This window comes from Mytilus galloprovincialis, chromosome 5, assembly GCF_965363235.1.
Source record: "Mytilus galloprovincialis chromosome 5, xbMytGall1.hap1.1, whole genome shotgun sequence".
NCBI classification, from domain to species: Eukaryota; Metazoa; Mollusca; class Bivalvia; order Mytilida; family Mytilidae; genus Mytilus; species Mytilus galloprovincialis.
In genome coordinates, this window is record NC_134842.1 from 30,931,812 (window position 1) to 31,040,741 (window position 108,930).

Genomic DNA, 108,930 nt, shown 5'->3' on the forward strand with positions numbered 1-108,930 from the left:
AGAAGACATCTAGTTCTTCAATTAATAGGGTAATGTTAAAAAAAATATTTGTCATTTAAATAAAACAGGACAAAAGCAACACAAGTGCTACATTCTACAGACTTAATATAAAAATATGTGGTATGATTAGTTATAATCAGATGATAAGTAGGGGTTGAAATTTGGACTTCTTTTACTTTAAGGGTCCCCAAACTTTAGAGTAAGAGTTCATTCATGGTTTTGGTTAGGTTAGGGGATGTTTTAGGTTAGGGTTAGGTTTTAGTGTTAGGTTTTGGTATGGGTTAGGGTAAGGTTTGGTGTTCAGGGTAGTTTAGTATAGCTCTATGTGGGTTGGGACCCCTAAAGAAAAAGAATGCCCGAAATTTGCGCTGGTCTGATGGTGTAAGTCCAGAAGAATTTGCATCAGACCAGTAGATTTTGTCAGCAGGTGGTCCGGTGGACCAGTACAAAATTGTTGATAAAAATCACTGACTGCAATCACAATGGAAAGAATTGTATAAGATGTGAAAAATTTGCAGTGACAGGACTAGATAAGAAATGTTTTTGTAACGGGATCTTCGTATTTTAAGTTTAATTCTTTTCTTGCTCATGAACAATCAGAACAGCAAAAAAATCCACGGAAATAAAGAAGAGGAATGCACCAGAGGAATTAAAGGCAGGGAAAATCATTCAGACTTTAAATCAAAACATTTTCAAAAGGTTGGTGAACATATTAAGAAATGTACATGCTATTGCTAAGTATAGACGCCTGTTCACAGATTTTCTTTGGATGTGTGAACTTGATGATATGAAAGGTGTAAATATTGGACCGGCATACGTTAATGACAAGCAAGTTATAACTTTTGTTAATTTCATTGCAAAAGTGGAATGTCAAAAGTTTTAAATTAGTCCTAAATTAATATTTTGTTGGTTTCCCCAATCCCAACCCTGCCAAGCAAGGTGTGGGTAGCTATATAGGTAGGTAGGGAAATAATTTTATTTTTTCAAAAGCGTAAATAATATCGTACGATGCAGCAAGCCTGAATATGAGAAATGAATAAAATAATTTTCTACTTAGTTTTGACAATAATTTTTTATGAGTAGCACTGTTTTTGCAGGGGCAGTTGGGATTGAGGAAACAAACAATATTTATTGTAGGCCTTATATAAATGAAAGTAATTTTATAAACAATAAGTCTATTTTAGTGAGGTGAGTGTTAAGAGCCAATGCGTTTTTCCTACATGTTGGTATCTTCAACATTTTTTCAAGTGGCAAAACTCTGTCACAACAAGGTTAAGGTATTAACAAATGTTACTAGAATAGTTTTTTAAGATCCTACAAAGATCATCTCCTGTTGATTGGGTGGCATAAGTTCTACATAGTTACAATTGAAATCACTTTTGGCAAATCATAAGTTCATCTTCTCTTTTTCTAGGCATGCCTATCCAAAACTTTATAAAACTGTTTTAATGGGTTCCTCCTTTTTGTCTTATATTTTTACTGATTTGAACTTATTCTTGGTCCTTTATGTTTTGAGTTTGTAAGGGATCAAAAACCATTGCACTGAAACCAGATTTTGAGAAAGTTGGGGCACCAGGACAAGACAATGTTAGAATTTGGATTTGTAAATATATTATTAAACATTTATGTAGCTACAGGATGTGTCAAAAGGAGCATATAAAGATTGCAATGGTTTTTAATTACCTAAAACCTAATTGTTTGCCATGAACATCGTAATAGATTAATACATAAACGAGGTTGCACTCTCTGAAATGTCTCGCCTGTCAAACTCCTGGTTGATTTATGTCGAATATGAAGGGTTTACAACAAGTATCAAATACAGTTAACATTATCTATGACCAATGTTATTGAGAACAAGGTCAGGTGAACGATGTCCTACAAACATGTGCACATATCATACAATCATTTCATTTTCTAAATGTAGTGGTCCTGTAGCTTATAATACTGGAGTAACAGCTCAAACCCAAAATACTTGACTTGACATTGACCAATGAACCGTGTAAATGAGGTCAAGGTCAAGTGAACCCTATCAGACAGACCTACACTCATTAAAATCATGTCATTCACGGTCACCAAATACAATTCATCAGTTACTCAAAATTTGATAAACTGACAAAACCATGAGAAGACAGCATTAACCAATGAACCATATATGTAACAAATGAAGTCAAGATCATATTCCTTCTATACCAGTCGGACAAGAACACTTTTTAATCATTCCATACATCAAATATATCTGCCATATTGATTAGAGTTTTTGATATAAAATTAAGACAAAGGCACAAAAATTCAACCTTGTTGAATCAGACATGAGAATAAGGTCAAGGTCAGATAAAACATGCCAGCCGGACATGTACACCTTACAATCATTCAAACACCACATATAGTGACCCTATTGGTTTTTCTAAGATATAAAACAAACCATAAACTAAACAATGTCCAATAAACCACGACAATAAGATAAATTGTCAGATGAAACCTGTCAGTCGGACATTTAAACTTTACAGTTCTTCCATACACCAAATATAGTTCTATTTCTTATAGTACATGAGATACTTGACCACGAAAACATAACTTTGATCACTGATCCATGAAATGATGTTGACAGGCATGTAGACTTTGCAAATAACCCATATATACCAATTGTTTTTCCATTCGTTTGACGTTTTTAGCTTTTAATTTTCAATTTGTTTAAGGGCTTTTGGTTTTTAATTTTCCTTGAGTTCGGTAGTTTTATTATTCTACTTTCTACCAGATAAAGTTATCCTATTACTCATAAAAAGAGGTTTTCATATGACAAAAAAAAACTGTTAATTTTTTAAGCAGTAAACCATGAAAACGATGTCAAGGACAATAGACATATGACAGACAGACATGTCATTACATAAAAGGTAAATCAGTATACAAGGTATGAAATTCCGGGTCTTCCACCGTTCGGAATATTAAGCTTTGCACAAAAGCATGCCCTATATTACACAAATTGTTGATGCCGCCGCAAGATTGTAGATATGTCTTGCATTCTGCGACGACTCGATCTTTCGGTGACATTTTGATTGTTTTATATAGATAAAACGGAAATTCATTTAACAGCAACTTATCAATTTTCAAAAAATCTTGTACAAATATGTGAGATGACATTTTTACTAAAATCATAGATAAATAACATGTCTCTGTAGTTATAAACCTGATCTTAATTTTAAATGTAGTTTGCGTAAAAACCAATGCTACATGATGGAAGTCAAAAGGTCAAATAGGATGGCTAATTTTGAACTTCTGTTCTCAACTCGTCGTATGGCAATGTTTATAGGAACAAACGATGACCGGCGGCAGACTTGCATTAAATACTTCATGCTCAAACTTTCATCAGTCACTCCACGAAATATAGTCACCATATTAATTTTGCAATGTTACTTCCACTGAAGAGATTTCCATATGTGTCAATTTTAAAGTTTTTTTTCCTAACTGTGTATTGCTACCTAAGCAACATGACGGGTGTCACATGTGAAGCAGGATCTGCATACCCTTCCGGAGCACCTGAGATCACCCCCGTTTTTGCTGGGCTTCGTGTTGCTTAGTCTATGAAAGTTAATTATCAAAGGTACCAGGATTATAATTAAGTACGCAAGACGCGTTTCGTCTACATAAGACTCATTAGTGACGCTCATATCAAAATATTTATAAAGCTTAAAAAGTACAAAGTTGAAGAGCATTGAGTATCCAAAATTTCAAAAAGTCAGTTGTGCCAAATACGGCTAAGGTAATCTATGCCTGGGATAAGTACATCCTTAGTTTTTCGAAAAATTCAAAGTTATGTAAACAGGAAATTTATAACAATGACCACATTATTGATATTCATGTCAACACCGAAGCGTTGACTACTGGGCTGGTGATACCCTCGGAGACGATTTTACGGACCGTCAATTCGTCCCCGAGGGTATCTTTCGCCCCTCTTTTACCTTAGCTCCATTTGGCAAAACCTTTCGAGGATTTTTCAATCTAATTAAGATTAAATCCTTGAATTGCTCTTGTTCTGATATGTCACGCATCAGGGACAAGAGCAATTCAAGGATTTAATCTTAATTAGATAGGGGATTTTTGGGACGTCCGTATTGTTGGCTTACTTCGTATTTCATTTGGCTTAAAACCTATGATTAGAGCGATACTGATGAGTCTTTTATAGACGGAACCAGAGGTGGATTTAGGCCCCCCCCCCTTTTTGGGAAAAAATTTGGTTGCTTATATAGGGAATCAATGAAGCGTGACTGGATCAGGCCCCCTCTTAGGTCAGTCAGTGGGTCCCCACTTATGAAATTTTCTGGATCCGCCACTGGGAACTCCCGTCTGATGTTCATTATCATTTTTTAGTAAGCCTGATATCATCAATGTTTTTCCCAATTTGTAATAAACCATTTACTTAGTTTTGTCTACTATTTGAAACCCGTTATAAATACAGAAATATGGGCGCAAAAGTTCAGAGTGTTTTGCTCTTCAAATATATATATATAGTCCGGCGTTTGCATTTGCGCCGATTTTTTCTTTCATTTGCGCTGATTTTTTTATTTTTTTTTCAATTGCGCTGATGCATACTTAAACCCCTTTCTTTTTATGCAAAATCCTCAGAATTCGGTATTTTCTTAAAATAAATTCAGCATTTCATTGAAATATAGCCGCTTTGACAAAACTGCATTCTCGAAGAGATTATTTCCCTGAATTGTACGATTGTAGATAGCCTGGACCGTATTAAACTGCATGAGTTGCCTTGAAATGACACGAGAATATTGCCGATCAATATTAATTTAAAGACACATGTTGTATGACAACTGACTTATGATCTGATTAATCAGATTGACTAAAATTTGCCGACCAGCTTGAACCGGAATTGCTTAGCAGACAATGATCTGACTAACACATTTATTTAAAATACTTCTTCTCCGCAATGTTTTCCATCTGCTCAGTGATTTTTCGAGTTAATGCGTTAATTTTGACCTACAAAACGCCGGCTGCATATTTTCAGAGGGTCTCTCACGAAATAGACATTCTAGCTGACAACCTAGTTAACGCAACCTCCTCCCTTAGTCAATCGCTGCGTCGTATTTGTTCATAAAAATTTAAGAAACTGTGAACAGCAAGAAGCGAAAAAAAATCAGTATTATATCATCGATATGTAAGAAAATGTTGTGTCTAGTTGCTTTTTATGATCTTTCAATAAATTACTTTGTTTTGAAAAAAGATTTTTTGACATAAATGACTAAATTTGTACATTTTTTGCATTCATATTGAAGTCAAGGTCACAAATTGACAATCGTAAAATTATTAATATATCGTACTACGTCCGTGTGCAAACGGTGAGTAAATGAATTAATCATGAATGGGCTTGTTCCCGCGCATGGATACAACCGTTAGTAAGGAACTACTTTCATTGGCGGCATCGGCCATTTTAGAACAGTTTACGATAGTAATTTACAATCTTTCTGAATCTTTGCTAAATTGTGGTCATCGAAATGGCTGATAGAGAGGATTTAGTTTACATGGCCAAGTTGGCTGAACAGGCCGAGAGATATGATGGTATTTATTCGTTTACGATACATGTCAACGATTCAATCAAAATATGTCGGCTATCTTGCATTACTTCCTCTCGCATAATTTAAGACGAGGAAGCAGTTAAAACTTCTATTGTGTGCCTCTTATTTACCTTTATGTCTGATTTTCTGATTGCATGTCATGTTTAATACTTTACTGGTAAATGTTTTAAACTGTTTTTGTCCGTAGAGGATAATATTTGCAGTTGTGTCCATGGATATTGACATGACACTGACGGTCGCCATTTTGGGTGATTCTAGTTGTTTCTAAATGCAGATTTTGAATATTAAATGCCAGTAAACTGTTCTAAATAAATGTAAAATATGCACAACGTCCATGTATCGTTAGGTTTCTTGAAGTTGAATCTACAATTATATATTGTTTTGCAATGGTGTACATTTGAAAACCATTTGAAATGTATTACACATTTGAACAGTTATTCTTTAAACTCCCAGACATATAGGAATTTAATGTTAAATGGTCTACCCTTCTGACTGCTCATAATTCAACGAGTTTTCCTTACATGTGTATGATATGATAATGTTCAATCCACCTGCAGACGAGTTATAACTTTTGATTGTAATAATATAGGAAATAAAACTTGAAGGAGTGGCCTTGGTAGAAACCTAATTGCAAATTTTTACTATCCCAAAAATCTGATTTACTATTTCAATGGTGTGATGTTCTATAAATAATGCATCCATAGACATACAGCCAGTCCTGAAATATGTCCTGTCAAAAATCTTCCATTGTATATAGTCCAATGAAACGTCTGATTACCCTTTATTGAGTTTGTCACCATCTTTTCTAATGAACATTGATGAAACAACTATTTGGTAAAAATCTAAGGCCCAAAAGAAGTTCACTCGATGATTGTTCAACCAAAAACTGGTCTTGGATACCATTTTTGTTCGCTGTAATACAAGTGTTGCTTCCACCCCATATGTAGTGCAGAGTTGTCCAGAAGTTGTTAGGATCTTATTGGTAATATTGGCCAGCTAACTTTAAAATGCCAACTTGAGTAAGTGAGCTTATCTTTTGGTTGATAAAATCAAACCATAAACTCTAAAGGAAAGATTTATGGCGCTGACAGTTTAACCTTTAAAAAATGCTCATAAAAATCAATGCAAGCAGTCAAAATATAAATCATGATCAACTGACTATTATTGCGGTATGTAACGGGAACCAAACCTATTTTTTATTTTGTAAGCTCTAAAAGTCTTTACTATGCACTTTTGTATTCCAATGAACATAAAAGACCCCTTTCATAATTAATTCTAGGAAGTTTATAGAGCTTAAGCTGTTGCTTTATTACAAAATAAAAAGATTTCTTGTATCCCTACATACCCCAACATAGTCTTCACACATGGCCACAGACTCTGCATCAAGGCTTGTTAAATCATCTCTACAGACCATAAGTGTAACAGTAAATTTGGTCCGGTAGTAAAATTTGTCCTCCAGACTTTTTTTATTAGTTAAGTCCATGTCCATGATTTTACTAGTAATATAAGTCCTATGACAAATGTTCCTAGGAAAATAAGTCCATAGCTAGTAAATTATGTCTGGCACTTGTTTTCCTAGGAAAAATTGTCCCAAGACTTGTTTTTCTTATAGTTTTATTAAATCATAAAATATATTTAAAATAGATGAAAAAAATGTTCGATAAGATTGGAAAATTTCCTTATTTTTTTCCAATTAAAATGAAGGACATTTCCTTTATAACCTAATTAAATCATGAATATTGAGTTCCCATTGCTTATAACATTTTCCTTTTATAATAAAAGACGGACATTTTTACCTAGGCATACTAATGACATAGACATGATTTCCTTGGAAAATTAGTCGGGGGACATGAATTTTATCAAAAATATAACTATGCAATTCTTAAACATTACTAAAACATAACATTTGAATTTCCATGGTTTAAATGTAATTGAATTTATTATATGATTTTAAAGGACATGATTACCTAGGAAAATTAGTCCGGGGACATATATTACTAACATCGGACTAAATATACTAGTAAATTCTGTAACCATGGACTTTTTATACTAGTAATGTTTGTCCGCCCAGACATATTTTACCAAGACAAATTTATCACTTACATATACATCTTAAATAAAATTATATGAAAAAGCGAGACCTAGCAATCCAACATTCCGTCACCAACAGTGTCCACAAATATTCACTCTGTTGTTATTTAAATAACTTTCTAAAACTATCCTGGATTTGTACTAAACTTAAACAGAAGCAAGTATATGATCATAAGATAGTATTCAGCAGTAAATTTTGTAAAAAATAAAATTCCATTCTGTATTTTACTTATAAATGGACTTAGTTTTTCTGCCAGGAAACAAGACGTTCACTCTGAGGTTAAAGTTTTTATAATTTTATTTACTTTCTTATATTATCTTGGATTTTTACCAAACTTGGACAAAAGCTTGTATATATGATTAAAAGCTAGTATCTAGAAGGAAATTTTGTACCTGTTTATCTGTATTTTACTTACAAATGGACTTATTTTTTCTTCCAGTTTAATAACATGACATACATACAAATGTAGTCTGCAGTAAAAAATGCAAAACATTTTTTAGATTCATAACTATGCTGGATTTTTCGAACTTAGACAGAAGCTTCTTAATCAAAAGATAGTATCGAGAGGAAAATTTTTATTGATTTTTTTCCTCATTTTTGTTCAGTCCGCTTTTAACCCTTTCAACGCTATACACGGCATATGCCGCGATGACATACGCTGTCCGCCACTGCTATTCGCGGCATATGCCGCGATGACAACGGATTTTTCATAAGGACTCTAAAACCATTCGGTTTTCATTCGGATCCTCTCTAATTTTTCCTTGTATGAATCGAGGATATGCAAGGTCTCATTTGCGCTTGAAATCCCGGGAATTTTTATTGTAAAATCATGCAGTAGAAGGAAAATTGAAGGAAAATAAAAACAAATATTTTGACAAATGCAAATGGCGGAAATCGGAAACGAAGCTGTAAATATGGAAATATTTCAGCATTTCTATGGCGAAACTGATGACAAGGATTAGTTAAAAGGTTTCATGTTATCTCAATGTGTTTATTACATTCAATTCGTGTGGGAAATATGATTTGATCGATCATTACGAGACGTAGAAAAGGGGGGAAAACGGAGGTTGACTGAAATTTTTGAAGACGGAGCCACTGATTTGTGCCATGATTACATAATACGTTGTGTATGGTGCAATACGCTACGGAATCGAGCAATTGGTGTCTTCTTTATTATATGGCAGATAAAAAAACAAAATAGATGAAGACAAAAAGTAGTTTTTATTCAAAATTCAACACAAATGTAACAAATTACACCTTTTACCTGTTAATTACCTGAAAATGCAGGTAACCTAATAAAATTTTACTGAAATAACTGCCTAACATTACAGTTCATACTCTCCTGAGCATTTTTCATGCAATAACTTTTTCTGTATCTCTTATAACAAAAAAGATACAGCAGTCTGAAAAGGAATATACTGTTCTAATGAATGAACACAAAAAAAATGCAGCAGCAGCAGCCATTTTTCTATTTTTTTGTGTAGCGTTGAAAGGGTTAAAGCAAAAGTAGGCAAGACACTGGGTTCGGAACCCTTACAAAGTTTTATGTCTGTCATAGGTCTTTGTTGGTCTAAGTCTTATGTTTTATGTCCCTGCTGTAGCAGAGGGGGCATCAAGTTAAACTGCTTGTAGGTCCTGAAACTGGTTTCTGTTCTTAAACTTTAGTTTGCCTCAGCCAAATGCAATGAAACTTATACACAAGGCTTTTAACCAAACAAACAAACAAATATTTTATTTGCCAATCACGGCGCCCAGAATGAGCAGAATAATTATAATATAATTTTCAAACATAATGTAGAGTAAATTCAAAATAGGTTAAACAAAGTACATAATATGATTGATTTTGATTTGGTTGATTGATATAATATTAAAGAAAATGAAGTAGGCAATTTGTAAATAATAAACATATATAATACAATATGACCAATAGTCTGTTATTCTGGTCCCTTTATTGGACAGCACACCTCGTAGTAAATACTAATAATTTATCAAATGTAAAAGAAATAACTTATGTAAATGCATATTTGATCATACATAATTTTATATAGAGAAATCTAATTTAATATTGTATTTCTGTTTATATTTAAAACCTCTAATAACTGACAAATTACTATAAACATGATCAGGTTTGAATCAATGCTTCCATTTAGCTGTCAGAACTAGCATACTATATTTATTAAGCTGGCCTCGCTTAAGTTATTTTCTTAGTTGTAGAATCGCCATATATATATTAAGCATTGAAACAATTTTTTTTACAGAAATGGTTGAATGTATGAAGAAGGTTGCACAAATGAATGTCGATTTATCTGTAGAAGAAAGGAACCTCTTATCTGTAGCATTTAAAAATGTAATTGGAGCAAGAAGGGCATCATGGCGGATAATGAGTAGTTTAGAACAAAAGGAAGAATCGAAAGGGGAAAGTGAAAAGAAAGAACAAATGAAAGAATATAGAACTAAGGTACAATAATGATAAATAAGTCAAACTTTGTAGCTTAAATATGTTGAGTCCATGAAGTTAACACTTGGTATCCAGTTCAGATTCTACAGGTCTAATTTGTTGGTACACAATGTATTAGAATTACAAGTTGTACAGTTTATTCATACAGCAAAAAACAGAAGTGCAGAATATTTGAAACTATCTTGAGAAAAAAAAACATGATCATCAGAAATAAGTATGGTTTTATTACGAATTGTGACAATGTACAAATTTAGCCTCCAGCTAAACAATATGGTTCAGTTTTGTTTTGTTGTACTCCCACATTCTTTTATAACATAGGTCATGACAGTGTGCAAAGGAAGTCGACAAAAGTTTTCTGAAAATTGAAACCCCTATGTTATTAAATCAGATCTTTTACTTTGTCCCTTATGTAGCACTGTTGTATTAAATAACTTTAGATCATCACTCTCAAACACTGGTCAGTCCAAAATTGAGTTGGTAGATATCTAGCCAATCTATAGGCTATATTTTACAAGTCTATGACACAGTTGTTCAGATTCAGGGCAGTCTAAATGCAAATCAAATTTAAAGTTAAATTTTGAATCAAATTTTACAATCCATGATTTTTTAAACTTTCTGTTTTCCAAATACATCAGTAAGGATTCATTTGCTAGTTTTACGTAGTGTAAGTTAGGACTGGATTTAAAAAAAAAAAATTGCACATTAAATGACTTTCATTCCTGGTTAACTTTAACGTTTTATTTCTTTTATAGATTGAAGAGGAGCTTAAAGGCATTTGCAACAGTGTTTTAGATATATTAGATAAAAATCTGATCCCACAAGCAACAAATGGTGAATCAAAAGTATTTTATTATAAAATGTGAGTGTATGATAAAGTACTAAAGTAGTGGATTAAGAATTTTCTGCATATTTATCATTTGGATTATATTTTGTTATGGTAGACTGAAGTGACAGATTGCATTATGAAATAAACTGAATGTTTATACATAGTCTTCCATGATATAGATTAGATAGATATATCTAGGAATCTTATAGTACAGTGCAAGTTGATTTATTGTTGGTTTTCAATTTAAAAAAATGTCTTTCATAATTACTGAAAGTGAATTAATGTAAAACAAATTTATTTAGTTCTAAAAGACATTTTCATTTATAATTGATATTCAAATGTAAACCATGCATCATTAATTTAGTATTTGCAAGAACTCTTCTACTGACAAAAAGTTTTCTTTTTCTTTTCCGTATGATTGATGTACATGTATGGGAAGGGAAATTGTGAGTTTCGTTCATTCAGGTTTCAAATGTGTGTTTTCAGACCGAATCAGTTTAGAAATTAAATGATCTTAGCAATTTCAATCATAATCATCATCTTTTAAAACGACCTGTGATTCCCTTCCAAAACAGACCTTCATTCATGATCCAGTCATAAATTTTTAGTTCATTACTACAGTCTGCACCAAAAACTTTTTCAGCTACTAGTCCGAAGACCAATATCCTGACATTTTTCTTGTTGGTCCAAACAAATTTTTGCAAAAACTTACTAGTCGAATGAAATTTTACTAGTCTGGGGCATCAGACTAGTGGCTAACCGTGCAGACTGCTGATTACCCAATATTTTCAACCATGATTGGGGATTTCTTTTTGATAGATATGTATATCTGATTATTCACTGATTATTAATGACTTAATTATGGATTAAAGTATCAAAAAACAAACATTTGAAAGGAAAATTGAAATGGATAACAGCATTCATTATTATCATACATTGTAGTTTAAAATTCCTATTCGTTGTCTATGGATTTTTATTGAAATGTAGATGGTTGACAACTTTGAGTGGGTGGGTTAGGCTACATACCACTTAGTTCAGCTTGAATTTTTATTATTTTCATAACACCTTGTGTATTCTACATAAATCAAAATACATGTACACTTGTATTGTACTGTTCAAGACGGCCTATAATTTTTCAGGAAAGGAGATTACCATAGATACTTGGCTGAATTTGCTACAGGAAATGATAGAAAGGAAGCTGCAGAAAACAGTTTAGTCGCCTATAAAGCTGCTAGTGATACAGCTCATACAGATCTAGCACCTACTCATCCTATACGTCTAGGTTTAGCACTGAACTTTTCTGTCTTCTATTATGAGATCCTAAACTCGCCAGACAGAGCTTGTAGGTTAGCAAAAGCAGCATTTGATGAAGCTATATCAGAATTGGATGCTTTAAGTGAAGAGAGCTATAAAGATTCAACGTTAATAATGCAGTTGCTAAGAGATAATTTAACACTTTGGACATCAGATATGCAAGGTGAAGGTAAGCATTCAACAAAGGCATAACACAGTAGTATTTATATCTTTATTGAACAAGAGACTTGTCCAATTATTTATTGGGAAAGACGTCTAGGGTAAAACAATGTCAATGACACATTGAAAAAGACTCCTGTATATTATAAAAATGTCAAATAATTTTGATATTCTTATAATTAGTTGGGCTAGACAAAGAATTATATATGGGTGGTCTGACCAGAAACCCTTCCAGACAAACTGCTTTTTTCACCAGCTTCAATTGCACTCGAGTTGATAGCAGACTTATAATTATCAAAGTCATGAATATAGTATGGCTAAATGGATTGATTTGAAATCTCACTGTCTACAGTTCACAATGAAAACAAGTACATATTTTTAAACCAGTTTTCACTTGTCAGACGAGGAATGTGATTATTGATTTGTTGAAGTATTTAAGTGACGCCAGCTGTTTCCTTGCAATAATTTGATAAGAACTTTTTAACCAATGCTTTTCAAATTTTAATATGGTGTTACTGATGACAAAATGGAGGTAAAAGATTTTAACTGGATATTGACAATTTTCTTTTTTTTTGTCAGAACACTTGTTCTAAAGCCTTGACAAGTTTTATTCTGTTTCTCAAAAAAATCTGATCAAATGAAGGTGTTCATAAAGAACTATCTCTAGAAGTAGAACTTGACGACCTCCTCTTCAAAACAAGTCAAACATATTCTCAATAGACAAGAATAAAAAATTTAAGCAGTCCAATGAAATCTCATTTTCAACATAAACAAGCAGACCTACTCTAAGCTTTATGAAATACTCCCTTTATGCTGAGGTGGTGTCAAGCCAAAGCCAACACCAATCATTGAAAATCATTTTTTGCAACTTAGCAGTCTTCATGCTAAGCCACAGGCCTAGCAGCCCAGGCTTGTAAAATTGCTCTTGGGCCTGTAAAAATTGGCTCTGCAGGCTAACAAAATCTAACAAAAAAAATCCAAAAATTGAGATCAGGGCCTGCAAATTTTTAAGTTCATCATAAAGACTGACTTTAATAGTCTATTGATGTGTAAACATTGAATGGGAAACTTGTTTTAACAGTCCAATCACATTCATGTACACTGTATTTGTAAATTTGCAAATCATGGAAGAACTTTTACAATTTCTTTTTGCAGATACAGAACAGAAACAGGAACAAGTACAAGACCTAGAAGGAGAGGATGCATCATAAGGAATGTAGTGACCTAGTTAACGATGAATTATTCAAATTTTTATTAAATTGACACATTAGTGTGATTGAAGACATCATCTGTATGGAAATGAGGAAAAGGTCACCTGCTTACGTCACATGGAATAGTTTAAAAAAGACCATATTCCTACAGGTTGTAACTGTGACGTACCCTGTATTGCCCCCCATTTGTAATCTTTCTTTGTATTGTTCAGAAATCTCATTAGTATGTGAAGCATGGAATATTTGTCAGCTATAGATTTTTTTCAGTGCACATGACTCAATGTACTTTTCCGTTGTTGTCGATTTAGCACCTTGAAAGTAGCTATCATTTATTTTATTTTATAATTTTCATATTCCCTGTGTCTATTTGAAGTGCTCTATCTTAGTTGCATAGTATTCCATGCTTCTTTCTGGTCTTTTTTGTTTTTTTTATCAAATACCTTTCGTTAACAGTAGTAGGTTACTTTCATTGCTTTTGTAATTGTGCTTTGGAAAGATGTATACTAGTAAGAGGACCAAATACTTTAATCTGTGACGTTTTTGATACTATTGTGACACGTAACGTAGATTTGAAAAAGCAGGTGTGTATTTGAACTTTTTTTTGTGGGGATATCTGTGACATTATTATTGCGATATTGTCAAAATGCATGATATATATGTGTCCATTTATTTATTATCAGAATTCAGACAGTTGTAACCAGGTAAATTGATGTTTAAATTCTCTATTCTGCTAAATTTTATGTGTTTAACAAATATCGATACCCCAAATCTATACCTCCATATTGAAATTGAATATTATAGTGCTTATGAGAAGGAAAGCAGTTAAATTTGAAATCTGGATGTATTTCGATTGGAATTAGGCCAGTACACCTAGAAAATATCAAGTCATCTTTATCATGTTTTTTGACAAAATCCTTGCGCATTTCGATCGATCGATATTCCTTCTTGTTGAGGGTTGAGATATCTCTTTACCTGGATTAAAATTGTAATATCTATTGTTCATATATAGTGTAGACAATTTGATGGAGTTTATTATATTTATATGTACTTTTTAATTAAGTGTGAAAAGGAAACAGTATTGGATGTTTACTTAAAACAGCAGCACACAATGTTGTACCTCGTTCTTCTCCGTAACAGCAGTACAGTGACAGTTTTGAAACATTGCCAGAAAATTGGCTTTTGGAAGAAAAAAGGTGTTTGAATAATAATTGACATGTAGACCTTTATAAATGGAACGTTAAAAAAAACTTTATTCTTCAAATGTTACCATGACAATCTGGAAATTCACTCTTGTGGTAGAAACTATTTGAAACAAAAATCTGAACTAATTAAAACCTAACTGTAGTTATGAGTGATTTGTTAAATGATCTGATATAATAAGAGAAGATAATTTTTGTGATTATTTTTTATATTGTTTGTTTAGTCTGGCTGTCTGGTGTTGTGATCAAATCTCACAATCTTCTCTCTCTCACCATTATTGATAGTTTCAAAGCATAGATTATTCTAGATAATACATTTATATATGATAAATTTGTAAAATGTCATGCTTTTAACAGTAAAACATGCTGATCATTACTGTGTCATGTCTATCTGCTTCATTCTGGAAAATAAAGATAATTAGAATATGGGGTAGAAACTGAAGAACTGGCAGCTAGGTATTACTAAAGAGCAATAGCTCTCAGATTCACTTGTTGGTATTGGTACATTATCAATTCGGGGAGAAAAATTTGTCACTTTAGAGTTAATTTCAAATATTTATGCAAATGTATAGTAATAAGATGTGATATGAGTGCCAATGAGACAACTCTCCGTATTAATCACAATTTGTAAAAGTAAAACATTATTGGTCATAGTACGGTCTTCAACATAGGGCCCTGGCTCACACCAAACAGCAAACTATAAGGTCTCCTAAAAACTAGTTTTAAACCATTCAAATCCAATAACCAATTCTAATCTATACAAAATGTATATAATAAGTGAAACACTTTTGAACCATATCAACAAAAGACAACTACTGAACATCAGGTTAGGACAGGTGCAAACAAATGCAGTGGAGTTGAATGTTTTAATAGGTACCAACCTCCTTACCTTAAAAATAGTGGAACATCACAACATAGAAAGAGACATGATCATTTACATTGTTTTTAACGAAGAGTAAAAAGATGACAATACATATGTATTTGTAAATGATTCTAAAACACATTCAAAATCACAACAAAAACGGAAAAGTTGTTTTAGGAAACGGTAAAAGCATGCATATGACAAACAAATACAATACTAGTAAGAGGGTATGGAAATTCCAAAACTTGTGTAATCATCTTTAAGTCAATATATTGCTAATGATATACAAGAAACATACAAAATTATGAAAACTTCTATTGACTAACAGACCATTAAAAAAGAGGTCAAGGTGGGATGAGACCAAATATAGATTACCTTTTGCTTAAAGAATAAAGTATAAGAAAAGGGAACCAATATATAAAAACTAAATATTGAGAACTGAAATTTAGGTCAAGGTAAAAAAAAAATAAAACCTGCCTGACTGATATTTGCATCATAAAATGTTTTCCATACCCCAGATATAATGTCATCCAATTTCAGAAAAACTGATCTAAACACTAAGAATTTAACTTTTACCACGTGCACTAAAACCAGGAAAATGAGGTCATGGTCAATGACTGCCAATTAAACATGTACCTACAATCATTTCATAACCAAATGGAGACCTGTTACTTAATGTATCTGTAATGTAAATTGGATCACAAAAACCTTCTCGTTCATTGCTCCATGAGATGAGGTCAAGGTAAAGTAAACAACTATTGACAGGCAAGAGGACCTTGCAAGGTAAGCACATACGAAATATATCTCCTGCTGAAAAATATTACACGAAGTATGAAGCTGCCAGGTCGTCATCCTGCTATAATAATTTGCATTTTGTGTCATATTGAAGCTGCCACTGCTAGAAAACTTTCCCCAAGTCTTGCTTTCTGCAACAGAAGTCATAGGCTTGGAAGATTTTACTCGTTTACACATGTTTTTTCTCGTCTTAAAAATAAATTGAAATACAAAAAGGTATATTGTTAAAATTCTAAACAGCACTAAGAACTGCAGGTTATGATGATAATCAATCCTTGCTACAGTTTTCATATGAGCAAGTTAAATAAGTTCAGTCGGATTAAGCCTGCCAGAATTACATTCTTTGCACTAATTAGAGACTAGTTGTCCTATTGCTAACCGTATCTGAACACAAAAGTGCACAAATCAAAATCTTGCATGCTTAATTCATATGACCATTAGATTAGTATGAAAGTCTACTACAACAAGTAACATTAACAATAATCCATTAAAATGAGCTCTAAAGTCTAATAACCCTGCCAAACAGATATATACACTACCAAACAGATATATACACCTTTTAACAATCATACCAAATACCAAATGTAGTAAGCCTACTACTTATTGTATATATGAGAAACGGTGATGTTGGCCCTGTGTAACATGTCTGTTTGTTCATTATTTTGTACATAAATTAGGCCGCTAGTTTTCTTGTTTGAATTGTTTTACAAATGTGTCATTTCTGTGATGTTTGTAGCTGGCTATGCTGTAATGGCTTTGCTCATTCGCTTTACAGTGAACTATAGATTTTAATCTCTGGTTCGTGTGGTATCTGTGGAGAGATGTCTTGATGGCAATCATACCATATCTTTTTACAATTGATCACACTTAGGATGTTCTTATCCCAGGCATAGATTACCTTCGCCGTATTTGGCAGAACTTTTTTGAATTTTGGATCCTCAATGCTCTTCAACTTTGTAATAGTTTGGCTTTATAAATATTTTGATATGAGCGTCACTGATGAGTCTTATGTAGACGAAACGTGCGTCTGGCGTACTAAATTATAATCCTGGTACCTTTGATAACAATTTACTATAACAAAGTTTTACAAGACCTTGACCACCTATGAGGGTCTATCTCGGCCAGTAATTAAACAGATTAATGAACCATTAAAACTAGTTCAAGGACAGACAAACATATATACCTTACAATCATTCCATACACCAAATACAGTTGGATCTATAGCTTTATAAAAGTATCTGATATGCCAACGACAAAAAAGTCGTAACCATGATCACTTATCAATGAAACATTCTCAAGGTCAGGGGAACCCTTTTTGAAAATCATGTCGACCTGGCTAAGTTCCAATATATCTGGTTAATGACAAAAAATAACTCTTCCATAGACTTATACTATCAAAATAAATAAAATGTTAAAGAATTCTGAATGGTGGAAGGCATCATTTAATGTATTTTCCATCCAATGTTGCATAAAATGGAATAACATATAGAACAAGATATGCAACTAAAATTCAATTTTTATTGACAAGTTTTAGTCTCTTTCAATATCTTCCACTTGACAATCTGTTCTTGTTAAATGTCCATGAACACATGTATGCAATACTGAGAAAATGATGATTTTTTTTTGTAAAAATTTGTGCAGCATTTACATTGAAGTTGAGTTTTTCTCAAGCGTTACAATCAATTTTTCATTTCAATTCTGAAGATTCCAACTGTTCCATTATACTTGATTTCTTCATCTTCTTTCTTGGGACATCTGCAAAATATTAATAAATACATACAATTTGTTAGATTTCATTTTTATTAACACAAATATATAACTGCATATTTATATAACACCAAATTTTTTGAAGAACTGTCAACAAAAAATTATACAAAAGTGGTTCAGGTCATCATGACAACAAGAATATTAATTTATTCTATTGGCATTAATTCAGTATTTTATTATTCATGGTTTCTAATCATGGTTTAATGCATTTTTAAAGGTTTAGGCATTTACAATTTAATTAATTGAAAATAATGTCTAAACAAGAATGTGTCCGAAGTACTCGCTATCATTTTCGTTTTTAAATGGACTGTGAAAATGAGATAAAATCTCTACTTTGGCATTTAAATTAAAAAGATCATACCATAGGGAACATGTTTACTAAGTTTCAAGATGATTTGCCTTCAACTTCATTTAACTACCTCGACCAAAAAATTAACCTGAAGTGGGACAGATGAATTGACGGACAGACCAGAAAACATAATGCCCATAAATGGGGCATAAAAATTAGTGTTAGAAATTCCAAAGATTCAAAAAACAATTTGCTGTGGCGAAACATATTTTGTACCATTCATTTTTGAAAAAATTGGATGATCTGCATAATCTAATCAGTTAAACAAACATCAACTCTCCAGTATCAAACGTCTCATGCACATTTCAGAACAATCACTCGGAATAGAAGAATCAATGCCAAATATAAAATCATCATTGTATCTTTTCAAATATTACATAAATACTCTATTAACTTTATTATTGATGTGTACCTGCAGAAATAACATGATGCTGGAAAATACGTTTTAAAATAAACCAATTCATCCAAAATGTATGCATTGTTTCAAAGTAATTTGAACTAATCATTTTCATACTGATCATGTTTCCTTTATTTTTATAATCTCAAAAGGACCCTTTCGTGATACTAGTACTCAAATTATTGATTAATTGATGGGTTTTATTTCATGACAGTCATTTTGTATTGATGAAAGAAGCTGGAGAGTCTGGAGAGAACATCTGATTTCTGTAGGACAAACCTTCTGAAGCTTCTTAGCTGTATCAAAATTTAATACAATACATAATAATTGAATATTTATAAAGTTTATTTTTTATCTCTTATCGCCAAAACTAGGCTAAAGTCTTATCATGACTTTTTAAAGTGCACTAATTCAATATAATTCAGCACTAGCAGATATTATAATGAGGGCAAGTTAATATACAATATTAGGTCAATGTCAGAAAAATATCAATTATGAGGCAGCGAAACTGGGGAAGAGCAAGATTCTACCGAACCCTTCTTCGATTTTGCGCCGAGTACAAAAAAGTTTATATTTGTCTGACATTGACCTTATATTGTTTTTAAACTGCTGCTTAAACAAATAAATTGATAGCTTTTATATATTGAAACACAAATTTCAAACTTATTTTCATCTCTTTATTAACCCCTGACTGTGGAAAAAGTGTTCCATGATGAAATTGACATTGCACAAATTATTTCTTCGATTTTGCGCCGAGTACAAAAAAGTTTATATTTGTCTGACATTGACCTTATATTGTTTTTAAACTGCTGCTTAAACAAATAAATTGATAGCTTTTATATATTGAAACACAAATTTCAAACTTATTTTCATCTCTTTATTAACCCCTGACTGTGGAAAAAGTGTTCCATGATGAAATTGACATTGCACAAATTATTTCTTCGGTTTTGCGCCGAGTACAAAAAAGTTTATATTTGTCTGACATTGACCTTATATTGTTTTTAAACTGCTGCTTAAACAAATAAATTGATAGCTTTTATATATTGAAACACAAATTTCAAACTTATTTTCATCTCTTTATTAACCCCTGACTGTGGAAAAAGTGTTCCATGATGAAATTGACATTGCACAAATTATTTCTTCGATTTTGCGCCGAGTACAAAAAAGTTTATATTTGTCTGACATTGACCTTATATTGTTTTTAAACTGCTGCTTAAACAAATAAATTGATAGCTTTTATATATTGAAACACAAATTTCAAACTTATTTTCATCTCTTTATTAACCCCTGACTGAGGAAAAAGTGTTCCATGATGAAATTGACATTGCACAAATTAAAGCTGTGTTACTATATTTAGGAAATAAACTCAACTAGTTGTAGTATAAACCTATATATAAATATGAAAAGCACAGGAAAAGATCATGAAGGGTTGTTCTAGAAAATACTATATCTCACCCACAGAAGTAAAAATAAATTAGAACAACACTCCCTTTGCATTTTGGTATTTCAAATACAACCACTCACAGAAAAAAAATGCCTTCCCTGAGGAGGGGGGACATCCAATTTTCATCTACAGACTACAGTCCTTCATATTTCAAGAACTTTCCCAACATACCTTCATGGAAATGTTCTGCTGTCTTTTTACGTAATTCATCCAAATCTTCAGCACTCTCTGCCCATTCTAGAACTAAACGTCTTCCATACAAATGAGTACTATGACACAGTGCTGCAAATGCTCTCTGTAAAATTAAACATAAGTTCTAATCATTTTAAAGTAAAAAACATTATTTTTTAGACCTTTGATTAAGTGGTGCAGACATATGTTTAATTTTTGCAACATCAGACCAAAATAAAAGCCAAATTGTTTTCTAGGAACGAAATGAACAATAGTTCTATTCATTTTGCTAGAGCATTTGTACACTCCACTCCAAGGAGAGTTGCATATTGGTTTACTTTTCTGTTCATAATAGATTTCTGTCACAGCTTTTTGATATGTGGTATTAAACTTCATCTGGTTTATATACATATGCAAGCATGTGACACATTTTCAGTATGCTTGATATTTTACTTCCAATTTGTTGAAAACTTGTTCCTCTAAAAAGTTCATAGAGTCAATAACTTTGAAGGACAATAGCTAACAAACAATACATCTATTGAATAGAAAGGATAGGATATGGAATATACATCCATCACACAAAATCATTAAGCACAAAACACAATAAGTAGAGGAATAGAACTTTTATTGCTGTTCATCATTTCAATAGTCCCAGTGAGGCCTTCAACACAGAACAAAAAAAGTCTAACCTCACTGCAAGTTTAAAACGGCCCATAGCACAGGTTTGGGCAGAATTCCTTGAAAATTAATTTTTATCTTTTCCAAACAAATGATAACTCTAATTCCTTTATTGCAAACCCTTGTTTTAACCAACATTGGGGTAAATCTGAGGTAAACTGATATCAATAATTATATTTCCAGACTGATAATATTACACTAAACTGATCATTCCAAAGAAGATGAACATTGAATTCAGGAGCATGATAATGTATGACTTGTTAGTTGCAGTTTATCCAATAAGCTTTATGTTTATTGCTGGTACAGTTTAATCTTATGTTGTTCTGTTGAACCAATGTCCTAGGTTTAGGGAAGGGTAAGGCCCCATCTTACATAATTGACTCTTCAACTTTTATATGCATCTGTCCCAAATCAGGAGCCTGTAATTTAGCGGTTGTTGTTTTTTGCTCTTAATCTTAATTGCTCCTTATTAATTGTTTTGTACACCTTTCAAGCCAATAGATATCTAACTTCAATTATTATACATTTGTCAAATTGGGACCTTTTATAGCTTGATATGGGGCCTAGGTTTTGCTCATTTTCAAGGCTGTACAGTAACTTATGGTTCCTTTACTACTATAACTCTCAGTGGCGGATCCAGAACTTTTCCTAAGGGGGGCCTGCTGACTGACCTAAGGGGGGACCCGCTCCAGTCATGTTTCAATGATTCCCTATATAATCCGCCAAATTTTTCCCATGAAAGGGGGGGGGGGGGCCTGGGTGGATCCGCCTATGACACTTGGCTCTCTGGAGGATGTTGTCTAATTAACAGTCATACAATATCTTATTTTCATACGTGACTTTGGAAAATTCTTACCTTAGCATCCTGTCTTGTTAGAAAATCTACAAAGCCAAATCCTCTATGTGATCCTGTACCACTAAGTTTCTTGGGTAATCTGACAGACTTCAATTCCCCAAACACTCTATAAGTAGTAGCAGAGATATATTACAATATGATAACAAAACATGCAATTTCAACCTACACACATTTATAATAGTTGGTCTTTTAAGACATACATGTAAAAGCTTGAGGTATAGGGGGAGGGTTGAGATTTCATAAATATGTTTAACCCCGCCACATTTTTGCACCTGTCCCAAGTCATGAGCCTCTAGCCTTTGTTAGTCTTGTATTATTTTTAATTTTAGTTTCTTGTGTATAATTTGGAGTTTAGTATGGCGTTCATCATCACCGAACTAGTATATATTTGTTAAGGGGCCAGCTGAAGGTCGCCTCCGGGTGCGTGAATTTCTCGCTACATTGAAGACTTGTTGGTGACCTTCTGCTGTTGTCTTTTCTATGGTCGGGTTGTTGTCTCTTTGACACATTCCCCATTTCCATTTTCAATTTTATATTTAATTTAAATGAATGGGAAAATGACAAGATACATTTCTGGCTTATATATAATTAGGAGATGTGCTATAATTGCCAATGAGATAACTATTAATTTATAATTTACTTGTAATCTGTCAGTGTTTTCAGCTTGTAATAAAAAATGCATGTCTGTTTTAGACAGCAAGGTTATAAAATTGCAGTTGTATTGATAACCAAAGCATTCCTAGACTGCTTTATGTGTTCTGTTGTCTGTTTTACCAGAGTTAACTATGAACTGCTGAATTTTATAACCAGTTTCATGTTATAAAGTATGTACTTGTTGGTGCATAGTACTTTAAGCTATGTTATACTTATAAAATTCTGCACTTACTTAAAAAGCTCATATATTTCTCTCCGTGTAGCTTCAAAGGGTACATTCCTTACTAAAATCTTTGAAGTTTTGATTTCTTTCTTTGACTGTTTCTTTTTCTTGTCTACACCTGGCTGACTACAAACATGAAAATATGCATATAATAAATAAGTCTTGTGTTTGCAATAAAAACAAGAACGTGTATCAGTACACAGATCATGATCATTTTATAAGTTCAGTGGACCAGATAATTGGGGTAAAATTCTAAATTGGCATTAAAATTCAAAAGATCGTATCATAGGGAACATGTGCACTTATTTTCAAGTTGATTGGACTTAAACCTCATCAAAAACTACTTTGAAAGACAGATGAAAGAATAAATGGACACACAGACAAAAAAACATAATGCCCCACAACTATGGTAAATGGGACATAAAACATAGAATATAGTTTCAAATTTGCATATGCACATGACTGACCCTGTTCAAGTGAAATTTATTTGAATATGGTGTTTTGAAAAAGAAAAGATGTATTCATTTTACTGACACAAAATGCCTACATTTACATGACTGATAGAAGTAAGGTCGTTAATCCCTTATAATATTTATATAGATTCTACCACTGCATCGAGTGTTATACAATATTTATCCACTCGAGACAGTTAAATTTTCAAATTTAAAACGCGAGGCTTGGCCGAGCGTTTTAAATATTTAAAATTTAACTGTCGAGAGTGGATAAATATCGTATTACACGAGATTTGGTGGTGGAATCTGTTTCTCTAATGATTTCCTAACATTATGCAGGCAAACTTATTCCTTTCTTTTCGAATAATCTGCAAAAAGATGTGTTCTTTCTATGTGACGTAATCAGACATGGTCGCCTTTTTACATGCCGTCACAATAGGAAATTCAGAGGAAAGCAAAAAAATTCGACGTCATAATAGGATTTTAACCAATGAAGTACTGAGATCAAACAAACCACACATTGAATAAATTTTTTATATACAATGGGTGCAGAAAGGGATAAATTGACGACGAATTAGAAAAAAGTATATTACATGGTAGCTTTGTTTGATATTTTCAGTTCTAGCTGATGACCATCCAAGTCAGTATGTTGTAAGATTTTCATGGCCTTTTCAGCACTCTGTTTCTTCATATACTCCACAAAACCATATCCCATAGACAAAAATTTACCTGAAAATAATAAAACAAATCATTTAGGACAGTAGATGAGAAAAGTAACAAGAATCCCTTTCTAGTAAAAAAATTGGCAAAATGATACGATTCCAATACCATTATAGCAAATACTTTTTTCTCTTTAAGTTTTACAAAAGTTGTATTCATAATGTGAATTAGATATAAATCAATGCCACAGCAGCTTGATGACACAAAATAACTTAAAACATCTAAAGTTTAACATAGGGTCAATATAGCTTTTATCAAAATTTCACACTCGTGAAAAAAATGAAAATCTACAAGTATCCCTTTTTTCTTTTTTTAATTCCTAAAAATAAGTTATTATAAAAAAAAACGCATCAACTTATTTTATTTTACTCACCATATAATGTATGTACACGAACTATAATTCTAGAAATCGAGCAAAAATCATATACAATTTTATGAAATTCAATTTCAAAACGGAAATGGCTTTAATGTCAAGAACATTTAGGAAAAATTTATGAATCATAAATTCAAGTGCCTATCTACCAGAAGTACTTTAAATAGTCTAACTTATAATGAAACAAAGCCAATCAATGATTAAAATTAAATTTGCACACACAATCTTTTTTTAATGCTTTCTTGCTGCTCTCACACAGCTAACAAGCATAAATAATATAATTGTGTAGAGATTTAATTTTTACCTGGATTTTTCATATCTTTCTTTTTAGCAATGTAAGCTGCCTTTATTTTGCCACATTTCTCAAATTTCTGAAAGATAAAAATTAACCGTAATATGACCATAACATATGTAAATTGATTTGTATGATGCATGAAACATAAACATGATAAAATAAGATAGTCCTTAGAGGTTTTCAAATTTTACATGAAATAAATTCATGTCAATTTTGCCATCTAACAACAAATGGGATATTAGTTTCCGGTTTCTTATGCTGTCATGTCCTGATATATCATTTGGGTACTTTTGCTAAAAGCAAGACAAAATATTTTTTAATTTAATATATTTTTTAGTAGAGCAAAGTAATTTTAAAGATTTATAAGTTGTATCAAGCATAAGGTTCTACATAATTAACTTCCTGATAGATGTATAAATAAACTGACCTGTGTAAAATCCTCATCTGATGTATCAAAGTTTACGTTCTTCACAAATAATGTACTTCCTGGTTCTGCTGATTCCTCCTCATCTTCTTCATCCTCTGACTTCTACAATAAAAGTTTTAAAGTTTAGAAAAATTTGTCAATAGTTACATTGGAAGAAATTCAAAATATAAGATGTATCACTTACTGCCAAATGTTTCCCTCAGTTCTCTTAGTTTTATTTATCATTCCTCAAAGTTGTTAAAAACATCAGATAAATGTCAAAAATACAATGCAACAATATGGATGTTTTCCAATTGAGATGACTGGAAACAAACATTTTCTTAAATGCATTAATCCTATGAAATAAAAGAAGATTTTTAAATGGTATCTGATGGAAAACAATGCCATTACTATTAGTAAGGTTGAAATTTGAGATTCTTTTACACAAAAAATCTTCTAAGTTATACTGAAATGGTCATGACATGGACTTTTTCTTGTACGATTTTTTTGGTGAAATTGATCACAGAACTTTATCCCATTCTGTCACTATGTTGACAGATAGCTGTGCATTGACAATTTTGTCTTACTGACCTGAGAGGTATCTTCCTCCTTTTTGTCAGCTGGTTTGTCTTCCTTTCCTTGGTTAAGTGGTTTTAATGCCTCAGTTGGAGCCCATTCTAAATACAATGGAACATGCTGAAACTGGAGATAAAAATAATCATCACCATTAGAATTCAAATACTGTAAGTATAGAAATTATTGTTAAACATATTATTTTTCAAAAAGATCCTGTTGAAATTTTTTGGCAAAAATAAAAACAACACAAAAATTTGCGAATTACTTTATCCAATTTAACTTAAACTTAAACTCAGCTACTGTCTGTCCAATGGATCTTATTTAGTGAACACTTTATATAATGTTCTGGATTGTGTCAGATTTTGGAACAAATACATGTAGTTTCTGTGCTAACAAAATGAAATACAAAATAATTTGTAGCAATCCATTTGAAATTAATCAATTGATTTTTTTCACCCTGAGTATACCTACTTTTGTGTATGCTAGTTTTTTATATGCCAATTTAGCTTCCGTTGGTTCAAGAAATTCGACTATAGCTGTAATACCAGAAGGAGGCAATATCACTCGACCCAGTGTACCATGTTTAGAAAACACATGTTGTAATTCTTCTGTCTTGGTCCCAGAAGGTAAATTCTTCACTAATATCACTGTTTTACTTCTTGGACCATCAGCCTGCAAGAAATTATAATCAATGGCTGTTTAATATCAAGTGGTAAATTACATATTCAGGACAAGAACATGATAATGTGATATGAATATAAACTTTGCTTTGTACTTGACCTACATGGAATATTTTTAGTGTGCTATTACACAAGGTAAAAGTCAATGGGAGGACAAGTTACCCTACCCAGACACATTATTCTGACTCTCAGCTGACCAGTCTTTGTTCTTACTCCAAATATTGTGTGTTCAGTGGAGAAGTAGAGAATACCATTTTTTTTTAAAAGTTTTTGGTTTGACAAGACTGTATTTATAATAATGGAAACTACAAGAAGTTTAAACAGAACCCATTCATGTATTAACCAAATTTTTGGCTAAGTCAGTTAATTCAAAATTATCCAGTGCTACTGCCAAGCAATAATTTGAATGGTACATTAATTATTGAAAACATTTGAATTTAAATTTTGCTACTTTGTAAGTCCGTTTAGATCATAAAACTCTACTTGTATTTTGGTCTTGTATAGTCTTAGCTTACATTTGATTAGGTTAAAGCATTCCTGATAAAAGTAAATCAAAATAATCTCTTTGGACACATGAAAGCAATAAAGTGTCCTTTTAACCCATTTATTTACATGTTACTATAACTAGATATTATATATTTACCTGACTAAAACTATCTAACACAACACCATTATCTATTAAGAAATCTCTTGTTTCTGACACAATCTGTGTTTCTCCGAGAGCCATCCGTACACCTAAACTACCAGATATCTCCTGTAAATAAATTGTATTTTCATGATATTTGGTACTTTAATACTGTGGATTCATTATTATTTGTTGGATACCAATTTTTTGTGGATTTCGTGGGTACCGGGAAACCATGAATTTAAATATTCAACGAATTGCAAATTTTCTAAAGGAATATATGCATACTTTGTCAAAACCACGAAATTAAATATCCATGAATATGCAAGTTTTCCTCAAACCACAAAAATTGGTACCCACGAAAATAAATGAATCCACAGTATTAAGCATACAAATATAAATGAATATTTTAAAAGATGTGTGCTCACTAGTTTTATCTAAGGTCAATTCCATTTTCAATTTGAATCTGACAGTTTGTTCAATAATGTTTTAATGTTCACTTGTACAAATGTATGTTAACATTTAAAAATCCAATTTGTAAATTTAAAATTAATGGAATTCAGTTTTAAATTACACTTATTTTACAACAAGTTTCTAATTTTAGACCTCCTTGATCTGTTTTGTTGCGACAACATTTTCTACAATACCATGTGTGATTTCAAATAATGTCTTTAAAAGTCATTGGAATATGTTAAAAACAAATATCTAAGACAACAATAATTTTTGTGTTGGTGCATGTTAAAAATTCATGTTATAATAGAAATTACTTACTGCATCAAGAATTTGACTCTTTTCTGTTCCATATTTTTGTGCCATTACATTAGCCACAGCATTAGCACCCATAAATAATGTATTCCAGTTATGAGAGCTGGTAATATAAATTTAAAGCTACAATTATTACATTCGTTTTGGTCTTGTTAATCTGTTTATACATTCAAAATATTCTATAAATTTTGCAATGATAAAGTTTGTTAAGTTTTATATGAAGTCAATTTAAACAGCTTATCTATAATTTAGAAAGGATCAATAAAGGCAGAATATTCACTTCGTATGTATGTCTAATAATTTCTTTATAAATGATGAGCTCTGAAGAAAAATTTTGGCAAATTATTTATCAATCCATCATTAGAGAGGATGCCTCAAATGTTATTGATCCATTGCAATATGTTTGCTAAAATTTATTTTTCTAATGTAATATGTTAATACCGGGTACTTATTTCTCCTTTAAAAAGAGTAGCTTCAAGGTTTAACTTTTCACTTTTTACATGCCAAATTATTTTATACTCTGTCATTAATCATGAACCCTTATGTCTGTCATAAACGCTATTAGCTTTAACCAAGCAGAAAGTTAACTTTTTCACATTTCTCATTTTTTCATCCCCTTTCTAAGCTTACTATACATTATTGTTTTTTTTTCTCATTATTGACGGCCTTAATCTCTTCATTTTTTCAAATTCATTATATTTATTATGTTATGGTTGTACCTACCTGCCAGCCATGGCTTTCTGTTTTGCCTGTTTTTGTGTTTTAAAAGATGAACCTTCTGAAATAATATTTAATAACAATTTTTCATACATTTATTTTAAATAGCTAATCAAATTGATCTAGTTGGTGGCAAAATGCTACAGTGAAAAACTGTATGGATCAAATTAAGCTATGATTTGATTTTCTGCACAACCTTAACATTACTATCATTAATTGCATATTTATTTATTCAATACAGAGCAGTGTGCAAGTCTTCTGTGTTCAATATATAAAGTGGTATTTTTTTTTAAATTTTGGACACTCTGTCTGAGTCTGTCTACAATCTCAGGGCTTTCCAAAGAAACCGGTAGACGGCGGATTTCCGCCGTTTACGGTGGCTTCAAGTGCAGGCTACTTCACTGACAAAAATATAAATTCAAAAAGAAAAAAATATCTTTTTCAAATGTTTACAGGCAACCGAGAGACATATTGTCGCAAAGTCGCGGTCACGATAAACAAAAATGAAAAGTCAGTGTTTACCTGGGGCTAAATATAGTTCACATGAATTCAGGTCACTGATTGGTTGTCTATTTGAAGTCAGAATGCATCGTTTCTTTTCAAAGATAACAAGAGAGACGTTCCAGTGGTCATTGAACATCAACAATAGAGATGTTCCGATGGTCATTAACTCGTTGATTTTGGCTTTTAGAACGTGAAGACAATCAGATAGGTTGACAGTATAGCAGATCATGTTGTTCAGAATCTAGAAACAGTATCTTTTGAAGTTCATTTTTCAAAGCCTACGGGGTGTTCAGAGAATCAATGTAAAAAACGAAAGTAGAATATTGTAGACTCGACCACAAATAAATAACATTTCCAAATGATTTATGTATCCGACTTATTGAGCAGTTTACAAAAAAAGAGAAAATCAGAGGATATATAAATTTTCTGTCAATGCTTGAGAAATAATTGTATGATTTAAATACACATAACAGTCTTTGGAGAAAAAAGGGGGGGTCATTTGTTTACAAATGCACGTAGTTATGCAAAATAAATCGATCAAGATTTCTAACAAATCGGATTATTAAATAAATAAAACTCCTTTAAAGACAAATCCCTCTATTGTTTATGCGCATATACAAGCGCAACAGTACTATGCCGTCAGCTGTTTATGACGTCGCGGTTTCCGCGAACTGGAAACGTTTATTAGAGTTATTCCTCTTTGAGCCGATGGAGAGATTGACAATCGTTTTGATAGGTTAATTTTCCGAGAAAAAAATTAAAATTGTTTTATATAATAAACATGTTCCAGAATTGGATAAAATATGAGAATGAAAAGAGAAACTATACAGCAATCTAACAACAACAAATACACAAAAATGACTGCAAAGAAACGATACAAAATCTGGATACTCGACAGAAAGATGAGCCAATCAAATTATAATATAATACTTTTTTCCTTAATTTTCTATATGTATAGACTTTCGTAGGTTCTTAATTATATCGATATTTTACAAATCATTAAGAAAGTACGAAAATCATCAATCATTCTGGACATGTCCTCAAAAATCAATGTATCTTTAGCAATAGGTACATAACGTGCCTATATATGGATATGGCAAATTGCACTGACGTATTTTGGAATATAATACTTAGATTTCTGATAAACACCAACAAAACACTAACCTAACGACGTATACATGTAAAACAAAGTACATCTACAGAAGTTAACATAAAAGCTTCTAACATTCTAGGTTTTTTATATGACCATTCCGAGTTTGTTCCGCTTTACCAAATTTGATATTTATGTGCAAGGTGTGCAATTTTTGTATGAAAAAACATAATCGTGTCTGTGTTAAAAAGTTGTCGGAATGAAGAATTACAGAGGAATGCATATGGAAAAAAATCAATTAAAAGAAGATTTGAGAAAAGAGGTCGGACTAGGTTTTATCCATACTCACGGTATGACATCTGTATGAGTATACTTAGACTGAGTTTCTAGCAACATTACGGAATACTTTGACATTCATTGATGCCTAAGGATGAATGATCAAAACCGATATGATGTTAATTAGACCCCGTTAACACTTGCACGGAATTGAAATAAAATCTATTTCTGAAGAGCATCTCTCGTTTTCGATCTTTTAAGAACTTGTGCGTTTACATTTAGTATACATTGCATATCTAATATAATCGGTCTAACCATTTCGATAACAAAAAATCGTAGAAAATTGAATAAGAAAATATTTGGTTCATGAGATAATTATATGCTTACTTTATTAAGGTGTTGAGAACCTTAAGTGACCCCATAGTTTAAGTGTCTTTAAAAAGTACATAGTGAGCAGTGGTCGTTACATACAAACGTTCACCTATATTGTCCCAGTCAATGGATGAATTTAATGTGTCAATCAATGACCACAGCCACACTGTTTTGAAATCTACATAAAACACTTGGAATTTTATATCGATTGATTGATTGAAAAGTCGATCGCGATGTATATAAAACGTTTTCACTTGAAGAAAAATAGGTCTTTTAAAACTACATCTGGAGATGGAATGTTTACGTCCGATTGAAGATCAATCTTTCTCATTTTTGCAATACTAAAGATCGGCGATCTCAGAAATGATCGATCTTTATTGTTAGTGGAGACGGAGTCTTATATTTCTAATGATTTTAAGTAATTATCATCAAAATAAAAAGGAACAACATTTTTAAACGAAATTGAAATTCATGATATATACCTGAAGCTAAATTCTGTCTTGTCTTTCAGATATACTTTGATTGAACAATGATATTATATAAAAATGTCTTCACTATTTTAAAAAGAATTTCTGTTAAACACATAAGCACTATGAATAACCTGAAATGAAATGTTCATAGAAGCATTCGTGTGTACATTTGTACAACGCATTGTTTTCCAACCACCGCATTTATATTACGTGTCTGTGATTATATACTGACTTAAAACTAAGTACTATCATGTGTAGATTAATGTGAATTTATCGTAGTTTAAAACAAACAAACAACAAATCAGCAAATAACGAGAACTGGGTTGTCCCTAATTTATAAGAATATAGCCTAAACCGGCCGAACGTCTTTCGACGTTGTTTTTAGAATTGGCGCAATATGTTCCCGCCAATTCAAATTGTTACCACCTTTTTACAAATATCTCTTTTTCCATTACGGTGACCCCATCTTTTTATTTCCTTATTTTGTTTAGATATAAACAACGCATATTCTATTGAAGACTCATGGAGAAATTATTGGTCAATTTTTTTTAAACTTAATTTTTTTATAGGTATTTCACAATAAAAAAAGGCGGGAAAACTATTATAGCAACTTATCATTATTATTTTCCACTCAGAAAATGGTGATATTATTAAAATAGTTTGTATTAACAACTAGGTTAACAAAACAGACAAGTTTTTATTGGATACGGACTTTAAAAAAAATATTACACTGCTATTGAGTAGAAGTCCCAATTTCCAAATTCCGTGAAAAAGATGGCGTTTTAAATCGAAAACGAGGTCGGTGACCCCATTTTTTTATTTGCTTATTTTAAAGCTTTTACCTAGCCTAAAGTAAAAATAAAATATAAAGAAAATATTATTGGTAGATCTGAATAGAAGGATTTGTCTTTAAATGAAAATGAATTTTAAGCATAAGGTAAAGAAAATCAAAGCCTTAAAGGCTGTAAAAGCAATTGCTGCCATGTTAATGGTTGGGGACTTTTATTTTTCATCCACATATATACAAGAATTAAACCTGACATGAGTGTTGTCTAGTTAAAAGTAAGAAGGTTTTCACTTTATATAAATAAAAGACTTTAGCAGAAAGTCATTTTTAATATGTTTTATATTTCACAAGGAGACAACACGTTTACCAGGCTAAAGTTGGGGTCAAATATACATGTGCTGAAACATATAACTCAAAAAGAAATCATCATGGATTATCCCCTGGTAGTGTTTGTAACTTCCTTGGCAATAATTTCCTTTATTGATTTAATTTTAACAATTTTCATTATTAATTTATATTTAACCATTAACACAAATGCAGACACAAATGTTAAAAAACGCCTTATACGGGAAAGAAATAAAATATCTTACAAGACATAAACATGTAAAGAATAAATGTATATTTCAGCTTAATAAAAATATTTTCATAATGTTACTTTGTCATCATTTTTAAAACTAAGTTCCAAACATTATTGCTCAGTAAATTGAGTCAGTTGATATGTGTCCTTCTGATGCGGTACGAGCACAGGCACTTGTTTCTATCCATAGGAAGGTCGATTATCCATATAAATAGTTTTATATGGATAGTCGACCTTCCTATGGATAGAAACAAGTGCATGTGGGTACGAGATAACTACAATTCTCATGCAATCCGAAAAGGGGGGTCATCACAGACAAACATGACATTAAATCGTTATCACTGAACTAGTATATATATTGTATAGGGGCCAGCTGAAGGACGCCTCCGGGTGCGGGAATTTTTCGCTGCATTGAAGACCTGTTGGTGACCTTAATTCTGCTGTTGTGTGTTTTTCTATGGTCGGGTTGTTGTCTCTTTGACAAATTCCCCATTTCCATTCTCAATTTTATTATACGAACAAGAACAAACAGCTCTACGTTGCTTTGATATTTATCAATTTTCAGGAAACATTGCGAAAAATGATCTTCAATATTTCGAAAACATGTGAAATAAAATTGCTAACACGGTGGACCGTCGAGTGTCAACAAACGTAGTAGACTTGTTCACTGAAAAGACGAGGATAATGGTTTCATCTGACATTTGTTATGCAAACCCAGTTTTGATCATGATATTTAAAAAGACGTACTTTTTTTTCAATCTATGTATTAATAAACTAGAAAATTCCAAATTGTAAATATCTCTTCATCTGGACCGACTTGGCATCTACTACGTTTGGACGGGTCCATTTCATTAGTAAGGTGATCGATAAATATTACGGAGTTTTGACAGAAAAGGAAAACGGACTTATTGTTATGTGTTTAATTTTCAACAAGGGTTTCGTTCCGCTAAATTATTTGCGCAAATAAAGTTTGTCTATTTTTAGATTACAGGTAATAATTTGACACTACGCATTAACCTGTGTAGTGATTTTGATTTTACGATAAATGTATGAATGAACGATAATTTTTTGAATGAACAAGAGCACCTGACCTCTTAAAGAAACACAAATTAAACATAAAAAACCGTATTTATTAGGAGATAATTCAGTTAAATTTTCAAAACTAAATCAACAACTGAAATGAATCCATATTTTGTTGAAACATCGTACGAACGGCGGAAAACGGAATCGCATTTATAAAAATGTACTTTTTTTCACTCGGACTTCTATGTTATTTGATAGTCAAACGGTTGACCCTTTAAATACAAAAATACATCTACAAGAACATATTCTGAAACTTCTTAAATCCACTAACTTTTTTTAAAGTTTCAAGCTATGTATTGCATTAGAAAACATACATAGGTGTTAAAGAATGACTGACCAGGAGCCTGTTTAACAAAATACTATGGCTTGATCTGGGCGGAGTCTCTGATCTGGGTCACAAAGATGGCCATACGCGACGGCATAAAAGCAATTGCTTTAATAAAAAACAAACCATTACATAAATAAAAAAAATGAAATTTCTTTTGAGATTTTTTCTTCTTCTTTAATTTCATACATAAAATATGGTCATTTGAAAGATGAAATTAGGTGCCAGGAGATTGCGAGAATGCAGGATTTTGCTCTATTTATGCCAGAGCTTCTGGGGACTTTGAGCGGCCCCCCCTGACCCCCTGCCGTAAAGCACCAAGCTTACAGCTTGGTAGGCGTCCGGCTTCGCCGAACGCATCTTACAGCCAACTATAATTGTAATTTAGCCTACTACTTCAATTTCAAGGAAAAGCCCTGCAATCTACAACTTCTTCACTTTGAACAATTCTTAATGTCAAATTTTTTGTTTGTATTCTAAAAAAGCTCTGTTCATATGGAATTAACTGCTGAAATGGTTCAGCCATTTAAATTAATGGTAATTTTTCTACTCAAATGTAATGTTAATATATATATTGAAGGGGACTTTTAAATGACTTTTATTCACTCAGATAATTTCATAGCTAAGAATAAAACCAAGGACTACAAAAATGTTTTCAACACCTGAATAAACAGCTGCGCCATGAGCGCATGATACGCCCGACGTCTTGTGTGGAAGTTTTATGCAATAATCATAAATAGTTTCTGAGAAAGTTTTAAGCAATAACCATATATTGTTTTTGAGACACGGCTGGACCCTGTTTTTTTTTTACAAAAAACTAAATATCACTAAAATAAAATTTTGAATCAAAACCAAAAAGTATACAGATCTTTAGATTAATATAACAAAGAAGTGTGTAAAGTTTTAAGCAATAATCATAAATTGTTTTTGAGATACGGCACAACATGTAAAAAAACCCTCCCCCTTTTTTACAAAATACTCAATAACTCAAAAATGAAATTTTGAATCATCACCAAAAAGTATACAGATCTTCAGATTAATATAATAAAGACATGTGTAAAGTTTTAAGCAATAATCATAAATCGTTTTTGAGATATGGTGCGACATGTAAAAAAAACCTCCCCCTTTTTTACAAAATACTCAATAACTCAAAAATGAAATTTTGAATCATCACCAAAAAGTATACAGATATTAAGACTAATATAACTAAGAAGTGTTTAAAGTTTTAACTCATAATCAAGAATCGTTTTTGAGATACGGTGCGACATGTGAAAAAAACACACCCCTGTTTTAGTTACAAAGTGCCGTAACTCAAAAAGTTTTAATCTTATTTTCACCAAAAAGTATACAGATCATTTGACCATCATAAGAAACAACTATGTTAAGTTTCATGAAATTTGGATAAGTCGTTCTCAACTTACGGTGCGACATGTTTACGCCGGACAGACAGACGGACGGACACCGGACATTTGTATACCATAATACGTCCCGTCAAAATTTTGACGGGCGTATAAAAACACTTTAAAAACAAACCAATATTTGAAGTGCATCATTGTAATTTTTTTGTTTAAAAATGACTGATGTGACTTTAGTAGTGTCCGTCAGCCAACAACACTACACAGCTTGTGTTGCCTTGTTTAACATGTTTGTATAATATTAAGTATGTTTGTGTTATAAAAGCTTAATACAAACCTGATGCAACAGTGTCTTCATCTTCCTTCGACTTGGATGGTAAAATGTGTAACATCCTCCCCTATAAAAGACATGTAAGAATGATTTATACCGAAATAATTTAATTTTGGATGTAACACGTCTTCTGATTGGCTGACGTTATTTTGTTATGAGCCCATAGACATAATTTAGTCATGTGACCGTGACGTCATCAACGTTTTTTCATGGTTTTCTACGGTTTAAAATGGAATTTAGAATTAAATTATAAGAAATGACTGTAATATTTTTTCTGTCTATTCGAAATAACATAAAAAATGTGGTGCACTGTTAAATAACCCGCTACACGCGTTATTCAGTGTACACCAAATTTTTTATGTTATTTCTTCATAGACAGAAAAAATATTACAGTCATTCCTTAATTGATGATTAAAATGCTTAACTTTTTTGTTATATCTTTGTGGATTTTTTTTGGTTACTATATCTGGTAAAAAACAACTCACTTCAATATCTTTCCAAAGAAAGAAAAATTAAATCAAGCCAAATGTCAACTAAATTGTTGCAGTCAAATAAATATCATTAAATTTCCATTGTTTAGATTGTTTCTAACCTATCACAATGTTTCGGTGTACGCTTTTGAAAAAATAACTTGAATTCCATTATATTGTGAAACGAGGAATTACTATTCCATGTGACTTAAGAATACCATTTACTCTGCCATTATAAAAAAATCTTCATAGATGAAAATTTCAAAATTTCCAGACCTGCCCCCAGAGTTTGAGATAAAATTAGACTTACCATAAAACTAGTTCCATCAAGGAATGTAAAAGCTCTAACAGCATGTTCAGGCATCATATAGGTTATAAAGGCAAAACCTTTCAGTTTCTTTGTTAAAGTATCTATTGGTAAGTGTGTCTCTGTCAAAGGACCTATCAAGATAAAATATTCATAACTATAAATAGAGGAAAATTTAAAGAATGATTTTAATGCTTATACATTCTATGTTCATTAACATGCCCAAAATTGAATTTTGAATGATGCTATAAAATTCATCTGAAATGTATCACTATAAATGGAAATACGATTTCATATAAAGAAAAATCTTTTAAAATTTTTTTGTTTTGACAATTAATGTACCGGTATTTAACCGCTATAAGATTTTGTTCCAACTAAGCTAAGATGTTTAGGTACGAAATTCTTCAACTCGTACTTAAAAATCTTGAACCTTAAGAATTGTTTTGAAGTCAAATATCTTACCAAACTTTGAAAATAATGCTTCTATGTCTTCATCCTTACATATGTATGGTAGGTTTCTGACAAACAATCTGCCAGTCTGAAAAAGAGAAAATATATATACCTTTTATAACAAGAGTTTCCAATATTTGATCAGACATTTGCAAATAAAAACTTAACCTATGATTGCGGATTTCACCTTCTAAATTCATTTCTTAAATCCTAAATTTTACACTTATGGTAGGATTTGTTATGTTTTAAATATGTACTTATTTACAGTGTTCTTTTTTTTCCAGACCCTATTTGGTGGTATTGCATGTTACAAAAAAGTCTATCTCATTTTTTTATCCAAAGAACAAGCTCAAGCTGAGGTTAGGGGCTATTTTAAACTTGCAGTTAGGTGAGTTTTTTTCTCTTTGTTGAAGCCTCACTGAGACTTTGAGATGAAAAACAGCAATAAAAGGGCTGTTCCTTTGTTTTTTGTGTGTTGTTTCCTGTTCATGTACTGATTTTGTGTCATAGATATCCCATATCCTTTGTTTTTTCTAGGTTATTATGATGATGCTTCCGAATCTCTAAATCAGTATTTAACAAGAATGTGTCTAAAGTACACAGATGCCCCACTCGCACTATCATTTTCCATGTTCAATGGACCGTGAAAATGGGTAAAAAATATAATTAGGCATTAAAATTAGAAAGATCATATCATAGGGAACATTTGTACTAAGTTTCAAGTTGATTGGACTTCAACTTCATCAAAAACTACCTTGACCAACAACTTTAATCTGAAACTCGCACTTTCATTTTCTATGTTCAGTGGACCATGAAATAGGGGTCAAAAGTTTAATTTGTCTTTAAAATTAGAAAGATCATATCATAAGGAACATATGTACTAAGATTCAAGTTGATTGGACTTCAGCTTCATCAAAAACTACCTTGACCAAAAACTTTAACCTGAAGCGGGACAGACAGATGAACGGGCAGACGGACGGATGAACGGACAGACCAGAAAACATAATGCCCCTCTACTATTGTAGGTGGGGCATAAAAAGTGTATTTACATGTTAAGAGGGTCAATTAATAGCTAGTTAACACCCATGATCTATAAATATGTCACTAAGTTGTAAAGAAAGCTACTGTAAAGAATGACTTACATCAGCAATGGCTGCTTCAGATTCTGCTGTTTCTTGTCTCTATAATGATTATAAACTATAACATTAGTAATGCATATAATAGCATATTTTTAAACTAATTTGAGGTCGTGAAGTAGCAGATAATAGGCACTGAAATATAATTAAACAATAATTCATTAATTCTTGCTCAGAAAGCAATGCAAAATTTTCCATGTCAGTATTCTTGAAAATTTAGGAAATTTTCATGAACCACTTTTTAATGTATGAAGAGTAAAAAAATATATCACTGTGTTGAAGACCCATTGGTGTGGCCTTTGACTGTTTTCTGCTCTATGGTCGGGTTGTTGTCTCTTTAACCCATTCCTAATTTCCATTCCCAATTTTATCATATTTCTTCATTTTTACCGATATACATTTCAACTGTATTAGTATTGATAGAAATGGACTAGTGAAAAAATTAATATTTAGTTTTGCTCACCTGTTTCTCCAGATCTACAGCAGGAATGTGAACGTCTGCCATATCTTCGACTGTATCTTCTTTCATCTTTTTGAGAAGTATCCTCTTACCACCTTGAATATAGTTAGTATTCTGTTAATGGTACTGTCATCTCATAATTTAATGCAGATAATTTATTGAGGTTAAAAAATTGTCAGAAAATATCTGAAGTGATTTAGCCTGTTTTCGTAGAATAATTCAAGTAAAAAAAAAGGGTTTAATTTACCCATTCCTCCATTATGACCCCTTTTAACGCCACCCCCTTAACTCCATAACAACGACTTTTGACGCCTGTGTAGTGACTCAGTTGAAACGTCTTGACTATGAAAAAACTTTATCAGACTTAAAAAAAATTGTATCTAATATAAAAAAGATATTCATGAGAATATCTGACTGGAATTTCATTGATGACATATTCCTTTTTTGCAATGCATTAATACTTTAAACCTGATGATTATTTTTTTATTGAAAAATTCTATTCCAATCAAGTATGTAAAAAAAAAAAATCTATGGAGGAAAGGGTTAACTAAAAAGAAGGGAATTATTCATTATTTATAATAAAATAAAGGGCTGCGCTTTAGCGCATGATACGCCCGTTGCTCTTTTAACTTGTCTTTTATGCTTTAAATGAATTTATATGATCAACTAGAAATATATATACAAATCAAAAGGATGTTACATTAATATATTCACCAAAGTTTCATAAAATCCCCCTTTTTTAAGTATAAAAATTCATTACTTAAGAAAACGTAAAATCTAAAATTTATAAAAATGGAAAGGGAGCTTATGTCAATAGATATAAACAATTTATCAAAGTTGCATAAAATTTTGTGATAGTGTTAGTTATTGTCCCAAAATTGGAAAATCCCACCTTTTTTAAGCATAAAAATTCATAACACGGAAATGTAAAATCTGAAATTTATAAAAATTGAAAGGGAGCTTACATCAATAGATATAAACAATTCACCAAAGTTTCATGGACATTGGTGAAAGCCTTTTTGAGTTATTGTCCGAAGTGTTGAAAATCCCCCTTTTTTTTATGAATAAAGCCCCATAAATCCATAACTTAAAATCTGAAATTTATAGAAATTGAAAGGGAGCTTACATCAATAGATATAAACAATTCACCAAAGTTTCATGGACATTGGTGAAAGCATTTTTGAGTTATTGTCCGAAGTGTTGAAAATCCCCCTTTTTTTATGAATAAAGCCCCATATATCCAAAACTTAAAATCTGAAATTTATAAAAATTGAAAGGGAGCTTACATCAATAGATATAAACAATTCACCAAAGTTTCATGGACATTTGTGAAAGCCTTTTTGAGTTATTGTCCGAAGTGTTGAAAATCCCCCCTTTTTTATGAATAAAGCCCCATAAATTCAAAACTTAAAATCTGAAATTAAAAAAAAAACGAAAGGGAGCTTACGTCAATAGATATAAACAATTCACTTAAGTTTCATGGAAATTGGTGAAAGTGTTTTTGAGTTATTGTCCGAAGTGTGGATGACAGACGGACGGACGGACGGACAGACGGACGGACAGACAACGGTATACCATAATACGTCCCGTCTAAAAGACGACGGGCGTATAAAAAACCACAAGCCACATTCAAATGCATAAATTTATGATCCAAAACAGACGAACCTAATCACTGTAAATTCATTGCTGATCTATAATATTCTCAGTGGTTTAAACATCTTGCCTGACTAAGAACCCTTTTAAATTAAATTGTTTAATGAGGGTGGTAAAGGGTTATTTTCATGCAACATGTTTTGCCATTTTTATTTCATGTGCAGCCGTGAAAAAGGTTTGTTATTTTGTGAAATCGGTAAAAAGATCAACGTGCAAGACATTTTTAATTGTTAGTTCATCGTGAAATGGCATTTTTATTTCGCATTCTTCCGTGCAGATACCCCCCTTTACGCCCCTCTTTAATAGCTGATCATACCACTGGCTGGATCTATATCTATTCAAAAGTCTGTTTCAATGGTATTGAAAGAAATGTTGTAACTTGTTCACTATTCTACAGCTAGATAATCATACATACAGACTCTTCATCAATTGATAATTCTAAATTACTCAATATTGAAATGCATTCAAATGTGTGGCTAAAATACTGGAACATTTCTACCATACTGTATATAAGAATATACTGTAAAAATATTTCAAGGATTTGAAATGAGAGATGATTGGTCCAGCTAATTCTAAGTTTACTGCTTCTGTTAGTCATAATTACCTATAAACAATTTATTTTTTCTCATGGCCTCATCCCATTCCTTTTCTGTACTGAAGTCAATAAAAGCTACACCTACAAAGTAAAAAGCAACAACCAATGAAAATCAGTCTAAAAAGGTAACAGAAATCATTCCTTTAAAATGTTATGCATGTCTGAGTAAAATACTGCTGTAAACATCCAAATTTAATAACTTTTATTTCTAGAATTACACTAAGCATACTGGTTCTGTAAAAAAAAATCAACATATAAATGCTTGTGCAACAGATTTTTTTAATTTTTTTTATCACAGAAAAAAACACAGGCTTCAAATGTTAAGAATATCAACAATCACAAATCTAATACCACAAAGTCTTAGGAAACTCCTTTCTTTCAGTTGATGATAATATTATAGTGATAACATTGCAGTAATAAAACTTCTATTTCAACAAAAAAGAAAGATTATCATTAGAACTTTGATCATTTAAATCAGTAGGTTTTCACAGTTTTTACCTAATGGTTTCTTCTTTGCATTCTTAGGTATTCTTACACCAATTGGTTCAAGTGGCTGGAAAAACTCTCTAATCATTGTCTGAAGAAAACAAAATGATAATAATACTGGTCATCTCATGCTTAACATGCAAATAACAAGTTAATAATTGCTATTGAATGGATTAAATATTCAAACAAGAATGTGTCCCAAGTACACGGATGCCCCATCAGCACCATCATTTTCTATGTTCAATGGACCATGAAAATGGGGGAAAATCTCTAATTTGGCATTAAAATTAGAAAGATTATATCATAGGGAACATGTTAACTAAGTTTCAAGTTGATTGGACTTCAACTTCATCAAAAACTACCTTGACCAAAAACTTTAATCTGAAGTGGGACGAACGGATGGACAGACGCACAGACCAGAAAACATAATGCCCATAAATGGGGCATAATAAATGTAGCATAAAAACTTACTTTGGTAAGTTTCATTTATTATTAACAATTTGAGGGGATTTTATGGTTTCAAGCTAAGGGAGATAACTTCAACGCTAATAAAATGTTCCTCTGAGCACAGCTTGATATGACCGCAGAGGTTGAACCCCTGAACAGTTGTGGCAAAGGAGTAAGTTCGGTAAGGGCCATATTTGGCCCCAATTATAAAGTTCATAGTTACAAGCCAAAAAATGTTTGAAGTTGCCTTAAATACATGTGAGAAAGTTAAACAGAACTGTTTTTGTCAAAGTTTTGTCAAAGTTTAAGTCTAAGACGTTGAATTTTACATCCCAAAAAGGTCAAGAGGATTTTGGTGAAATTTGACAAAATGAGCGGGATTTCAGCCAAATTAAGGACCAGGAAACATAGAGCGCAGGCGTCGACAAACTTAATGTTCAAATAAGACATATGAAATGTCTTTACAAACACTATTTTAAAAGAACTTTGTTGTCGACGTATGCGCTCTATGTTTCCTGTCCAATAATCTATTGAAATTTATCCATTTTCATTGATTTTTTCATGAAAATCAATATGAGTGCAACTTGTGACGTCATAATGTAACGTAGAAACGTAAAGTTTTCAACAAAATGGCTTATTTCCTATCAAGTCACTGTATTAGCTTCAATTTATTGTGATATTGGTCAATAAATCCGAATTTGAAATTTACACTAAAAAAGGGGGCCATTTTAGGACCTTACTGAACATACTCCTTTGGACACAATATTCAAGCTTGATTCTGTCTGAATTTGGATTGTGATCAAATTTTTAAATAGTTTAGGTTTCTGACACAAAATAAATGTCAAGATCTTACAAATCTATTGCACAATACTGTGTAATTAAAGATTCTTCTGGAAAATTAAAAAAATTTGAAATTTGAAAAATTTTGAACAAAACATTTGAACCCCTTAAAAAAATTGGAACCCCCAAAACTTTTTGAATCCCCCCTTGGAGCAATTACCCCCACACTTAAACCCAACCTTGAAGTACAATTTCAGAGAGATCCATATTCTTAAACACAAGTTATTGTCTGGAAACTATAAAAATGCTTGTTTTTGGCCCTTTTTTGGCCCCTCATTCCAGCATGAATTGGGCAATTACCCCGAAAACTCAATCCCAGTCTTCCTTTTATGATATGGAGCCTTGTGGAACAGTGTAAGAGAGATCAATACACTTACACACTAGTTATTGTCCAGAAACTACAAAAATGCTAGTTTTTTGCCTTTTTACCTAAACTAAACAATAACGGACACCAAATGTATCTTCGGATGAGGCAGATAACGACGACAACATCATACCATTATACGTTCCCAAAGTTTTTTTTGCGGTTATATAAAAAGAAAGTTCAATGGTAATCAAGTTTTGTTTAGGATGATGTCGCAATAGTGGAATTTAATCTTTAGGACTAAAAATCTGAAAAATGAAGTATTGTATAAGATACTAACTAAATTAGGCCCAGTTTGCTGCAGTTAGTTTAATTACCATTCACATATAAGTTTGTCAAAAGTAATATCAAACTTATTAGTCTGTAGAAAAAGTCAAACTTACATTTTTGAGCTTGGTTTAAGATAGACTTATATATTGTTAAATTTTCCAGCGAAATAATTATAGAATAACTTATTGAAGAATTCAAATAGAGAAAAATAGTCAACGAGTGAACGAACAACACATAAATTCATGAATGCTCGTAGTGCATGAATTAATTATCAGTGTTGTCCAGTCACAAGTTGAAAATTTTTGATTAGTTATTTTTTTAATTATGTTTACAACGGGATTTTTAGTTGAATTAAAGTAGAAAATGAAAGGAACTATATTTTTTTCTGCTTAGATGAGACGTCATCGATATTGTCTTGGCAACGTCTATTGTTGTATGACGCCAGAGGAGTGTAATAACCAAGTTTATTTCACATGTGAAATCATCAGATTTCATTTCACTGGGAAATCAAGTAATTCTATGTAAGCAATGTAATAATTAGCCATATAACATAATCATGGAGTCAAAAACTTGACATATAAAAAACTATATAAACAACAGCACATACCTCGTCAACATATCCAGTAAAACCTCGTAACTTTATCAAATATTTCTGTTTGACTGGTTCCTTGTCATCCTACAAAAACAACATGAAGATATAAACTATTAATCATGAAAACACTGGTACCTTATCTAAACTTTCTTTTTTACTGCAAAGTTTTATTGATATTTTATCAAGAGCTATTAAAAAATTACTTTCTAAAATCAAAATTAAGATAATATACCAGAAAACTTTGTTTCAAACAACATAATTCTAAAATTAAAATTAAAATAAATTGGCTATTTGCAGTTAAATAAAGATTGACTAGATCTGTTACCACTATACAAAGATTGAAAGAGAATCAGGAATTACATGACCTTATTATGACACAAAATTGGCTACAATTCTAGCTTAATTAGATTTTACAGAAAAAAATTAGGTGGGAACGCCCCTTGTATCAATCTGCACCTGTTGTGATGTCCATAATAAGTTCTCCTCATGTCTAAAAACTTCCATACATGAATTACAGAGCAACTAAGCTGGGTATTGTAGGCACAGGCAAGCATGATAAGCATAAAAATAAGAATTAACAAGTGAAACTGCGAGCTACTGCTCACTGATGATACCCCCGCCGCAAGTGGATAATATTAATAGTGTAAAAATATGCAAGTGTTCGGTAAACAGGAAGTTGTCGAGTGATGAATCTGAAAACGCATCACACGGTATAGCTGACTTATATTAATCCTGAAACCAAATTTCAGAAATCCTTGTATTGTAGTTCCTGAGAAAAATGTGACGAAAATTTTGAACTTGGTTATCATGTGTAAAATCATACAAGTGTTCGGTAAACAGGAAGTTGTCGAGTGATGAATCTGAAAATGCATCACACGGTATAGCTGACTGATATAAATCCTGAAACCAAATTTCAGAAATCATTGTATTGTAGTTCCTGAGAAAAATGTGACGAAAATTTTCAACTTGGCTATCATGTGTAAAATCATACAAGTGTTTGGTAAACAGGAAGTTGTCGAGTGATGAATCTGAAAACGCATCACACGGTATAGCTGACTTATATAAATCCTGAAACCAAATTTCAGAAATCCTTGTATTGTAGTTCCTGAGAAAAATGTGACGAAAATTTTCAACTTGGCTATCATGTGTAAAATCATACAAGTGTTCGGTAAACAGGAAGTTGTAGAGTGATGAATCTGAAAACGCATCACACGGTATAGCTGACTTATATAAATCCTGAAACCAAATTTCAGAAATCCTTGTATTGTAGTTCCTGAGAAAAATGTGACGAAAATTTTCAACTTGGCTATCATGTGTAAAATCAGACAAGTGTTCGGTAAACAGGAAGTTGTCAAGTGATGAATCTGAAAACGCATCACACGGTATGGCTGACATATATAAATGTTGATACCAAATTACAGAAAGGGTGGATGTGTAGTTCCTGAGAAAAATGTGACGAAAGTTTCATGGGACGGACTGACTGACGGACGGACTGATGGACGGACTGACGGACTGATGGACGGACTGACGGACAGACAGAGGTAAAACAGTATACCCCCCCTTTTTTAAAGCGGGGGTATTTAAAGCGGGGGTATAAAAACGAATTGTTCAGAGAACAATTGAAGGTCTTTCCACATAACTTTTCAAAGTTATTGATAAGAAGCTAGTTCCTGTTTACTCAAAGTTAAAATTGGCATCCAACCACAAAATCTTCATACTGATGCGATAAAAAAGTGGTTTCCATATACTTTTGAGTGAAACAAGGAAGTTTATTAGCTACTTTCGGTTCAGTAAAAATCTTCATACTGATGTGATAAAAAAGTGGTTTCCATATACTTTTGAGTGAAACAAGGAAGTTTATTAGCTACTTTCGGTTCAGTAAAAATTTTCATACTGATGTGATAAAAAAGTGGTTTCCATATACTTTTGAGTGAAACAAGGAAGTTTATTAGCTACTTTCGGTTCAGTAAATGTCACTCCCGGTTTCATATGATAGCTTTTTTCACAATGATTCCAAAAATATAGTTCTACAATGTATATACTTTTGCCTGTAAACCAGGGGATAATTGGATACTTCCAGTTTATCAAAAGTCATTTCTAGTCTTTAGTGATATGTTAATGTATCTGAATTACAAAATATATGCATTCCTAGTACTTTCATGAAAAAGTGCAAAAATAGCTACTTAAAGTTTTGTCAAGGTCACTTCTGGTTGTCATTTTTCAATAATGAATAATTTTGAATAATGATAATCAGAACAAATACAATAGGTCTTTCCACAGAAAAGTGGAAAGACCTTATTATCTATAACATGAATAACTAGCATCAGTTAGATGTAAATGTACAGACTAAACTTACTTTTGCAGGTATTGCGTCCTTTTTCAGTGTGAGGAAATCATCATCATCACTTTCAGACTTGTCATCTTTATCTTCACTTTTAGATTTGTTATCTTTGTCCTCGCTCTCACTGCTATCACTTGTGTCACCTTCTTCATCTTTGTCACCTTCGTCATCACTATCACTTTCCTTGTCACTGGTGTCACTGCCACTATTGTCTTCCTTGTCACTGTCATCAGAATCACTCAATAAATCCTTGTCTGCCATTTTAGCTTTTAAGTACTGCAATAGCAATGTCATATTTTTTTATTTGTAAAGCAAAACTTTTGATATACACATCATTTTAAACACTACAAAGGTAACATGCATGAAAAACTTTTGGTAATTCTAAAAGTACTTGCCTTTTGTCTAACAAATCTAAAGAATGATTGTAAAATTGTGTAGGTCTACTAGAATATCAAAGAAGCAAGGATAATTGATGTATTGATTGTTGGTGCGTAAATCTATTTCCAACACTAGTGACTATGTTGTGATGGTCTGTTTTTATTGGTTGAGGAAGTCAGATTGCCTGAAGAGAACTTCTGCTAGAAAACTGACAATCCTAGTCAATTAAGATTGCAGATAAATGTACCTACCATGTAGGGGTTTGAACTCTAAACAACAGTCTTGACAGGTAAGTGAACTACTGAAAACACTCTGCCACTGAGGCACAAGAAAACGCAAGAAGAAGAAATGAGTTTAATAAGGCAGAATAGATAAAAGAAAAAAAAAAACGTCCCAATTTTTAACTTCTTTTTTAAAAGTATCTATTCTGATCTACCTCCACAGAAGAACATCTCTCCATAACTGAATGATTGTGTAAAATATGTTAAAACATGTTGTTGATGTGATTAAGTGTTTCTAGTTTGTTTTTTTTTTAATATACAGTTAACTCTCGTTGTCTCGAACTCGGTTGACTCGAAATTTCGGATGAGTCGAAGTTTTCACGTGGTCCCGAACTTTATTCCATACAAAAGTATGTAATTCGACTCCTGATGAGTCGAAATTGGATGAGTCGAAATTTCGGTTCAGTCGAACTAAATCTACGTTCCCAAGGTTAACAAAAGCATTCAAAATTCATTTTTTATCTCGAACTAATACACATATGTTAAAACATGACCTCCGGGATTTAAATGGATTGAAGAGTTAATCTGACAATACACGTGTAATTAAATTTCCGGTCATTGACCACTGTATTGATTTATGACATGCTATTTCCATGAGTGTTTACCTAAGATAATCTGTTATAGAATTTTGATAAATAATTAGTGATACATTGTTAATGTTCATGAAAAAGTATTTAAAATGTTTACAAAACAATTAATTTGTGATCTAATGAGCTTGGGTGTGTATAAAGTGAGGATTATGGCTTCCGTTGATGATCACCTAAAAACTACTCAAACGGCGTCTTTGATCTTGTTATATTTTTCTTTTGAAAAGAAAGAGTGAGATAAAACAAAATGAATAGAAATCAAAATTTTCTTAAATCTTTTGCATCCGAGAATAAACAATTTTGTCAGCTATAACCGACCTGAATAACGAAACTATCGATTGGAATTTACACTCTTGGAAAAGCCATAGGTTTTTTTTTTAATTGAAACAATTGAATAAGTAAAAATAATGTCATTATAATAATAAAAGACTGTGACATACAAATACATCGATCTGATACTAGAATATCGATCCCCTTGCCATATTCACCCGGATTTATTTTAGCTTTACCAAGCTAAGCAAGAGTTGCATCCCTTAGATTGTCGAACTTCCGGTGTTCGTTTGAGTCGAACTACGTGTATCTCGAAATATTTCTCTGGTCCGGCTGACTTCGACATAACGAGAGTCGACTGTACATTTATAGACCATTGGTTTTTCTGCTTGAATGGTTTTACATTAGTAATTTTTTGGGCCCTTTATAGTCTGCTGTTTGGTGTGAGCCAAGGCTCCATGTTGGAAGACCATACTTTGACATATGATGGTTTACTTTCACGAATAGTGATTTGGATGGAGTGTTGTCTTATTGGCACTCATACCACATCTTCTATATATCTATAAATTCAATAAAAGCAATTACTTGTCTGTAGGACAACATATTCAACATATTTTTCTCGCGTTATTTCACACTTACATCAAGATCAGACATTTTCTTTGGACTATCTTCCTCTGTTTTATCAACTTCCATCTCTATTGAAATAAAACAAAATACTCATCAACAACTATGTGACTGTTTACATATGATCATACAATGTTATATTTGAAATAAAATCTTGTAAATTCAGAAATTACTGAGTGTTTACATATATCATTGTGATTCTGGAACAATCGACCAAACTTTGAGAAATGTTAATGTTATTCCAGAACATGTTTCTTAAAAAATATGCAGTTAATCTTTTTCAATTATTTACTGAGACACCTCTTGTTCTGATAATGCATGTAATATTAAGCATAAACAATATTTCATTTTCAAAAGTGCACAAATGGCAAATATACAACAGAAACATAGGAGTTTGAAAACAAAATAACCCTATAAATAACCAGACATTAAAGAACCATCATGAATTAATGTAATGTATTACATTAGTGTGTGGATTAGGGGTGGAAAGAACCCTTTTTGAGGACATTTGGATTTGGCCTATATTTTGCAAGAATTTCTGATTTACATTTGATGAAAAACTCTCATTAAAGATTTTTTGGATCTAGGAAAAATTGCTTTATCTAATTTGGGAATTGCGGATTCAGCATTTTTTTCCTGAGGATTTAAGACCAAACCCCCTTCTACATGTAGATAGTTGTGTCATAACTGTTTTTATTCAATCAAAGATGATATTTACCAGTACCTTCAACACCACTGTCAGAATTCTCATCATCACTGTTGTCAGATTCTGTCTTTTTTGTTGTCATGGTAACTATCTCGTCATTGTTCCAGATTTGTTTTTTCCCACCTTTCATATGAGCATCAAGAAACTCTTCAAATTTTGGGTCATCTTTTAACTAAAAAAGAAGTATATTGTACTGAAAATTGTTTCAAAAGTAACAAGTAGACCATCATGAAAGTGACGAAAGAGCACAAAAGTAATTTTCTTACATCTTAATGTTGTACACGTATCTTAAAGAATGTAGTTGTAGAAAATGATCTCTACAAACCAATTTAACCAACACTGAAGACAAAAAATAAAATAAAACCATTATAAGGCAAATAAGAAGCTAATTAGTAACTGGGTATCAGTCGAGTGTGGGAACCAGTTCATATCATTACCTCTCCCATCATGTCCTCCAATGCCTTGTCTTTAGCTGTTTTCTTCTTTTCAGACTTGGACTGGAAATAAAAAAATAAAAAAATAACACATTAAATTTTCATATGTCTGAACTGTTACAAGATTAATAATCATGATAATCAGAAATGTTTTTTGTATTCATGACATCTTGTGTATATTTTAAAAGTAAAAATTGGTTAGACAAAGAGAAAATGTTCTTAAAAATTGCAATTTAAAGCAGAATGCATTTGTGGGTAGGTCTAGGTATAATTTTTGGTTAGCTTGCTTGTTAGCTGAACTGTGAAGTCATTATTTAGGTTAGATATACTACCCTCCTTTCGGATTAATCAAGTCCAACAGACAATTCAGATTAGATAAATAAATTAATAATCCAGTTACAAAGTTTAACAAGTAGAACACATGCTTTTATTTTGACTTACGCAATCAGCATCCCCCTTTTTAAGAAGTACAAAATAAGACGTGTAACAGTAATTATTATTTCATCGAAAATAACTCCCGAGTACTGCTGTATTGTAACGATAATATAGAATTACTTTCAAAGTTAAAAAGTAAAAACTTTTAATGTTTCCTGTAAAGAAATATTGTATCGTAATTCTGAATTCATTTCGTAGTTTACAATCAAATTGATACATCCGCGTTTCCGGTTTCTAGTCAGACTCGAAAGATGCATGTTGCATAGCATCGACTTGCTAGATAAATCATAAAGTCATTAAAAACCTTTTCATTTGACAATGTTTGAAAACGTCTGCTTAACAAATCTTTTAAACCTGTTACATAACCTGTACGAATCGTTTTGTCGTTGCTGCAAACCAGCCATACCGGTAATGGGTTCATGACTTCTGAATTTGACAGTGTCTGTGAAAAATCAGCTCCACATGATTTTTAACCCCCATAACAATTACCAAAAATAGCAAGAAAACTACATCATTGTACATGGGGACCTTCGTGATAGCTATTGGTCATTCTCGACTAAGGGAAAGGGAGGGGGCATGAGGGCTTGGCCTTTGAAGGGCTACAAACGACAATTATTGAAAAATATATATACTTCTATATAGTATTTATAATAAAAATTCAAATAAATATAATTTAAATAAGCAATGAATTAGCATGTTCACCTATCCTTATGTGGAGGGATGAAATACTTTCGATCGCACTACACTGTACGGCGTAGATACGGTTTATGATGGTGAAATTTCCTTCATCGTTCAATTTTCATCCATGGAGACCCCTGCGTACCTTGACCTATAATGGTTTACTTTTATAAAATATTACTTGGATGGAGAGTGGTCTCATTGGCACCTATACCACATCTTCCTATATCTATAAAACTGAATTTCTCCCAGCTTTTATTTGAATATCAAATATTTTCAGAATTATCTTGCCTGGGTGCAAAATGATGAGTCCCTAGACTGAACTGAAAATTTGTTGGTGAAACTCTATATGATTTGACAAAAATACTTGACCCCCTTTGTTCCCTGAAAAACAAGAGAAGAATAAAAGCACTCACAGCTTTATCAGGCTTTTCCTCTGTTTTGACAGCAGCTGTTTTGGCTTGGAAAGCTGAACTATCCTTAGAATATTGACTCCATGATCTTGGTTTATTCTGATCTCCAAAATCTTTCGCATATTCAACCTTTAAAAAAATAGAACTTCAGTAAGATTATGTTGTACATAGTAGTTTAAATATGGAAGTACATGTAAGTAACCTCTAATTCACAACATTGTGCATTCTTCCTACTTAAAATGGGGTCTATAGGTCCATTGCATTATTTAAGCTAATATTGAGAATAAAATTGAGAATTGAAATTGGGAATGTGTCAAAGAGACAACAACCCGACCATAGAACAGACAACAGCCGAAGTCCACCAATGGGTCTTCAATGCAGTGAGAAACTTCTGCACTCGGAGGAGTCCTTCAGCTGTGAAAACTAGCCGTCATGTTATAATGTAATTTAATATGTAATCTGAACTTTCAATTGGAAAAGACAGGTTAAAAATAATTAACTTTTACTGAAAAATTAAATATAGTTTTGTTAAATGTAAATCCAATACTGAAAATAGACAATAAGAGAATAGTACTGTAGATTCAGAATCTATTGTGTGCATTTAATATGTTTATTATTGCAATTTTGTCATTTTTGTCTAATTTTTGCGATATTCAGAAAAATCCTGTTTGATTAAAAAAACAGTTCAAAAATGCAAGTTTTAATTATTGTGACGATAACATTGTCGCATTTTACCCAATAATAAAAAACATTGCAATAATTTCTGAATTTATAGTATGTATTTTTCTTCATTTACTTTCCATATATACATTGATATATGTCATGCATGTTGATCTTAGATTAAACCTGAGTGACAACTTTTACTTATGTAAAATGTACACATACCTGTATTCTAGCTGTGTCAATAAATGTTTTGTTCAGAGAGTTCAAGGCATTTTTAGCTTCTTCGTCTTTACTATATCCAATAAAAGCAAATTTCCTGAAGCGACCATCTTTAGTGAACTTTAAGGTACAATCAGTTATTTCCCCTTTTGTACTAAATACAGTCCTCAATCTCTCTTCTTTTATCTAAAATTATACAATTGAATAAACATAAAAAATTCAGAAAATTCTGAATTTCACACAGGGGCTGATGGAAACCTTTATTTAGTCTGTGACTGCTACTGTCAGTCATTGAGTCATAAAGAGTAAATTTGACTGCTCTGAAATAAGTCTATTTATCAGCCATGTCAGTAAAACATGGAAAATGAAAGAAAAAAAAAATTGTCTCAAGATTCTATCTTGTATTATGAAGAAGCTTTTGAACAAAATGCAAAACTCCATATAGGATTTAGGTTTTTAAATATTTAACCAAAGAATGTTGATAAATATTGATTTCAAAAAATAAATTGTTTCTCGGGGCGCAGCTGGATACGCGGGCAGAGATCCAACTCTGAACAGTTGAGGCAAAAATGCTTGATACAGGTCTGAATTTGGATTTTAATTGAATATTTGACACATAATAGGTTTCTGACACAGAATAACTGTAGTCAAAGAACTTAGAATAGGTTATATGATTTGAATTAATATTCATTTGTTTTGCTTTAGTGCAATCCACTGTGTCTGTGCGAATTGACCCCTTCCCCCCCCCCAAAAAAAAATAATTAAAAAATATATGTAATGTATACGATTGTACAATTTTGGTTTTTGGATTACCTCCTTACACTGCCCATAAATTGTCTATTAACCAGTAAACCCCTTTTCCCCCCCAATTCCTAAACGGTTTGACCAATAACCCCCCAAAGCCCCCTTAGAAAATTTTGGAAAATTATATATAAAATCATGAAAGTACCTGAAAGTGAATATAACTTATCAACAAATGTTGTTTTTTTCTCCAGGTCAAATGAAAAATTCTTATTTTCTCCAATAAAAAATTACATTGAATAGATATTGGTATTTTGAATTCATTAGTTAAAGATTTTTATTAATATTCTAAAGTTGAGTATTTGCATCATCGCAAAACCTTTGATTACCTTCTGGGAGAAACTTATATATTTTATAGAATTCGTTTTAGATTATTATGTTGAATCCTCTGAAGACTACCATTCAGTCCAACCAAGGAAAGCCAAGCTTTCCATCCAACCTTTAGATTAGTGCATCTGCCATATGCCTTCTTAATACGGGTAACATTGAAGTCATTGAATGCTCCATTTCTACCTACTTTTGGCTTATCATGATAAAAGTTGTATTTTGTTGATTAAATTATATATTGTTTTCACTGTTTTTGGTTATCATTTACTTAGATATTTCATAGCGCTTTTACATTTGGCATCCATTGTCTCCGTTAAATCTGTTCACAAACCCAGAACAAACTGTGGTCCGCATCCCCAAATCTCCAGCAGAATTGTTCCTGCTACATCTGCATAGGTTTATTCAACTTGAAACTTTACTGGTTATTCATTTGGGCATTTTCAACTTTTAGATGTTTTACCTAGGATAGCCAACTCTCCAACTCCCTACACCAAGGAAATGTCGGAGTCACTCCGAAAAACTCCGATATTCCTCCCAAAATATTGGGAGGAATTTAGAAGTAATCTCTCCCAAAATCGCGTAAATGTTTATTGTGATAGCTGGCTCGCTCCCTACACCGAGGAATTAATTGCCCTTATCCTACTTTGATCTCTACCGGCACTCGACTGATAGGGTAATTGGATTACCTGACAGGTGGTTGTAATAAAGAATTACATTTCCGGTCTACTGTACCAGTTTAAGTGTCAAACAGGTGTATAATTTTAAATGTCTGTTAATACTAGTTAAGTTTAATTTGTGGTAATAATAAGTTAAAATATTTTCGTATTTCTTGCTTGCTAATCTAAAAATATCTTGACCTAAATGTACTTGCTTTTTAAAAAAAAAAGGTTTATAAAATATAGTGGAATATGTGAAAAACCCAATATTCTACTTCAAAGTTAAAGTCTTTATTTGAAAATTATGTGTCTAAAAGTTTTGTATATGTAAGTAAAAAGGAAAATTTATTCACCATTCGTTAGGCATAATAATGGCCCCATAATAATTATGTAAGTCTACGGCATTTTCTTTTTACGGTTAACTTATTGCTGAAATGAATAAAAGATTTAAAAGCAAAATGTTGTTAATTCTTTCAATTGCATTAAAGTTTTATAAAAAATAAAATCTGTACTTAATTTTGACCTGGATGTCTTCACCAGTAAATTAATATTTTAATTACAAAATGGACATACTTGTGTAAAAATAACCGGAAACTTCCGCTAAATTAATGAGAGCAGTTTAAAGAAAATCATAAAAATTATGTGTCTCAAAGTTTTGTATACATGTAAGCAAGAAAAAGAAAATATTGTTCACCATTCATTATGCTTAATAATTACGGCATTGTTGTTTTAAGATTTGTTGGCATTACTTTAGAATAATAATACATTTCGGTTACAACAGGAATACTTCCACAGCTGCATAAATTCGTCTTTGTATAATATTCATTTTCGCACAATGAATGTAAATTTGTGTATTTTGAACAGTGATCTTAAAAGATTTTAAAAACAATTATTTGCTGTGCGTAGACAATTCCACGATACACATCTCAGTTATCAACAGTTTGGGTTGAACTTGACTTTTGCTAAAAAAAGTTAACATGCATTTTATCCACAGCACGAATTTTTTATTAGGGCGGGAAATAATAACGTGTACCAGTAAACTCAGGTGACCTTTCTAACATCTTTTGTAAACATTAATTGGCTGACCGTCATAAACTTGTCAAAAACATGAAGACAGGTAGAATCATAGTAATTTAATGTGAAAATATTTTTTACACTTTTCAAATTAAAATGACAAAATTGATATAAAATACTTTTGTCAATTTGAAAACCGTTTCGTAAAATACGAAAATGACGAGCGCTAGCAATATCACTTCAAGTTATTTCCTTTGTTCAACAGAGTTGTCACTTTACAGTTTCTTTTCGTAATTTAAATTATTCAAGTCTGTATAAATGTACCGAGGTGGTGAAACATAATATTTTACATTGCTCAATAAATTGAGTTTATTGTTGATCCGATAAATCAACTCTGTGGTTTAGATAGGACGATCGTGTAATCTTAATCAAAGCCTTAAAGGCTGTAAAAGCAATTGCTGCCATGTTAATGTTTGGGGACTTTTATTTTTCATCCACATATATACAAGAATTAAACCTGACATGAGTGTTGTCTAGTTAAAAGTAAGAAGGTTTTAACTTTATATAAATAAAAGACTTTAGCAGAAAGTCATTTTTAATATGTTTTATATTTCACAAGGAGACAACACGTTTACCCGGCTAAAGTTGGGGTCAAATATACATGTGCTGAAACATATAACTCAAAAAGAAATCATCATGGATTATCCCCTGGTAGTGTTTGTAACTTCCTTGGCAATAATTTCCTTTATTGATTTAATTTTAACAATTTTCATTATTAATTTATATTTAACCATTAACACAAATGATTAAGTTAAAACATTTCAACTTTCCAGACGCAAATGTTAAAAAACGGGAAAGAAATAAAATATCTTACAAGACATAAACATGTAAAGAATAAATGTATATTTCAGCTTAATAAAAATATTTTCATAATGTTACTTTGTCATCATTTTTAAAACTAAGTTCCAAACATTATTGCTCAGTTGATATGTGTCCTTCTGATGCGGTACGAGCACAGGCACTTCTTTCTATCCATAGGAAGGTCGATTATCCATATAAATAGTTTTATATGGATAGTCGACCTTCCTATGGATAGAAACAAGTGCATGTGGGTACGAGATAACTACAATTCTCATGCAATCCCGAAAAGGGGGGTCATCACAGACAAACATGACATTAAATCGTTATCACTGAACTAGTAAAAATATATTGTATAGGGGCCAGCTGAAGGACGCCTCCGGGTGCGGGAATTTTTCGCTGCATTGAAGACCTGTTGGTGACCTTAATTCTGCTGTTGTATGTTTTTCTATGGTCGGGTTGTTGTATCTTTGACAAATTCCCCATTTCCTTTCTCAATTTTATTATACGAACAAGAACAAACAGCTCTACGTTGCTTTGATATTTATCAATTTTCAGGAAACATTGCGAAAAATGATCTTCAATATTTCGAAAACATGTGAAATAAAATTGCTAACAGGTGGACCGTCGAGTGTCAACAAACGTAGTAGACTTGTTCACTGAAAAGACGAGGATAATGGTTTCATCTGACATTTGTTATGCAAACCCAGTTTTGATCATGATATTTAAAAAGACGTACTTTTTTTCAATCTATGTATTAATAAAACTAGAAAATTCCAAATTGTAAATATCTCTTCATCTGGACCGACTTGGCATCTACTACGTTTGGACGGGTCCATTTCATTAGTAAGGTGATCGATAAATATTACGGAGTTTTGACAGAAAAGGAAAACGAACTTATTGTTATGTGTTTTCAACAAGGGTTTCGTTCCGCTAAATTATTTGCGCAAATAAAGTTTGTCTATTTTTAGATTACAGGTAATAATTTGACACTACGCATTAACCTGTGTATTATAGTGATTTTGATTTTACGATAAATGTATGAATGAACGATAATTTTATGAATGAACAAGAGCACCTGACCTCTTAAAGAAACACAAATTAAACATAAAAAACCGTATTTATTAGGAGATAATTCAGTTAAATTTTCAATACTAAATCAACAACTGAAATGAATCCATATTTTGTTGAAACATCGTACGAACGGCGGAAAACGGAATCGCATTTATAAAAATGTACTTTTTTTTCACTCGGACTTCTATGTTATTTGATAGTCAAACGGTTGACCCTTTAAATACAAAAATACATCTACAAGAACATATTCTGAAACTTCTTAAATCCACTAACTTTTTTTTTAAAGTTTCAAGCTATGTATTGCATTAGAAAACATACATAGGTGTTAAAGAATGACTGACCAGGAGCCTGTTTAACAAAATACTATGGCTTGATCTGGGCGGAGTCTCTGATCTGGGTCACAAAGATGGCCATACGCGACGGCATAAAAGCAATTGCTTTAAAAACTACATTTTTTTATTAGCAAGTTGATTTTTAATAAATGAACAATTAATGCACGGATATTGCTTATTGAGTAAGTCATAAAAGATTCTAATGGTGGCAAAATCGTCTTTGTTGACAGAACACAATGTAAGACCTGACTGGACTGTAATAGAAACACAAAATAACAAGTTTTTTCTTCATATTGTTTCGTTTGTACGTTTTATTTCAAAGATAATGGCATGGGACAAAAACATATTAGATAATAATTATCATATTCTAAATGATAATGTCACATCTTTATCTGTCCAAAAAAGGAAAACATTTGTTCAAATTTTAATACAATGATTTTTAAGCACACCTGTGCAATCAAGATCGATTAATGTACATAGGTAAATTATCTGGCTAATCCGATTATGTTGACAGTCAATGTTGTCACGGGTCATTAATTTTTAGTACATCCGATGGGCAATAAATCAATTAACAGACACGCAGTGTTGTGAGAGAATCTTTGGAGGAATTTTGGACTGAAATCTGCGGTACTCAGTGTGGCTCCAAAAAACACGGAAATCGAAAAAAAAAAACGATATCCAATTGATCCGTTTGAATGGTACTGTACCAGTAAACGGATGAAAACAATGTCAGCGACAAATTAATAACTTGTTCTCATAGATTCAATACAAAATAATGGTTACAGTTTCGCAAACGATTTCAGATGCTAATATGCATGATTCTTGGTGGAGACAAAAGATAAAGAATAGAGTAAAATGGCTAAATAATGCTGTTTATATGGGCATATCATTTTTGATAAAATAAGGTGTTAAAAATTAAAATAGACAGCAGAAATGATGACCCCTCCAACAATCGAGCTCCTAATGTTTCTGGGTATTGATTAATTATAAATCAGGCACCAATTGTACTTAATATGGGGACGAAGTCCCCAATTACGGTAGAAAAATCAATGAAAAAAAAAAAAAAAAAAAAATCTGGGAAAATTTCCCGAATTTTTCATTGTACTAATGAACTCAAAATCGTTAACGTTTTTTTTCAGATCTAGTTCCTGTTCCGGTTTTCCCGCATTTGCGCAGAAATCTGTCTTGTTTGCATATGACTTTGATTTTTTTTTTATATTTACCAGTCTAGTAAAACATAAGATTGGATCTCAATACAAATTCAATTTTAATAATTGTTTGATATGAAAAAAACGTTACGTTTCCTGATGAAAGCGTTTCTTTTGTTTACATCGAATATGACGTCATAACTTAAAGAACGTCACAGCTAATTCCCTAACAACAGAACCAAAATCGGGAACGTTACGTACGGTATTTCGGTTTCTTTTATCAACATGATTGAATTAAGAAAATAATACATACAGACTTCGTCCCCATTCACAGGTTATGCCTGCCTCATATTAATCAATACAACTTTAGATATGGTTAAAGATAACCATAAGGTATAAATGATAATTTAAATTTTATCCATAGTCATAGAATTTAGAAATATGTTTACTCATGAATTTTGGGCTAGCTCGTAATACGTAGTTTATCCCACTATTTTTCTTACCCCGTTAGGAAGATTTTTTACAATCAAACGAGACATTTTACTCTGTTAGGGACCTGTTCTCCCTTTTTACAATTTGTAAACACGTGAAACGTGAAAATCTACCGGAAGTGATTAAGTTATCTCCCTTACAAAGGACAAACATGAATTCGGCCTAAATCCATTCGCCCCTAAGAAGTAGGGTTTTCCGCCATACTACATTTTTATGTGACACAGGGAATTACTGTCGATCCCGTTGCGATTGGTACTCTTCTTACCTTTTATTAAAATTCATATAGAGGTATTCCGTTTATCTTACAGTCCTAATGGACTGCAAACATAAAAGTATGATCAAGTATTGTTTGAACTTTTGACATGCTGACCTGTACTACTTAAGGTGGTATGGGAGTCTAAAATAAAAATGATAGAATTTGTTCATACTTTGCCAAAACGTTGTATCTATTGATACATGTTGAAAAATATAATCAAAGCGCTGTAAGCGCTGAAGGCAGTTAACCAAAAACCAAGGCAACCGTAATTATGAAAACTGTTGCAATGTTGCCTCAACATTAAACATTCATATATAGTACATTCATGTTTATCTAATGATTTATTTATTAAGGCAAATAATTTATATGTTATCAAGGTTTCAAAAGCAATGCATATATCAATGTATATTTTTTATGGTGAGTCTGCAGTGGTACAAGTTCCCAATGATTGCAGTTGTTCTACTTGGTAGTTAACCTTGGTTTTATTTGACTGCTAGAAGATCAATTTGACTTGGTATGAACATGTAATAGTATGAATGGGCTGGTTTCCCTGGAAAGAAAACTGAGTTTGTGTTCTATAGTACAAAAGTTATGAGACACGAATCAGACAAATGTTCACTACAACAGGGATCAAAGGTGAGGTCTGAATGACTTGCCCATAGTAAATGTAAATGATTTGTTATTTTGTCCCATACATATGAATATATATAATTTAGGGGTGGGGATCTCAACGGTTTTCAAGTTCTCAAACAGGTAGGGGTAGGCAGAGGATTTAGGGGGCAGGGGGCCCGCCCCCGCCCCCTTTTTGGGAAAAAATTTGGTTGCTTATATAGGGAATCACTGAAGCGTGACTGGAGCGGGACCCTCTTAGGTCAGTCAGTGGGCCCCACTTATGAAAATTTCTGGATCCGCCACTGGGGGTGGGTGACCCTAGGGACTTCCCCTACATTTCATTTTATTTGTTATATTGTCCCATACATGAATATATATGGTTTAGGGGTGGGGATCTCATTGGTTTCCAAGTTCTCAAACAGGAGGGGTAGGGTGACCCAAGGGACTCCCCCTATATTTCATTTAATTAGTTATATTGATCCATACATGAATATATATTTTTTTGGTGTGGGGATCTCGACCGTTTCCAAGTTCTCAAACAGGAGGGTTGGGATGACCACAGGGATTTCCCTATATTTCATTTAATTTGTTATATTGTCCCATACATGAGTATATATGGTTTAGGGGTAAGGATCTTGACCATTTCCAAGTTCTCAAACAGGAGGGTGAACAGTGACCTCAGGGACTCCCCCTATCTTTCATCTGATTTGTTATATTGTCCCATACATGAATATATATGGTTTAGGGATGGGGATCTCGACCATTTTTAAATTCTAAAACAGGAGGGGTGGATGACCCCTAGTGACTCTTCCTATATTTCATTTGATTTTTCATATTGTCACAAACATGAATATATATGGTTAAGGGGTGTGGATCTCGACCGTTTCCAAGTTCTCAAACAGGAGGGGTGGGGTAACTCCAGGGACTCCCCCTATATTTCATTTTTTATTTATCATATTGTCCTATACTTGAATATATGCAGGGGCGGATTCAGAAGGGGGAGGGTTGCGGGCTTGCACCCCCCTTAAATTTGCAAAGTATGGGTTGTTCTCAGCTTAATAAAGAATATTCCGATAATTTTACCTCAATTTTTTTTTAGCCTCGCTCTGCTCGGCGAAAATTTAAGTTTGCGCCCCTCCTAACCTAAAATCCTGGATCTGTCCCTCATATGGTTTAGGGGTGGGGAGCTCGACCGTTTCCAAGTTATCAAACAGGAGGGGGTAAAGTGGCCCAAAGAATGCCACCTTTATATCATATGATTTACTTACATTAAGGTATATATAATATAGTTGCATTATTTGTGAAAATAAAGAATGAAACTTTAAGCTACTTTAATTGACCCTTCAAAATTGAGAAAAAACAAATAACCCCTCGAAATTTCAGTAATATGTTTACACTTTAAAAGCATCTCACATGCATTATCATCATTTATCATTTATAAAGAAAATTTAGACTGTGACCATGAACATGTATATTGTTAGATATACTGTTCCCAACTGTCACGTTGTATTGGATTTTTAAATTAAAATTTGTCAAAAAGTAATTTTGAGTTTCTGAATAAAATATTTTTTCTGCTTTTTCTTTCTTGTACATATATCTTTCGGTGTACAATAATAGTGTTTATATTCATTTACCATGCATAGATGTATTTTTTCACCTGCTTGGATTTATTTTGTAAATGATCGCCAAACCCGGAATTACCCTTATCCGCTTCCGGAATCGGATCCGATTTTGTAAAATTTTGTCTTCACAGCCGCCATTGTTATGTATTTACAATGTTGTTTTTGTCAATCAGATACGATTTTACTCGAATTTATACAATATTTGTCGGCGATTTTCTGTATAAAGCTAGCGGTTGAACAAAATGAACATCGCCGTCATGAATAATAATGATAAAAATAAGTTTTTAGCTCGTTTAATTGGAGACTTTGGTGAACATGGTGAAAAGGTTTGCAAAGTAATTTCTTATTTACTTTCAAATGTAAGGTGACTACGTCGGGCGTAGCTAGAAACCAACTATCCTAGTCGAAATTCCGCTTGCAAAAGTGGAAGGTCGCGGACCTCGGACCACCGCTAATTTGCACACCTGCCTCAAATTGAAAAGCTACGAAAATTTCTTTTTCTAATTTGAAATTGCCGCCAACAGCATGAACAGTTGAACTATTATATAATAGACTACTGACGTAGTTGTACTACGTATTGATGACAAACAATATTCCTACGACTTTTGTCATTTGGGAAATCTAAACTACTTGTCTTAAGAGATTTTCGGCGATTAAATATTTCATACAATTGTTCTTTGACATCTTAGCTAAAAGCACAAGTCATAATGAACTACACAAGGATTCTTAATAAGCACTACTTCCTATGTGTAACTTTAAAACTTTTGGATAAATCGACGATCATTTAAGGTTTTTCTGGTCATTTTTTTTGTAATCCAGAATAAAAAGTATTAAAAAAGTGTTCAATTAGTTATATATAACATAGTAGCAGGCTAGATAATAACAATGGCAAGTATTTCAGGATTTATTGGGTAGAACACAAATCTAGGGTGCTCGCATAATGCAGCTTAACTGCATAATAAAAATGATAGGTCACCGCGCATTTTCTCAAGCTACAGGTCGGGACAAAAAGACATATTTTGTATGGATTATACAGGAAAAAACACCATTTTGTGATTAGAAACTATACAAAATGATAGAATTGTTAAATACTTCAGAAAAAGATAGCTTTCAGACACTGCTTTGAGAATATCAAAAGAAAAGATAGGGTCACCGTACGTTTTTTCCGACTAAAATACAAAATAGGAAAATTCCATACAGAATCCTTCAGAAAATGCACTTTTTTAGAGTTACCTCCCCTTAAAATGCCAATTTAAAAAAAATTAAAAACAATCAAAAATAATTAACATTTGCAAAAATATCTATATTTAGAAGTTATATTCTTGTAAATTGGTACTTTTAAATGAAAATGTACATTAAACATCTGCATTCCTGCATCAAATTTTGCTAACTTGATGGAAAATCTGGACCTTTGATTCTCTGTTTTTTACAATCCAAGATGGAGGAAGACACCCATACCACCTTAATATTGGATGCACATTAGCCAATTGGTACATTTGGTATCTCTACTTAAGGTGGTTGGGGTCTTAATCAAAATCCATAGATTTTTTTTATAATTTGTTAAAATGAAATTTTGATCATTCTTTTTTCAAAAAATTATTTTAAAGATGCATGTGTAACCGGACTTTTTTTTCACGCTACAGGTTAATTGTGCAAAATTGTCAGATTTTGTAAAGAGTATGCATGGAAAATCCAATTTTGTGTGATCAAAAGAAAACTAAACCATTTAATTTTAAGATAACATGTGAGAAGTTAGATCTTATAACATTCTTTCAGGTATTAGAAAAAGAAAAAAAAAATGAGTCACCGAACTCAAGTTGTTTTCTTGCTACATATCAACATTATTTAAATTTTGGATGTAACGCTTCTTCTGATTGGCTTACGTTGTTATGTTTATCGTCAAGTTATCAGAATTCAAATGGGGACTAACTGTGCACCACTAATTGCAGACCTATTTCTGTATTGTTATGAGTTACAATTTATGACCAAAATCAGCAGATTAAGACCCTTCGAAGCAACATCTGATACAAAAAATTAATAATACCCCTACTATTATAATGGTATGATAATACTGAACCCCCAACGGGAGGGATAATGCTTGATATTCATACGATGAAGACACAATCTTTCAATCAGTTTAATTGAGGTCTGGAGCTGGCATGTCAGTAACTGCTAGTAGTCCTTTGTTATTTTTATATTTATCATTGTTATTTTGTTTAGTTTCTTTTGTTACCTATTCCGACATCCTACTCGGACCTCTTTTAAAATGAGTGTTACTGTGCGTATTGATGTGTGATTTTTTTTCTTCTGCATTGGCTATAGGGGAAGAGTTGAGATCTCCAAAAACATGTTTAACTTCGCCGCATTTTTGCTACTGTCCTAAGTCAGGAGCCTAGAGCTGGCCTTTGTTAGTCTTGTATTATTTTTATTTTTTATTTTTTTTAATATATATTTCGGAGTTTATTATGACGTCCATTATCGCTGACCTAGTACGTATTTTTGTTTAGGGGTCAGCTGAAGCACGACTCCGGGTGCGGGTTTTCTCACTGTATTGAAGACCCATTGGTGGCCTTCGGCGGCTTTTTATCTTTGGTCGGGTTGTTGTCTTTTTGACACATTCCCCATTTCCATTTATTTCCCCTACTATTTGAGTTATCTCTCCTTATTTTCCAAAGATAGGGGGAAAGTGAAATAAACAAAAATATTGTGTTTTGTAGAAAATACAGTCGTAAATATGATAAAACACACAATTTTCTATATTAACGCCTCTAAGTTATGTGATCGACTGGGTAGTAACTCAATAAAAAAAATCATTTTCTAATAATTACATTAGATGTTTGTTCGTTATAATACGTTGTTCTGATTGGCTACACTGCACTCTCGCGTTATTCCTTAGTCAATTTCATTACACAATAAAATTTATCATTCATGATGACACATAGAAGAAACTGCAAATACAATTATTGATTAAATGCAATATGTTATGTGACTATACTAAACTATATAAACTGTTTATGATATCTTACAAACTTTATAAGATATCTTATTGACTAATAAGATATCTTAATTCAATGATCTTGTAAAATGTAAGATATCTTTAATATATTTTTTATAAGATACATTGTATCTCATTAAGGAATGACTTTATCTATAGATATGAAAAGATAGAACAAGGCAGTACATATACAATCACTGACTTGTCTTAGATAAGTTGAAATTTACGACAACGGAAGCATGTCTATAAACATACCAAGACACAAATTTACAAACAACAACAAAAAAATAAAATAAACAAAATATTCTTATGGACAACAGGATGCAAATTGTAAGGTAATCCAGGTGCTTCAGATGAATAACATGAATAATAAAGCAGTTAAAGCTTTTAAAACTAGGCAAAAGAAGTCATCTACGTACAAATGTAACTTTAATCAGGAACAACCAAAAACATAAAAACCAAAGGATTTAAATGGTCAGATAATGAAGTATATGAATATAAAAAGTCAATAAATGCAGTTGGAAAAGAATTGAGACAAAATCACTTTAACTGTTCACTGAAACATAAATATTTTTGTTTACTAAAATCATTTAGAAAGTTAACAAAACAGAAAAAAATAGAATATAAAAAGAAAATCTTTGATAAACTTTCAGATTCGATGAATAAAAATCCTCAGGAATACTGGAAAATACTAAAATCACTAGAAAACAAAAATATAGATGGAGATGATGATTTAAAAGAAATGTTAAAGGACAGTGAAAGCACAATTAAACATTTCCAAAATCAAGGAAAGTTTTCAAAAATAAATAATGATTTTCAAACCAAAATTGAGCAAAAGCTGAAAAATATTGAAGATACTATAATTTCTTTTAACACGGAGACAGACAGGCCTATTACTTGCTCTGAAATTAAATGTATTTTAAAAAACTTAAAAAATGGAAAAGCAAGTGGTCCAGATAGTGTGTTGAACGAGGTAATTAAATTTAGTAGTCCAGTAACTACCAAAGCATATGCTAAACTATTTAATCTTATGTTAAAAACAGGACACTATCCAACTTCATGGAATTCTGCATACGTAACTTTAGTACATAAATCTGGTGACAAATGTAATCCAAGCAATTACAGAGGAATTTCTTTAATCAACTGTATATCCAAATTATTTAGTAGTATCTTAAATCAAAGAATGATTAAAACTATGGAAAAAAAATTAACTAATGCCCAGTTTGGATTTAGAGTTAATCATAAAACTGCAGACAGTGTATTTATCCTTAAAACTTTGATTAATAAATATATTCATAAAAATAAAAGAAAACTTTATGTCTGTTTTGTAGATCTTAAAAAGGCTTTTGATTCCCTTTGGAGAATTGGAATGCTTTATAAATTAGCTAAAATGGGTGTAGGGAAACATATGTTTGAAATAATAAAACAACAGTTTATTCATACTGAAGCATCTATAAAATATAATGATAAACATTCTAGATTCTTTCCCATTGACCAAGAGTAAAACAAGGGGACAGTATTAGTCCCACACTCTTCAATTTATTTATTAATGATATAGTTGAAAATTTTGACCATAAAGGTTCAAAACCCTTGAGAATATTAAATTCTGATATAGGAAGTCTTTTGTTTGCCGATGACCTTATAATTTTATCCGAAAGTAAAGAAGGTCTTCAAAATAGCTTAAATAACTTATCAAATTACTGTGAAAAATGGCAGTTATGTCTAAATACTAAAAAAACAAAAACAATGATCATTGAACAAAGAACTACAAAACTGGAACCATACATTGTAAGGTTCAATAATGAAAAAAATGATAACGTTACTGAGTATAAATTTCTGGGCACTCTGATAAAAAATAATGGAAATCTAAATGCAAGTTTAACAGTTTAGCCAAAAAAGCTAGGAAAGCTCTGTTTTCATTAAAAACACATGCAGCCTTTTTGGGAAATTTTCCTGTTAATGTATCCTGTAATCTTTTTGATTCTCTTATAAAACCAATTTTAACATATAATGCTGAAATATCATACATGGATACATATCAATCTTATTATAGAGCAAAAGGCAATTAAAATCCCAAAACAAAGATATAGATAATTTCCAATATTTGGATAAGACTCCCTTCAAAAAGGTTCATGTTAATTTCTGTAAATATATTTTAGGTACTAAAAAAACATCTGCTAATTTAGGTGTTAAAGCTGAACTTGGTAGACAACCAATAGAAAAATATATAAAAACACAAGCAATTCTTTATTGGGCTATATTAAATACTGAAAACATAAACCCATTGCTAAAAGAAAGTTATACATTAAGTAAACACCTTGATTCACAAGGAGTTTATACTTGGTCCACTTTTATAAAAGATTCAACACAAGAAATGAATATTGATATACAAAAAGTAATGCCCTGTCAAAATATGGAACAAGTTAACAAACTAAAGACTTGGATTAAGAATATTACAAGTAAATTTTATTCAGAACTACTGGAAAATAAAATTAATAGTTTGAACGAAAATAAACTTTTTCTTTACAAAAATATTAAAGTCAAACAAGACCAAGAATTTTATCTAAAATATCACAATTTTGAAACTAGACGTTTATTTTCAAAAATTAGAATTAGTGACCATAATTTGCTCATTGAGAAGGGCACCCAAACAGAAAAATAAATGAACAAATTGCTTTCAAATCGTATTCAAATCTCTTTCAAATCGTGATTCTGCGATTTGTTAGTACCATTTGCTTGCAATTCATTAAACAAATCATAAACAAATCAGAATTTTTCAAATTCCCTAAAACTGATTTCTTTGTGATTTCTTTCTATTGTATAATTTGTAAGCAATTTGTTTCTGTTTTTGTGTGATTTCTTTATGATTTGTTTACTTAGAATATTGTATGAAATGATTTGAAAGAGATTTGTTAACTTTGTAAGCTAGAATGGTGTTATTTCGTTATGATTTGTTAACTTTGAATATCATATGAAATGATTTGAAAATAAATTGTTAACTTTGTTAGCTATCATGGTGTGATTCATTGATGATTTGCTACAATGAATAAAATGTCAATGCATTCCAATTTATCTATCTCTCTGACTTCCGGTTGAGGTCAAATTCAAATTTCAAATACTGTTCTATATTAACTGAACAAAGAAGGTTGCAAGATGAAGAGTTTTATTCAGTCTATGAAAGATGACGGTGGTAAGGAATCTAAGTTATTTATTTATAATTTCAGTATCTCTTTATAATCATGATAATTTTGTACTGTAAGGATAATTTTCAAAACAAAAGTGTGTAAAAGATGAGTAAACAGATCGAAACATTCATTTAAAGACTAGATTACAGAGCCAGCAGACAAAATTCATGATGTTTATTTACCAGGTCCTTGGCAAAATGGGCAAAGCTATAATTACAATGTAGCCGATTTGTATCAAGACTAAGAGCCATCACCTATTCGACATCATTCTACTAAGTACACGTGGTTGCCCATGTTTTGTTCAAATTTCGTAATAGTCAAATCGGGAAAGAAGTAAGAGAAACCTACACAGAGCGAACAATGCATCCCTCCTCACAACCAAAGATAGTACTCCTTTTTACAATTAGAGGAGTAGCTATTGAAGGTAAAATGAAGACAATTGCGCTTCAAAGTTTGAAGGTTTCAGGGGCAGAACATATTTTTGATAGGGATGTAAATGATTTTATCTGTGAATTGATGATTGATGCCAATTTATTTCCGATTTGCTTATGATTTGCTTATGGTAGGAAAAAATGATTTACTTCTGATTTGTTAAAAATTTGATAACCATTTGTTTATAATTTCTTCATAATTTGAAAACAATTTGTTTATGATTTGCTTGAGGTAGGAATATGATTTACTTCTAATTTATTAAAGATTTGATAACAATTTCTTTACAATTTCTTAACGATTTGAAAACAATTTGTTTGTGATTTGCTTGAAGTAGGAAAGCAATTACTTCTGATTTGTTAATGATTTCAAAACAATTTCTTGACAATTTGTTTATGATTTACTTATGAATTGTAAGCAATTTGTTCATGATATGTTATTGTGATTTGTTAGCTCATTTGCATGTGAAATTTTATCACTTTCAAATCACAAAGAAATCATACAATTTGTTTATCATTTGTTACCATGATTTGTTCCTCAATTTTTTTTGTTTGGGCAGATATCTAAAAATACCTCGAGACAATAGAACATGTCCAACTTGTAAAACCTTAGAAGATGAAAATCACTTTCTCCTCCACTGTCAAATTAATAATGTTTTACGTATAAAACTTTTTAATGACATGGCAATAGATAATCCTATGTTTCCAAATCTATCTGATACTGAAAAACTAGTAGTCCTACTAAATCCTTCTAATATAAACCAAGTGAAAAAAACAGGTTCCTTTATAAAACAGTCTTTAGAGCTGAGGACAGGGAACTCTTAGTTAGTTTTACTTGTATATATATAGATAAGTGTGTGTTCAACTCAGTTATTTTATTGTTGTTGTTACTTTTGTTTATGTCACAAGTATAATGTTACTTATATGACAAATAAAGATTATTATATTATAAATTTGGGATGTCAGATGGCCTTTTAATTTTTTTTAATCCAATACATGTGAAGCCAACATTGTCTGAGGAAGTTGAATCACCTTTGTTTCTTATATTAAATTCTGAATTCATCAATGGATAATTTAAAAAGTTAGAAATAATATCAGTGGATAAAAACATGCGCCAAGTACTTGACAAATGATACCTGAAGGGACTAGCAGTCCACCAACTGGAATATCTTCCTACTGCTAGTAATGAAATTAACAGTTTGTGTTGTCTGTAGTGATTTTATGGTAAGACACAGATTTTCTGTAATAAACTGAACCTATAATGGTTTAATTTTACAAATTATGACTTGGATGAGAGGGTTGTCTCATTCGCATTCATACCACATCTTCTTATATCTATCAAGTTAAAATGTTTACCTTTTTTCTTTTACAGGCTAATATGGCATCTGCATCTGAAATTGACTGTGGTCCTTGTAAATATCGCACTATTGTAGTTCCGGGGATAGTATGGTGTCCAGTATGTGAAGAGGGATTATGCAGTGAGTGTCTTGATCACCATAAAGCAGTAAAGGCACTGAGAAACCATGATACTATGCCAATAGACTGCTACCAAGATATTCAAAAGGAAGTGCATGATTTAGATTTGCAGTGTACACTCCACAATGAAAAGTATGAACTGTACTGTCCTGTTCATGAAGTTCACTGCTGTTTCCAATGTGCAAATTCCGAACATAACAAATGCACAGGAGTAACTCTTCTTCATAAATTTATAGAAAACATTAAATCATCAGCATCTCTTGTTAGTCTAGAACAAGCATTACAAGAATGGATAAAACACTTTGAAAAGTTAAAGTTAAATAGAAAAATAAACATTGATAGAATTGAAAAGCAGGCATCTGATATGGTAGAAGAAATTGGTAATATTAGAAGTGATTTAGAAAACCGAATTGCAGCTGTTGAAAGCCAATTGAAAACTGATTTAAAGTTGCAAAAGAGTGAACAAAAAAGTTCCATTAAGAATGTAATTGATCAATTAGAAAGTCATAGCAATGTCTACATTGAAATGTATTCAGCTCTTTCAAAATTAAAAAAGAATGGGACAAACTTCCAGTTATACACCATCATTAAAAAATATGAAGCCAATCTGCTAAAAGAAGATAAAGCCTTAGGGTTAACAGAAAATGAAAAGGGAATTCAGGAAATAGATTTTTTCTTTTCTAAATCATCTGAGATTGATCAGTTTCTTACCAAAGATTCCAGTTTTGGGATAATAAAGATAAATCCTTTACCCCCAAGTTGCAAAATGAGTATCAGAAAAGACCACACTGCCCAAATGCTTTCAACAGAAATGGTAAATTCTGCTGTTATTTCAAAGGGACCAGTAACAGTTCAAGATCCTGAACATGCAGTTATAAACAGTCAAGAAACGTGGTTCAGTTGCTTCAATGGAATTTGTAAAACATATAAAGACTTACAGCTTAGCAAAAAAGTATGACAATATAGAAGATGCTAATTTTTCAAATGCTGTTATTTTACCCTCAGGGGATATTATTATCACTGATTGTGCAGAACAGGGTGGCATTTTAGTTTTTGATAAAAATGGATTTTTGAAATCAGAAATTAAGAATCTCGGTAGAGCTCATTGTGCTTGTTTAGTAGATAATAAACATTTAGCATTTTCATTCCCAAAAAATGAAAATGTAAAACTATTGAGCATTGACCACATGAAATTACTAAACACTTTTAAGCTTGGCTCCACATGTGTTGGATTAGCATCTGCACAAGGAAATATTGTGGTCTGTACTAGACCCTCTAGGCCAAAATTAAAAATATGTTTGTTTCCCCTCCCCCCACCCGGGTCAAAAATAAGCCCCCGGGTCAAAAATTATTTTCCACAAAAAAATCGAAATTATTTTTTTCCTGAAAATAATTTGTTTCCATTTTTGGAAAGTGCTTGAAAGCAGGATTGATAATCTAAATAAATACACTCAAATTGAGCACAAACAACTGATAAGTGGCCTGGACTGGACAAGTCAAACAATCCATGTGACCTGCATGCTATGACAATCACATCCAGTTAAAAAAAAAAAAAAAAGAACCTGCCTTCCTGGTCTATTTACAAAGGGTAGACCCGGGGGAGGGGAAACAGACATTCTTTTAAATGTGGCCCTAGTATATTTGTTATAGACACGTCAAATGGGAATATTTTGAAAGAAATGGATTTACACTTGAATTATATTACTCATGTGCAGTTTTATCAGACACATATGTTGATAACACAGGTGAATTCAAATATCATTTGGTGTTTTGATAAATATGGAAATGAGGAGAAAAAATTTGACTTTGGAAATAAGGACTTCAGAAACCTGTGTGTTGATAAATATGGAAATATTTTTGTTTCTGAAGTAGACTCTAACAAAATTTATGTACTTTCTTTCACCAGTGGAAAGACAAGAGTTCTTCTGAATGAAAATAATGGGTTAGAACAACCAAAAGCCATTGCATATAATGAAAAGTCTGATTCCATTGTGATTGTTGGAATGAATGGTATTTTCTCTGCCATTTTTGACATTATCTATGAATAAAGATAGGAAATAAATAGTTAAAATGGTCTAATAAAAAGTGTCAAATTCTGGAAATCACTTGTTTGTAAGTTAAGTATAAAAGAGACATTAACCTCGGCTGAAGGTCAAGGCAGAGACATTAACCTCGGCTGAAGGTCAAGGTAGAGACATTAACCTCGGCTGAAGTTCAAGGTATCAAATTGCCATCTCTTCACTCTCTATCATCTTCTGTCACTTCAACTTATGCAATAGTGAAAAATAGATTAACATGTTAGCAGAATTGTTTTCTTCATTTAAACTTTTACACAATACTTATCACCTCAAATCATAGATCAAATACAATTTTGGGTAGCTTCACTTTTACGTACTCTTAAGTTATGTCCCTTTAAAACATATATGCAAACATTCCCCATTTATTTATATCGATTATGGTTTATCAAAATTAAGACAATTGCATGATGACATTGCAAATATGTTTGTTGACCAGTAGAAAACAACAACATACTGTAAGTATCATTCACAGAAAGTTTGGTTGATGTAGTAGTTTCAGACAAAACATCTTTTACAACAATGACCGTCTCCAAATGTTGGCAATAGCTCACATGGCCAAGAGCTAAGGAGAAAATTTGAGAGGCTACACAGCAAATTATCAATAATTCAATATTACAGTAACTCTGTAAACTTGAGCTGATTTTTGTCCGGACTCCACCAAATTCACAAAAAATGAGAATATAGAACTATATATTAGTAATGAGAACACCCTTATAATTGCACATTCTTTTCTTTCGTACCAGAAATTATTACCTGATTCTTGATCTCAAGTAGCCTGGGGGAAAGTAGAATTTGTTCCAGGGTATCAATGGTAATGAGAAAGCAACCGATGACATACAATAACAAAAGTAGGTCTGACATGGCAAATTATTGAATGTTTGTCCTCTTGAGTCCTTATTTATTTGAATACGGAGTTGTTAAAAAGTCATACATTGGTTGTTTATTTTTTAGAGAAAACATGCAGTGGTAAGCCAGGTAAGGTAATTTTGTTGTGATTAGCCTTGTGTATTATTTCCAGTTGTTGAATTTATGGTCTGTTATCAGTTATCCAAGTCTTAGACTACCATCTCTGAGTCCGGATTCTTCAAAATCCAAGGTCTTTTTCAAATAAAATCTAGGTCTTTGTTCTGACAGATACTATAAAAATAATTTTCTAGACAGATTTTAAATAACAAAAAATAATTTTATTTTGAAAAATATCAAACCATAATAATTTGATGGAATACATTCATTGCATAACAATATAAGTAGAAATATATAAATATATATTAGTTAAATCAACAACCCATCACTATTTTCCCATTTGATATTTTATTTATTTAGGACCTGGGAGAATAAAATAATTTCAAGTTACATCTGCCCCTATTAAATATTTCATTCATAAATCATCTTTTTTTTTACATTAAAGTTCATTCTTTTATACTTTAATGACTTTTTACAAACTTCAAGAAACTTGGACAGGAAGCAAACAGAAATGTCATAAATGGGAGATAAACTCTAATTGGTTATTGAAAGGTGGAAGGACCTTTATTTAGATGTCTGGATTAAGTTTTTTTTGTGGGATTTGTGGGTTTTTAAGGTAACATGACTCAGGAATTAATGATTAAAATGTTTCCTGATAAGGGAAAGAATGGTTCAAATTTTAGTGAAATTAAAAAATTCAACTTTTTTCCCACTCCCCTATTATAAAACAATTGAAAGTTATATTTCAATGTGCAGTTTTAAACTTTATCTCCTCCTCAAACAGGTGGATTTTATTCTTTCATACTTGTCAGTTTGGTATTCAATTGTTAAATTTATGAAACTAGTAATATTAAAGAGGCAAACAGTTTCTGCACAAAAACTCTTAAAAGTAAACAAAAAATATACAAATTTCAATAGATCTCCACCCTCTGAAGTTGAAAAGTTATGATTTAGTTTAATTTTATACAGTACACTTTTTGATCACAACTTTATAAAACAATAAACATCTAATAAATATTTGAAATTACTTGCTTTTAATTGATATAAACCAAAACTAGAGGCTCTCAAGAGCCTGTGTCGCTCACCTGACTCTACTTGGGTTTAACAAAAAAAGATATTAATCATAACAGGTACTTAAATAATGATTGAGGCCAAATTTGGTTTAATCTTGCATTCCATTCTGTGGTTCTCTAAAGGAAGATTTCCCTATGTTAAACTAAGTCCCTGGCTGGCGGCCATCTTGGATAATGGATCGGCTACATAGTAAAAACACTTGGTCAACACCTCATAAGAAACAGTCATGCTATGTTTGGTTTCATTCCATTTAGTGGTTCTCTAAAAGAAGACATTTGTATGTATTTCCCATAAGGTCCTATGTTAAACTAAGTCCCCTGCTGGCGACCATCTTGGATGATGGATTGGCTACAAAGTAAAAACACTTGGTCAGCACCTCATAAGGAACATTTATGATATGTTTGGTTTCATTCAATTCAGTGGTTCTTTAAAAGAAGACATTTGTATGTATTTCCAATAGAGTCCTATGTTAAACTAAGTCTGCTGCTGGCAGACATCTTGGAAGATGGATCGGCTACAAAGTAACAACACTTGGCCAGCACCTCATAAGGAACATTCATTCTATGTTTGGTTTCGTCCCATTCAGTGGTTCTCTAAAAGAAGACATTTGTATGTATTTCCCATAGGGTACTATGTTAAACTAAGTCCCCTGCTTGCGGCCATCTTGGATGATGAATCGGCTACAAAGTAACAACACTTGGTCAGCACCTCATAAGGAACATTCATGCCATGTTTGGTTTTATTTCATTCAGTGGTTCTCTAGAAGAAGTTCAAAATGTAAAAAGTTAATCGACGACGATGACGGACGACAAGTGATGAGAAAAGCTCACTTGGCCCTTTGGGCCAGATGAGCTTAAAAATGGAAAAGATAGAATAAGATTTATTAGTTCATGACACAAAATTCCTACATTAACTTGACAAAAAATAAAAGACATCACTCCTTCAAAGTTTACCTAAAAATAGATACCAGGTACATACATAAGGTCCATTAGTTTTGATTACACAACATATTATTACCTCCCGTAACAGAAACAAGATTGTCAACAATACAATCAAACACTTAGATTATAAGATTATAATAAAAAAGACACATATTAGTTCTACACTGTGAATGAAAATACCATTAAAATTTCCTCATCTGAATACAGACTAGCATATGTAATATAGTGTAATATTTGCTCTGATGTTTATTGTGGTTAATTAATTAACCTCACATAGACACTTAAGGACTTTTGACATTTATCATACATCACTTATATAGAACTTTTTTCTGACAAAGAGGAGAAAATCCAATGTTTATACATGTTCAATCATCCTAGAGATATGCAGGACTCTGAACAGTGATGGTTTGATGCTGCTACACCAACTACTTTGTCAATGCTTTTCATTTCCATGTAGAAGACAATTTGTATGTTAGAGAAGAGTGATTAACGGTTTTATAAACTTTTTATACTACAAAAAAAAAGGAGAATTGTGGATAGTAGACAGTTAACCAGATGTTGAGATTTTTATTGTTGAAATCTAAAAACTGTTCCTTTTATGTACGATGAGCGGCTTTCTTTAAATACATACAGGTCCGCAGACTCTGTATTGTTAAATACTTAACAGTAAACCAGGAACTTATTAGAGGAAAAAAGTAATGACAAAATGTTATTACAAGACCATCAGCAAAAAGACCATCGCACATCGTCATAGACCATCACACCTCCATGTCCTACAGATATATAAGATAAGTATGGTCAATGTGAAAATCACTAAGTCTCTAAAAGAAAATTGGTTAATCATTTAGAAACAATAAAAGGTTAGGCAGCTCTTAATATTAATAACTTAAATATACTCTTGACCAATCATTTTTACTATAAGAGGCTCTTATAATTAAAGTGCTTGTAAGCACTGAAAGTAAAGATTGCTTCAATTTATCTGTGGGAAGTAAAATTAAATATAATTTGGTTGTAGTTGATTTAACAGCTATTCTGTTATTCTAGACAAAGGAAGATAACCCCAATTTATAAAGACTATCTTAACAATGACATCATTTATATTTTTAAAACAGATATTAGATTCTTGTACCTTGGAAAAGTTCATACCTGCCAACTTTTCAAAATGCCCATGGGGGTTTTACATGCAAGATGGCTCTCACAGTTCTACAAAACCTTTAAAGAGGCCTCCAAATTTATTTTTATGATGTTTATTTGATTCTTCATACTTTAACAATCCTATATAAATGGTAAACTTGATTGTTTGGTTTTAAATTGAGGACAAAATTGCTCTTTCAAAATTTCAAATTGAGAGCCTCCACAGGGGAAAACCCCCCCAAATAGTGACAGTTGGCAGGTATTAAAGTTCTGCAGTTTTCTTGACAAGTGTACTATCATTGTGTGCCTTGAATATCTGAGCATATATTAAATCAATAAATTTCTGGAAATGTTCATGGATAGGATGATAGAATGTTATGATTAATGCACTATATTGTGTGTATCAAAAAGTAGTGATCAGCCTTGGAAGATTTAGATATCGTCAGTCCCATAAGGCTTTGATTGCAGTTCATGCAATCTTTACCTAAAAATGATTGGTCAAAAGCACATTTAAGTTAAATCAACCTTTTATCAGATATATATAAGAAAGTTTCAATGTATTTTTAAATAGAGCAAAAAAACAAATAAATTATCTGCAAGCGTAATATAGCAAAAAAGCTTTTTACAATGCTTAAAAGCCATATACACACACACATAAACAGTTATTCACTTTATTTGTATAAATGGACATTCGTTGTATTTGTACAAATCTCTTCTTTATAATGTGACTAGTCAGGCATGCATATACAACTTTTATGATTATTAAACGTTAGGAAAGTCCTCTCTGAAAAAGCCATCTACCAATATTCTGATAACAAGCCGTCCTTATGTATCAAAGATCGTTTATACATTTTTACCGAACATCTAATTTTATGAAAAGTTCAAAGAACTAAATAAATTATATTGAAATGATGATGAAGGTGGTTTTAACCTTTAACCACCTTGACTAACTATGAGGGTCTTGCACAGATGGTTGAGATGGTGTTTAATACAAAAAGTTAAATTTGCTAATAGAAAATTTTTTATTATGGTATTTATTATTCGATATTTTCGTTGTTTATTCTCAAGTTTCAAATATTTTGACATGCATAATATTACTAAACAAGTAACAACAAAAATATAAACTAATAAACAAATAGACCTGTGAGAATTCTGCTTCTAATAGTACAAAGTCAATTAAAATCCAATTTGAAATGAGTATTTATGGAAAAAACTACTTTGATTATAGCAAATTCTTGATAGATTCTCATGGATTCTAAAACTTGAATGTTGATTGAATCTTTATTGATTTGATCAAAATATATTTTGATTCATTTTTATATAAACATGAAAAAATCATTCTGAATCAATGAAAAGCATGCCAAATAATCTCTTGACCTTGCCTGCAGTTTTTATTTCTATTACAATAATGAGGATCATTTATTCGTCAAAAACAGCTGTGATTACAACAATGCAGCCATCATGAACAAACTTGTGAATATCTCAATGTCTGTTGTCATCAGTAAAGCCTCAGTAAATACATGTGTTTCCACTGGCCCTAACTACTATTACTTTTTTTTTTGTAATTTGTAAACAAGCAATATCAAAGAAGTACTACTTTGACATTTAAACTACTTGGAAACACAGGTGTATTTCTTTATAGGCCTTAAAATATCAACAGATGATATAAATTTAATAGATCCTATTAACACTTGTTAAAATTATTAAAAGAATGAAGGAAGTCACTAACAAAATAAATTAACTGGTTATTAACATTCAGTGGCAAATATCGGAAGACATAGGACAATTATTGTATAAATGATCTATTTGAAAAAAAGCACCCATTACTATTGGTATTTAGGGACTGGTCTATTAACACATGAGACCAAGGTAAGGCATTTCTATATCTAAACACGGTTTGGGTGTCAAATTTTTGTGCAAAGCATCACCAAACGTAGACAACCAAGCCATTGCATCTTCTAAATGAATTTTCTTTATCAACAACCCCTGCATTCTGTAATACCTATGTGTTAAAATAGAATATTGTCAATACTTAAATGTGTGAAAGATATTCTAAAATATCCCATATTATGATATAGGTGGTTACCCTTGAATCAAAAATGCCTTCCCTGGGTATCATGTATGCTTGAATGGGATATTTCTAAGCAGCTATAAGTTATCTTAGTTTTGCATCATAATTGGCATCTGTCACAAAGTTCAATTGTTTAGACTTCCTTTTCCTGTCACTTCTAGAGTTTAGGGGTAAGACCTGGTTATTGTTCATTACATAACACACTTTATTCCATAGACCACGACACATGGCGATAAGTTTCACATCTTTGACTACTTTTTTGGCAAACTTGAGTTGTTTCCTGTAAATACAGAATGGGAAAAAGTATTAGTATACAGATTATATCATAATTTGCTAAAATATAGTTTATCCCATGCTTTGTGATGAAATATGATTAAAAAATCTGTCACTGAGCTTGCTTTCAATGCATAGGGTTGAAGATGGACACATTTATTAAGATTTAACAGGTAAAAAACATTATAAGATAGATAAAAGAAAGAAAATTAATAACTGAGTTTTAAAGTAATTAAAATGAACTAGAGAGTTCCTAAAGAATGCTTTTATTTTTAAAAAAGAAAAAAAAACATTGAGTCACAGTATTATTTTTATGCATTTAATCAAATTATTTGAGTTATCTCCCCTTATTTGGTTTCTTCAATCTGTTAAAAAAATAATACCACATAAATATTATTTGTACAAGCTTTTGAAACTTCTATAATTTCTATTTGTAGCACAAATTCCATATTTTAAACTAAAGGCTTCACAGTGATCAAGAATTGCTTATCTGGCAAAAATATTTTGATACCATTTTCCTTTCTTTTTAAAAATTTGTTCAACTTAAAAAATAATCCGAAAACAAACTACTTATATATAGGTTAAGGATGCTTACCTGATTATATATTTACTCTCCTTGAAGTGACCTTGCTGCATCAGACTGAGGGCAAAGAAAAGTCTACATCTAGATATTGTAATTGGATCTGCCATCTCCATAGCAATAACCATCTGTTTAAATGAAATCTTTCCTGCAATGACAGCCTGGGAAAAATATGTATATATTTTCTTACAATTGTTTTAAATTAATACATGTACAGACAAAGTAAGTTGATTCTTTCTTTTTCAATTTATATCTAAATCAGTTTTTGTGGGCTTACAGTGTATCTCACTGCTCATTGTATTACTCTTGATAAAAAAAATCAGGACAAGTCAATTGTATTAAATTTAGTTAACTTTGTTGATAAAACCACATTTGAACTGTTTTGTAAGTAAATCTTATCTTATCTGTACCAAAACTTAGCATCTCAGTTCATTATGGTATCAACAAAATAGATAAAGTTGTTCTCTTTAAATATTATGAATCTCCTACTCTATCTATGTTTGTACTACTGCATTTTTGAACTGATTATGTAAATATTTTTGTGGGCTGTTGCTTTTCCTGATGATATCAAAAGTAGTCCTCTAAACTCCTCCTATGAAGAAAAAGAACCACCTAATTAAAATGGACAACCAGGCCAAAACATCTTCTAAATGGACTCTATATCAAAGGTCCATGTATCAGTACTTACATGAGATTCAAAGTAATCCCCTAATGAAGAGTAGGCACCACCTAATGTAGACAACCAAGCCATGGCATCTTCTAAATGCATTTTCTTTATCAACAATCCCTGCATTCTGTAATACCTATTTGTTAAAAATAGAATGTAAATACATACCATGCATCAGTATGTTAATATCAATTGTAAATTAAACAACAGAACAGTTAATTTCCTTCCCAGTACAGTATGTTTAGTATAATGAACTTTTTTTCAGTAACTCTGATTTTTAACCGGTATGTGAAATTGTTTCATGATATAATACACCAGTATTATTATTTTCCATAAAAAATTAGTTGGAGAGCCACAAAGAAATCCTATTCTGTTACTCTTAACTATGTATTAAAAGTTTTTGTCAACAGGGTAAGCAACTCATCAAATATAATTTCCAATAGCAGGTGTCAAGGCCAGAAACATGGCAATACTGTTACGTTGTACATACATGTACTAGACGATGCTTGCAAAATTGTGGTTCAATTGGGCAAGTGTTGAAACAAAGAGTTTTTAAATTTTGCAGGCAGCATGTCAACTGAGCATGAGCAAAAGTGTATATGATACGGATAGATAATGGTTTCCAAATTGTGTTATTTTCTCAAAAATTGGTGTTTTCTGGGAACAAAAATTGTTTTAAAGACAAATTTAGGAAGTACAAAACACTACATTTAAACGTCATATCACAAATATCTCCGACTTTCTATGGTTTCAGATCTAGAGGAGATGCGGCTCAATGATCTGTCTTTTCCTTAAATAGTGTAGATGTTGTATAAGTGCTAGATGTGCAATGAATCATAGGAGAAAGAAAAAACTTTACCAAGCATAATCTATTTTCTGCTTTGGATATACTGGCTGTATTTCAATGACAAAAGGCACTGCCAAACATCCATCAAATATATCAGAAAAATCTCCATCACTGGGATAATAATCATAAATAAATGAATGCCTCCTCTTAAGCCTCCTTAAAAATCTTCGTCTAAACTTAAATGACCATTTCAGTTCTGAAGTAATACATGAGGCAAAATGAGCTTCTAATTTGACAGTTGCTTTAAGAATCGGACAAATCTCGGTGGCTCCAACAGCACAGCACACTCCTGGCGTTATGTTGATTTCATTATACTTATAGTGTTTACCAACATTGTTATCTATACAAGTATCATTTACATGTGAGGAGTCACAAGGTCCATAAATGTTTGGCACTATCTTAAGCAGGCATGGATGAATTTGCCTGTTGAAAGTGTTCAGAATGAGGGCAACACCTATCTCCTCAGGTCCAAAATTGGTATCAGCTAGTTCTTGTGAATAAAACCAGTAGTCATGAATCCTCCTGTCAATCACAACATACAACAGGTAATCAGCCATCACATTCTGGAATAAAACATCATACATTAATATAATACATATTACAGTTAAAAAAAAAAAAATGGTTGCCATGATCATTTGATGATGCTGTAATAGTGTAAAGAAGTGGAAGATAGGAAGGAGTTATTTTAAACTTATAAATTGAACAGAAACTGATACCACTATAGCAAAAAAAAAAGAAAAGATGAACAAGTAAAAAAATTCCTAGAATACTAAAGAATGGGCAAAATGAACCCTACCAAAAATAAGGGGGTTTACTCGGGTGCTCCAGAAGGATAAGTATTGTAGGCAGTACCTGCTTAATATGGTAAATATGGCATTGATCCTGCAACTACAAATCTGGTGATTACTGATTAGTCTCATTAAATGGTTTAACCCCAATGAGAAGAGGAGTACACAATTTTTATAATAAACAAAACAATTAATTTTACAATGACTTAAGGCTTGTAAAAGTATGAAAAAGCCAAAAAGCCACATTAACAGACATTTCAAGGCCCCAATAAAGGTTTTGTAGGACTATTAGTATTATAAGAGCCATCTTGCATGTAAAACCCCCATGGGCATTTTAAAAAGTTGGCAGGTATGCAGATGAACTAAACAACTCTCTTTTAAATCAGCAAAATGTACTAGACTGGGTATCAAGTCCGTTCGCGCCCAATATACTTTCGCACCCTACACGTTCGCACCTTGCACGTTCGCACCCATGGTCCGTTCGCACTCTACACGTTCGCGCCCAATTTTAATTCAAATTCCAGTTGAATAATTGGAAAATCATGACTGTTGTTTTAATTGCTTTCGTGTAAATACTGAATGTATTTATAGCTTGGTATGAGTAAAAGATTGAAGATTTTAAATGAAAAACACAAAAGATAATTGTTTTTAACAGCTTGGTCCCTTTGATCTGAAACAATGAAACAGTACAATATAGCAATACACTATTATAACCAAAACATGATAAAATTTATTCAACACACAAAAAAAAAAAACGTAGTCAGAATCTCACTTCATTTTGAAACAAGTCAAAGAAACAAAGTTATAGCAATACACTAACCAAAACATGATTAAGAGTTATTCAACACAAAATAAAACGTTGACAGAATCCCACTTTATTTAGAAAGGAATATTATTTTTTTTAACAATACACTATCCAAAACATGATTAAGATTTATTCAACACAAAAAAAAAATGCTGTCTCACTTTATACACCTTATCGATATTTGTCAGCCATTACTGGATATCACACAGGTTCCCCGTAAAATTTTGACGTCATAGAATAAAATATCTGACGCCACAATGGAAAAGTGATTGTTGTATGCATCAAAAGTTCAAGCGGCCAGGTCAGCCGGACGATAAGGCTAATAGCGATAAGGTGTATTTTGAGACAACGAAAACAGTTATACTTATAAGAATACTACTTGCTAAAACTTGATTACAAAGTTATTAAACCCAAAACCAATTAAAATTGGGCGCGAACATGTAGGGTGCGAACAGACTTTGGGTGCGAAGTTTTATTGGTGTTAAAATAACATGGAAATGCCTAAAATGATAGTATTATTCAATAATATTATGTTGAAACTATTTTTTTATGTATATTGGGGTATATTGGGGTATGTTGGGGTACAATGTATATACACCTTATAGCTAATACCGGCTGACCCGGCCGCTTGAACTTTTGACGTCAACAACAATCACTTTTCCATTGTGGCGTCAGATATTTTGTTTTATGACGTCAAAATTTTACGGGAACCTGTGTGATATCCAGTAATGGCGGACAAATAGCGATAAGGTGTATTGGGGTAAAAAGTCACGCCGACAGACCAAGGCCAAAAGGTATGGCAAAGCAAAATGACTGAAGAGTGAAGTGGTCAAAAATGTTTTAGAAGTTTTTAATTTATACATAAACATCATGATCATTGGAGTCTCAGTATACGTGTATTATGACTGTAACTGATTGATTCATAATTTAGACTAGTATAAATTAGTCCACACGCACTTGTTTCTATCAATGACAACTTCATATTACACATATCTGTTGTAGTGTTGTGGGTTATCAAGTTATGGATGAGAATATCATGCTTGCTGACTTATAAATTTATCGATATCTATTGAAGATTTAAGTCAGTATACTTATTCAGTTATTACATTTCATGTGCAGCTCTCGATACTTCTATACCATTCCGTCTGCTTAAAATAAGTCCTTTCTGCGTTTTAGATTTCACGAAAATAATTTTTACAATTTCAAGCTTTTAAACTACCTAGATCGTTTACATTTCCGGTAAATAAGAACAGGCTTGTTGACAAACATATCTTGCCTGTTTTTGAGTTCAAGTCGTTAATCCTCATCAAATGGTCAACTTTTAACCATTAATGGTATATTGACCTAAATAATGAAACTAACTTAATACATTTTGTAATGATCAATTTTCAAATAGGGACAAAACAAAGACCATGTCATGCAATGACTTGTCTGTTATTTGTTGACAGTGTTGTCACATAAATTTGATAAAATTGGTAATTCACCAATTCTATTTATTGTAATGGACTCATTTTAAAATTACATATTGATATGCAGCATACAAAATGAATGCATACCTCCACTCAATTACTGACTATGAGTCAGGAAGGAACTAACTTAAATGCCTTTTACAGTTAGGCGTCAAACACCATTTGCTGCTACCTTTAGCATCAAATTGATTATAATTTTACTTTTATGATTTATCAGAGGTCTCAATTGTTGCTGTTTTTAAAAGTTAACGTGATCTGTCAAAATCAATCTATTTTTTTATCATCTAAAAGAAAGTGCATATTTTTTCTATGGCCTAGTTCCAGTGAATACTTCTTGGAATTCTAGACAGTTTGGCACCCAGACAAATCGGTACCGGACAAATCGGCACCCAACATAGACAAATCGACACCCGTGAAAAACAATTCGGCACTCAGACAAATCAGCACCTAGAAAAATCGGCACCCAACATAGACAAATCGGCACCTTATAAATTATTTATCTTTGATCTAGATATAATCAAAAAAATTAAAATTTCCTGGCACTGTTTATGTATGAGGGCATGAAATCAATTTGCATGTTTAGTGTGAATATATAGCAATTAAGTTTGACTGTTATTAATTTGTCTCCTGCACTATTTATAACATTATTGTCAATATTGTGTATTTTTCTTTCTTCGATTTGTTTTTCAGAATAGGACATCCTTTGAATTTTACTAACATTCTGGGCTTTAAGCACCGATTCGATATCTTCGATATTTAATTAAATGATGATTATTCTTTTTGTTATGCATATTTTATATACAAATTATACTATCTGCAACAATTCTTTATTTTTTCATAATAATTTTTTTTTTAAACGAGGTGCCGGATTGTCTTGGTCCAGAAATGTCCGGATACCAAAATGTCCAAGATTAGTGCCGAAATGTCTTCGGACTTGGGTGCCAATTTGTCTTGGTGCCGATATGTCTTGTTACCTACTTCTTGTACCTGTTCCCTTAGTATACATTCTCCTTGATCCTGATCAAAATTTATAATAATGATATGATTTTTTCTTCTAGTTTTAGGTATACTATAGGTACATTGGAAAATCATGTAGAAGAAAAATATCATAATTTACGGACATGGCCAATTACTTTGGACCAAACTCTGCAGCCTGGACTGCAAGATCTGGGGTTGTTCTAGACCCAGAGAAAAATGGTCCAATGGCCTTCAATGGAGCTCCAAATATAAATACGATAATGTCTCAGGCTGGGAAGATGGGATTTGATGACAAACAGAGTGTACCAAACAATAAAGGTCAACATTTTCGATCACAACAAGATGGTCAAAATGTAGGCTTGCCATCATCTGGTGAAAATATGTCATCTCAATCAAATGGTCCTCATTTTAATAATGCCAGTATTGCTAACAACTCAAGCATGCAAACCATGGTTGCTTCAAACTCAGGAATTCATCAAAATATGATTCCGAATAATATGACATCTCAGTCAGGAGGTTTTTCTGTAATGAATTTAATGGATACAGATGTGAATTTTGTGTCCATGGGTGGTCAAGGTATGCCTCCAATGAATCCTATGGGCAGAACTATGACTTCTACAATGAATTCAGCATCCATGGGTGGTCAAGAAATGACTTCAATGAGTAATATGATGGGTGGTGAAGGAATGACTTCAATGAATAATATAATGGGTGGTCAAGGTGTGCCATCAGTGAATTCCATGGGAAGAACTATGACTTCTGCAACAAATCCTGTGTCAATTGGGGGTCAAGGAATGACCTCAATGAGTAATATGGTGGGTGGTCAAGGTATGCCATCAGTGAATTCCATGGGAAGAACTATGACTTCTACAACGAATCCTGTGGCCATGGGTGGTCAAGGAATGACTTCAATGAATAATATGATGAGTGGTCAAGGTATGCCTTCAATGAACTCCATTGGAAGAACTATGACTTCAACAATGAATTCTACAGGATACAATATGACAGGACTACAGCAAAATGTACGTCTGATGAATGCCAATATACCACCTCACATGTTTATGCAGGCTGTAAACTTTGATTCTTCACAGAACCAAGAAGAAATGAATAAAACTATGGGTATGTCTTACTCTAAATCTAATTTGTTATATAAAAAAAAAAATATAATGTATAATCATAATCATAATCTGTTTTTCAACAATATCATGAATATAAAAAAAACTCATTTACTGAGGGCTTTTAAATTTTGTTAGCACTTTTTTTATTTTATAAGGTTATATCTGAGTTATAGTTTACACAGGAGTTCATAGACCTGCATGACCTGATAAAACTACACTAGTTTTGGAGTAGGGTCTTGTTACATACATGTAGACTGAAATACTACTGTTTTTAATTTGAGATTAATAGTATTGTGAATTTACACATGCCATGCATAATCAGATTATATTTATTAAGTATTAAAAAGAAATAAATTATAGATAATAAAACCAATTAAAACCATTTTAGAAACCTCTATGGACATACTGGAACAGCAACAGGCCATGGAGCAAAGCAAGTTGTTACATAGATTTAAAGAACTTAGACAGTTACAGATACAACAACAAGAAATGTTAATGAAGCAACAACAAGATCAACTAGAGTCACTTAGATTTGAACAACAAAATGTACATTCTGTTATAGCTAAACAACGCAAAAATCAATGGGGTATGATATTCTAATACTGTAAATATAGAAAGATGTTTTGCAATGTTTTGTTAACTGAAAACATAGTGATGGGATAGGTTTTTTTCTGCAAAAATGAAAATTTGCATTTTAAATTTTGATAAAATAATTTGAATGCAGTAGTTTTTTGTCACAGACATTAATTCTAAGTCTACATGTTTGCATGAAGCAAATAATTTTTGAACTAAGCCTTATATTATTATGTTTTAAAATTTACTTTGAAATTAGCTGTATGTATATTTAAAGCTTAAACTTTGCTTTTGCAATAAAATTTCAGCTATTTAAGATTAAAATTTCTCTTTTTTTCATCAGGAGGTCAAGTAAATACAGATTTAGGTGAAACAAGAACACCACCCAAACGACAGAAGGCACAAGGAAGCGGATTGGCTAAAGCAATGAGCATGACACAGCAATCACACCAAACTCACCAATCACAGCACCCAAATCAATCACAACAAAGTTACATGGACTATGCTAATCAGGTCAGATTTGTTTAATTTTTACCATATCATAATACATACATTTTTGTAGGTAAAAAAACAAAAACAAAACAAAAATAATAATCAAGTTTTAATTTACTGTTTATGAATGCATATCTGAGCACAATTGTCAAATAATAGGACAAAAATGGAAATTTGGGAATTTTGCCATATTTTCTATCATCTGTTTTCTTAAATCTTTGTGAATTATTTGATCAATTAATTTTGCTTTCATAGTTACAATAACAGTCATATTTGAAAGTCAATTTGACTAAATATTTGTTGGCTATGTTTACATGGTTTATGTTTTGTAATAAAGATAAACAACAAAAAAAGACCAAACAATCTGTGTACTTACAACACAACAAAATACTTTATTGGTAACACTATTGAAATCTAATTTCATATCCTTTCCATATTTAAGTGACTTTGGGAATAAAAATGGTGAGCATTTTACTTTCTGTATATGAGGAAAATATTGAATAAAAAATTATGCCTGTAGTTTAAAATATCTATTTTCAGTCTGCCTTGCCATGCCCAGTGATGTATGTCCCACTGAATGAAGATAATGATGAGATCAAGACCAATCCTGACCTGTTTAGTGATACCAATTCTCATGTAGGGAGCCAGTGTACAGAGGATGGATTCAGACAGTTACCAGATTCTGCTTCTGAAGTGGGAGAGATCCCACAGCTACCAAGCAGGAAACCAGTCAGTAGAGTTTCAACCATGCACATGTCTATGGTATGATTATCATATTTAAAACTGTGGAAAATCATTGCATGCAGAAAAATATGAATTTCAATTAAAAGATATGTTATTTTCATATCATCACAGAGGCAAATTTAGGAGGGGGGGCCTTTTTCATAAAAAATTTGGTTGGTTATATAGGGAATCACTGAAGCGTGACAGAATCCCCCCCCCCCTTTTAGCCAGTCAGTGGGCCCCCTCTTATGAAAATTTCTAGATCCTCCACTGCATCAGTATTATTAGAGGATGAAGGATTACAGTAGAAGCATTTTAGAATATTAACAAAGGAAATGAGCAATAATTGTCTTGTTAAGACATATGAACCTTAATATCACATGTATATAAGTATAATCTAATAATTTTTAAAAGTGTTGACCTTTGCTTTTTAATTTGTCATTGATATTTTGTTTGAAGACTTTATAGTTCTGAATTGGTTCCATTTTAAATCACATTTTGTTCTGCTTTTAATGAGTAGAAATAAGATTTGAGTTATTTAATGAAATACATTTGTAGCTACATGTACCTCTCCCCCCCCCCCCCCCGACATATATATTTTAATTACTTTTCTGCTCCACATATAAAATACTTGTTTCTTAAAATATCCTAGTTATGGAAAATTACATTAATACATTTTATTTTTTAATATTGTAGAAGAAAAGTTTAACTGATGATTTGGAGCAAGATGAAGGTTTTGGTACTCAGTCATTCAGGTCATCAGGTCAGACTGACCACCTCAAGCCTAATAGACAAATGGAAATTATGAATGGTCAAGAAGTTTATCATGAGGATGAGGACAGTGTCCAGTTAGAGGAGCAGAATCTTGACCAGGAAGAAGACTATGATGATGAAGATGAAGAAGAGGAGGAGGAGGATTTTGATGTAATCAATAATATGTTATTTTGTTACCATTCAAATCATTTTTGTTGAGCCTTCGCCTTTAGTCTAAAAAACGAGACGTATAGATCCTACATTCTGTCGACAGCGTTGTCCTCAAATATTCACTCTGTGTTTAAAGTTTTTGAAATTTTGATAACTTTCTTAAACTATCCTGTTTTTCTACCAAACATGGACAGAAGCTTGTTTGTGTTCATAAGATAGTATCCAGAAATAAATTTTGTAAAAATAAAATTCCATTTTTTCCGTAATTTACTTATAAATGGACTTAGTTTTTATGGCCAGAAATATTACATTCACTCTGTGGTTAAAGTTTTTAAAATTTTAATAACTTTCTTAAACTAACCTGGATTTGTACCAAACTTGGATGGAAGCTTGTTTATGATCATAAGATAGTATCCAGAAGTAAGTTTTGTAAAAATAAATTTCTATCGTTTCCATATTTTACTTATAAATGGACTACGCATAGAAATATTGCTATTTCTGAATCAGTGACATTTGAATCAAGATTTGCAACATTTGATCTATTGACATTAAAAAACAACACTTTGTATACAGTGTCAGAAATTCTCTCTTACGATGTCAAAGTTGTACAGGAACATCTGTCATGGCCAGTAACAGCCCTAAACTATAAATCTTTATTAAACTTTCCTGAGAAATTTTGATGTGCTACACGAGACCTATTGCTGTTTCTGAATCAGAGGCATTTGATTTGGGACATTTCAGCTTTTCACTGAATATAAAGTCATATACAATAACAAAAATACAATGCATGCAGCATGCAAATAAATTGTGTATTAATTCTATATCCACTTTGATTAATATTTATATAAGATTTTGAAAAACAATCTGTCCTGAGAATTTCAAATTTTTTATTTATTTTTTACAAGGAGGAGGAGGAGGACCAAGATAATGTGACCTCAGAAGAAGAAGACAGACCAATGGCAGGTGCTACGCTAGATGACAGACCAGTAATTGGATTAGGAGGTAAGCTTACTTCATAATACATTTGTGTGGCATTCTTCTTGGAATAAGTAGTTGTTTTACCAGCTAAACGAGTATATTGGTCTGTTGATTGAACTTTTTATTGTAATTTATGGTTATTGTCTTTTCTCCTTAGAGAATGATGTATTATTGGAAATTCAGATAAATAGAAAAATTGTGCTACAGATCAACATAGTGTGAAGTAACTTTTATTGAAGTAGATGGGTGGTCATAATTTAAATCCATAGAATTTTTTAATAATTTGTCAAAATGTAATTATATCATTCTTTTTAAAAAATGTAATAAAAGGTATGGGTCACCCTGCTTTTTTTAAGCTATGGGTTGAGCAAAATTGTCAGATTTTGTATAGATTATGCATGGAAAACCCAAATTTGTGTGATAAAAAGAAAACTCACCATAGAAGGTTAAGATAAAATATGAGAATATAGCCCCAATGATATGCTTTCTGATAAGAAAAAGAAATAATGGGGTCACAGGACTCACTTTCTTGCTACATAATAAAATAGGTAAACTCACAACACATTCTATTATAAAAGTCACTTTATCGAGTTATCTCCCTTTTATCTGAGTTATCTACCCTTATATTGAAAATTTTTATTTGTCAAACTAGAAAATAATAATAGTAATAAAAAAAAATGTATATGTAAATACATGTATGTTATATCAAGATGTATTTATTTTTTAAGAGAAAAAGACTTTTGAAGAATTACTAGAAGAACAACTAAGAGCAGAGGAGGAGAGGGTATTTATTTTCTGTCATATCTATTACAAGAAATTGATTTTTACTAGTGTTTTTACTCTATTACTGTGGATTATCGACTTGATACACTGTACTGATGACACGATTAATAGATGTGTATTGGGAAACCATAAATTTGAATATTGAAGTAAATATGCTAAAAGCTTTGTTTGTAAGATTTGACATTACTGCAAAAATGAGTCTCCACTTAAAAGAAAGTATAGTTTTTCTTCAATCTATGAAAATTAGTTCCCAAAAAATAATAGAATCCACAGAATACGATCTCTGATGTCTGTTTTAATTACGGTTATGTTTCATGGTATGAGTAGGAATGTCCATGTGCAGTTCAATCATTACACACTATGGAAGACACATTTTCTGTTCTTCAAACATTTTTTCAACAAAATATTTGATACTATTTGATACTATTACATCATAGGTCTTTATAATTGTGATGACCATGATTGACGCAACATTGTTTAATATTTTTTTTTTCAAACAAAAAACTCCATATACCTCTAAGCACTCAAAAGGCAAATATTAAACATGTATATCAATTCTTTATTTGTCTACAGATGAGGCTACAAGCATCAAAAGGTGAAAATGTAGAAAGTCCAAAGAGATGTTTTTTGAAAAAGGGACAAGGAATTGCTAGGTATGGTTTACAGTCCAAATCAAAACCTACAAAAGATTTGAAATCTGTAAAACCTAAAGTGGATAGTAATTCCTCACAGCAAAATAGACCATCAAAACCTGATACTCAACAAAATAAGTCTGCCAAACCAGACAGTAACTCTAGTCAGCAAACTAAAACAGCAAGGGGAGATAATAGACCGAACAAAATATTAAAGGGAGACAATTCAACAAAACCTCAGAAGGCTGGTGGAAAAGAGGCTGTTCCAGAAACCAAGAAACGAGGGGTAAATCTATTTAAACCTTTAGCTTTCAATTCATTTATAATTGTCAAATTACCTGAACATACAAGAAATATGTAAAATAAACATTTTAAACATAATTTGCTGATGAATCAAAAAATCTGTGATACTTTTATACTTAAATACTTGTGGTTTAGAGATTTTGAAAAGCTTTTATGACACTATATTGAAAAATTGTAATGGACTTGTTTGGCAAGTTAAATGATGTTAATGTGACATCTTGAAGGTTTTTTTGCTAATTAAAAAAAATTGTAAGCTTTGTGTTTCTATAATTTATGAATGATAATTTTTGTGTAAAAACTACTATTAGTAATGTATGAAAATAAAGTGTACTCCTCTAATTTTGGCGGTCAATTATTCTGATTCTTTTTATTTTCAGACTTGGCAGGACAGAAATAAACTAAACTTGAAGACTTCACCAGCAAAGAACCAGAAACTTATTAAATCTCCAAATGCCAGAGAGGACATACTACCAAAATATCAGCAAACAAGTAGTGTCAATGATCAAAAAGTACAAGATAAAAGACTACTTAATAAACCTCCTAAAGGAGAACTTCCTAAAGGGAGACAACAAATTCAGAAACCAAATGGAAATATAAATAAACAACAAAGAACTGAGGAAAGGGAAACAGTGTCAGATTCCCCTGATTTCATGTCAGATAATGATTCATTTGTTGTAAGGATACATCAAAGAGCAAAGAATGATGTATTAGAGAAAGAAGAAGTTGATGAATTTGAATATCTAGAGAACTGTGCAGACAATATGTCATTCTGTAGTCAGTCATCGTTTGTTACCAAAATATTACAGAAAGATAAAATGAAACATGATCCCTTAAAACCTTTACTGCAGGTAAATTTGTAGTCTTATTTATACCAAATTGAATGCTGTAAATTCAGAAATTAATGTGTTTTTATTAATGTGAATAATGGGATTGGGTAAGTATCACAATAATAAGAACTCTAATTCTAAAAACTGAAACATAGACCAGATGCAGATTTTTTCTCTCGAAATTGCTACAATTAAAAACTCTCATTTTTATTCATTCTTAAAAAATCCCAGTAATATCTTAATTTACAGTATCAACTTATATTGTACCTATAGATTTTAGAAAATTCAATTAGTTGTGCAAGATAATCATCATGTACTGATTGTGTACTTTTAATACGTGTGTACATTGTGTAAAATGAGATGTTTTCTTTTTTACATTGCCCAATATAAGATGGCATCTTTTAAATATTCATAGTAAGTAATATATACTGATGTTTTTTCCAAGTTTCAGATAGAAGCATAAAAATGTTACACAGTCCAACAGTGAGCTTTAATATATGTACTTGCACTGTGAATATACACAATGTAAGTTCATTAATGGACTGTTTAATGTTTATATCCTAAAAATATTAAATATTTAGGTTTCATGTTTCAGATTATAAGCTAAAATTAACAAGATTACAAAGTTAACTAGTCAACAAGTTTTCTTTTGTCTGATAAAATATGTACTCAAATTTACCTCTTTCTTTCTTACTTGTAGTCTCCAAGAACGTCAGTTGCAATGCAGCTTCAAGCTACAATCAAAAATGCAACACAGCAACATCAAAGTTTACATCAAGATGTTCACAGGTAAGTGAAATAAGGATTATAAGTTTGTTATTGAAAAATGAAAACAAAAGTGTATAAATTACTGAAAGGTTTTAATAACAATTTCTAAGGGGTCATCCATAATTATCAACCATTTTCCAAAGTGTACAAAATGTACACTTAGGGGGACGGGGTTCAAAAATCAACATTTTTACAGTAAGCTTTTTTTCATCAAATGAAATAAAACAGTCAGATATGTTTCAGTTTCTTTTCAATGCAAATTTCTATATTAAACTAAACTTTAATAGACAGGATCTTCTTTTTATTAAGAATTATTGATTCTTGTCTTGAAATCTGAAAATGGTTGATGTACACTTTCTGAGGGAGGGTGGGGGGTCTGAAAAAGTGTACGTTTTGTACACTTTGGAAAATGGTTGACAATTATGGATGACCCCTAATACAATGTAGAAAAGGGCTATAATTAGTTATACTTCTGAAAATGGTCTGTTTAAACCTGAATTCTTTTTTCAACAACATTATATATTTTATTCACCAATTATAATTGTTACGTTGTTACTTCAAGGAACCAAGCTTTTCTTTATGAAACTTTAAAATATTAATCATGAATTACTGAATTTTACATTTAAAAAACGACTAGAAGGACATTTTTTCAACAGTCAATTACCAATGCAAGAAAAGTTTGAAAAGTGGAAACCTATTTTTTTTATGATCAGAAACATTTGAAACATTTGATAAGATAGACCAAAAGTAATTAACCTGCAAATATTATGATAGTAACGAGTGCAAAATAGAAATCAATCATATGAAAACCCAAGAACCAAAGACTTGCTGGTGGACAATGAAATAACACAATAAGTGAACATTTGTTTGATTTGTAAGGTATTCAGTCATTAAAAGGGCACTTGCTGTCACAAGTTATCCCATTGTAAAATATTTATCCAAAAAATAAAAGTCTAATTTAAACAATATATTGGGCATGGGATTGATAATATGTAGCTTTGTTTTGTGTGTATTTTAGTCTAAATGCCATTTAATTTACTGTCCAGTTGTCCTCTGAAGACCTCCGATTGCCATATACGCGATATAAACATAAATATAGATAAAGATAGATATCAGACTTGTACATTTGGATTTTTCTAGGTCTATTTAATATCATATTAAAGATTAAAAGTATTCTTTTTCTTTTTATAATTCAATATGCACAATGCATGCCGTATCCATCTCTAGCTAGGGGTTTAAATTGAAGTTCACATGAATACTGATTCGAATTATTCACTTGCATTCAGTACTTCTTAGCTTAGCTTATTTTTACGAAATTGAAACATACTGGCTGCTAAAAGCGATATTTTGTTTCACTGTTTCACTTACATTAATGATTGAACAAATAGAAAATCATATTTCATACTTAATATATATCTTATAGCTAGTGCCACTTTAAAAGCCTTAATTTTATTTATTAGAACTTCAGACCTTGGAGGCATAAAACTTTGCTCAGTGCTTGGAGCACAAAAATCATGCTCGAAACATGAAATCCAGCTATTTGATTGGTTGATTTTCGAGTCTGAGTACAAAAATCATGCTCAAAAGTTTTATGACTGTGAGGCCAGGTATACTGTTTGCCATTTACACATTCACATACAGAAATTACTTATAATGATATGTGGTATGATTGCCAATGAAACAACTATTTTGTATCTACCAAAGTTCAAATGAAGTTGATTTTATATAAGCAATAATAGGCAACTGTATGTATGAATTTGTTTTATAAATATGTCTACACAATGAAAGAAGAATAATGTAGGCATCTTTTATTTACTTCATTAAACTATCAATATTGTTAAAATTCATTTCAAAATCAATATATGCATTTTTACAGGAATGTAGAGACACAAAATATAGAGCAACCAATACTTCAGCCTGAACAAGTGAAGAAACAAGAATCGAAGGTGGGAAAACCACAAGATCAATCAGATGAGGAAGAAGACAGTTCTGAAGAAGACGAAGATGATGATGGAAACGAAGATGAGGAGGAAGATGAAAGTGAAGAAGAAAGCAGTGATGAAACAGAGAGTGAGGATGATAGTGACAGTGATGATTCTGATGAAGAGCTGCCAAAATCCCCTTCTAAGGTCATGACTAGGAAAGTGGCATCTCAAAATACTGTTTCAAATTTATTACAAAAACTGAAAATAAACTCGCATAACGATTCTACAGCTAGTCTCAATACAAGTTCATTTGTTCCTAACCCTAAATCTCCTTTAGTTATATCTAAAGAAGTAACTACTGCAAGTAAATCTAAGTCTAATTCTCAAGGATTTAATGGTTTAGATGAAAGTGTTGATTCAACGGATTTTAAAATTCATAGTCAAATTTCTAGTCTAAGAAAATCAACAGATTCTACATCTGACGATGGGAAAAATGACAGTGATGATAGCGAAAATTCTTATTCAAACTTAAAAATTCTTCCTAAAAGGACTGGGAAATATGATAGTAGTGAGACTGATAGTAAATTCACATCTGACTCAGATAACAAGCATCAAAGTGAATCAGATGATAAACATTCAAGTGATTTTGATGATGAAGAGGAATGGGGAGACACTACATTAAAAGCAAAATCTCCTAAGGAGAAACGTAATGACCAAGAAGGTGAGAATTTTATGATTTAAAATAAATCTTTTGATAAGAAAATAGTTATCTCTAGATATTTAATCAACCCATTGTAAAAAAAAATCTTTGATTTATTTGCCCTTATCTAGAGAAATCCTTATCAAATCACAAATTTGCCAAATTTTATTAATTTCTTCGATCTATGTTTATAGGTACTTTATTTCATTAATCACTGTGATTGGTCAAGATTCATAACTCTTATAACAACATATCTACAGAGATATATCAAAGCATCTTATAACAACATATCTACAGAGATATATCAAAGCATCTTATAACAACATATCTACAGAGATGTATCAAAGCATCTGTCAAAAAGCGTGATACAGGAAAACTGAACAATATTTTGTATGACATGAATATTATATTTTTTTAAATTAAATATTACTGGTTGGTATTTGAACTAAACTTTTTATTTTGCAGAAACCAGTAATGGAAGTGAAACACCTCCAACATCAAAGTTGGTGTCAAAATTATTTCCTAAATTGAAACCTCAGCCATCTAAACAACAGATTCAGGTTTGTATGGTAACAAAAAATGTGACCAAATTATCCTCAAAATCAAACCTAGACTATTTCATCTTCAGGTAGAAAAAGCACAATTTTGCCTCTTGTCAAAGTTATTCTCACAATTTGTACAACAAAATACATGAAATCTACTTCTTTTCCTCCCTTCATGAACATTAATGACAAAATCTCACTATACTCACATGAAACACAATAAGGGAAATAATTCATCTCAAAGTAAGGCCTTCAACAATGAGAAAAACTCTTAACATCACTGCAAGACAGCCTCTAGAACTTGCTTGGGTCAATTCCTTTAACGAAATGCAACTGCAGGGTTATATCAACAAATTATATTATATATCTTGCAAAGAAACAAAATAAATAATAGTCTTGATGAATTTTATTTTAAAATCTTATACCATTAAGGCTTATAACTCATTTTGACTTGTCATTGGCCCTACAACATTGTCAAAAGTCTTTTCGTCAATTGAGACAAATGTTCTATTAAATGTCAATAAGTTCTACTGTCAATCTTTTTGTTAAATTTTGTTTAAATATTCAAGTTTAAAAAAAAAGATATTGACAGAATATAAAAATTTATTAATTGATTTGTTTTGGTTGTTGGGTTCCTGTGTTATTCATGTCATTTTGTTAATACAATGAAAACATTCGATATTGATGCATTTGACAAATATGTGAACTCATTCCTCTTTAGGATCAGCAGAAACTACAGACAGTAAACCATACAGCAGCAAATGATGGTGTGCAGTCAAAGGTCTTAAGGGAGAAATTAGCTGAGTTGGAGAAAGAGATAGAGAAGTTCCGAAGTGAAAATGTAAACCTTGATAAACTACGCAAAGAAAGAGAGGAGGTAATTACTTTTAATAAAAAGTTAAGAAGATTAGGGCTATTTCATTCAATGAATGTGGAGGAGTAGTGAAATTTTATTTTTTAGACAGGGGTCATTGGTCTTTATTCATGTATTTGGTTGTATGCATATGTCTATTTTATGAATGTCAAATTATTAAAAAAAAAGTATTTTGGTTGTGTGGTTGTGAGATTGAGGAGGCAAAGATCCTTTCCTTCCCTTTCAAATACTTTTTAAGTGAATTGTCCATAATGCAAAGTTTCCATATATTCTTAGAATAAAATGCTTACTTATGATGTCATGAATAAGTGAATTAAAATTTTCAATATTTAAAAAAAAGTTTGTAATTGTTACTTAACCTTACTTTTGCCTCTCAGGTAGGGTTGAAAAAAAATTTTGATCTTGTTTTGCAGTAACTCAAAGGATAATGATTTAAGTATTTTTGAAAGTATTTTAAAAAAAATAATTTTGAAAGTATTTATTAAAAAAGTTGTATTTTTGAGGTATTTTAAAAAAAATTGGTTTATTTGAAAGTATTTTGAGAAAATGGTATTTTTCTTGTATGTGTTGTTTTACTTACCCTATCCCATCCCAATCAATATTCAGGTATCATTGTTGTTTAGTCTTTTCTATGAAATGCAGAATATGAATCTTTTGATTATTATTTTAGGGCCTATCACGTTTAAAGAAAGAAATAACAGACTTTGAAAAGGAGAAAAATAAGGAACTGCTCAGAATACAGGACTATAAGACTGAAGAAATGAAGAAATTAAAGTAAGTAACTACATATCTGATGTAGAATTATACTTTAAATTTAGTTTGCTTTCATTTACTAAGAAAAAAATGACTGAATTTGATTCGAGTTTTAAATGATTTTTTTGTGTCCTAATGAATTTGAACAAACATAAATGATCTTTGTTTTTCATTTCAATATAAAAAAAGAAAAAATTGAAATAAAAAATTGAAGAAAACACTGAATTTGAGATTTGATCCTTTTATTTACAGGCATGAAAAGAAAATGTTTGAAAAGTATCAGAAGGCAGCCAGAGACATACCTAATAAAAAGGAGAGAGAAGAAATAGAAATGTTGAAAAATCAGGTCAGTTTGGTCAAGTTATATGTTTAGTTTAAACATATTTATTTATAGTGGATTGGGAAACAAGTTTTGCAACTAATATTAATCCCTTTCCACTTTGCCTTGTAGCAGCATTAGCCTACTCTTTTTCGAAATCTACAAGGGTGTCTTTAACGTGCAAGAGATATGGCTCTCTCTTAACACGGCTCAGCCATTTATCGTCCCCTTCAGACAGACTATCATCGTTTCCTCAAGACCATACTCGCAGATGGTGTCAAGGGAGAGCCGAAAATTGAGTTCCTGAAATTTTCATCCCAAACGGGAATGGAACCAGGAACCTTTGTGTTAGTAGTCCGATGCACTAACCACTACACCAGTTATATGGCCACTCTAGATCTAATAATCAATGGGTGGGATTCAAGCTATATGGCCACCCTGGACATCCTATCGTGGCATGTCAAATGGATTATGCTTATCATTTGTTTGAATATGAAGGCTCTGTCCATATATATCTACTAATGTAAGATTAAACAACCATTGCATTAGGAACCCCAAGTAACATATACCTGCTTCTTTAACAAGAAATATTTAGAAGCAATTCTCAAGTTCTTGTTATCTTTCCCCAATATAGTATTATGTAGTTATGACAAAGTCTAGCTTTGTCATGGGAAATCCCAAATTAATTTAAATTAGAAGTACTGTATGCCATTAGATTTTGTTATAGTTTTATTAGCGTCTTAAGATTTTTTTATTGAGATTGTATGATGAACAACTAATTTTAATTTGAATGATTGTACTCAAAGTTTAATGGTGCAAGTGAAACACTTTTTTTGCTATAATTATGGTCATTATTTTTTTTATTTGTTAATCACTTAGATGACAGACTTACAAGAAGAAATGAAGAGAAAAGAGACAAGATGGACGTCCAGTAACTCCAGACTTAGGAGTAAGATAGAACAATTAGAGCAGGAAAACTCAGAGTTAAAAGAAGAAATAAAACTTATGGAAAAAAGAAGACTGGAATGGCTTCAGAAAGAACAAAATAATAAGGTATAAACACTATCTACAATGTTTATATATCAATAAGGTATAAACACTATCTACAATGCTTATATATCAATAAGGTATAAACACTATCTACAATGCTTATATATCAATAAGGTATATACACTATCTACAATGCTTATATATCAATAAGGTATAAACACTATCTACAATGCTTATATATCAATAAGGTATAAACACTATCTACAATGCTTATATATCAATAAGGTATAAACACTATCTACAACGCTTATATATCAATAAGGTATAAACACTATCTACAACGCTTATATATCAATAAGGTATAAACACTATCTACAATGCTTATATATCAATAAGGTATAAACACTATCTACAATGCTTATATATCAATAAGGTATAAACACTATCTACAACGCTTATATATCAATAAGGTATAAACACTATCTACAATGCTTATATATCAATAAGGTATAAACACTATCTACAACGCTTATATATCAATAAGGTATAAACACTATCTACAATGCTTATATATCAATAAGGTATAAACACTATCTACAATGCTTATATATCAATAAGGGTTTATGGTTTAGTCTTTGAGGTAAAGTTGAAAATAAACTGCATACATGTAAGACCACTTAATTAATGTTCTGTTTAAGGTTGGCTTAAATTTAAATTTATAAAAACTAGTCGAAACAATTATTTTAAATATCTGTGCTAAAATAAAATTAAGATGAATGTTTGAATTTGCAGGGAAAATCTAAATCAGCAATAAGAAGTAGTACCCCATCACAGCTAGTCCCTACACAAAACTCAGCAGACTTTCAGACCACAGACTCAGATGAAGAGAAGGACCCTGTTAGAGGTGAGTCTAGATTTTTTTTACATTTATTGAAAGTTAAAGAGAAATAATGGTTTAAAATTTACTTTGGATCTATATTTGATAGAAATTTTAAATTGAAACTAACAAATTCTGATTAGAATGAAATAAATTGAAGATTTTGGTCTTTGAAATACATTTAGGAATTATTTTGGTTACTTTACTTTACAAATATAATTTCTTATGGTTAACCACTAACATGGGTAGCCAATGAAACGTGCTCAAATTAATGTTGCATATTCTGTTATTATATATTACTTTCTGTAGTTGATTAGACTTGCTTTGGTTTAAGGATATTTTTTACATTGAACACATTTTAGACTCCTCCAGTTCTAAGACATCCTACTCACAAATGTCTCTGAGAGCCACACAGTCTGCTACACAAGTCAGAGTTCCAACTATTCCAGCACAGCAATCATCATCACAACCTTCACTGCCTAGCAGAACTGCCCAACCAAACTTTACCGGTCTTCAAGGAGGTTCCAAGACAGCACAGCCTAGCTTTACTGGTCACCCAGGTCCATCCAAAACTTCCAATTTTAGTAGTCAACCCGGTCCAGCTAAGTCACCCCAGCCTGGTTTTAGTAATGCCCAACAGAAATCACAGGACCATCTTTTGAGGATGTCTTTAATGGAAGATGTCCCCAGGGGTGGAGCAGTGGTTGCTATGCCACAAGAGTAAGTATATATTATTTAAGTGATGTGTTTTCTGTTAGCTTTGTCACTTTCAACAATTGATGAGAAACTGCCTTGGAAAATTCCATTGATGTTTGAAGAACAATGCATAACCTTTAGAAGAAGAGTTACAATATTTCATAAAATAATTTTTTTTAAAACAATATAAATGGACTACCGGTACCAACAAAATTGTCAAAGAAAAAAATGGTTAAAGTCAAACCATTATCCACAAAAATACATTATGGAAAACACTGTTTCACAAGCCACATTCCAAATCAGTAGTAAACCTATAAGAGGACCTGGAAAGAAAGAGTTTTTCATTAATTGCATTTTATTTTCCTCATTTCATGTTTTTTTTTGTGCTATAAAGAATGAATTGTGGAGTCTAAATTTCCTTTGAAAAATCAGGCATAGCACAAATTCATACGACGTACGAAAACATATGATATGACCATAAGTAATACAGAATAGACATTTAAAAGAATATTAACACAAGTTTGATATATTTTTCAGTACAAGTTTATACACAGATACAGAAGGGGATACAACAAATAGTGCTAATGTACCAAGGAAGACTGCTTCTAAATATAGTGTAGATAGATCTATGATTGACAAAGGCAATAGTGGTTATGATGAATTTCAGCACAATGATGGCAAGGTTGGTCTTAGTACCACTTTAAAATATAAAAACTGTCACATTTGTCGGAAAATTATTTGAATACAATAGTGTAAGAAAAAGCTACATGACTATTGAAATCTTAGACAAAGTCTTAATTAAGCAAAGGGGCTATAAAACGGAATATTTCAATATTTTGAATGACCTAAATATTTGGAAGCATCATGAATAATTTTGATGTAGAATGTATCCATCAAATGACTTAATAGATGTGTTACTGGCTGAATGATTTACTGAAGACCTTCATATTTCAATATTTTGGATGGGTTTAATATTTTGAGCATTAATCAAAGAATCATTTGGAAAATTCAGATCAAAGCTCCCTTCTCTTAAAAGATGCTTTTCTAACATTTTAAATAAAACTTCAGTTTATATTACTGTTTAAAATCCTTCTATTTAAACAAATCTTCCAAATGGATCATGTGTATCAGTCTATACTGTCTGGTAATAGAAACTGTGTCAAATACAAACAAACAAAAAACATTTTGTAACAAAGTTCCAGTGTTCAATATTTATAGTTAAACAGGCTTTAAAACAAAATTGGATAGAACACAATGTTATGGTGGATCAGATTTTTGTTATTACACTGATTTCAACATGTTTTACAGATTGAGAGGATATATAAGACTGGTGCCCGAGAGATTTTATTTGGTAACGGGACCAGGAAGGAGATATCAGCTGATGGGAAATCTATTGTAGTATCATTCTTCAATGGAGACATAAAACAGATCATGCCTGATCAGAGAGTGGTAACTTAAACATTTTTTTGTTTCACTTTTATAAAACAACCCCCATCCCATGACTTAAAGTGGTAAAAAACACCTAACCTAAAATTTATTTGGCTGGTTAAATTTTCATAAAATTTTGACAAAATATTAATTAAATTTGACCCTTTGACAAAAATATAAAAATTTCAGAAACTTGAACACACTTGATCAGGAAAAATTATTATAGGATATATAGCAGTTTGACAAACACTATTTATTTTGATCATTCAGAAGCTTAATATTTCCTTAACAATAGAACATGATTCAAATGTCCAGCTAATATTTACAGAGTAATCTCCCTGTACATGTTATAAATGTAGATTGGTTACTGTTATTTTAAAACCAGAATTTTTTTTAATCTATATAATGTGACAATTTAAATGTCCAAATCCATGTATACTCAGTAATATATTGTCGAGCCTGCAACTTTTGTTCCAGATAGCGCGACATAGGGGTAGTGATCCGGCGGCGGCGACGGCGTTCGCTAACTTCTTTAAAGCTTTATATTTTAGAAGGTGGAAGACCTGGATGCTTCATTCTTTGTATATAGATGCCTCATGTTACAAACTTTCCGTCAGTCACATGTCAAATGTCCTTGACCTCATTTTCATGGTTCAGTGACTACTTGAAAAAAAAGTTCAGATTTTTTGTAATGTTAAATTCTCTCTTATTATAAGTAATAGGATAACTATATTTGGTATGTGCGTACCTTGCAAGGTCCTCATGCCTGTCAGACCGGTTTTTTTTTGGACCTCGACCTCATTTCATGGATCAGTGAACAAGGTTAAGTTTTGGTGGTCAAGTCCATATCTCGGATACTATAAGCAGTAGGTCTAGTATATTTGATGTATGGAAGGACTGTAAGGTGTACATGTCCTACTGGCAGGTGTCATCTGACCCTGACCTCAATTTCATGGTTCAGTGGTTATAGTTAAGTTTTTGAGTTTTGGTCTGTTTTTCATATACTATGTGCAATAGGTGTACTATATTTGGTGTACAGAATGATTGTAAGGTGTACATGTCTAGCTGACAGATGTCATCTGACCTTGACCTCATTTTCCTGGTTCAGTGGTCAAAGTTAAGTTTTTGAGTTTTGGTCTATTTTTCTAATAGTATATGCAATAGGTCAACTATATTTGGTTTATGGAAATATTTTATGAGCTATATGTCAGTCATGCAGGTTTCAATTGACCTTGACCTCATTTTCACGGTTCATTGCTAAGTGTTTTAAAGTATTTGTGTTTTGGTCTGTTTTTCATATACTATATGCAATAGGTCTACTATATTTGTGTGTATGGAATGATTGTAAGGTGTACATGTCTAGCTGACAGGTGTCATCTGACCTTGACCCCATTTTCATGGCTCAGTGGTCAATGTTAAGTTTTTGAGTTTTGGTCTATTTTTATAATAGTATATGCAATAGGTCAATGGAAATATTTTATGAGCTATATGTCAGTTGTGCAGGTTTTAATTGACCTTGACCTCATTTTCACGGTTTTTTCTTAATTTACAAGCAATAGGTCAATTATATTTGTTTTATGGGAGATTTCTTAGCTGTACATGTCTGCCTGGCATGGTTCATCTGACCTTGACGTCATTTTCATGGTTCTTTGATCAATGTTTAGTTTTCTTGGTTAATGTTGACAGTTGTAATAAAGCTTTATATTTAGGACTATCAACATAGTATCAATGATTAGTAAAGAAGGCGAGACATTTCAGCGTGTGCACTCTTGTTTATTTATTGTGCAGTTTGATATCTTGAAATGTGTTTTGAAAGACTTGGTAGTAATTTAGAACTGTAACTAAGGGAATATGATGGTCTGCATGTTATCATAGTTTATGTGATGATGTGAAATATCCGTTTTCCATCCGGTTGCCAATAGTGTAGTAAGTGGGATTAAACACCTACAAAAGAGGGGTGAAGGATACCAAAGAGACAGTCAAACTCATAGATTGAAAATAGACTGAAAACGCCATGGCTAAAAATAAAAAGACAAACAGACAAATGATAGTACAGAAGACACAACATAGAAATCTAAAAACTAAGCAACACAAACCCCAACCAAAAACTGGGGGTGATCCCAGGTGCTCTGAAGGGGTAATCAAAGTACATTGGTATATTTATTTACATCAGTGAGACATCAAAAACTTTATATTTTGTAAGTTGATTGGTATAAAATATGATTATCAATAATCAAGGTATAACTTTTTCAAGTAAGTTTTGTTTAAAAAATAAATCAAATTATGTTATAGTCTCCGTCTGAATTATATTATAGGTATATTACTATGCTGAAGCTCAGACTACACATTCTCATTATCCTGATGGTCTAGAAGTTCTACAGTTTCCAAAGTAAGTATTATTTTTATCATATGAGAAAAAAAATTGAAATATAAGGTAATGTCAAAATGAAGGTACCCCACAATGTAAGTCAACAACAAGGATATCTAGTGGTCTTAATACTGTCTCCAATGACACATCACGAGAATGAATTCAACAGGGATGCCCAAATATCTATTACAACTGTGAATTAAAAATAGGTAAAAGACACACAAAGACAGAAACACTTACTGATGAGATTCCTGACTTGGGATAGGGACCAGGAGTTAGAATAGTATGTTTTAAACTAAATTTATAAGATAGTTATACCACAAAATTTTCAATTTTTTATCTGTATGTTTTAAAATAACACAATGAATGAACTCAATTACATTGATACCAATCTCTTAATTAAATCTTTGATTTCTTTGATTCCAAAGAAGACTTTATATTTTTTTTATTCAATTGTCTCTTCCCTTTTTCATGTTCAGGCAAATAAAATATGTTTGAATTTTTTGTATGCATTTTTTTCTTTTTTAAAAGTCTGTACAATTTTTCAAATAATTTCAGCAATCAACAGGAGAAACATTATCCAGATGGAACTAAGGAAATCACATTTGCAGATCAAACCATTAAATACTTATTCCCTAATGGTTCAGAGGAGAGCATCTTTTCTGATGGTACTGTTATACGAGTAGATAAGAATGGAGATAAAACCATGGAGTTTCCTAATGGGCAGAGAGAAATACATACAAATGATTATAAAGTGAGTTTGTTATTTATAAGAAGACATAGAATTCATTGCATAGTTGTGCCCCACCTAGGACAGTAGAGGGACATTATGAATTCCAGTCTGTGTGTCCATTTGTTCGTCTGTCTTTCCTCATTCGTTTTTATGCCCCTCCTACGATAGTAGAGGGGCATTATGTTTTCTGGTCTGTGCGTCCGTTCGTCCGTCTGTTCGTTCGTCCGTCCGTCTGTCCCGCTTCAGGTTAAAGTTTTTGGTCAAGGTAGTTTTTGATGAAGTTGAAGTCCAATCAACTTGAAACTTAGTATACATGTTCCCTTTGATAAAATCATTCTAATTTTAATGCCAAATTAGAGAATTTATTCCAATTTCACGGTCCACTAAACATAGAAAATGATAGTGCGAGTGGGGCATCCGTGTACTGTGGACACATTCTTGTTTCAGTCTGATCTGCCTCATGTTAAAGTTTTTGGTCAAGGTAGTTTTTGATGAAGTTGAAGTCCAATCAACTTGTACACATGTTCCTTATGATATGATCACAGTCCACAGCGCATAGAAAACGATAGTGCACGTGGGGCATCTGTGTACTATGGACATTTAATGCATTTAGATAATTGTGGCAGATTTGACTTTATAGGCCTTTTAATATTGGTCTGCTCTCCAAAGAGATCTTTCATTAAGCCATTAGATTATCATGAAATGTGAAATATTAGAAATTGAACTGTAAAACAATTGAAGGAAACCAAATAAAATCAATATCCAAAAGCATTGTTTGTGCATTTTTTTATATTAAGTTATTTAAACATGTTAAAAATGTTTACTTTTATATAAGTTATGTTTTATTTTTCAGAAGCGGGAATACCCAGACGGCACAGTTAAAACTGTTTACCCAGACGGCCGACAGGAAACCAGGTATTCCAATGGTAGAATTAGAGTTAAGGACAGAGATGGGAATGTTATTGTTGACAGAAGATGTTGATAGTATATGAACATAAAATATGCAGCATTACAAAATAGTTATGTCAAAAAATACTTCAGCAGAGTTAATGTCTTAGCAAGTGTGATCTCAGGCCAATATTTCTATTTTCTTTTTTTCTTTAATGAAAGAGTTGTATTTATTGAAAAAAAATATAGATAAATAAGTGTATGAATGAAGACATAGAATCTCTATTTTATGAGTATCAATATTTTATCAAACAGAAATAAATTCAATAAACCCTTCTGAAAATTGATGCCTTCTAGCAAATAACATCTGTTCAGTCTGGCAAACTAGCAGAGAACAGCAAGAGATGAAATAAAATGGTATTAAATATAGATCTGAATATCCTCTTTCTCAACATCTTGATAACATAAATAGATACTTAAAGTTACTCTAGATTTGTTCCTACAAAAAGAGACATGCATAACAATATTTATTTATTGAATTTTTAAGTATCTGCTTGAAACATTTAATATTGTCATGTATGATCTACATATATTTTTAAAAACCAGAGTCTTTCAAGCTTTGAAATGTTGTAAATATACAATTGGTACATGAGTATTTTTTCTCATTATACTAGCATTGCTGTAACAGTTTTATTGGCACATGTGTAATTTCTCATTATACTGGCACTGCTGTAGCAGTAAAAATTGGTACATGTGTAATTTCTCATTATACTGCATTGTTGTAATATTAGTAATTGGTACATGTGTAATTTCTCATTATACTGGTATTGCTGTAATATTAGTAATTGGTACATGTGTAATTTCTTATTGTACTGGAATTGGTGTAACAGTTGGTACATGTGTAGTTTCTCATACTGGTATTACTTTAGCAGTTGTAATAGACACATATGACTGTAATAATAGGCACATGTGCATTTTCTCATTTGCTGCAAATATTGTTATTGACAATGTGCATTTTGTTATTTGCTGTAACTATTGTGTTTTTCTCAGGAACATATTACGAAAGAAGGCAGCCATTTTAACTGTATATACATGCACATGTATATAAAACATCACAAAGTGCCTGTCTATTTTAATTTGTTCCTCCATGTTGGTGCTATTTCATTTTCACTTGAGTTACATATTATTTATTTTCATTACTCATCTGAGCATTTAATGATTGTTTGTACAAGAGCCTTTTTTTGATATTTTGTGAAATGTATTTGTAACCATGCTGATCAATGGAGAAATGAAGGAGAATTCAGACACATGATGTATTAGATTCTTTAGGATAGATATATAATGTAAATTGCTGTTGATTCATTTATTTTCGTGGGTTCCACATTTTGTGGATTTTGTGGATTTAGGGAAATAGTATATTAGTGTTTAGTTGATTTCTTGGTTTACCAAAGTCTGCATACAATCCTATTGATAGATAATTTGCACTTCACTGAACATTCAAATTTGTGATTTATCTTAACCCATCAAATCAACTTAAATTGGTCACTGATGAATATTAATCAGCATAGATTATATTTAGGTATTTATGGACACTGCCATTGTTTATGCCTCTATTTTCTCAGAGTAGACAGGTTTCAGTGGCATTTGTGTGGTTTGTTGTACTATCTATTTTTTTTTTGGTTGTAAATGTTATCTTTAATGCCTTATTTTTTTTACCCTTGTCTGTTGTCAAAATACAGTGGATTCATTTATTTTCGTTGGTACACATTTTCGTGGGTAACAATTTTCATGGATTAAAGAAAACTTGCATGTTCCTGGATATTTCATTAATTTGTTTTGAAGAATTTTGCATACAAGTGTACTGGAAATTTGTCATTCCCACAAAATCCATGAAATTGATATCCAACAAATCCATGAATCCACAGTACATTCATTTCTTGTCAAAAGGAATACCAGGTACATTCATTTCTTGTCAAAAGGAATACCAGGTACATTCATTTCTTGTCAAAAGGAATACCAGGTACATTCATTTCTTGTCAAAAGGAATACCAGGTATATGTAAGCCATTTTGATTGAAAATGAATACCACAAAGTATCTGTAATGTTAAGAATACCTTTTTGTATCTAAAATAAACTAATAAAAACCGTTGCATACTGATTTAGTCAAAATTATATACATTTGCACATTAGCCTCAAATTGGAACACTAGTTAATTGCCTTATTCTTCGGAGTTGAGAATTTTTTTCTAACAGAAGATTTTAAATAAGGCAAATTTGTCTAAATTTGCTTTTTTGACTAGATTCTCATGTTGATAGTCATTTCTTCAGTGTAGAATTTTTTAAGGTTGTATCTAATATCTGATGTAAAATGTTACATTAACATTTCCATATTAGACTTTCTGTTTATGTTTTGTCCAAAGAATTGTATGAATGAATTATCAATGCTAAAAGACCACCTCTGAACATTTTTTTTTTAATTTGTTGTATGGATAGTTTTGATGAGTCATCTACTTTAGTTGAAACATATTTTGTTAGTTAAAAATGCTAGTTTTTGAAGAATTAAAAAAAGCAAAGTTCTTATTAAACGTAAGGGTGAGTTTGAAAATGCTACTACTTTCTTAATCTGAGAGTTTTCTGTCCACTTTTGTTGAAAAATATTTCTTTTACACACCATAGTTGAATGTTGAACACATTGTCATTATTTACATTAGCAAATGAGATGTTTAGTTTGTTATTTAAAAACAATTTATTTCCAAATTGACTACTTTATAAACAGTAATCTAAGTGATTTTTTTCACATTTTTCCACTTGTTTTATTGTTTGTCATATAGTTATTGTAGATCTGGCATTTTTCAGTATTTATTGTTTTAATGTATTTTGTTTGACATCATAAGTATTTTAAAGAGATGTAAAATTAGTATTATATGTGCAGAAAATGTAGTTCTTTTAGTGCTTAAGATCTGAGTAAATAGTTTTTAGTGCTGAATTCTTATATTTGTAATAAAAGATAAGTAAATCATATTTTTTATTTGTTTTATTCATGTTTTAGATGCTATAAGGTGAGATAAACCTTATGATTATAGTACATTCATCTTCTTAGGTAACCTATAATTTGACCTAGTTGGAGAGAGTGTTTCTTTCTGTACCAGCTGTAAAAGATGGATGTGGAATAGATAGATAATTTTGACATTGTACAATTATGGCTCTTTGAAATGATGAATACTGTAAACCAACTAATTTTGCAGCTTTTGAAGTAGAAAAATATCTTGAATATAAATCCTTGAAATAGGTAAGAAATGGATTTTCACCACTTAACTACATCAAGTTAATTTGAAAATCGCTAAATTAAATCGCCACAAAATGGGTTAGAAAAGGCTAATCAGCAAATACAGTATCTGCTAAAATAAGTTGGTTTACAGTATCCAAAATTGTCAAATAAAGGATATTTGATCCAGTCAAATAGGAATGCTGATGGTAGTGTAGATGAAATGTGTGTCTGAGGTGCCACATTACAAGCCTGGTATCTTTGGTGTGTTTTTACAACCAGTGGGTCAATGCAACTGGAGGCGGAAGACTTCTGTTTTGCCTGCAATGAAAGACTTGGAAAGTGAGATAGTGTATTGCTTTACTGGAGGTAGAAACAGCAGAGGAGGATGGGTCAATCCTTTTTTAGTCAGTTTGAAAGGAAGTACTTTTGAAAGAACAATAATATTTTCTTTTAAGTTGCATTACTATCAGTTCATATCAGTTTGACCCCTCGTGCTCATGGTCTAGTCAATTGACAATGTAAAACAGGTTTGTTATAAATTGTGTCAATGCCAAAGTACTGACAAGTTTGATGATGATACGGTCGGGAAC

The 108,930-nt window shown here is 31.7% G+C and overlaps 4 protein-coding genes and 2 long non-coding RNA genes across 9 annotated transcripts; 4 read left to right on the plus strand and 2 right to left on the minus strand.

The window, feature by feature from the left end:
- The first annotated feature begins 5,387 nt into the window (after positions 1 to 5,387).
- On the plus strand, positions 5,388 to 14,502 carry LOC143075588 (14-3-3 protein epsilon-like). Its single transcript, XM_076251052.1, has 5 exons — positions 5,388 to 5,565; positions 9,933 to 10,132; positions 10,885 to 10,991; positions 12,098 to 12,441; positions 13,587 to 14,502. Exons 1-5 carry the CDS (start codon positions 5,502 to 5,504, stop codon positions 13,640 to 13,642), a joined length of 771 nt encoding a protein of 256 aa, XP_076107167.1. The 5' UTR covers positions 5,388 to 5,501; the 3' UTR covers positions 13,643 to 14,502.
- Positions 14,503 to 18,001: 3,499 nt separating this feature from the next.
- Positions 18,002 to 58,762, minus strand: LOC143075590 (putative RNA-binding protein 19). Of its 2 annotated transcripts, none has more exons than XM_076251057.1 (27): positions 58,629 to 58,762; positions 51,919 to 52,101; positions 51,037 to 51,162; positions 49,511 to 49,570; positions 49,092 to 49,245; positions 48,383 to 48,438; positions 46,243 to 46,503; positions 43,902 to 43,970; positions 41,386 to 41,464; positions 40,897 to 40,968; positions 38,643 to 38,734; positions 38,186 to 38,224; positions 37,056 to 37,131; positions 36,597 to 36,727; positions 35,823 to 35,883; positions 28,653 to 28,707; positions 27,936 to 28,032; positions 27,183 to 27,293; positions 26,331 to 26,531; positions 25,875 to 25,985; positions 25,305 to 25,406; positions 24,887 to 24,953; positions 24,083 to 24,218; positions 23,047 to 23,163; positions 22,161 to 22,266; positions 20,627 to 20,750; positions 18,002 to 18,253 (listed from the first exon to the last, which is right to left on the minus strand). In XM_076251057.1, the coding sequence occupies exons 1-27, from the start codon at positions 58,662 to 58,664 to the stop codon at positions 18,186 to 18,188; spliced, it is 2,790 nt and encodes a 929-aa protein (XP_076107172.1). In that variant the 5' UTR covers positions 58,665 to 58,762; the 3' UTR covers positions 18,002 to 18,185. The 2 variants fall into 2 exon arrangements, with proteins under 2 accessions (XP_076107172.1, XP_076107171.1); XM_076251056.1 differs by having other exon boundaries at positions 49,086 to 49,245.
- LOC143075592 (uncharacterized) lies at positions 58,762 to 71,293 on the plus strand. Its single transcript, XR_012978358.1, has 3 exons — positions 58,762 to 58,869; positions 69,088 to 70,470; positions 70,828 to 71,293. It is a non-coding gene; the product is annotated as an uncharacterized LOC143075592 (long non-coding RNA).
- Positions 71,294 to 77,241: 5,948 nt separating this feature from the next.
- On the minus strand, positions 77,242 to 82,595 carry LOC143075591 (uncharacterized). The gene is made up of 5 exons (XM_076251059.1): positions 82,519 to 82,595; positions 79,832 to 80,382; positions 78,994 to 79,108; positions 78,321 to 78,466; positions 77,242 to 77,732 (listed from the first exon to the last, which is right to left on the minus strand). The coding sequence occupies exons 2-5, from the start codon at positions 80,374 to 80,376 to the stop codon at positions 77,537 to 77,539; spliced, it is 1,002 nt and encodes a 333-aa protein (XP_076107174.1). The 5' UTR covers positions 80,377 to 80,382; positions 82,519 to 82,595; the 3' UTR covers positions 77,242 to 77,536.
- A 43-nt stretch (positions 82,596 to 82,638) lies between these two features.
- LOC143075589 (uncharacterized) lies at positions 82,639 to 106,393 on the plus strand. 3 transcript variants are annotated; one of them, XM_076251053.1, is made up of 24 exons: positions 82,639 to 82,746; positions 83,940 to 84,978; positions 85,366 to 85,563; positions 85,894 to 86,063; positions 86,583 to 86,804; positions 87,462 to 87,689; positions 88,595 to 88,691; positions 89,396 to 89,451; positions 90,024 to 90,368; positions 90,763 to 91,233; positions 91,913 to 92,001; positions 93,857 to 94,626; positions 95,071 to 95,165; positions 95,869 to 96,024; positions 96,692 to 96,795; positions 97,027 to 97,120; positions 97,973 to 98,146; positions 98,876 to 98,987; positions 99,323 to 99,680; positions 100,194 to 100,338; positions 100,965 to 101,105; positions 103,400 to 103,473; positions 104,011 to 104,206; positions 105,039 to 106,393. In XM_076251053.1, exons 2-24 carry the CDS (start codon positions 84,003 to 84,005, stop codon positions 105,165 to 105,167), a joined length of 5,400 nt encoding a protein of 1,799 aa, XP_076107168.1. In that variant the 5' UTR covers positions 82,639 to 82,746; positions 83,940 to 84,002; the 3' UTR covers positions 105,168 to 106,393. The 3 variants fall into 3 exon arrangements, with proteins under 3 accessions (XP_076107168.1, XP_076107170.1, XP_076107169.1); XM_076251055.1 differs by having other exon boundaries at positions 88,598 to 88,691; XM_076251054.1 differs by having other exon boundaries at positions 82,649 to 82,725.
- Positions 106,394 to 106,469: 76 nt separating this feature from the next.
- LOC143075593 (uncharacterized) lies at positions 106,470 to 108,093 on the plus strand. The gene is made up of 2 exons (XR_012978359.1): positions 106,470 to 106,997; positions 107,094 to 108,093. It is a non-coding gene; the product is annotated as an uncharacterized LOC143075593 (long non-coding RNA).
- The last annotated feature ends 837 nt before the right edge of the window (positions 108,094 to 108,930 follow it).

Excerpts from the sequence above, each read along its gene's own strand:
- LOC143075590 (XM_076251056.1), bottom strand. The coding sequence starts at position 58,664 with ATGTCTCGTTTGATTGTAAAAAATCTTCCTAACGGG. Across the intron at positions 48,439-49,085 it reads CAGTGGTGTTGAAGGTACTG|AGATGGAAGTTGATAAAACA; the intron begins GTAAATATCATC and ends TTATTTCAATAG. Across the intron at positions 24,954-25,304 it reads CAGATGAGGATTTTACACAG|AAATTTGAGAAATGTGGCAA; the intron begins GTCAGTTTATTT and ends TTTATCTTTCAG.
- LOC143075588 (XM_076251052.1), top strand. The coding sequence starts at position 5,502 with ATGGCTGATAGAGAGGATTTAGTTTACATGGCCAAGTTGGCTGAACAG. Across the intron at positions 5,566-9,932 it reads ACAGGCCGAGAGATATGATG|AAATGGTTGAATGTATGAAG; the intron begins GTATTTATTCGT and ends TTTTTTTTACAG. Across the intron at positions 10,992-12,097 it reads AAAGTATTTTATTATAAAAT|GAAAGGAGATTACCATAGAT; the intron begins GTGAGTGTATGA and ends ATAATTTTTCAG.
- LOC143075589 (XM_076251053.1), top strand. The coding sequence starts at position 84,003 with ATGGCCAATTACTTTGGACCAAACTCTGCAGCCTGGACTGCAAGATCT. Across the intron at positions 86,805-87,461 it reads CAACCATGCACATGTCTATG|AAGAAAAGTTTAACTGATGA; the intron begins GTATGATTATCA and ends TTAATATTGTAG. Across the intron at positions 90,369-90,762 it reads CAGAAACCAAGAAACGAGGG|ACTTGGCAGGACAGAAATAA; the intron begins GTAAATCTATTT and ends TTTTATTTTCAG.
- LOC143075591 (XM_076251059.1), bottom strand. The coding sequence starts at position 80,376 with ATGGCTGATTACCTGTTGTATGTTGTGATTGACAGGAGGATTCATGAC. Across the intron at positions 79,109-79,831 it reads CAGAAAATAGATTATGCTTG|GTATTACAGAATGCAGGGAT; the intron begins GTAAAGTTTTTT and ends TTTAACAAATAG. Across the intron at positions 78,467-78,993 it reads GGGATTACTTTGAATCTCAT|GCTGTCATTGCAGGAAAGAT; the intron begins GTAAGTACTGAT and ends TATTTTTCCCAG.